A 126924-nucleotide genomic window follows, 5' to 3' on the forward strand; every position below is an offset into this window, starting at 1 on the left:
TGATATACGCATAGTAGAATTAATGTAACCATGGAGATAAGATATGTATACAAGCCCCCCCCCAAAAAAAAAAAAAAAAAAAAAAAAATTGAAAAAATTGAAAAAATTGAGATTTTATAATTCCATACAATATTTGTACAGATATGATTGAGATAAGTGATTTAATAAACGCTCCCCCGGATGTTGAAGTTATAAAGGGCGACTGTGCAGATATAGGTCTGTGCCATGGGTAATAATTTGTCGTTGCTATGATCATTACATGTTAATGAAAGGTACTTTATACACTACTAATATGTAGTGAACGTAATAGAGACAAAATAATGCAAATCGGAAATAAGTGAATGTCTTGAAAGTTAACGTTTGAGTTGAATGAGTAGCTTTTGCAAAATCAGACTTTTTCTACTTTTAGTAAAAAATAAAGTCTCATTATTGTCCCTGGGAGTTTGCTCGATTATATCTTACAGCTATTGCTAGGCAACCGATCAACAGGTGGTTGCCGTGTTATTTGAGTTAGGTGAACCATGACGCGTTAGGTCATCCGTTAAGAATTTAGAATTATTAAATCTATCACTCATTTATAATGTATATTTGGTGCTGCCAAGTCGACCTTCTTTAGGTCGAAGAATTTAAATTTGTGATGGTTTTCGCTTTGGCAGAGATTGGAAGAGGGTTTACTTTGTTAGGGTACACTCAAGTTAGCACATTTCTTGAAGTGAATTTTTGTGAGTGAAAGTTCGAAAAAATGGTAATTAATTTGCCAATCAAATCAAATTACTTTGTGACAGAAAAAAAACACTACAACCGGATACAATAAATATATTACTGAAGTAATTGTTCATAAATGCACAACGAAGTGTATATGGGTTTAGCTGCCATTTGAACAAGAAGGAAGTGGCTGACCTAAACATTCTTGGTACAAATCCCAAACTAACATATAAACGTAAAAAAAATGTAACTTGCTAAAAGTACTTTACTGACAAAACAGTTATCAAAACATGGCGGTAGATAGACAGGAATGGACAAATTCAACATTTTGAAGTTGGAGGCGCCATTTCATTGACATGAGTATGGTGTGAACGTTTTGTCAGAAAGATGTTGGCACATGTATATGAAAAATTCGACAGTTAATGTAATCATCTTTTATATTGCATCATTTCTTTAACAAATAATCTCTGACTCTGTGTAAAAAATAATGATGAAATTACGACATGTACTTATTGCGCATGCGAGAATGCTACCATGGTATAATACTGTGACGTTCTTGTGTGATATAGTGACGTACCCCTGTGTAATACCACAGACAAGTAACACAGTCTGTGGTAATACTGTGACATACTCCCGTGTAATATATAGACGTACCCCCGTGTAATATATACAATTATATACATAATATCGACTGTGGCTCAATACACACTATGATGTACTACTGTTTAATACTGTGACGTAATAGCATAATATATAAACTGATATTTCTACAGTCACGTGTTATAATTATAATGCCTGCTGTGACGTATTCCCGTGTAATATTGTGACGTAATAGTATACGATAACATCGAAAGATTTAAGACATACTGACAGGCAAATATCGAGTACAAATTACTATAGTAGTAGGTTAGAAGAACGAAAATGACGACTTTTTCTTTGGTTTGTGGTTTTCCATGACGAATGTTGTAATCCGCAAAGCATCAGCTCTTGATACGCCCATAACATCCACCATTTGATTGGCACTCAGTTTTCTCAGCTCAAACCCGTCAATGTTTTTCTCGTCGAACACTTTTGTGATGGATCCGAGCTCCAACAGTTGCAGAAGATTACACACTTGATTGACTGAAAGCTTTGTCAAATCTGACGGAACTTCTTGAAGAGTTTTAAATTTCTTATCAGATTTACCTCCTCTTTTTGGACCAAGTCTATTCTGCTCCCCTTTCTCGGGCTTTTTAGGAGTCTTTTTCTTTTGGCTGAAATCATTTTTTGGCATCTCTGCGCGTGGGACTTTCTTCAACAAAGTGACGCCATCGTCTGTGCCTAGAGGTGATTCGTAATCCGTTGATGGTGTGGGCGGTAGGGGTCGCGGTGCTGCTTGCCGAAATTCCATTTTGCTGTCGTTCATAGTTTTCTTCTCTTCTGAATCAACGTTGTATTCATAAAGACGAGATTTCCGTGATCTGATTCTGATTGTCTTGTTGGGTTCAATATGTTCGTAGTCAAAGCGATTCTCAGAAACTTTGCGTGTAAAATCATACATAGAAATATCTGGAAAAAAAATTAAATACATACATTTATAATGCCTGACATACACTCAGTACTTTGCTTGAACTAAATCATTTGGGAAAAAGAGAACAAAAAATTAGAACATACATATACATGTACAGTGTACTATGAACGTTTTTGAGACATGTGTAACCTTTCACCTTTCCCAGAATTCCAATCTACTAAAAATCATTCGATTTTAATTCAATCTTGTTCATAGTTGTCGATATAGATTCTCATCAACCTCTGTCATTCAACCATGGAAGTATCACACGTACGTTTCAACGATTGAAAGTAGCTGTAAACTTTGAACACACTTAACAAATTGTCTAACCAAAATAACGCCCTCAACGATTGCCAGGACACTCACCTCTATTTCCGCTCTTTATGCTGAAGTCAACTTTCTCCTTTACGATGACGTCATAGCCCTGTTTCAAATCAGCCCACTCCTTGACATTACCGTTTTGCAGTCCTTCAGCAACACAGAATTCAAACTTGACGTAGGCAGGAATTAAAAGTATGGCTTCATGAAGGACACCTTTGTATTAACATGTAAATAAACACATATAAGCCTTTTAGTAAATTGCAGAATAAAAAGGTACCAATATGCCACTCCCCTTCGAAAATAATCGTATACCAAGAAATATTTCATTCCAAATTGACGTATGAAAACACCTTAGTATTTAATCTTGTTCAAAATAAGATTACTCCCTGGCCTTTACCAAACAGCAATTATGAGGTAAACCTCAACAGTCCAGAGCGGCGAGGACATCTTTCAAATTAAATTCATCGGTCTGTAATAATCCCCTTATGTGTAAAATACTAACCGAAATACTGTGTATGTAATAAACTGGTCCATAGACAGTGAACTATATACATGACGTGAAACAAGTAAAGCGCGTGGCCAAAATTCAACAGTGTTGAAAGTCACGATCGTGTACTCGAACTCTCAATTTGAGACACTTTTCCAAACAAAATAATTTGAATGAAGATTCCCAATTTTTGTAAATTTTTGTAAATTCTGACGTTTATTTTAGCCCCAAATCAAAGAAATGGCCTGTATTTGTCAATTTATAGAACATTTTTGATAAAAAAGTGATCACATGTTTATATATGAAAACATATATATCGAGTGAGTGTCCATCGTTTGTCGCACATGCCTTTTATATGTAAGTAGGTCACGTAAGATGGATCATTGGAATTTGATTGCCTTTACATCAAGAATACCAGGGAAATTAGTATGTAATACGAACATGTATATAATCAATCAACTGAGAGGTATTCACGTTAGTGTCTATGGGCAATTGCACTCTATTTTGTTGTTGATTTTTGCCCGTCGAAAAATACACCGATGTTTATATTTAGTGATTTTTTTTAGATTGGCTGAACGACCCCTCTAGTAGTCGTTAGTGGTGCTGCGTACACTTACTTGATGTCCGTGAGTAAACATACACACAAAAAGATAAAAATTTTACTAATATTTTCAACACATTGTAACCTCATGGGGGTGCAGATAAGTTTTGATCATTAGGTTCTCATACACTCTTCAACAGCAATGACAAAATACTCGAGTCGAAAATAGATATATAATTCTGACAAAAATAGTTCTGGTTAAATTCCGAACATATTACTAGCAGTGATGAAACATTTTTGCAAATCTCCTTTCATTCTACAATACACTTCACTCAAATACTAATTCAATTGAAAAATGTAAACACACTTCAGTAAACATGACCATATGTGTGTACACATTAAAATGACAATATGATTAAAATATAATGTAACCGAAATATGTCATCAAAACAACTCATATGTTATAACTCTGTTTGATCATCAGATTCTAAAACACATGTTGGACTCTCTTTTGTTTACTATACAAATGATATAAAATTGGCAATTTATATACAACATCAAAATCCAAGCTGTCTCTATATCTGATGGCGAAGCTAAACCAAATGATATTAACACGTGATACACATGAGCAGCGCCCTAATAGTACCTTGGGAATTCGAAAACCTTCTTTGTTCGGCAGGGTCAAACTGAGCATGACCCTTCTTTCATACAGACCAGGTAAAACATTTGTTGATGTTGTGAAAAAAAACAGACATAAAATGTAAACTCTGTAAACTTACCATTATTGATAGCATTTGCATGTAGATAAGTCTCGTCATATACCTTCATCAATGTAAACGAGCCAAAGTCATTGTCAACTCTCACATTATTGTCAATGTACCAGGCTTCAAGTTCCATCTGGTTGGAGAACCGCACTTTCTTAGGTAGGCTGTGTTCACGTAGTATTTCAGACAAATACTTAGATTCAGGTTCTAGATGGATGAAAAAACAGAGAAATACATCGTAAAATATAGATTTCATTAAAATAATGTGTTTTTATTTATAAACTTATGATATATATCAATAAGATATTTTGTATAGATTATGGTTATTATCTTTGTTAGATTTTTCAACCCTGCGTACAAGAGGTTGATCTGTAACATTTATAGCCACTACCAACATCTGATCCAAAGTACTGTTCGAACATTTGAAATATCTTTTCGACTAAAATCGTTAGAAATAGTGCGTATTAACTGTAACAACATTTGGTTAAAGAAAGATCAAATTAGTACAAAAAGTCGTAACATTTGGACTTCTATATCTGTCACGGGGTTAAAGGTCACGTCAGGTAATGGAGGGTTAAAGGTCACTTTTTATAAACGATGACTTACTTGTCACATTGCTGGTAATGATTGGATCTAAGATTTTATTCTTTTTTATGACGCTTCAGTCGATTTGATAACTTTTAAACTTATTTTTCGTTTTAGTGGACCGAGTCAAATGAGTTGACGTACTTGACAAACTCACGAAAGGCCGAACGTACTTCAATTTCTCAAGTACGCCAGTGTCAAAAAATGTGCTATCCCGATTCACCCCTGACGTCAAGGTCGATTGAAAAACTCATGACGAACAACTACTATTTTGAATATACACATGCGCAAAGCTTACTTTGCCATATATGGAATATATATTTCTGGACTGAATTAGAAATGAATTAATCATTGAGATTATAATTTGATTGAGAGGATGTTCATCAGAGAAGAAATACAATGAACGCCTACAGTGATAAAATATGAACAAGGAGACGAACTACTCAAAACGCATATGGCTGTGACGTCAGAGAAACTGCTTTGAACGTGTGTTCATTAGTTCAAAACGTATTTAATTTTGTCTGCAACAATATTTGTATAAAAAAAAACAGCGTGACAAACATTAAAGGTAGTATGAATCAATAATTAATATACAAAATTATGTGGTCATTAATACACGTTAGTCAATTACTAATCAGCCAAAACTAAGTGAGGCCAAATTTTGAAAAAGTCTTTCTTTTTGGCGCCGTAAAATAAATGCATTCACAGTACTTAGGTTCGGTTTTATGTTGCTCCAAACTCACAAAAGATGAAAAAACATGCCCTCGAGCGAGCGATGGTATACAATTTAACGAAAACTTGAATCGGAAAAAAAGACGAAGTGAAAAATTCCAGTTTGTCAATGTCAACAAATGTCACGGCCGCCATTTTATTTAACGAGAACAGCTTACGGTTGAGGAGTCACGAACATGTCTAACAACATGGTCAAAAATCAACAATTCTAACCTAACACAAAACTGACCTCAATTCGATGAAGTGCTGAAAGGGATACATGTTTTACGGTCTGTGGATCGAGACATTTTATGGCTGGTTTTCTCTGACCCTGTGAACTTTACATAAATGTTGAGAAGTCGTTTCTTTGTTTTTGTCCACGCTCTCGAAAGTTACGAGTAATTCCCTGCACGTTTTAAAAGATTAACAGTTCTTGCACGCATTGTGGTGTTTACTTGAGGGAATACTTAACTGTATAAGACACACGATTTATCTCATCTGTCAAATGTTACTGCCACACTTTAACATATAATTGTAAATACGCCAAGACTGTGAGTATTAAAGGTATAAAAGTCGTTAAAATGGACACCCCTTTGTGTTGCTATTCAGTTTCATGTCCTTGATAAAAAAAGGTTTAAGAGCGACTTTCCTTTGCATCAACTTGAAGGTCGCGTCGCAGGATACATATATATGCATGGATTCCGAATACTAATATAAATATATTAACATATGGTACAGTCTTAACTGTGGTTGTTTGGGTCTGTGTTCAAAGTGTACTTTTCAATCTCACTATTACTGACGTTATAACCAGACTGTTCAGTGGTGAGAGTTCCTACCAGTTACTAAGTATGATACGACAGGTGTTGGAATAGAGCTCGTAAAATACGTGCATTCGATATCTAACAAAAGTGATCGACCAAAACAAGTGACAATTTATAATGGTTGCGACGTTCATTAATTTTGTCGGACAAAATTCTTTTTTTTTACTACTTTCTACACTATTCGTCACGGTTCAAGAGATTCAGAGAAAACAGACTTAACATCAACACATTTCACAAAACAACAATTCATATAATATTGTAAGAACCAGAATTAATATCATAAACAACGCTAATCATAACTTACTTGATGAGGTCCCTGTCACCACTTCAAAAGGAATGTCATAATCAACTGGTACACTAAAATGCCGCCCCCTCTCGTCCGCTGCTATCACTCGCTGCTGCTTATATTGTTGGTGAATTCTAACAACCTGGAAATAGACACAAACACCACCTTTTAATAAAGTTAATGAAAATAGAAATTTTAATATAACTATTTTCCCTCCAGGGAGAAATGTACACAATGTTTTCATTTCCACTCGACCGTGACTGAATTGTATTTTTTATTAGCTGGATTTATTAAATAATGAAAGAGATGGTATTCAGGTATGTCAGGGTTTATCATGACACATTTCACGGTATGTTCCTTTGAAATATTTGATGCATTCATGATCAAATACAAATTTTGAAACATATGGTCAATGGCAAATATAAAAACTTGTTTAGAAATCGAGAGATGGTGCTGTAAAATGATTCAGTGCATTGAAAACACTGTATGAACAGCGAAAATTTTGTATAGAATCGGTTTACAGCTAAGATAATGACCTTATATTATTCAATAGTAACATTTCTGGAATCCTTTTGTATTCATGTTAACATTCATTTCTTTATAATAAACATATAGTGAATAGAGAAGATACACACATAGTTTAAACATTCCAATCATTTTCGTCATAAAAAAGCTTCGAAAGGTTAATCTGAAAGTTTGACCTTCATGTGTCTAAAGTTGATATTAATTTAATACAAAAAAATGTCCTAATGAGGCATATTGTTCTATTATGTACGTGGTAAAGAGTAAGTTCTATTGTAAATGCATTTATCATATAGTTGACATGGAGGGCGTCAGCTTGGAAAATGAAACCGCCTAGCTACTAGTATATATATACTAGGTTTATTATAAAAAGGTAAACTAATATAAATATGTATACATATCCACCTTGTATGAAGAATGTTCAATTGATCTACTTGAAATACCTTATACAGCTTGACGTTAGACAAGAGGTATGTTCGGAATTTGACAACTAGTGTACAATTAGTGAAGGCTATACGTCGGTTGCAGGTTTTGACGAGTCTTTATATGTAGTTCCTATTGTACACAGTTCAAAACACCAATACATATAAATATACATTTGCAAGGTGAATATGCCATTCCAATTTCCAGACTGCAAACAGGAAATTGAGAATACAGCGCCCTCATTCAACTTGGGGGTATCACCTCCTCGCTTTGTCCCTTGGTATTCTGTAGAAGTGTAAATCAGCGATTTTTTTTTCATATTGTTCAGATATCGAGAAAAGCAACAGTGTTCTATAACTAACTGAGTAACATATACCATATATACCCCCAAAGTACACACAGACAGGAAGTAGAGCGCCACCATGGCAAATTGTGGAAAGGCCTAATGGACCTATGTTTACAAGTACACTGTTTTAAAATATACACACGTGTATATAAATTTTGAAAAAAATAAATACCTTTTGAATAACCAGGATTTAAAATTCATAATCAGCTTTCTGTGTGTTTATTTATAGCATTCCATATATTAAAAGAGCCAACCAAGCAAATAAATGAACACACAGTTCATGATCACTCGGACGCGTACGAGTTTAAAATTGCATGCACAAAAATTAAAAATACTCATTTCATGTGTGTTGTGAAAAGAACATGTCTGATACTTCAGGTTTATTCTAATAAATCGCACCCATGAAACCATGATAACACCAATTTGATCTGGCAGCAGATCTAGACCGATTGTGTCGAATAGTGTTACATGTGTTTACATAATATCGAATCTCATTTTCAGCCATAGAGGGTGAATTTGAAAAGACCTTTTGTTGCTGTTATATTTATATTGTATGTGCATACAAAACATATACCAAATGAAGATAAAAAACACAGAGGACATGTTTTGACAATGCATGATTATCTGGACGAGGAACTATTCAAGGGGACTATGATGGATCGGTGTCAAAGTACAGTCAACAACTCTCCAACAAGATAAACGTAAAAGCCTTCGATCTGTACGTACCAAATGGGTCATGGTTAAACTCGTTCATTCCATACCGTAAATCACCCATACTACACCCTTTACTCGTATGTTTGCCTTGATTCAAATCATTACTATAAAGCGTATAATAAATGCAACATTATCTAATCATGTATGCACAATCTGCCTCGTTTCAAGGACCTCTATGTATGCCCACGTTTCGATTGAACAATGTAAAAATTGCCTTTTATCTGTATAAGCTTACTAGTCAGTTAAAGGGGCATGCAACTACACTGAGTTGATATTCATGGGGTGGGGGGGAGTTACTTGTTGTAGATTAAAATATACTTTCGTATTCTACTCACTGAAGCATGATTAACCCCACTTGCAATTTAAAGAATCCAGCAACGATGACGTAATTTATCATACGTATTAAATATGTTGAGGAAATCCAACTGAGCTAAATATATGCTAGAGGACAATTGTAATATCGTAGAAGACAAACATCAACACTAGAATAGTTTAATCGAGGTTTTATGAAAGTATTTTCACTTGAGTAAAAAAACAACTTATATACTCAGCTTGTGCCACTTTAATAGATCAACATTTTCTGAAATTTCACGTTACAATTTCTGAACCTGCTTTTAGTGTCTTGTTCCCTGTTTTTGCTTTTCGTTGTCTGTGCTTTAAGTTACGTAATATTGTTCACCAGCTTGGTAGCTGAATGAATTATAAAATGTAGTATAACCCACAGCCAGTTCAGGTTTTTATTTTGTGCGTTTCAGCCTTTGTAACTACATCATATTACTTAGCTTAGTATCCACGACTATGCTATGCATGCATGCATGTACTCCATATTAGGGAGACAACTATGTCATCTCAACCATAGACCATACATGGTGCAGAGTCTACGGTGTAGGGTTCTACGACTCATTGAACCAGTGATTCAGACACAGAGTAGATGACATAGTTTAGTAGTAATCAGCAAAACAAAGGTCCTAAGTTAACACATGTTATATATTTACATAATCATACACTTTTTAAAAATATTTTTCAGTCAATTTTACGTTGATCATTAAAACCTTGAAAATATGATGGTATCAAAAACGTAGCAATGTGTTTCATTTAAAGTAGTTTATTGCTGCCTATAGGTATAAAACACTGAATGTTTGTATTGCATGCAGCTTAGCCTGGATTTAGACGAGCGAGTATTACATGTATGTAGGAACATGTGAACTATATGTACGTGTATTCATAAAACTGACTTTGGTTGTAAAAAAAGGGGAAGAAATACTAGTAGTTGTGTTGTTCTACATTCGACTGTCGTTTGTAAACATTCGTTTGTTTCTTTGTTGTACTTCATAAATATTTACAGTTTCCACAAAGGCTAGGGTTTGACCCCGAGGTCATAAAGCTGTGACTCATTCTGAAGGTACACCACCCCGAAGAAATCGGGCGTGGTGAAATTGCATTACCGTGAATAGGTATCGAACACTATAAATCAGCCAAATAACTTGGTGGATTGGTAAACAAAGGGTTTATGTCTGTTACACTTCAAAATGGAATTAACACAGGTGTTGATTTCAGATACATCTGTGCTTTAAACGACGGTGGAATCCCGTGTTCATGGTTGAAACAGTAAACAGTAAGGGTTGGGAGCAGCAATAAAAATGTTACGCAATAAACTATGCACTCAGTGACGTAACTATAATATCAACAATTTCACTTTCATCGATAAAAATGGATAAATACCATACTTTCGATGAAATAAAACAGTGAACGTCGAACAGCACGTTGTTGTCCATTGTTGTTCTCAAAGGAAATTGCTCACATACCTGAAGATTGGCGAGTGACCCCGTATCTTCCGTTCCATACACACCCCTTGTAACTTTGAATATTTTGGGCAATCGGAAATGCTCAACAACTTGTCGAATGGTGTACGAAGTCTCCGACCAACTGACTTTGTCTAATAAAGCCATGTGTGATTTTTTTTCTATCGGGGAAAGTTTATCTGTAGAAGCAAAGAAAAAGTGCAAAATCAAAACGATAATCTTGTAAGGATTTTATTTCAATTACTCAGAAGTCAGGGCAATGCCGGTGATATAATTACAGATTTACTAACGGATCGAAAACGGGTGTGGTGTGGTATGATCTACCGGTTGAAAATCCTGGCCTAATTTTAGAAGGCGGAAATAAAAGTAAAAAATTGACTTCATGTTCACCTTTATAATATTATGTCGTTTGATTTGACCATTACATTTTCTTGAATCAAACAAGTTGTCACAACCCCAGTATTCCCACTGCGACCAGTACGTTCTATGTCTAGGAATTATTCTAGATGGATATCATTTTGACGGTACTTTCATTCAAACAAACAGAGTACGTACCTCTATAAACTACCGGGAATGAATCCTAAACTAGACGGAAAAGCAACGGGTGTCAGCTGATGACGGTATGCATGAAGCCCGTACCCATCGAACGTCGGCAAGAGTTGGTGTGGTACGTGTAGGCGTTTGGCAGAACTGGTGCGTAAAACCGGTAGCACAGTACAGCAACTGGGTGATACCATATTAATAGGGATGAGCAGCATGTACATGATTTTTGAATGAATGTATCTTAAGCTAAAATTATAGTGTAAAAATAATTGCTTGGCATATAATAAATGATTGATAGGAAGCTATTTTCAAAACTCTGTAAAATGAAAAAGTATTTTGTCAACTCCTATTATATTTCGCCCCTCCTGTAAAGTTAATCAAAATGCCCAATTACCTTTGACCCGGAAATGCTCGCGCAACTGAAGCCATTTTGAAGAGTTTGGTTCGATCGAAAGGCATGGGTTTGTTGATTAATCTATGTGAAGACGACTAAGCTAATTAGATGCCAAACAAAACATCTGTAGCGTCACAAATCTGAATAAGGTCAGTTTTTGAAACTTAAGTAGATGTTCGCACATCGAATTTCGTGGTGTTGTCCAACATCTGGCGGTGTTTAGCATGATGCAACATCACGAAAGATGTACGCGATGATTGATAGACTCTGACAGACAGTAAACCTTGTGTTTCATTCATTGATCGCCAATCGCATAGTCGTATATATTTTCTGAATTTAGTTTATACACACTAACTATAGCACCAACCATTCTTCAGTAAAATCTACATTAAATTTCTTAACCACTACACCCTTGAAGTTGAAACACTTTTTGTTATTTTGTTCGTACATGTCAATTTTACTTGCTTCACACCAGTATGTATATACCGCTTGTTGTGTGTGCATGTACGTGTGTCTGTCTGTCTGTCTGTCTGTCTGTCTGTCTGTCTGTCTGTCTGTCTGTCTGTCTGTCTGTCTGTCTGTCTGTCTGTCTGTCTGACTGACTGACTGACTGACTCTCTCTCTCTCGCTCTTACTCTCACTGTCTCAGTTATGTAAAAATGTTGAAATAAGGGCTCTAAACCTATGTAGCATTCTTTTTCATTTGCAGGATTTTATAAACTTGAAAATGATTCTGTGATACTACTGATAATATAACAAATATTGATAAACCATGGAATCACAGGTAAGAAATCACAAGAAGTTTCGTAATTTTTTGTAACTACTTTATTTGAAGAAAAAAAAGGCATGATGAGAGTGACAAAACTTTTCTTGAACCTGAATTGCATCAAATTGTGCCAATGGTGGTTGTTTTGTACTACTAATTATATATCCAAGGAAACACAGAGATTGTTAAAGCACCATTTTTATAAAATTAAGAATGGTAAACAGATTTTTACCAGATTTCTCCCTCCAGATACCTGACTTACATTGTACACATCTGTGTTACCCAGTTTGTAAAGCAGTAATTATCATAAGATTTCTATTTCCACTCGTAGGAAGCAAGTGGCACAAAATCTGAAGGCAGTGCATCTCAACAAAGGCACGGTACAGAGAAGGAGGGAGCCAACCCACCGACAGACAGACAGGACTCTAGATCTAAGAAATCCAAGAAAGAAAAGAAACAGAAAGGAAATCAACAACAACATCAACAACACACACCGGCCACTAAAGGTGCAGAGAACACTCCGGATGGTGATGAGGCTCCTAAATTAAGTAAAGCAGAGATGAAGAGAATGAGGAGAGAACGACAGGTAAGAGAGAGTATACCTCATGGAAGTGAAGTTGTATGTGTTTGAACAAAAATATGGAATTTATACCTGTTGTTCCACTAATTTTTCCGTTTTTTCCTTAACTGACATTTCAACATAATTTAGTATAATTATATCATACACCAGTTTTTTTTTCTGCTGGGAAATACTGATAATCAGAGATTCTTTATAACATATATTTTCCTTGACTAAACAAAAGAGAGCAAATGTTCACATTACAAACTTGAAGTAAATATGATAATAAGGTGATAAATGTGTGCTATATTTCCTTTTTGAGTATGTGATGGTAAGCTAGAGGTGTGTGGCCTGGTGATAGTGTATTAACATTTTTACTTTTCACACAGGAGGCTGAAAGAGCTGCCAAAGCTGCCAGAAAAGGAGAAGGCACAGCTACTGGTAAACCTAAATCAGCTTCTGATGGTAAGTGAGACGTGTGTCTGTGTGTCTGTGTGTGTGTGTGTGTGTGTGTCTGTCTGTCTGTCTGTCTGTCTGTTTGTCTGTCTGTCTGTCTGTCTGTCCATCTGTCCGTCTGTCTGTCTGTCTGTCGGTCTGTCTGTCTGTTGGTCCATTTGTCTGTCTCTGTCTGTCTGTCTGTCTGTCTGTCTTCTGTCTATCCACTCATCCATCCATCCATCCATCCATCCATCTGTCTGTCCATCCGTTCGTCCATCTCTCTGTTTGTCTCTATCATAGTGTGGTGTGTATGTGTGTGTCTGGATATATTGGTGTGTGTATAAGTGGGGTGAGCATATTTTATTATCATTATTATTATTAAACTTGATAAATTGTTGAGCCAAAGGCTTTGCTCACACAATGTTTCACCAAGTTTAAATATATAATATTTTAGACATTATCATGTATGTATGTGAACATTGTTGAAATGTTGGAAAGATTTAATTTTATTGTCATTCACATTCCTCTTTAATTACATGAATAGTAACAAAGAAGGAACCTCCAAGAGTTTCTGCAAATATCCAAGTAGACGATCCTAAAGTCCAGAAGAAAATAGCCAAGAAATTAGAAAAACAACAGGTATGGACTGTTTGTTGTTATCAGCTTTGAAATGATTGCATGTATTTTTACAGTTGTGGTAATGTTGTTCACCTCTTAATGTCATAATGCAAATCTTCTTACACAGCTGGCTAGATATGTAGAAATGATGGCAAATAAGGTGTCCTTCAATCATTCACATTTCAAGGATTGGACAGATTTTCTGTGAATGTGTCTGTTGTTTAACTCTTTGACAATTACAATGACAACTTGCGCTATTGTAGTAATGAGTTAGGTGATTGTCATTTGCTATATTTTGCCAACTTTGTGAACTTTCTTACATTTTGGACTTGTGTGAAATTGCTCATTTTACATCCTTAGGCTTGAGTTGCTACAGATCTGTTCATTTGAAGATAATATCTGCCATTTTCTGTTTTTAATGAATTTTAGGTTTTATGGTGAAAATGTATTATAGTGAATTATTACTGACCACTTGCTCTGTTTGATAAACCAAAAAATTGCACGTGCTACACTTTAAGATAACGTGATAGGATGAATACCGTTTCGTGCTACATTTTGTTAACATAAAATATACTGACATGCCATCATGCAGACATCAGTTGGGTCATGGAAAACATAGAATTTAAGTAAGGCTACCCTAATTGGGAAACTCTTTGCACTTGTTTCAGGTACCTCAAAGGGCAGCAGCACAGAGAAAAGTAGGCCTCTTCTCACATTTACATCAGTATGAACGCCAGGTTACATTGACACAAGGGATTGCATTCCATAATGGTGGACTCCACCCAGCTATCATTCGACTAGGGCTACAGTATGCAGAAGGCATTATTTGTGGTTCTAATGCAAGATGTCTGGCTTTAATGCAAGCTTTCAAAGCTGTTATCAGAGACTATACTACACCACCACAGAAAGAACTATCCAGAGATTTAGAAGCCAAGATTAAACCTTATATTAGGTATGTGTCTCATATTTGGGTGGAAAAGTAAAAAGTCAATTTGTCTTCGGTTAAATACTAAATGTACGTTATTTCTGATTTTTCGGCCGGACACAGATAGCCTTTAGGGAATCTAGAAAGAATGAAAGTATAAAATACAGAGGGTAAAATCACATAAAAAAGAGGCAAATAACTGTAATAACTGTAACAGTAAGCTATAGATGCAGGGTAAAAAGTAACCGAGTCAATGAAGTGTTGACGTCAACAGTAAAGTTAAAAAGCTGAAATAAAAAAAGATTAAAATGCAGTGAGAAACAGATAAAAACTTACAGGGAACTGGCGCAGTGAAAGATTGCTTGTGTCTGGGATGATGGCTATGGACTATTAATGACATCTGATATTTGTTTTGAAGTATTTACAGGCTTTAAATCTCTTTTATATGTGAAAAGTTTGATATTTGACATGTTTTCTCACTTCAAAGGGTATCAGTGTTTGAATGAATTCTATAGAGGTTCCAATGTGAATGCTTTAATCCTATGTGTTATTAGAGGCTGCGATGAATTTATGCTCCCTGGGGAGTTGAGGGAGTATAAAGACCTGTCGTGTCATTAGAAGTCTGTACCAGGGTAATAACTATAAATCACTTTGAGTGATGTGGGAAAGTGCTATATAAAAATTAGCTTAATGATTATATTACCATGATTTAGAGTTATTGTTTGATTTGTACAAAATATCTTGAAATTTGTAAAATGATTCTTCTAATAACATCTGACATATCCTCTGACACTTTCTAGATAATAGAGATTATCATGCAAATGTGTTTGTAGTGTTACAATAATCGTCAAAATTCTTGTTTTTCTTTTAAAAATTTCTTTACACAGTTTCCTAACCCAATGTAGACCACTGTCTGTCAGTATGGGAAATGCTATCAAGTTCCTGAAAATGCAAATCACCAATACCCCAACAGATATAAAAGATTCAGAAGTAAGTGATATAATAGACCTTGCCAGAAAAATAGCATCATCTAGAGGTGAAGGCTACAATAAGTAAGAAGAGTGTCGTTCAGTTTGACTCTACCGAACAACACAGTTTTTCCCCGGGTACTCCGGTTTCCTCCTGCATTTACACTGATCCCATGAGGGATGGCCCTCACTGGACTTTTTGGGAGACAAGTATCTATAGACTTAAAGAACTATCCAGTATAATAAAGATTATTTTTATTATTATCATAATCGTTTCCTACTTTTAATGAAATAACAATCATTGAAATAGTGTCCTGTAGCTAGTTTACTAGGTGACAAAAATCCTGCACTATGATGTCGGCTAGTCTCTATAATTTAAGTATATGATTTACTTACCTTTTAGCCAAGATATAATATGATATGATATTCTATTGAACCCCCTAGGTATGTGTCAATTGATATGTGTTACAGAATGTGTAGTTGGGAGTTGTCAACCTTTTACCAAGATTCAATTTGATATTCTACGAATTTACACCCCTAGCTCAGTGTTACATGCTGGGTTTTACAGCTTTACTGTTGATTAAGAAGTGGTTAACTTTTTAACCCAAAAATGATCAGGAACATATTTTATGATAAAACCAAAATAAAGAAAAAGTTAAACCTCTGATTACAGCATCACATATTTCAGAGAGCAAAAAGATATGGCAATATTTCGTTCTTGTTACGCAACCCAAGGTTCTCATTGCTTGTGAGTACTGTTTCACCTATTAAACTTGACAGGTGTAAAACACTTTGTTGAACCAAAGGACTATTTGTTACTATGTTATACTGAACTAATGAACATATATAAAGACAAACTATTGATGGAATTTTGAATATTTTTCGACAGGCTAAAGAGCGGTTGTTTGAGAGCATTGATGGTTACTTACAAGAAAAGATAGTATTGGCTGGTGAAGCTATATCAAAGACGTATGCAATACAGAAGATATGTAATGGAGATGTTATCATGATATATGCATGGTAGGTGTTTAACTTTAAGGATGGGCTTGAATTCAATTTCTATGCTTGGTAATCATATTTAGCCAAGTGAACTGTTACAGCTACAGTTATCTATTGATTTCCATTCACCCCACCTTATAAATTTGGTAGTCTAGATACAATGTTAAATGTTATTCTCCAATATTTTGCAATTGCAATCTCCTTTTTACGTTTGAATACAGAAATACAGGGTAAAAGTCTAAGGATCAGTAGAGAGGAAGTAGTCAAAATCTGTCAGAATGAAGGGTCAAGGCAACATCCAATGCAAAAAAAACAACAACCAGATTTTAAAAACACACTGCAAAAGTAACATATACTCCTGTATTATCTTGCAGTTCCTCCTTGATATGTAGAGTTTTAAAAGATGCACACAAAGCTGGTAAAAAATTCAGTGTCATTGTTGTGGATGGAAGGCCAAAAAATGAAGGTCGTGAAGCAGCTAGACGTCTAGTGAAAGCTGGTATTAACTGTTCATACATACTAACCAATGCAGTATCATATATGATGCCAGAGGTAAGTATTACGGATTAGTGTATCAGATTGTACAACACAATGATTAACAGAGGAGGAACAGAGATAAATATCAAATCAAGTATGATAGATGGGTAGGTCACAGTTAGTTGTTATACGATTGAGGTATTTTGTTATACAGTGTTTTTTCAAAAGTTTGGGAACCCAAGTAATGAAGGAGAAAATCAGGTTTAACTTTGCATAAATTTCCATACTTTGTACCTACCACCAATCAAATGCTATCTCTCATATGTATTCAAAGTGTTCTTGGGAGCCCATTTGATATTGGCCAATGGTTATCTATCAGTTGGTCAGTTATTGGTTGCTGTGGTTGACCAATCAAACTTTCTGTTTTGTAAGTATCTCTAGTATCTCTAGTCTTCTTGGGAACCCATGTCCTATTGGTTAATGGTTATGTCAAGGTTAGCTCTAGACAGTTATTGATTACCCAATCAAACTTTCTCTTTTGTAGGTATCCAAAGTCTTTTTAGGAGCCCATGCCCTATTGGCCAATGGTTATGTCATGTCAAGAGTTGGCCAATCATTGGTGGCTATGATGGCTAAAGCTTACAATGTACCGGTTCTGGTATGCTGTGAGACTTATAAATTCTGTGAGAGAGTACAGACAGATTCTTTTGTATCTAATGAACTAGGTGAGTTGTTATCAGACAATTATCTTGTGATATTTTAATGAGAAGATCAGTGGTACTTGACTGACACTTGAAAAAGAGAAATTTTAGAAGTTAATTTTTAGGTTGTGATAATTACAACACAATCAGTAGTTAACACTTAGTTTTTGTAAAAACAGAATATTCCAAGGACTATGTCTTCATAACACCATACTTAGCTTGCAGGTGAATTGGCTCTACAACAAATCTTGATTTTTGTTTTGACCAGACTGCTAAATTTAGAGTAGTGTATTGTCATCCATGAACTCTCTAAATTCCAGTGACAAACAATTTATTCAATGTATATTCAGCTTTGTTCTGAAAGACGTTAGATCACTCAGGAGTAACAGGTCAAGTTTATGCAGAAATTTGAAATCTTAGCTATCGAAATTGTTTTCCAAAATGGCCGACTAAAACAGCGCCCTCTGTGGCAAAGATTTTATTTCTTTCATCTAACACAATATTTTATTTTCTATTTCATAGGTGACCCAAGTGATTTAGTGGACATTGGTAAATCAGCCAACTACCTCCAAGAATGGAAAGACTTTCCCTCGCTGAGTTTACTCAATTTAGTTTATGATGTCACGCCTCCTGATTTCGTTGACATGGTAATTACCGAAATCGGTATGATTCCGTGTACGTCTGTGCCGGTTGTGTTACGTGTCAAAAGTGTAGAAGTCTAGCTATGTAGTGAAGTGTTTGAAGTATGCAAACAAGACAGTGTAGCAGTCATTACGGGCATGATAGATAAAGATTTATATCGACGATGTGTAATGTAAAAAGACATTATTAGATATTGCTTGTATATCGCAAATTCTATCACAGTGTTTTATTTAAGGGCGGTAAGTAGGTAAAATCTACCGGGGGTTCCCCACCTAAACTATGATACATTGCATGGGAAGCACTACCAGTTTTACCTCTTTCCCCCTTTCTGTTACCGGGGTTCCCAAACCTTAGCAAAAACACTATCATGAAAGGATGTCTTCTGTTATGAACTGGAAACCATACTTTCAGAGACCACAGAAGAAGTGAGGAGAGGAAAAGGCATCAATAGCCTTGACAAATCTGCAAAAAAGTTACGATTCTAGCGTAGTGTATATACCTACATGTACGTTGTATTTCACACAGTCTGTTCTGTATTGGTCTTCAAACTGGAGTTGTTTTGAAATAGTCAATTAGACTGACTTTTCAATGCACACTTGGTATTTCATAAAGTCTGGCTATGAAACAGGTGATAATATAAAAATGAGCCAATCGGTGTACACTTTTCAATTTGAGTTATCAACTTTGTGTTTGAAACACAGTTCTTAATTGGCTATTGAACTGGTGTCATTTTGAAATGGCCAATCTGTGTACACCTTTCAGTGCAGGGTTCAGTGTTTATCCACTTTGTTTTTAAAACACAATTCTTAATTGGCTATCACACTGGTGTTATTTTGAAATAGCCAGTCAGTGCACACCTTCCATTCAGGGTTTAGTGTTCTCCATGTTAGGTTTACCTATGGTTATAAATTGCTAAAATCCATTTAGTGTAATGTCGTATCATTTTCTGATACAAAAATGTATCTTTTGTGACACCAGAGGGCAGTATAATGACTAGCTTTGACTCAGCGATGACAACATTAAGTGAAATCTTCTATTACATCAATTTATACATAGGAAAGAATATTATTTTAATCTTAGATAAATTATCTTTGTTGTCAAGAATTTATCTATTTATGTAGGAATATTGTGGTTATTTTTTCAATATATCCTGAATTGATTTGCTGCCTTGCATCCCTTCAGGCCTAGCTAGCTCTACTTCCTTAGCCCGCCACAAAATATATGACTAAAGAAATTATAGCCAGGAAGGTTTAAGGTCAGAGGTCAAAGTGCAAAATGATCTTCTCCAGTAGTCAAATACAGCAAAAGAAAAAAATTTAGTTTCACTTGGACTTTAATATCTTCACTATGGCCAGTTTTTTGTGTGCTAAAATACAGCTAAAAGAGGAAATGTTCACCAGAAGACTTTATGTGAGATATATACATTTATTTTGAAAGTTGTTCATTTGGTGAGTTTAGGTTGTTGTTTTACATGCTAAATAATCAACACAGTTACTGATGGACAAAACAGGATTGTATTGGAGAGAATACTGTAAACCTTGATATTTTCACTACTAGCAAAAATTTTGTGATTTCACAATCTTCAGTTAGTTCTCAACGACTAATTTTCACTAATTACCAGACTGGTACATTGTGTTCATGTACAAGAAGGCATTTCAGTCACTACTCATTTTTTCATTTTTTGTTTTCTGGCGAAATTAGCGAAAATAAGTCTTCAGCGAAAATTTCCAGGTTTACAGAAGTCAAGTCTGAACGATTCAGTCGTTGGTCGACTTATGTTAACCGCTCACTGCCCACTAGGTGATACATTTTGTAATTTGGTGTCTCAGCTCATTACGAAAGACGTCATCCAGGCAGGTTAAAGCATTTAGCATTATTGGAAACAATGGCTGGGTCTTTCCGACTAAGGACAAACTTACTAGCATTAGCAACGAAACAAGCCTCTCTCTTTTAAATAAAACTCAGAAAAAGTGTTCTTATGAAAATATCCTTTGCATCTTGTACAATACATTGACTAGCGTTGTGATATACAACTAATTTTCAGTTTAAACCTAAATGTCATAACTGTATACATTAATGGTGCTCAGCATGGTATAGATTTGCACTGTATACTTATAAGTTCTAGTAACGGTCACTTTGGCTGTAAACCATCATTTTCCTGTGCTATACCTTTGAGTACAAAATGTCTCATTTCAGACATTCTATGATGTCGTGTTTATATGCACACTTTTTAGTGCACAGATAAGGGTATTTTCACTTCTAATAATCAGTACACTATCAGGTTGACTTGTTCAAACTCTTTCCAACATATCGATTCCTCTTTCCTGTTGGTCACATGAAATAAAAGTTGACTACGCTAACAATGTATGATTTTTGAGATTTTGTACTTTAATTGTAATAGTATGTATTGGTATATGTTAATGTTATTTTTCATATAGCACTTTGCCATACTCTGCTCAAAGTGCTTTACAATTAGTACCTCTGGTATGGACCTAAAATGGCACAAAGGCCTGCTATACTTCCCCAACTCCCTGGGGAGGATACAATCCACTGTAGCCCTTGTAAGCCCATAGGATTAAAGCCTTCACATTGCAACCTCTATCCTACCAGGTCCCCAATTATACAGCTGGGTTGACTGGGGTACACATAGGATTAAAGCCTTCACATTGCAACCTCTATCCTACCAGGTCCCCAATTATACAGCTGGGTTGACTGAGGCACAATCATGGTTCAAATCTTGCCCAAGGACTTTAGCCATTCAGAAACAAATGGCTACAATGAAATGCAATCTGCAGATTCCAAGCCAGTCACTTTAACTCTCATGACGTCATAATTATTTTACTAAGTATAAATAATGACAGAAATATGGTTAGTCTGTGACAGTAATAAACTGTATGTGTTTATGTGGAGTCATGATGGGTGAATGGTTAGCGTGACCGGCTTGGAACCTACAGGTTGCAGGTTCGAACCCCGTCGCTTCCTGCTGTTTGTTTCTGAGTGGCTAAAGTCCTTGGGCAAGATTTGAACCACGACTGTGCCTCAGTCAACCCAGCTGTATAACTGGGGACCTGGTAGGATGTAGGTTGCAATGTGAAGGCTTTAATCCTATGCGCTTAAATGGCTGCAATGGATTGTATGCTCCCCGGGGAGTTGAGGAAGACTAAAGGGCCGTTGTGCTGTTCTGATCCGAGCCAGGGGTAATAATTGTAAAGCGCTTTGAGCACGGAGTGGGAAAGCGCTATATAAGAACCCAACATTATTAACATTATTATGGTTACCTGTTAGGAAGTAAGGTCAACAACACTATAGCAATTGTATCTAATTAATTTGTTAGTATAATACTCAAAACACCCTATAACCCGAATGTGATGAATTTGGAAGGGACAGAAGGTTGATAAACCTGAAAACAAACTAATGATACCGGCCTGTAATGCAACAGGTGGTTGTGTGCAGATGTGACAAATTCACCTTAACTAATTTCACCCGTTGATGGCGCTCTTACACTGCTGCTATGAATTCACGATATTCTGTTTCATTCTTGGCAATTCCATTAGGTATTAGTATACCATCGGATCTTGATATAAGAACAAAATATGTGGATGTATATAATGTATGACAAACTAACACTAGAATGCTGAAAAAATAGAATGGGTAAATATAGATATTGTTAAAGAAGACCATCTTGTAAGTTTATTCTAGCCCCTGCAATAGTAGTGTGTGTGTATGTATGTATGTATGTATGTATGTATGTATGTATGTATGTATGTATGTATGTATGTATGTATGTATGTATGTATGTATGTATGTATGTGTGTGTGTGTGTGTGTGTGTGTGTGTGTGTGTGTGTGTGTGTGTGTGTGTGTGTGCGTGCGTGCGCGCGCGTTTGAGAGTGTATGCATGTACATATGTATGATGTGCGTGTATGTGTACATCTAACGTTGTATATGAAGGTAAGTATATTGTATGTACTTTTGATTCATAGGAAAGCTTGCGAAAGTATACTAATAAAAAATTGACATCCGCAAAGATTTATACAAAATATCATTCATGGGAGCCGGAGATGACTTTACAGGTAAAGAGTATTACAAAGTTTCTAATTTCTACTCCAGTTCCACTGTGATACATTGGCAGATGTTTGTCCAGTGTTTATCATTTCGTGTCTTCTCTCCAATATCTTCATGGTGATATTATTTCTTGGTACTTATCCTGATAGTCCGGTTTGGTCTCATATATGAATAGTTATGTTTATTTTGTTCTACATTACGTGGGAAGTACATCGCCATATCTAGTTATGAAAAGTAAAAAAAAAAGAAAAAAAGAAAAAAAAAAGAAGAAGAGATTTTTAGGGTCACAAATCAATTATTGGTTGTTAAAATTGTTAATCTATAAAAGCTGGCCAATCTTTCCAATATGTTTAATCTGTCTTTAAAGTTGCTATTATTATACAACATTCGAAAAAAACACTGGTGCATTTGCTTGTTTGTAGTAAGCACTGAGGAAAGAGACAACTTGAAATTTCATCTCAGATCACCACGTGCACTGTATACATGTTTGGTGATCTGATGTTTCAAGACATACAATGTAATTAGCGTTGGTAATTGATCAAAGCATGGGCACCACAGCAGCCTGGATCCCATACCGAGTTTACTATTACATTATAACTTTCACAGGTATAAACAAACCGATAAAATCGTTGCCTAAACATATAATATCAAAGAGACCCACTATTGTTTTAGTATTTACCCGTCTCTGTATGAAGACTTTCTTTCATTCAAGTGAACACACTCGCTGGCTCTAAAAGCGGGTCACGATACCAGTCATGTACATTGTAATAGCCCAATAGCATAAATTTATATTCAAAATTTTCTGAGATAATTAATATCCCAGAGACTGATCATAAAACTAATTATTTCTAGCTTCGATTGTTTGAAATATTTTACCTTTATTGCCAGCATGTTTGTCAAAATTGACTTTCTGTTGTACCATTGTATCATAACATTGTTGTAATTCATTCCAGTGGTCTGGACTCCTATCTTCAATTCCCTCAGCTATTGAAAACTCTAATTTCATGAAGGCAGGGATAACTAGAACTTCTTCGTCTAAAATACCTGAAAATTTTAAAATCCGTTTTAGCCTAATGTGCTGTGTTGTCATTACTTAATATTATCAATTGTCACCACTGCTAACAATTGCAATCATAAACCACCGCTTCTGCCATCAGTGTCATCATCATCGTCGTCGTCGTCGTCGTCGTCGTCGTTATTATCATCTCCAGCACCAGCACCAGCACCATCATCATCATCATCATCATCATCATCATCATCATCATCATCATCATCATCATCATCATCAACATTATCATTTACATGCACCACAAAAACAAAAGCGGCAGCCCTCTACTTCGTAGATTTGATATAACAGGTTACCACTTAGTGATTTCATCTTTTTTTTTTTAAATTCTCAACACCCAAGTAATAACATAATCCCAAAACCATTTCAATCACTATATATTTCCATTACATCATTCTTACCATTATTAATTGCATTAGCTTGGAGATAATCCTCCATGTACGTCACTGTCAAGGTCAAAGGTCCAAAGTCACTGTCAATTTTAACATTATTTTCAACATGCCGGGCGTCCACTTGATACTGCGAGGAAAACATCACTTTCTTTGGGAGACTGCAAGACTCTAAAATATTGGATAAAAGTGTCGGTTCTCGGTCTGTAATAAACGAAAACGAAACACGTGTGTCAGGTAGTAATCCGGTATGACAATAATGTTCGACTGAGGCCCAAGTATTTTCCAAGTATCACCTCTAGGCTCTATGTATTTACAATACCACTTCATTTTCACTGTTTTGACTGTCTTTTTTAAATTGTGTTTTTGATTATCAATGTACGTTCAACTTGAGGGGTATTCACAATTTCATCTCATACACCTAGGACGGGTTATTTATTTTTGGGGTATTCAAATTCTCGTAGTGTAGAATTCTCCTAGTATTGAAAGTAACATTGTTACTTACTGTGAGGATTTATGGGCACAACTTCAAAGGGGATGTCCCAATCTGTTGGGAGACTGAAATGACGCCCCCTGTCGTCGGTAGCAACCACTCGTCGTTGACTGTGTTGACGATGGATGCGTACAACCTGAGAACGATACGTTCAAAGTTATTGGCACTATGTACTTTTCGATCGAACGTTAGTAGTATTCAACCTACGTACATATCTTACAGGCACCTCTAAGCTGTTATATGTTAAATAATGTAAATATACGTAAATCTATCCAAACTTCTGTTTACTTTATGGTTTATTATTCAGCACTCGTGATCGCGAAGATCAATGCAAGCTGTGTTTGTGCATACGCATGTGGGCATATCAGAGTGGAGTTATTGTACAGTTGACTTCGACACCTGGCACTGACATGTACAGTACTAGTGTTATTTGTAATTGAGTTTGTCTCTGCCAGTCATGGGTCGTGGATAATACTGTACACAATAGCCTGGAGAGTTCATATGAATGAAATCACCTGGTTGGCTTGGTACTATGGTAGTACGTTTGAAGTATTGTACTTGACGTGGGGATGTCACAGTACTCCAAGGTTCTGTTTAGTGCTCTATATGCTACACATAGTTTCTATGTGCATATATATGTAGTTTCATTATCTACAATGTATGTCTGTTTTGGTGTTGGAGAAAAAAGGAGTTACTGTAGCTCGCGAGCGTCTTTGATAGCTGTTTGTGGGTTCGACAGCGTAATCCGTCGAGTTGTATCGGGCAGACAATGTGTGAAGTATGTATATAAATGATAGATATATTTTGACTGGGTGACTAAGTGATCGCAATATTAAAAAACAAATGGGGAATTTAAAGGCACGTGGTAATCATGTACGTCCATGGGGTAGTAAAGACAGCGGCAGAGGGGATACGTTTAACAAAAAACGGTGTGGTCATGGGAGGTCAAATAACAGCAATAACGATTGACTTTATCATACCTGTAGGTTACCAAGTGTTTCTGTGTCTTCCGTTCCGTATAAACCACTTGTCACTTTGCAAATCTTTGGTAATCGAAAGAGGTTGATAATTTCTTGAATAGAGTATGACTTCTCAGACCATCGTACCTGATCTAATGACGCCATTTTAAACTGAAAGAAAGAGAAATGCACCAACAACGTTAAACAGTTATAAACCGTGGCACAGTGGAAGGGAAATCCGATTGTCTATATACAATACCGTTCCATTACATGGGCCTGTTGTTCTGTTGTCACCTTTGACCTCGGCTATTTGTGTTGCCTGTTACACCACAAATACTGTTTCTTTTGATTTGCGAGTGGCAGATCTAGAGCACCACAAGAAGTCCAGCCTGGAACCGTTATAACAAACAAACAAACAAACAAACAAACAAACAAACAAACAAACAAACAAACAAAAACAGACAGACAGACAACCAACCAACCAACCAACAAAATATTTGTGAATACTATGAAACTACCATTTCACACAGTCACTGATGAATAAAATATATAAACACCTTCTATGGATGATCTATACACGTATATATGGGTTGGTATACTAAACTATGTTTCAGAGTTTCTCTGCTATCTTCCTTTACACACTGCAGAGCGAGCCATACAAATAGCAATGGATACAGAACACGTAATATGTTTATCACAAGTAGGTGTCAGCTGCAGACCACTACAAAGATAATGGTCTGAGTGTATATACAGGATGACTTCGCAGAAAGTAACACCCCCGGGCCCTCTCCATTTAGTCATGTTTCGGCTTAATATATACATTCTCTATAATGTAAATGATCCATAAATATTGAGAAATATTGTCACTTTGAAATTTCACCACGTTTTATAGTCACGTGATAGTCTTTGTTTGGGTGATTTTGTGGATACAAGTTATACTATATAGGTATACTAGTATACTTAGTAAGGTGTCAAATGAGTACATAGGTGTATACCGTATACTTCCATGGTACTGAGGAGCATGAAAATATCTCCCCATGGTAGGAGATATTATGGGAGTGGAACTCGTTGGACTGGCCGTAAAAAACTACTGACGAATTCACTCTTCATGTTCAGTCATGAAAATGATTCATTTTAGATTTTAAAAAAGATTTTAAAAAGGGTCGAAATTCAACCTACCTTCACAGCAGGAAAACTATCACTTACGTCTACTACACCCAGGTACAAAGCTGAAAACAACACTTGTTACATAACGTTGCAAAACAGTAACATTGGAATTGTAAATCTGTAATTTGCATTTAAAAAGGGGAATGACATGTAATGAGGGGTACAGACAATGGGGATTTAGTTTATATTGTTCACTCGAACTACAAGGAGAACGTCATTGGGTGTGTTTGAAAAACGAAAGATTTTAATTTTTCGACACAAGGGGTTGCAGCAAGAGTATTTAGCGCTATGGTTGTACAGTATAGTACAGTACCTATATAGCGAACGAGGGGTTTTATGCTAACTAGTATCTGAACACACATACGCACTCTCATATGCATTCTCTTTCTGCCTGTCCATCTGTCTGTGTGTGGTGGCTGTCTGTCTGTCTGTCTGTCTGTCTGTCTGTCTGTCTTTCTCACTGAAACCAAGCCACCATGATCATTGAATGACGTTTATTTCATTACTCCAATTACTTGCATTTCACATTTCACGAGGTACAATTTCACACATTTTATTGAAAAATTACATTTTCAGATGAGAAATCAAAGTTTAACAATCACTACTAGTGAAATGTAACATTTCAGTTGCAGTTCAGAGACCCTGATTGTTGATGCAATATTTGCCTTCATAAGAAAGGAAATTTTTAAAAATAACCAATAACGTACTGAAGTGTACATTCTGGCGCTTAACCCTATAATCACCCTGTTTTCACAATTCATCTGAAAATATTGACGGCGTCAGTGTGAAGCTGCCACCAGTTAATAACTGCTGCCACAAGAGGGCGCCATATACAGCTGCCACCAGAGGGCGCTAATGTACGGCTACTATTAGAGGGTACTTTTCAATGCTCAAACAATTTCTTTACAGGAATATTTGAGTTGTTAAAAATATGAATGCGCTAATTTTCATCCCAGTTTCTCCCCGACTACCACTAGAACCTTGATTTCCTCCCAAAACTTGTAAGGCACACACTTTTTTTATGGATCTTCTGTATCTATAGTCACTCATTTCTCACCTGGAAATCAAAGAGAAAGATAACAATTTATACTAGGTAGAGCTGCATAGTATGACTTTTTTTTTTTTTTTTGTTTTTTGTTGTTTTTGTTTTAATTTTTATTAAAAAAATTTTGCAAGGAAAAAAGAACAGTACAAACAATTACACGTTGGTTGGCAGTTTGCTGGTCAAGGTCTTACTTGTGGGATAAAGCATTGTTTAAATTTTGATTGAAAAATTCACAACTTTTTGGCTTGGAAGAAGGATGGAGTGGTCTGTGAAATATAGTATTTTCATCAATTTCTGGAAAACAAGTTATTTTTTGTCATACTTTCATTGTGTGTAGGAAAAGTATAACTTGCCCCATAATGTAAAGATTACATGAAGATTAGATTGTGGTCCATCTTGGCTGTGATCTTCTATCTTTTTGACATATACACTGGGTTCAAATCTCAGGGCAAGGTATCGGTAGTAAGAAGGGTTCTCTCTCATGACCGGAGGTGACTGTGTTTCTCCCTTCCGTTTGGTGTTATAATTGTTATAATCAAATTCTTCAGCTAGTTTTAAGTTCTTTAGGAGATACAATTCTATAGTTGATTTTTAGTATATAAAATACATGTATATATGTGAAGTGTCTTCCATTAGGTAAAATATTGTGCACTCAGAGAATATGAAGGCTTTACTTTATGACTGGACAACCACTCCCACTCTGTCACACACACACACACACACACACACACACACACGTACACACACATACATACATACATACATACATACACACATACACACATACATATATACATGTACACATGCAATGCATGCACACACACACGCACACACATACATACATACATAGACATTATACATGTACACATGCAATGCACACACACACACACACACACACATACATGTACCACTGGGTATACTGATTGAATAAGGAAAATACTACATTGTTTAAAGTCATGAGTTTGAGATTTTTTGACTCCAGTATAGGATTGCATTGTACTGAATGTAGAAATAGAGCAGAGATTTCACAAAAACTCCACTCAAGTTGCAATCCACTAAAATGTGTACTGACTTGACTACATATATGGGACCACACTACATTGACAAAACACATCTCTGTTCAAGACTACATCATGTTTCATGCAAGCAGGCGCATTGAAAAGTTTGCAGGTTTCATATCTTAATTTGTCTCCTATTACAAAATTTACAGAATCACTCTACACGTAAGTAACAATCTCAATATGACAGACTAATGTTGCAGCTTATAAAGTTATATTTCAGACAATGATGAAATTACAGAATTTTTAAGTCATACTTGCGATTACTGTACATGTGGTTTTATGTTTAAAGGTGCAGGAGTAATATGCAGGATACATTACCAAGTAAAAAATAAAGATGTTACTTAAGTAACAGAATGCATGGAGGTGTTACAAAGCAATAGAATGGAGTTGTTACTAAGCAATAAAATGGAGGTGTTACCAAGCAACAGAAGAGAAAGAAGGTAGCTACAGGGTATGATGTATATTTGGTGTAAGTGTGTTACATATTATATAGAAACACATCACCATGAATAAATGTAAAATAATCTGTTTTATTTCCTTAGGTTTTGGATTTAAAACAGTCATTCCAGTAAGCATTTGTACACAAAACACAAAGAAAAGTCCATTGTCATTATTTTGTTTAAAATATGTATGTTATTCCAAAGGTCAACACTTGAGGGCACCCTTCACATGAACTCTGGCTTTTTACATTACAAGAACTTTGGATGTTATTTGACAAATAAGTCAAATAAACCCAAAATGATAAAACAGGTAAATTTTAGATAACTCTGAAAACTCCATTTTAGTGAATAATGAATATATTTTGCTTTTGGGGAAAATGTTTCATTGTTACAAAGACGTGTGACTTTACAATGAAGTGAATACACGTACATGAGGCCAACATGAAATGATTTTTGGTCACTTTGATAAAAAGCCGTATTTGTAATGAAGGGTGTCATACGATTGACAATACACATGTACAGACACTGAATTCCACCTTACAAATCCCTATTACAGAATGTTAGACAACTTAAGGAGTATTATTCTGGTAACCATGACAATAGTGAGTGGACATAAGAATGTTTGTTAAGATAGGTTACCTAAGTGTGCTCAAATGTATGTCTGCTTCTAAAGTTCATGCATGAAAACATGCCATAAACTCAGTTGATGAAGTATTTTATACTTCTGAATGCTAATCCAAAAGATAAACATACTTGATGCTATTTGCCTGCTTTCCTTGTTTTTTGAGCAATTTAACCAGAAGCAGAAAGACATTCTCTTGAACACACTTGGTTACAAAGTGCTTTACAAAGTCTCTACTGACATGCAAGTGATGTGATAACAAAGGTCAGAAAACATGAACATTAACATTCCATGTTAAAATTTTCAGTTGATACAGATGAAAGCACTGATATGTTTGACCAGAAATGAAGAGACCGTTGAATGTACCCCTGTGAAAATTTACATGATAATGTACAATTTACAAATGTCTTGAACATTTTAGCTGTCTGTAGGAATTTGGGTGACTGAAGAATACAATGTGGTGATTGACTTTCTGTGTGAATGTTGACTTCTTGTGTGAATAAAATTATTATTACAGTGGAGTATATGGAAATATAGCGAACTAAATTTTTCTGCATCTGGTCATTTCTTTAACGATTACAAATACATAAATGGACACGGTACTTTTCAAGTATGAATGTCATAGTTAGAGGCAATGCAAATAAACGCCCCATTTGAATTTACTGTGAATTAAGTCTTGAATGAGCACTAAATTAAATGGAACACATGCACTATATCATGTGAAAACTGGTCGATAATTAGAAATGTTCGTGTATCAGTCATTTGAAATGATCAAATTTCTAAGCAATAGCTATACAGGATAATAGAACATTTTTTGCTGTTACTATATGAAATATGTGTGATTTTCCTTTTACACACATAGTATTTCAGCTGTTGTACAAGACCACATTCAATTTATACCAACATAAAAAATACCTTCACTTTTACTTTCTGTTTGAAACAATCACGATAAAATCTCGTAAACAATGTAACATAAATTAAATTCTATTTACATTCAAAACATTTTAAAGCCACTCTCTGACCAGAGTAAAAGGTAGTCAGTGACTGTGTCTAGACACCTTTTGAGTTAATTATTTTTTTTAGATCATCTTCTTTCCTATTTTTGTTTAAATCAAAAATTTAATAAACTGGAAAGCTTTGCCACAATAGGTCATACTTTCAAACTCTAGGAAGGTAAATTCTTCAATATTAATTTAAATTACTGAATTAATTTTCCTTAAACAAATAAAAGGGATCTACAAATTTTAAACTAGGGAAGAAGATTATGGTAATGTAGCAAAAAAAATTACTTAGAATTAATTTTCTAGAAATCTCTTAATTTACACTAAGCTATACTCCAGGCAAGGTTCACATAACTTGACACTCCATGAATATATTTTATGATATTATTTCAGTTTGTTTGTTACAAACAAAGTGGACAGTGTTCCCTTTCTGGATTTTCACTGTAAAGATTGAGGAAATAAGTATTATGATAGTCTAGCTTCTAGACCTTGGGCTTTCTTCTGAGATGTGCAATCGAGATCGAGGGCCATTTGGGCTATCACCTTCACTAGCGACCTTTGGTTGCCTTCAAAGTGAGCAGAATGACCCAAGGGGTCTAGCAGCAACACTAGTATTGTGATTGCAAACAACCAGTCTAACAGTATATGTGATTACATGTATATATTGCCATCAACTTTGCTAATGGAAGTGATTCAAGTTTACTGTGCAACTATTGCCCATGTATAAAGTCAAAGTGGGAAGTTTGCAATTATGGGAAGAGCCATGATAGGCCATATAGGAAATGACACAGCAAGTGCTTAGATAAACCCAAGGGGAGTCTGCAACTAGTGCATAGACAGTCTAGATATGTCATAGTTGGGAACATTGCAGTTAGTGTCCTGGGATGTCATAGTGGGGAACATTGCAATAAGTGTCACAGGATGTCATAGTGGGGAACATTGCTAAGTGCCTCGGTACATTTTTGTTATAGTGGGAACATTGCAACGAGTGCCAAGGTATGTCAGAGTGGGGAACATTGCCAGTGCCTACATTGTGTAGGTACTGGGGGGGTACATTTTTGTCATAGTGGGGAACATTGCAACTAGTGCCCTGAGAAGCTATACAACTGGTGCTCAGATAAACTCAAGGGTCTGTGACTAGTGCCCAGGAAAGGCATAGTACTGTGTACATAGCAGGAACACTACGACTAGGTGCCTAGGTTAATAAATGGTCAGCTAATCCACAGAGAGAACACTGTTTTAGACATTGAAACATTGTACAATCAGAAGAAAGTGAAACACAGATTACTTTAAGTAATTGCATAACTATTACTATACTATATTCAAACAAACATGACTTTATCTTTACTTTGAGTCTTTGAGAAAGCAGCCTGAATGCTGGCGAAGACTGTTTCAGGAGCCTGAGCTGCATCCACTTTTGAATGTAGTCCCCTCTTCTTGTAATAGTCTACCAATGGTGCAGTCTGTTTGTGGTAGGCAACTAGACGTGATTTCAAAGTTTCAGCGTTGTCATCAGATCGTTTGATGAGAGGTTCTCCAGTGACCTGCAAGTAAATTGTACACAATTGATATAAATTACACCTATGGTTTAATATTGAAAAATGATGGTAGGTTGTATACTTTGATGAACCAGACATAAACTGAATGCTTCATGTACATGTTGTAAGGGACAGAGGTGACTGAAGTAGAGTAGTCGTAACAAATTTGTATTTTGTGTGGATCTTTAAAACAAACTTAAGCACACCACCAGCAGCACATCACCACTGCCACTGAGGGCAGCATTTACAATGTACATTTCTGGCTTACAGTACTGATAGATGATATCACAACTGCCGCTGAGGGCAGTATTTACATTCCTGACTTACAGTACTGATAAATGGTACTATATCATTAATATGAAATTTATCAAAACTTCAACAGTTCTTTTTTTATCTCATGAGTAAGACATGTATACATTTGAGTTGATCCAGTCATTTTTGATAAAACAATGATACAGACATACAGATCTACAGACAGATAGACAGACAGACAAACACAATCACAGACAGACAGTGCCATTTCAAAACTTCCCCATACAGGTAGCAGGAAAATGTACAAGTCTAAATCTATGGTAACATTTCCTTGGCATGTGCACTAATCTGAGAGAAATTGCACGTGAACACAAACACATGCACAGAGTCCAACATACACACACACAAACAGACAGACACAGAGACACAGACAGATGCAGATGTGCAGACAGACAGACACACACACACACACACACACACACACACAGAGACACAAACTCACACAAACACACATACACAAGCAAACACAGACACTGACATACATACACACAGATACATACACAGAAATAAGCAAAACATAAACTTACATCATCAGTCATGGGTACTTTAGGAGGACTGAACTCTTCATGGTAAGATCTACCACTTGCTTTATGTATCAATCTACCAGTAATACGACGTACCAGTAAGCTGTCATCAATACTAAACTCTACCACAGAGTCCAACTTACTTTTCCTCTTGTCTAATAACTCATCAAGCTGCAACAGGAATAAACAAAACAGGAATATTTACCAATCATAGATTAATATTCTTTGGTTCAATGGTTACAATGTAACTGAAAAACATATTTTTGTAATTCCTTTTTCAGCAAAAAAAATCAAATCACCAGAAACACATGAAAACTTTTTATTTCTCTCTACCTGCATAACTGTCTGTATTTTGAATCATTTTAGCACAATTTGAATATGTTGGCTTGTTACAGTCACTGTGATTCAAGTCATGTATGTCAGTGTCAGTGTGTATGCATGTTCATTTATCAACTGGTGTGTGTGTGTGTGTGTGTGTGTGTGTGTGTGTGTGTGTGTGTGTGTGTGTGTGTGTGTGTGTGTGTGTGTGTGGTGTCTGTCTGTCTGTCTGTCTATCTGTGTGCATATGTGTCTGTCTGTCTGTCTGTATCTGTCTATCTGTGTGTATGTCTGTGTGTGTGTGTGTGTGTGTGTGTGTGTGTCTGTCTGTGTGTTTGTGTCTGAGTGTGTATCTGTGTATCTGTCTGTGTAAATATGTTGGTATAAGTATGGATATCCTATCATACCTTTTCAGCCTGTGTAACAGTCCTAGGAAAGCCATCCAACAAGAAACCATTCTTGCACTCGTCTTTGTCCAGATTCTGGTCAATCATTTGGACCACCAACTCATCACTGACCAGTTGACCAGCGTCCATCACTTTCTTCAACTCTTGACCCAGCTCTGACCCTGAAGCTACCATGGCACGCAGCATGTCTCCAGTTGCCAAGTGACACACACAGTACTTCTTAGCAAGCATGGGTGCCTGAAATAAACAGATAATAAAAAGAACTGATAAGAAAACGAAATCACACAAATACAGTTTATGACCAAATATACTCATCAGATTGGTATATCACCTGATTTACAACAGTTCTAACACACAGGCAGTTCAATTTTAGTAAGAAACATAGAGCTTTCGATCAGTCTATGTCAACGATCCTCAACATATAATTTCTTCCCCACTATTATTACATGTACATCACCACTCAATGAGGTTAGTTAGTTACCTTATTTTGAAGAGAATTGTCCTTCAGGATAGATCAAAAGTTAACAATTCTTCACAAAATTGAACTGCTCATGTATTAAATCAAAAGGTTTAGTTTGTTCGCTCTAAACATGCATGTCTTGTTTTCCTTGAAAGATTTAAAGTGATCACAAATTAGACTCTCACCAGTCCTCGGGAGCATAGCAATAGCACAGAGGATCTAGTAACACATCAACAGATGATTAGCCCTATGTAGTCGATGAGGGCCCACAGTACAAGGATATTGGAGTACAATTATTCGGTAGATATTGGTACATACAAAACACCTAATAGTGATGCTCCCAAGGACTGTGAGAGAGTCTAATCAGAAATATGACCATTGTTAAAATAGATGCTTGGATGCAACTTTTGCAAGTACATGTACATGTTAAAGCCATGTTGTACATGTAATTCTGGTTGTATGACCATGTGGTAGAACAAGCAAATAGATAAACTGCCAAAGTCCATCAATCGGGGGAAAAGTAAAACTATATCCGCAGGTAGTATAACTTTTTGTCATGTCAGAATTTTTGTTAGCTGAAACAGAATTTTACCACCTTTTAATAGGTTCATCATTGTAATAACAAACGTGATTTCTTGGTCGACACCATTATTTCTGTTGTACACACTTCACACGCATTACTATACATGTATAATGCAGGCGTGAGAATAAGTAAACTGTCTTGCTTCTTTTAACATGCAATCATGAGGGAAATGATATTACAGGTATCAAAGCAACCATTAGATAATAATGCATATGCAAACCATAGACCCTCCACCAATGGTTGGTGGAGGGTCTATGTGCAAACATATAATTTATTGCATGTTTCGCCCCGGGAATTAATTTGAAATACCATTCATAAAGTCATCATCACACTGCTGTGTCCAGATTGACGGCCAATCTACATGTCAGTACATCAAATAAACTAGAAAATGAAAATTTATTCTTACAATGACACAGTCAAAAATATATGGAAGGGAATCTCAAATTTCTGCTTACATGTATGTCTCATCAACATAGTTATGGGTGTATTACAGTGGGCTAGTATCACATGACCATGCTGACAAGATGTTGATGAAATGTGGGACTCAATTTAACAAAAAAATTGTTTGACTTGAATGGAAATTTTCATTAGGAACTATGTACCCAGAGTTCATGAACATTCATTCTTATACCAAATTAACAGTTGTCACCAGGATCATAAACACAGGTTGTTATATATTACAAAGTGTTATCTTGTAAATTTAGAGTGAAATTTAGAAGACTGACAGACTGACAGTGAAAGTAACTGATCCAAGATTATGACAAGAACTTGCGGAATCTCTGTGACACAACATACATGTACTGTGCACATCAAGTTTTTATTCCGTACATGCCTTGCATATTCCGACAGTATCAGTATACATTTCAATTTACAATCTCTGAGCCATTCTTGGGAGTTTGAGTAACTTGAGAGCATTTGACAAAAGTGGTGACCTGCTTGTTTTATGAGGACAGTCTAAACAAGACAATACATATACTGTACCATGCACAGGCCAATTTGTACATACATTCAAACAGAATATATGGGATTTATGCCATAGTTGTCTTACATCATGATAGTGTATGCCTACAATTAACTTCCATCATGAGAAGGAAAAGTAAAACTTTGGAAGAAATTAATAAAGTTCACAAGCAAAAACCAAATCCTAGCAGACGTCGGGCCTATGAAGCGTTTAATAAGAGAAAAGATGCAGAGAGAAAGAGGAAATCGAAAGAGAGATATCACAGGAGAGATTACAACTCAAGAAAAACCCCTTACTGTTAGAGACTAAGAGAGAAAAGGACAGAAGAAGACGACAGAAATATCGCCAAGAAAAGAAAGCAAAGATTCAAGAGAGTGAACACGATCATCAAACAGTTGCTGTGGATAACGGTACAACTGCAGTCACCATTACAACACCAAGTCCAAGCCTGTCAAGAATCCAAAAATACAGGCAACAAAATGTATCACAGAAAAAGAGAAGAACAATGGAGAAGGACAAAAAACAAAAACAGACATCTCGGAAAAAGAAGAACTATACACAAGAAAAACAAAGAATTAAAGGAGAAAAGAAAGTTATGTACATGTATGTGAAGTTGTGGAGGTTTAAATTTTAATCAACTTGTCACCATCTCAGTAGTAAATACACAACCTGTTATCATGGGAAGCGTAAAAAATTTCGAAATTTGGTTAGAAATGCGAAATTGATGTTCAGCAATTGCATTGATGCCAGACCCCCCCCCTCCCCTCCCAATGACCAAAGTTTATTTTAAATGAGCTAGTGTTATATTGTGCTATCACATCTGTACTTAATTCAACACTCTGTTTCTTACTATAACACCAGAAGGAACTCTGAACCATTTGTTTGATTAAAGCTCCCAAAATATCAGGTAATTTTTGTTCAGATATGCATTTGTCAAGCAAAAATAAAGGGGAGTTCAGTTCATGGAAAACACAATTTTTGGGGGATCAACGTAATCCGGGATTATGCATATTATTTCATTTGTACAATAAAGAACTGAATCTAGGTTGAAGGAATAACAATGACAACAGTCATCATGTGTGGTATCAGCTGTGAGAGAGATGATTTCAACAATAAAGGATTTTATATTTTATGAATTGGCAAAAATTTTATTACAAATATTCTTGACACATCATGTAGGAAAAACTGACGACTGTTAACTGTGAAGCCATAATGTATACTCCCCCCCCCCCCTTTTTTTTTAGACATATACCAAAATTCTCAATTCTCCCATATTTTTGAATTGCTTTATTACAAATACATGTACTCTTGACACATACATGTACGATCATCACATAGTGAAACTGAAGTGGTACAGTATTACTTTTCCTTTTTATAAATATATGCAAAATTATAAATTTTTCTCAATATCCATATTTTCTGAATTGATTACAGCTTTATTAAAACACTTTTGACACATCATCACATCGTGAAAACAGAAGCGGCAACATATGACTTTTTCTCTTACAAATATAGCAAAATTATCAATTCTCTCAATATTGATATTTCTGAATTGATATAGCTTTATTATCAAATATTTTTGACACATCATTATGTAGGAAAAACTGACTGACTGTTATTAGTGTTATAAAGTGAAGTTGCAATGTCTAATAATCCGTTTTAGAAATACAGCAAAAGTTCTCAATTCTCTCTCTCAATATTCCTATTTTATGTATTAATCAGTTTTATTACAAATACTTTTGACACATCTCCATGACATGCAGGAAAAACTGACGTCTGGTGTGAAGCTGCAATGTATGATTTTCCTGTTCAGAAGTGTAGCAAGCAAGTTTTCTCCTGAATTGATTACAATTTTATTACAAATAGTTTTGATGCATCATCATTGCAATATCAGAAGACTACAACTTGTAAGCTAGGATTTCTTTCATTAAAAAATAGCATTCGATATTTAATATTTTACTTTACTGCATCTGCAAGTTATTAATTAACTCTACTGAAATGCAATTACATCTAATTAAAATATACAACATGTATTACAAATAAACTTGACACATCATGTCCAGAAAACAGAGAACTGCAAAAAAGTGAAGCTACATGTAGCTGGGCTGCAAAAAGTGAAGCTAGGTTTTTTCTCCTTCAAAATATGTCAAATAATTTATTCTGCTTTCTACAACTTATTAATTATTTATGTTGAAATGCAATTACCTTTCATAAAAAAGCATGATTATTTACATTCAACATTTAGTCTTTTACATAAACTATTTTAAATAGATTTAAAAGTGGACGTTAACCAGGGCAATGAACCCTTTCATTTGACCTTTCTGTGACCTTGAGACTCAACTCCCTGAATAGCCTACTTTCACTTTAACACTAATAGAGTCTCAGAATCTGTGATATTATACTTTTCAAAATATTTATTATTTTGCTTTTTACGAAAAAGAAAAATGGTAAAAAATATTACCTTAAAACACATTTCATATTCCCCAAAGAGGCACAAACTATTAGTATTATCAGAAAGAATTCTTTCAAAATCCCAAAATAATTTGTTGAAAGGAGGGAATTTCAGAGATCAGAAGGAAGATGTCACACTTAGCGGGAAACAGGACAGGAATAAGGCTAGAGGTGGGTACATGTAGAGAATGTTATGGGGAATAGTTTTTACGATAAACATGTTATTTTTTTTTTATAAATGCAAAGTCAATTGTTCTCAGTGTGTATATGTTGACTTTAGTGTGATATTATGGAACAAAGAGAGCAAGAGACAATAGCCTGGCTGAAAAAATAACAATTAACATAATCACTGCTGTAATGCAGACTAAATCTTTGAAGGCAAGTATATTTACCAAAGTTTTAGAAGAATGACAGAAAAATATGTATTCATTGGTATTTGGTTGAGTAACTTTCATAAAATGCTGTATAGGGGGTTTGTGTAGGTGTTCATGCATCGCAATATGTACCTACTGTTGGTACCTACAAAGCCAACAAAAATACATTGGTTTGGAATGTCCATAATAATAATTGGAGACCACAGGTAGGTTTTACTTTATCAAATTGTTAACAAAAACACTACAGGTGTTTATTCATACTTTAAAAATATTGTATAGATGTTATTATGGATGTAGCATACCATGTGTATATTGACTGTGGAGGTGTATAGGACTACACCCCTCACTGTATCTATTCTGTAAACAAGTGAAACAAGCCTTCACACATCTATATGGCCAGTAGCAGACACACAGTGACACACCTCTTTTCAAGTTAAATGTAATGAGCTAAATCCTGGGAGAGAATCTCCTTGTTGCCTAGCAATTGCTTTCAGTACAGAAAAGAGGGTTTTAATGCTATGAAAATTTCACGTAAAATTGTTTTGTTTTATTTGCATTTGCAGGATGACTTTTCTATTTGTGTCTCTGAAGTCCAGGGGGCCTCCACCCTAGACTAAAATTCTAACCAAAATGTATTTGGTGAAAAACATGTTTACTAGACTATACTAATGAAGCCTGTGATATGTATGGGTGAGATGGAAGGCTGCCAAAGCTGACATCAATTTTGATTTGTATCATCATGTACATATATGTGCTAATTACATGATATTGTACATGCTGTTAGAAGCATTGCTTACTGACCTGCATTCCCTTTCCAGACCCTGGGGGGCCTAGGAGTACAGCTCGAATCCCTTTAACTGGGGCTTCTGCTTCCATGCCTGTCTGGCCTTCTGATGGGCCCTCTTTTCCAGGTACTGATACAGCCATTGTTAAATTTAACTAAATTTCTGCTTTCTGGCAAAATGTTATGAGTGACTGCCTTTGACGGGAATGCTGTGCACAGTGTCTATGACGAATGCAAGGTGACACAGCTAGCCAAGCAATGCTAAACCTCCAGACAATGTCAACTTTCACCCCTAATTTACATATTCATTACTTTCCTTATATGGAGCAAGATACAAGCAAATAAGAGCTAGCTACATGTACATAAATACACGTACATGCACAGAGGTCACCAGCTGATTGATTTGCAACATGAAGAGCAACATGTTATTTCTTGGTTTGGGAATCATACTAAGACGGATGATAGTGGAGGAATCTGATAAAATTTACACAGATTTCCATACATGTACTTTGCATTTACAACATACACATGTATATTAGACGGGGGTGCCACACCTAGTGAAAGGATATAGGGGAATTTGACCATAGGTACGTATACACATTTTACCTACATTGTACTAGCCACACTTTGGTGCATTTTCTGGGCATAACCATGGCTAATTCACTGACTAGCTTCTAAAATCTGATAACTTGCTAGTTAGAGTACATGTATGACTAAACATTGAGACAAAAAATCCGGATCCATGCAATTGTAAAACTTGCACGTCAGAGAGTGAAGATGAACATTTGTCATTTTGCAGCAGTGCTCTGTTGTCAGTTCCAAAAGTTTACCATGTAAGCCAAGTTGAGATGATGAAATGGAAATACTTCCAACTTAGCAACGCTCGATTCAACTTTGACAAATCAAGTTTGACGGAACTTTTGTTGTGTGTAATTAACATAAATCAAGGACAAAATCATGTCTATAGAAAGTGTATGACAGAACCACATGACACATGAGTACCAAGTGTGGTGTAATCTAGGTAATTTGCAAGAGTGCTTGCAGTTTCTCTGTGGCAGTACTTTCATGAGTGTAGTGAGTGAAAGTGCAGCAGAAAACACTGCAAGCAGGAGTACAAATACTCCTGAGTACCCACACTGGCACTGATGCGATATGGGGTTCTGTTAATTATTATAGATGTTCATGTGACAATATACTATATGTGATCACCGCTTTTGTGTAAAACGAACAATCGTGTCCTCATTCGCATATCATTTGCAAGCAGGTACAGTTGTATGCAATAATATTTTTGGTATTGAATTTGGTATTTGGTATTGCATTGCAGTGTAAATACCACTAGTATGCATGAAAATCAATGCAAGTACAAGTACATGTAATCACTGGTGACATACCATATGTAAAAAAGTGCTTTATGTCCCCAAGTGATGACTGTAATACTAATGATACCTTTGCCTTTCACTCAGACATCATCACCTGATTCTTGGACAGTCAATAAATCACAATAATGCCATTGCCTTTCACTCAGACATCATCACCTGATTCTTGGACAGTCAATAAATCACAATAACGCCCTTGCCTTTCACTCAGACATCATCACCTGATTCTTGGACAGTCAATAAATCACAATAATGCCCTTGCCTTTCACTCAGACATCATCACCTGATTCTTGGACAGTCAATAAATTACAATAATGCCCTTGCCTTTCACTCAGACATCATTTGACCATTACTAGTCTACAGCCATGAACACCAATCTTTGGGCAGGCAATAAATTATGATATTGCCCTTGTCTTTGACCCAGTCATCATCTGACCAATACTATCCCATGAACACCAATCTTTGGGCAGGCAATAAATCATGATATTGTGCCTTGTTGTCTATCATGTGTTATTAAAGGTCAGGGTTGTAGTGTTATCAGTGTAGCCATGACAATGAGATAGGGTTACCACAATGTTTTCTATGTAGGTCTGCATGATACCTGTTTTTCTCATGAATCTTACTTGTATAAAGTTGTATGTAACGTGGACATTTACAATGTACTGTAAATTTAAATTTATACATGGAATTATAACACATATGTATATTGGGGTACTGAAATACCACTGTGCTGCACATATGATAAATTATGTACATGTAGTTGGGATCACACCATGGTGGATGCTTTACACTGCTAGGCAATTTCCATGACCTTTAACCTCACGCCTACTACACGTATCTCCTAATACATCCATGCTATAACTCAGCTGGTACGGATATGGCATAGCACAGGGCAAAGAGTACATAAAAAATACTCTCATGAAACTTGAAAGGACTTCACTTAAACCTGTGGAAGCTAATATACGTCTGTGTGTTGAGATTAATAAATATACTATATAGCTAGTAGAGCCTAATAAGTTTTGAAGTAATGATAAGATGTCAGCAGTTGTCATTGATCTAGTACTAGTACCACAGGTACTCGAATCAATCTGTATGATTTTTAAAAAAATATGTGCAGTAAATAGTCTTATTTACTATACATATTTTTTTTAAAAATCATACAGATTGATTCGAGTACCTGTGGTACTAGTACTATACTAAAATTATCATAAATCTCACAGAGCTACAATTATTGCAGCGAGCCTACATGTATCTCCAGTGCCAACCCAGCTCTTATATCACAACAATACGTAACATTTATTAAAATACATGTTGATTCAAGTGCTTGTGATTATTCCTTTGAGTGGGGGTCCCAGTGCAGTGTCAGACGGTTGGCATCCCTCCATGATCCAGTGTCAACTAACGATTTCACTGGAGACTGACGAAATACGTCCGCGAAATTTATCCAGACTTCCGTCTGTAAAATCACTGCAACAAGAAGCTTACACATGACACTTGCAAAGTCAGACTGACTTTGCTAGGTTCGATGTAGTTTGACACAAATGAAAAGGGTTCACTGACCGGATAGTTACACCGGCATAATCACGTTATCAAATACAGCAGAAAAAAACGTAAAGCACGTTCACCTACCTGCGTTCCCTTACCGGCGCCTGGTGGCCCAAGAAGGATTGCTTTTACCCCCTTCACCAAATCACCCTCAGCAGCATCTTTAGTTGGTGGCATATTATTTCAGTTTAAAATTGATTAGAATACCCAAAAATCACACACGGAATTCCACACACCAGACACAGACGTGGCAACACGTGAAGCTAAAATGGCGAAGAGAAATAGAGACAAGATGAATTTGAAACGTTGTCGTAGAGGGCGTGATTTCAGACAATTTACTTCGTCAATACTTCGTCGCGTCTACGAAGTTATAATAATATTTTATGTCGTTTCATTTATTATGAAGCCCTCACTCGGTCAATAAAAGGCCAAAATTAAAATTCATAATTCATATAGTGTTCAAATTTCGTAAACGTTAATGTGATTAAATTTGTAATTGTAACATGGGAAGTTAAGCTTAAATTAAAACATGATAAATACCCCGTACTTGTAATCTTTACGATGAGTTGAGAAAGAATGGATTCTAAAGTACGGGTCAAAGTTGAATCACGGGCCCGGGCGGCGGGCAGGAATATCACTTGCCTACAAAATGAATGTAATATAAAATACCGCAACACGACCTTTGATGTGTAGGCCAATGTATACAAAGGTTATATTCTGACCCTGTATTCAAGCGAAGTAGGAGGGTCTAGCTAGCTATTCTTGCATGATTATCCGACACGGTTGTGAATATTGTGGCTAGGCATATCAGAAGTCTGGTTGACTGTGAGGTAGAGGTGGGTTATGTTTGTCATAAATGTGTACGTCTGTATGCATAATTACTGATTTTTGTAATGTATGCCAAGTAACGTCATTAGCATCACAAATTGTAAAGTGGTATTTAAATCGAACTGCATATTCCGCCAAAGGCTATTGTGTACTGTAAAATATGTTTTATACCACAAAATAAAATTCTATTAAAGTGATGTTATTTGTATCCCGGGATTTGTATGCTTCTTTATTCGAAGGTAGGTCAAGATATCATCCTTGGCAACGCCTTGAGATGATATCACCACCATACCAACGGAGTGGTGAGATTCGAGGCAGGATGACAGAAGAAGTACGACGAAGTCGAGTGTATATTTCTGTTATCCTGCCGAGAGAATGTGTGGTTGTATATATCGCCCCCCCCCACCCCTCCTAAAATATCACCCTTCTGTGGCGTTGCTCTCTTAAATATCAACCTCTGAAAACCATCAAACCACAGCAGTACAAGGTGTGTATCATAATATCAAACGCGACGTTTCTTTAATATAATCTGTACCTGCATTCAAAAGTTACAAGCCTGAAAGCCGGACACCTTGTCTTCCGAGTCGCTATGAATTGATGCATGGTTGCTAAGGGAGCCTTCAGTATTTACAGAGGGGGGGATTAGGGTGTCACCTTTTACAGAGCGGCTTTTGGGAGAGTCGAGAGGGTCATATTTTAGGTCACATTCTAAACTGGCTCATTGTTTTGCCTAACATTGCATTATTTCGAGCTTTTGTCATCCCATCGCTGCCACCGGTTCCAAATCATAAGTTGCTGCCATTTGGGTTATGGTCAGGGTTAGGGTTAGGTACCATGATATCAGTCTTTATCAAATTGTTGCTCACAGCCATGTAATGAATTAATTGTCAGTTGTGGTGTGAGGAGAATACCCTGTGGGTCTCACAGGTGTAAAACAGGAGCAGTTCAGTGGGTATGTTGTGGAGATGTTGACCTCGCTCTCGATGATGTCAGGAGTGTGTGCCAATCTAATCATTGGGAGTTGAAGTTGATTGTGGCTTTCAGCTCAGTCAATGAGATCCAAACACATGTATTTATTAATGCAGTGCCTTCACAAAAATCCACAGATGGCGGTAGTTGGGAAATTATCCAATATGCCCTTAAAACTTTCAACATTGGTGGCAGCGGTGGGATAAGTCCTTAACATTGATTCTGGGACTCATGTCCTTTTACATATCTGACAGCAATTAACTCATGTTTGGAATAGAGAAGGGGAGGGTCATGTTTTACAGAAAGAAATTTGAGGGATCGGTGGGTCACTTTTTTTAGCATGACGGAGTCGGGGAGGGTCACATTTTACGCAACAGTCCGAGCCTAATTTCCCCCGCCCCTTGTAATTACTAAAGGCTCTCTAATACTATGTATGCATATTAATTAATTATGGATGAGCCATTAAATTTTCGAGTTCTCTGTCTATCAAAAGTCCTTTGTTTTCATAGAGTAAAAGTTCTCAATTTCAAAATTTTTCCAGGACTTATAACTCTTATATAAGTTATATAACTTATGAGATAGCTTGATTGAAAAATTTAGTTTTTGACCCCTTGTTTTTAAAAAAACGGTAAGTTTTTAGCGTTTGTGGCACACCAGTACCACATACTCAGCAAAGTCCCCCCCCCCCCAAGAAAGTGTTTCAGGGTCAGGGTGTGACCTAGTTTTCTCAAAATATCGCCCTCTAAGTTTCGTATTTGCAGTGCGCCTCGATTTGATTTGATTCCGGAAGAGGAATTCATTCATTTTCACATGCTGCGCAGCTGTACGTACGTGCAAGTAAACAGTGATCCAGAAACATGAGTTCACCTACCAAAGATACCGATTTTAGCGTTACTCTCGGCAAAAGCGTTCAGCTAACAATATCAGAACATTCTGTTTTACGTCCTGCACTGACAAAGCCATCGCCATCGCCATCCCCGGCGCCGCCGCCTCCTGTGAAACGAGGCCGTGGCAGGCCACGAAAACAAGTGACCCCAGCTGAGTCCGAGGAGCCTAAGCCTCAGGAGGGTTCAACCCCATCTTCAGGTTCTACGACTGATAGTTCCACAAACCATGTTATCACGGCGCTAAGTTCAAAAGGTATCGTTTCATTGTAAATTTCAGATTGGTGATATTTGGGGACACACTACATGTACATGATAAATGACAACAATGGCGTATTAAACAATAACCCAACAGTAACTACATATGTAGTCTAGCTAGAGCTAGCTGTATGGTGCATCGAATCTCTTTTCACGTCTAGCTTACTGAGTGAGGTACTGAAATGAAACCACTCATAGAGTCATTAGCATCACGTCTTTGTTATTAAATACGCTGTTTACACCATCATGATACATGTAGTTGTGGTTTACTCATTTGCATGAACAAGTTTTGGGTTATGATTTCTCATTGCACTAGACAGGGTGAAGAGAGATCTTGAGATTAGAAGCCATAGATAGCCTCTAAAATTGAAAACGAGAAGGTATTTCATTGTCTATGGTAAATATTAGTTTAGACTCTCTCACCAGTCCTTGGGAGCATTGCTATTACGTGTAGTTGTATTGTATATACATGTACAAATATCTACCGAATAATTGCACTAAAACATCCTTGTACTGTGGATCCTCATCGATTACATAGAGCTAATCATTTGTTGACATATTACTGCGACTGTGTTATTGCGATGCCCCGAGCAGTAATACATCAACAAATGATTAGCTCTATGTAGTTGATGAGGACCCACAGTACAATTATGCAGTAGATATTGGTACATGTACATACAAAATAGCTCTTTTAGCGATGCGATGCTCCGAGGACTGTGAGAGAGTGTAATATTTGTTATATCATGAGATAGTACCACCAATGCGTAACATGATGACACAAATACATGAGTCTCGTTTTCTTTGTACCACTATATAAAGTGATTAAAATATCATTCAGATCCATGAACTACTAGTATGATGCGTAGTGGTGTTACTGCTACAGTTTTCACCATAGTTTACATCATATTTATAGTTTGATGTTGCACCTGTGAGCGTTCGTTTAGGGGAGGGGAAGGGGAGGGGTTGGGGAGGGTTTTTTGGCATAAACGAATGATGTTCGTTTGTTGAGCTTGTGCGACATTGTGCGATTGTCCCCAATTACCAGACTGGTACAATGATTGTGTTCATGTAAAAGAAGACATTTCAGTCACTACTTATTTTCGCGTTTTTTGTTTTCCAGTGATATAAGCAAAAAGAAGTCTTTTAGTGAAAATTTACAGTGTTATTTTGTCTTTATATATAGACTGCCTGAATATTTGGCAACAAGCTAGAAAAGCCAACAAGCAGCAACAATTGTTAAACTTATTTAAGAAATGTAACAATCAACTACTTCAGCGTCTGAAGAATGACAGTATGACAGAAAGAGGTAAGTAACATTCTCCCCACAAAAACACTTTTTGGCAAAAATGATTGAACCTGCACTAGCTGTAATTGTAATTTTTTTTTTATTGATCAGACAACCACAGTGTTTTATTTAAGGGTGGTAAGTAGGTAAAATCTACCGGGGTTCCCACATCATTTTACCGGGGTTCCCCACCAAAATTATGATACATTGCATGGGAAGCACTACCAGTTTTACCTCTTTCCCCCTTTCTGTTACCGGGGTTCCCAAACCTTAGCAAAAACACTGAACCATAATATATTCACTGAGAATACCAATAATCTGACACTGCATATGATGATTAGAGATTTATTTTATTTGGAGTGGTATTTTATCATAACTCTTGGTAGTGCTGATTTTTGGATGCGGATCTAAAAATCAATTAAGAACTAAAAATGTGGAATATATACTCTGCTTGTTCTACGCCATGACAACACACGTCTACGTCATGACAACGCATGTCTCTGTCACGATAACGCGTGTATACGTCATTGGTGAAATGTGTTCGAAATATGAGTCAAAACGTTCAAATTTATCATTACTTCCCCGATATTTCTTTTGACGTTACTAGTGCTTGTGTAATTATTTTTCATTTAGTCGGAATATACTCGTGACCTAAGGGTTGTCACTACGAGTCACTAGATGAGTAATGAAAAGGCCCCTTAGGTTGCTCATTATATTTTCCTTGGCTGAATTAAGAAAAATATTAGGGAATAAACATCTTATTGTCTTCAAATGCAGATAAATGAATATAAGTTTCACAACAAATTATCACAATAAGATGTATATACATATCTCAACACTGAAAAACACCCAACACTTTTTTGTGCTAGTAACATGACCATTTGATGATGATGATAATAATAATAATGATGTTAGTTTTTATATAGTGTTTTCCCACTTTGTGCTTAAAAGCAATTTACAATTATTACCCCTGGCACGGATCTATAGCGACACAACAGCTTTTTATACTTCCTCTACTCCCTGGGGAGAATACAACCCATTGCAGCCTTTATAAGCACATTTGATTTAAAGCATTTACATTGCAACCTCTATCCTACCAGGTCCACACTTATACAGCTGGGTTGACTGAGGCACAATAGTTGTTCAAATCTTGCCCAAGAACTTTAGCCACTCAGAAACAAATGGCAGCAATGGGCTCGAACCTACAACCTGCAGATTCCAAGCCAGCCACTCTAACCGTTTGTCCATCATGACTCCACAAATATTCTTTTTTCATTCACTTTATACTTTTTTCATTCCCTTTATTCTTTTTTAATCAATCTTTTATAGATGAAACATATATGGTAAATTTATTATGTCAAACTGGGGTGGTACGAATGAAACGTCAAGATGGAAACTCGGCTGCAGAACAGAAGTCTAAAAAGGTGAAAAGTAGCACAACATTAAAACTTTCCAACACCTCGTCTTTTGAGTTTGTTGCCAAAGAAGAACCAGATACAAAGCAATCAGATGGTGGTGCAACACAAGGAGGCACAAGTTCAAAAGGTACTCCAGATGTTGTTGACGAGTCAGGTGAGGAAGCGAGTGATGTGACAGGTTTGACGGAAGATGAGAATACAGATGCATTCCAAGGAATAGAAATAAAGGGAGAGTACGGCGTTAGTAATGTACACATTGCTCATATTATACAGGAGGACATTGAGATCAAAGATGAAAATAAAGCTGATATTGATTTAAGTGTGCTTAAAGTGAAGGAAGAGAAAGAAGATTAAAGGAAGATATTGTACTATAAAAGAAGATATTGTACTATAAAAGCTTTCCAAATACTAACAATACAACATTTTGCAGTTACCCACCACTTTGCAAGTTAAGCAATGTGTGAGGGTGCAATGCCCCAGATTGAAGAAAAAGGCAGGTTAACGTGTTCGTAATATGCATGGCTGTAACAAACTTCTTTGTACGTAAAACTTAAATGATTGAAAAACAAAGAAGTCAGATTGTTTGAATTAACCAAGACTGTTGTCGACATCCACCATAAATATTATTAGGAAAGGTAGATTGGCATAGTGTTGTATGATTCTATGGTTACACAGCCTTTCCACCAGCAGTGGAAGTTGAATATCTGTTGTATAGTAGCCTTTGAAAAAATTTTAATTGCCTAACTAGTCTGTCACGACAACAGATTTTTTGTATTCTTAACAAGTCTAACCATTCTGCTAACTTTGTTGCACATGCCTTAAGTTTCGGGGACTTGAGTTGTTTAAGCTATATTCTGTTCACTGTTTCATGTAATGCAATGTGATTTCAACCCTCATTTTTCATCATGTCGGATGGTCACTTGTTACACGACCAATCTTTGTCTGGTCATTCTACATCACAACAATGCATATCTATGTCAAGAGAATATGTGTGTATGTCACTGGTTCTACTGTGTGTGAAATAGGAGTTAAAATGTTCAAAAATACCATTTACTTTCCCTATTTTTTTCTTTGATAACAATTGGATGTTATTGTTCAATATTTTTCTTCATTCAGTCAGAAAATACTTGGGACCTAAGGGTTGACACTACTCGTCTATCAACACATAGTGACAAATATCCCTTAGTTCACTCTTTATCTTCCTTGGCTGAACAAAGAAATGTATTAGGGAATGATATCTTAATTGTATTTTCCAAAATAAGACTTGTTACCTTGGAAATGAAATTATAATTCTAAATGGTTCAAAGTATCATACTCTTGAATATTATCAAAGATTTGACAGAACGTATTTGAACATGGTTCTTTGTAGACTGTGAGATACTACATGTTTGCTCTGCCCCCCCCTCCCCCCTCGCCAGCCTGCTCTATCTATCTATACATGAGGGCTGACTGATGTGTTAGAGTGCTGTGTCATGGTGTACCTTACAGACTAGATTGTTTGTGGCGCTATGTGAAGCACACTGATTCTTCCACTCTGTACGAGGCAAAAATATATCAAAATAATTTTTTTTGTTTGAATCACTTGAATGTCAACTTTGTGATCTACTGCCTGCTAGTACTAGTGATAATTCATAATCACAAAATAGATGAAATCGGACAAATTAATGATAAAAAATGTAACTAAATTTTGAATTTCAACACGTTAAGTAATCTTTGTTTGACTAAGGTGAGTCATGTCAAGTGTACACTGTTATATTGTGATGTGTATAACAGATATTAGGGCATGAAATACATTTCTGAAACACCTCGTGAAGTTCTATTTTAAGAAAAACCTGGTGCACTCTTAAGTTTAAAACACTTAGTGAAAGTGTATTTCATAACCACCTGGTAGGTGTCTATTTCCTGAACACCTGGTGTACGCTTAATTTAGAAACACCTGGTAAGGTCAATATTTCAGAAACACTAGCTTGAAATTTAGAAACACACTTGCTGAGGTTCTGTATTTCATAAACACCTTGACAGTTGTGTATTCCTAATTTAGAAACACTTGAACTAATTCAGAAACACCTGGTAGAAGTTCTATTTCTGTAACAGTACAGCATACTCCTAGTTTAGAAACACATTGTGGATTTCTATTTCAGAAACACTTCCTAATTTAGAAAGACTTGGTGTACGTTTTTCAGAATAATCTACTAAACTTCATTGTTTGAAACAGGCTATTTCAGAAACATTGGGAGACTGAGTAGGAAAACTTCAAGAGGTATATATATATACCTTTTATCAATGTAAGTGTCACACATATATAGTAGATTTATACATGTACACAAAGGCTAATTTTTCTGATACAAAAAAAAAGGTGCAGTAGGCGTAGTGTAAGAATGTTTTCTATTGGAATGGATCATGTTTGGTAATTAATTAGCTGTTGTTACTCTTAGAACTTTATATCTATTTATACGCCAAGCCATTTGTTTTTCAGAAATCTTATCTTGACATAAGTTTGTGTAGCAGATAAGTGAGGAATTTTAGAAGATATTTTGTATGAGGTTTTATAGGGGTTGGCATTTTCAGTTATTGACAAGCAAGTCATAATATGACAGAACCCCATGATACATGAGTGTAAGTGTGGGTACTCGTACTTGCAGTGTTTTCTGCTGCACTTTGACACCTTGCTCATGAAAGTACCGCAGAGAACACTACAAGCACTCATGCACATACTCCGAATACACCACACTCAGGGTTCTGCCAAGCTTGAGAGTAGTCCCGGTCGCTAATTAATATTCATGCTAATTTGCATAATCAATATTCATGAATAAATAAATGGTGCACTCAAAGTACATGGAGTATGATCAAAGTTGCCAATGAAAGTACAATTATTAAAGTGAGTGTGGGGGTCCATGGTAAACCAATTGTGACACTTGAAGGTGGTGGTCGGCAACCTTTGAGTGGTGGTTGCCAAGACTGAGTCCCGTACATTAGCGACCGGTGCCGACCGGCGTCAGCAGATCCCTGCACACTGGCACTTACACGTCATGGGGTCCTGTTATTATATTTAGACCAAATGATCATCGCATCTTGATTTGCATATCATTAGTATGCATGTATTTCAATATTGTGTTCAGTATTGCACTGCAGTGCAAGCAATCTCTGGTACATGTGTAATAATGTGAAGGATTGGCATATACATGTATATTCAAAGAGTGAAAATCTTACTTTCATTCCTACTTTTTACACTCATGTAAGCAAACTGTCGTTGACAACTCTATGCGAAGTAAGTATATGCAAATCACACAGCCAGTATGATACACTGATTCAATTATTAAATGAGCATTTCAAATCATGCATTTTTTCAAATTAAGTTGTTACAGGGGAACACCACTTCTGAAAATAATTTTGTGTTCATGGACATTGACTTTGGAGAGCCGTGAAATAATTTCACTTCGCATAAATAAATGTTGCTCATTTGCCAAGAAACACCACATTGAAACCTGTGTCACATTCATTGTTCTATGACTGCCAGAACAATTACACAATGTTGCCTTATAAGGAGTCGCTAGTCATGCATATGTATTAGATGAGCAATACATATTCATCAACTCAAATTATTTTCAGATAGTCATCAATTTTTTATTGTTCATCCAATGTATATGCATGTCTGCTGACTCTTTCAAGGCAAAACTTGACTGCTGATAGGAAAACGAAGGTGAAAGAAGTGATAATTTGGTGTTTCTTGTCAATTGCACACAATTTATGTGATGTGAAATCATAAAATTACCATCCAGAACCCAAAGTTTATGAACATAATTTCATTTCCTGGGGTGGTATTCCCTTTAAGCAGTGTTATTTCCATGTTTTGTATAGATTTCTAAATATCCATGTTAGTTTAAATAAATCAATTTACAAAGATATTTAGTCCCTAGTAACTACTACTTACTTGTCATGTATGTGGAGATGAAGGTGTATTCATGACATGGTGATCCCAGTAATATGCAAATTAGGTATCAAAATCTCAATTTGGTCAAAACGTATATATATCTAAAACTACAATGGTGAATGGGGTTGAAATTTGGTTTGGATGCTTCCATGGGTGTTATTCTACAGAAATTGTTCAAAACATTTGACACAACCATTACCACACCCTTAGCAACAGTCAAATGATGATGTATATTACAAAGATAACAACAAGGATGGGTAGGCAATGCAAGTTGATAACGATCCCAGAAATATATGCAGATATGCCTAGAACAAGACAATGCCCATAGCAACAGCCAAATGATGTATATTGCAAAGATAACAGGGTTTAATAGGTAAATGGATACAGATTCAAAAATGAATGCAAGTATGCATAGCAACAAAACCATGCCCATAGAAACAGCCAATTGATATGTACTGAAAAGATAACAAGACAGGGGTATATACAAAAATGGATAACCATTACAAAAAATGTATGCAAATATGCCTGGCAACAAGACCATGACCATACTAACAGCTAAATGATGATGTATATTGCAAAGATAACATGGATTAATAGACAAGTGGATAGCCATTCAAAGAATGGACATGTACATACCTAGCAACAAGACCACACCCATAACAACAGACAAATGATGGTGTACATTGCAAAGATAAAAATAGGGAAGGTTAAGCAAGTGGATAAACATCCACAATATGAATACACATGCCTAGCAACAAGACCATGCCCATAGCAACAGTGAAATGCTGATGTATATTACAAAAATCACGTCGATAGGCAAATGGACAAACTTTCATAAAATTGACATACATGTAATTAACCCGATCCAGCAATGAAGTTACTGCCCATTCCAAAAGTAAAGTAATGGTTCATATACACATATTTAAAAACATAATAATGAACAAACCATACAGTTCTGCAACAACGCCTTTGATAATAAGTCAACGATCCATGCCCATCTCTCCAACTATCATTTCAATCCACCGTTTGACGATTGGCAGTTGTTGTACCGTGGCTCATGTATGTTCTCTCTTATGTGTCTGATGATACATGTTGTACGCTTCCTTGCGTAATAAGAAGGGAGGTTTTTGTTCAGTTCAGCTGTTTCCACTTTTTTTTACCCAGATTGAGATTGCAAGTATCCTAGCGATGAAACTGATTGGCTGATTATTTACATGTATCAACTATAAAAAAAAGAAAGAAGACCTTTGAGATATTAGGAACTTTGGCCACATATGATCAGAGACATTATCGAACTTATTTGGTGACCATGGCAAACAAGCTACAAATTGCTAGATTATCGATTACGTCATTTGATATACAACATGAATATATGATGTTTATGTAAGGTCTGTGTAGACATAGTAATAGTTTTACCAGATGTAAACTGAATGTCTTCTGTAAGGGCAAAGTTTTGAGATTGTCGTTCCTACAGACAATTGTTGGAATACAACAGAACATATGTAATAAGTTATTTTTTCTCATTGATTGCTATTTGCTCATTGCTGTTAGTGATCTCCTGGCCAACCACAACCTGTACTGTGACATTTGTTGAGAATGTAAAAAAGACACCATTTCCTGACAAGAAACTATTTTTTTCTTTTTAGTTGCCTCCAAAAATATGCCAATAATTTATTAAAAGTAAAAGTTACATCAATAATATTTTCGGTCAAGTGCGCTTTGGTATCGCAAATGCATGTATCAAATTATATTGAATTTGAAGTATGCATCCTTGAGATATAGCCTAAGTACCGAAAACCATTAATTATGTAAATTTCTCGTTAATATTCTTAGGATGTTTACCAAAACCTAATCAGTTGTTGTCACTACCCTACAGAACACATGCAATAAATTTCGTTTGAATTGAGCAAGTTGTGTTTTAGAAAATGGTGATAAAGTCGCACCACTTTAGACGACATTTCCGGACGTCAAACTATTTTTTTCTTTTTAGTGGCCAATCGAAAATATGCCAATAACTTATTAAAACTAAAAGCTACATTCGTAATATTTTCAGGACAGGTGCGCTTTGGTATCACAAATGTGTGTACCAAGTTATAATGAAATTGAATAACAATAACAAAACCTTATCAAGTCTTGCCATTACCCTACGTAATATGTCTTCAAAGTTACGTTTGAATTGAGCAAGCCGTTATGGAGAAAACGATGACACAGACAGACAGACACGCAGACACACAGACACACAGACTTCCATCCATAAATATATTTCTTCCTTACGGAAGAAAAAATGAATAAACTTTTAGCTCTAGTTTTCACAGAGACCACAATTTTGAATAAAAGCTTTTTTATGTATTAATATGAGCGTATGTTCGACAATATACAATGGAAATTCACCTGGATCATCATCAATATTAAAGTTTTTGTTTAACAAAACTTTTTTTTAAATCAATATTATCCTCATTAGTCACAGACAAGCAAAGTATTTCATCTTTTAGGATAACTGTTTACACACACACACACACACACACACACACACACACACATACATACACACACACACACACACACACACACACACACACACACATATATATATATACATTGTATACTATCACACTCGTACACTTTCGGGTGCCTGTCATGTTTCATTGAGTGCACGATGACATCACCATTATTTTTATAGTGCTCCCACTGTTTTGTGTTTTGTGTCTGCACAAAGTATAGGTAGTGTTATTTCCATTGATTGCATAGGTAGTGCTAAAGTTCATGTATTGCACAATATCTATTTTGATCTAAACCATTGTTTGCTATCGTAGTCATCCATTGTCAATGTTGGACACTTGCCATGATTTATTGATCCCAAAATGACATCATCATTATTTTGGTGTGCTAAAGAGCATGATGCAAACTATTGTTTGCTATCATAGTGATAATCATTGCCATGATTTATTGATCCCAAAATGACATCATCATTATTTTGGTGTGCTAAAGAGCATGATGGGAAAAAATCAACTGTGTTCGCTCATTATGCTGTACGCCTCCATTGCGTACACTTCGATCCCGTACGTTAATACGATGGTGGCGTGCGTATTTTTTATTTTTATGGTATTTTTCACTCGTGTATGACGGAAATGTTTCAATTTGTCAATCAGTATCATAGCCGTATGACAAGAGCTAGCTCTCAAAATAAGTTAGATGTCACCAGAGCCAAACTTAATGTTTTAAAAAACTCGTGGTCAATACAAGGTGCTATTTGGTAGAATAAGCTGAAAGCAGAAGTAAAATCTTCAGAGACACTTGCCTCTTTTAAAAGCAGTCATGTAAAACATTATTGGGAAGAATTTTAACGTGTATCTTTGTTGTTTTAATGTTATTTTATGTCCTTTTAACATGTATGTATGTATGTATGTATGTATGTATGTATGTATGTATGTATGTATGTATGTAAGTATGTATGTATGTATGTATGTATGTATATGTGATGTTGTATTTTACATTTTTGTTAAATTTTTGAGATCCCCGTGGGAGATAAACTCCTTTTAGAGTTTACCAGGCTACCCTCGTTAAACAAGGTCAAATTAAAAAATAGAATATTCTCAATATTGGATGGGCAGCAGTGGGATGGCGGGTAAGTTGAAACCCAGTGGGAGGGAGGTAGGGCAGATATCCTTCACCACCAGTGGGAGGGTACACAAGAACAGCTACACAACATAACCGCAATTATTTATTTATTTATCTATTTATTTATTGGGGGGGGGGGGTTCTATCATAATAAAAACACCAAATCAAACAACAAATACTTTTAAAATTCCGTCTCTAGTGGGAGGGAGCCCAGGACCTCCTGACTACCAACCTTGAGCTCTAACAACATTAACTGCGCATGCGTCATGGATAGGCACAGATAGGTAGTGTTTAAAATGTTTTTCATGGAATATTGAACAGGGGGGGGGGGGGTAATATTTTAGAGACAGGAAATTTAGGGATGGTCCCGGACTAGAGGAAGGGTCATTGAAGTTTCATGCCACAGACCGGGCTTGATTCCCCCTGTAATTATTGAGTGCAGATAAAAATCGCCATCTTAAAAATACCAAAAAGTAATGACGTTTTATACACATTTATTCGCGGGTTTTCTGGCATTGTAAATATATATATATATATATATATATATATATATATATATATATATATATATATATATATATATATATATATATATATATATATATATATATATACATTGAGTGCAGATAAAAATCGCCATCTTAAAAATACCAAAAAGTAATGACGTTTTATACACATTTATTCGTAGGTTTTCTGGCATTGTAAATATATATATATATATATATATATATATATATATATATATATATATATATATATATATATATATAAATTTTATACTACTAGAATTTGTATTTATATTGTTTTGAAACATGAGGTACAAAGAGTGATCGTATGCTGTATTGTTCAACGGTCACATGGGTGTCACCCGAGGCCCGTCCGGCCTTAGTCTATCTGCTAGACCTCGGATGTTCTTCCGATACAATACGACACACGACTGAACATCGCTATGGAGGATGGAGCATCACTGCCCTCACTGCGAACTTCGTTCGCTTATAATATCGAAAGAAAGCCCTAACGACTAGCAGCAAGACTAGTCCGGCCTCATCTGGTTATGGGTGGTTGTTTGGGAATTCCCCTTATATGCACACGTCACCTGGAATGACTGTTCGAACCAGAAGAAAAGAGCTGTTGCAGCAGAATGTGATGTTTTGCAACTGAGTACTATATTTAACCATGTGGTAAGTTTAGACGACGGTGATTGGGTAAAACGTGAAGACTATGTCTATATAAGTCGTCTACCGCAAGCTTTTGACATTCAACGGAGCAGCGGCGCCCAAGCTGAACCGTATTAAAAGGTGCGTGGAATCTATAACTATGCCATAGCGTGTAATTGTCGTATATAATCTGACGCATATACTTGTCTTAAACATGTTAAAGGCTTTTAAAATTCACGTGAAGGTTGTGCAATTTACAGATTGTGACTTTTCAAAGAGGGGCAAATGCGTTCATCTACCTGAGATTGGGGTAGTACAATTGATTTTAGGGTTATTTAGAATTGTCCAAGTTCCACGAGTAAATTTTTACACCTCACACTGACATTCCACACTTCTTCACATTGGGATCTTATAGGGCCGGGGAAAACTCTGTAAAAACTCGATTTGCGTTTGATGGAAGTAAATATACACCGAACAGCTCATAAGATATCTCAGCTGATAACATCTAAGTTGTAATTTATCACTTAATGTGACACTCGTGACCTCTGCTTAATGACATAGAACAATTACATGACCCAACTTATCGTGTTGTCTCGTTTATCAATCGACCTCAACGCGCGTGTCTCGATATGTCTTTTCTAGATTCTCGTGTGTTCAAGTAAAAGTCCAATAAACACTCGTAAAACAATTCTCCGCTCTGTATAATTTCTCTGTTGTCTAGGAGAGTAGATGCCGGAAGCCAATTTCAGTGTTTGGGTGTGGGTTTGGTTATTGACAAATGGGTACGGTGTTATCGCCTTAAATACCATTCTAGCATATACACTAGGCATGTACGATAAGTCGTAACGTTCCGGCGAGGGGTTGGCCGATGTGTGAGGGCGCCCCGTCACGGCGTACCTTACAGACGAGCATATACACAGTGATAATGAGTGGAACCTTCTAGAATGTTCGAGAAGGTGTGTACACAATGAATCAGTGGTGGTCAAATGCTCAGTTTAGAGCCAGTTTTCATTCTAGCATATTCCACAAGGTTCCATGGGAATAACAGTGAGTCATTGGAGATGTTTTTGGAAGTGATTCACAGGGAAAATTCCATCAGTGAGGTGTATATATTAAAAGCCAGGCGCACACTAGCACAATCAGCTTAATTTTTACCAGTAATTTCACTCGTTCGTGAATATCTAGCGTGATTGATTGATAATTTTAAGAGCGATAACACCCACTGAATCTACAAACTGAAATTGACTCAATACCGGTATGTATTATTATAATTTCTCTGGTCTGTACAATTTCTCCGGTCTGTATGATTTTCCCCGCTCTATATAATTTCTCCGCTGTTTGTTGTATGTATAGGGAACCGGTGGGGAGGGAAATCGGACTCCGAACATGGAAAACAGGTTGTATGTGGTTGTTATGTTAGAAATCACCAGCTATGCGGTTGTTATATTCAGGTTGGAACCCTTAAAATTTTGGGTTGATTTGCGTAAACTAATTGGCGATACACCCCGGATCGATAGTAGTTTGTCCTTCTTGCTGGACGTTTAATTTCGAAACCCGATAGTTGGGTTTCTTCATCAGTCGCAGTTAATGTTATTAAAACAGTGTTCATAATTATGTTCACTTGTTGCCTGATTTGTTTTCCATTCGTGTTTTGAAAGTCTCGGTGGTTTGCTGTCACTTGTAATTGTGACATTCCATTTCCAGGAATGAATGTAATGTTATAGACCATTGGATATAGTCGCGAGTGATGTCTGATTTAGTCTACGGAATCGTTACGATTAACACCTCCACTTTGAGACCACATTGATAGTTTATATCCCGACATATGTTTCTGAATACAATAAAAATATCGAATATTTTTTTTTAGGGTTGTATGCATACACACACACACACACACACACACATACATACTTACATACATACATACATACATACATACATACATACATACATACATACATACATACATACATACATACATACAGGTTTTCGTGAAATAAGTAGTTTTTCAAACGACTGCAAACAATTTCTTTATAATACGTACCATTTGCTTTTCCAGTCAAATTTTCTATGAGGATATACTAAAGCCTAGTATAACCAAGATCCATTGAAAATGAGAAGGCAAGGAAGACGCTGTGGTATGTACTAATTTGTTGTATAACTATCACATTATACCTTATTACATTATCAGCTATCATATTATATAGCATTACCAATTCCAGTAAATTTTGTGACGTCATCGCTGTACATTATTACTGATAATATACTCCATTATTGGGCATCGTGGCCCCGGAACGAGCATAACAATACAAGCTTATTTGTTCCGTTTCTTCATACGACTAGGTATTTTTTCGAAATGTATGTTGTTACCTATGATTATCATTTCCACTGTTTAAAATACAACGCATTCTTGAAACAAATTTGTGTTCACAGCAGTTCATTGAAGTGTGTGTGTGTGTGTGTGTGTGTGTGTGTGTGTGTGTGTGTGTGTGTGTGTGTGTGTGTGTGTGTGTGTGTGTGTGTGTGGCTGTCGCCTCGCCCATTATGTCGTTCTTGAATGTTTGCTTTCATCCATTATGGGCTGGGAGGGCGTACATTATTGTTTAAATAACTTACATATCGTGAACGCCTCTAATGATCGAATAGCAACGTATAAGTCAGACGACATCCTTCGAACAATACAGCAACTCTTTTACTCTTGAATATTGGTATTTTTTGTCTATATCAATACCAGAATTTACAAAATGTTTGAATGTTCTAAATTTCTCTTTCTAGGAAAGAACAATCCTGGCCGGTCGAACAGTGCCCGTGGTAAGATGTATGAAGGGAAGGTTGGAAAACGTCTTCTGTCTTCCTATGAACCAGGTCGATTCCAATTGTATAGTCAACCAAGACTGCAGTCTGGAAGACGTCCTGATTTTTTGGTTGTTAACCGAAGGACAAATACATCTTCAGTAATTGAGGCAAAAAATTACAAGAAATCGAAAATAACAACAGCTGCTGTAAAACAAGTTCGTCGTTACATGCGGGAAACACGTTCGGTTGTTGGGGCTATAGTGTCCCCAAGGTCAAAAGTAACCAAACCAGCGAGACAACTCGGGAAAATGTTTAACATAAAGTTTCGGTAATGCTAAGTGTACGATTATGTATACTATTGTTACGAGTATCAGAAATAAATTCACTCCATACAGTGGCATTCTATGACGTACGTAACAACATAAGTCTTTGACATCTCAACATCGCGTATTTTGGAATTGTTTGTACCAGGCACGATTGAAGTGTCAGCAAGTTTAATATGACGTAATGTGTTAATTTTAGAACTTCATCGTATGATTTCATTATTATGTAAACGTGTAAATATAATATTGCACAACTATTTTATGGTCTTTGAGATATGAATTTGTATTACTAATCTAGACAAGGTGATTGGATATTGGATCTCAGATGATATCTTTCATAAGACTTAAATACGTCATACTCTAAGAATAGAGATTTATGTAAGATTTGAAATGTATTTAAGTTGACATTGAGTGTATTGTATAGATATTGGCAGTTTTTTTTAAGTATCGATGAAAGTAATTTGAATATGTATCACTCACTCACTACTCACTCACTCACTCACTCACTCACTCACTCACTCACTAACTCACTCACTCACTCACTCACTCACTCACTCACTCACTCACTCACTCACTCACTCAATCAATCAATCAATCAGTCGATCTACCAATCGATCGATCAATCAATCAATCAATCAATCAATCAATCAATCAATCAATCAAACAAGCAAGCAATTAATCAATCAATCAAGTATTGGCATGACGAATTTTGTTACTAATTAACAGTAAGAACTGGGAATGTGATCGATTTATTATAAAATTTGCACTGTAAAACTTTTACATAATACACACATAGTTATAGTTAAACTTTATACATACATTTGTTTAAAAATGTTTGGAATGAGTTACGATCTGATACTAAAATCTCCTTTCCAGAAAATCTTGATGTAATTTCTTTACAATACAAAGTGGCTCATACCTAAATCTAAGTAATGTACGATTATATTATATTTAAATATCTTCAACAAAATGGCAAGATTTGGGCCCAAATATAATGATATCATTCATAATGGTCTGATTACAATGGCACCAATTCAGTAGCATTAGCATGAGCGTTTTTCAGGATTATATTTGCTCAGTTTGTTTATTATATCTTACACTAATATTAAAACAAGAATACTCATCTAATTATCAAAAACTGTCTGGTTTCCATAAATTCATAATTTGCTAAAAAAGATTGACTCGTCCAGACTGCTATTTGTAATGTTTACTCACGGACACCAAGCCAGTATATACACAGTAAAAACTTTTTGAGATGAAATGTACAAAGTCCAATAAAGTGATAGATAGCTGACGTTTCGGGATTAACCCTTATATGAAATAAAGCCTATATATAATAGGAATTAAACAATTTTCAATAAAGGTGTGTGTCTTTCATAACCTATAGGCATACAATGAAAAGATAATTTCTGAAAAATTACGAAAGTGTTGTCTTTGATAAAACGTATAGTTTGAGTCGTCAGCTGGCATGGATCGGAGCTGTCAAATTGTATTTTTCTCAAATATTAGGTCATTGGTTATCTATATTTTGAAAAAAATAGACAATTATTTTTCTTTGTTCTCTAGCATGTGTATCTTCCGAGTCTGTGTAGTTATGTTCAAAAAACCACTAAATTTCTATGTTTGCTTGCAACGCCATCTCTAACTCTTGTTGAAAAGTTCTACGGTTTCTCTCGTCGTTGGGCCATTCTAAGTATTTGTGTACGTTCATCAAGAGAGCCAACAAACCTGACATTTCACGCCGTGGAACATTTTCCTTCACAACGAAAAGGACGTTATTTTGATTTGTATCCAATAATAGTCCAGTGGCGTACTGAATCTCGAAGTTACACCATTTACTTCGCACAAAATTATTAGAAACTACAAATAAAATCTTTCTGCTATTCTTCATCGCATCTTCTATGCATTTAAAGAGATTAACGCCACCGGGGAAGTCTCTATAGCAGACGCAAACTTTTAGGTTATTTGGCGCTCTTTCTAACCGAACCAATTCGTTTTCTACCCACTCCCCGTCTTTATTGTTAAAAGAAACGTACACATCATATTTGAACTCTCTGTTGAAGTCCACCTCGAGAGGGTGATATTGTTGTCGTTTTCTTCTGTAGAGGAAAATCCTGTATCGAATCTCCAGTCTTTTTGTATATAGAGTAAAGCCTAGTAAACAGAACAAACCAGCAATGGAACTACACGTAGCCAACAGTACAATCGTTAGTTTCTTGTTTTCCGTGAAGTCGACCATCAGAATTGGTACACCGATCAGTTCTTGAGGTGTGTGGCAGATGTAGGTTTGCCATGGCAACGAACCATCGCGAGTAAACGAAATATTCATACTGACATTTCTCATCCAAATTTGCAACTTTTCAGCAGCGGGGTCACACGACAGTGGATTTTCTTCAAAATACAAATTCTTTAAATCTGGCAAATTTTGGAAATACGAAAAATCAATTACACTGAAGTCGTTGTCGCTTAAGTCGATTGTGTGTAGTTTAGAATTAGTTTTGAAAAGATTGGGCGGTATGGATTTTATGCGATTGTAAGAGAGGTCAAGGTATTGCAGAGAAGTCAAATTTTCCAAGTACGAAGGACACATGATCGTGATCTCGTTGTCCGACAGATTGAGCATGCGCAGATCAGTCATATGCGCGATATAACGAAAGCTGGAATTACTGCAGTTTGTGTAATCGGGATCCGAACTATATTTATTGGCACTAAGATCAAGTTCTTCTATCGGTGCACTTATCGAAAAATTGTATATGTATGGACCGTTTAGCCTAACTTGAGATTCCGACAATTCAAGTTTCTGCAAATGGGGACCTATGATTATTTCAGGCAATATATTCGTGTGAAACATAATTAATTGTCGCACATAAGGTAAGACAAATGGTCGTGGATGTGGGTGTTGCATATAAACCGCAGAAATATTCAAAATGGACAAAGAGCGACAAGCGGCGAACAAGTTGACACAGTCCTCGTGGCAAACGAGATTATTTCCACCGATATGTAAAACGGTCAAATTAGATTTCATCAGATCATCGTACTCCGCCTGCCATTTTTTCAAATCGTTTTCTCCTAAATTTAGAATTGTAAGACTTCGAAGGCCGCGGAACGCGTTTTCCCCAACATTCACGATAAAGTTGTTCTCGAGATTTAAGTTTTCTAAATTTTCCAATCCGCGGAAGGCATCGCGGGGAACTGATTTAAGTTGGTTTCCGTTCAGGTCAAGTTTGGATAATTTTGGAAGTTTACTGAAGGTTTCAGTTTCGAATTCTTGAAGGGCATTACGACCGAGGTCGAGAATCTCCAAGTTCCAGAGTCCGGTAAATGAATTATTCGTCAAAGTGTGAATCCTGTTATTCGACAGATCCAAAATTTCCAACTTATGGGTGTTTCTATACGACAGATCCTCGAAATTCGATATTGCATTGAAACTCAAGTTTAAAAATCTCAGCTCTGTAAGCTCAGAAAAAGTAACTCGAGTAAAATAAACCATCCTGGTTTTTGCTAGGTGTAACTCAGTAAGATTGCTGAAGCAAGAAAAAGCGTGCTCACTTGCTACGTTGAATTGAACCCTACTGTGCAAATCACAGTTGCGCCCAACGTGTATGATATCGAGAAAAATGCCACTCTGCTGACTTTTACAAATTTGCTCCGTGTAAGAGGTATCTGGTACCGATAGTTCCATAACCTTTGAATTTTGTAGTACGTGTGTTGCAAGCCCTGCTAAATCGCAGTCCTTCAGTGCACAACGCAGTCCGAAATTGCGAATGTCTTTGAAAACATCAAAAGAAGTCAAGTTGATTTTGTTAATATAATCAAACCAAACATTGAATGTATCGAGATAAACGCCATGATCTGGGTAATTCCCGAACGCCTGGATGGTAAAGTTTGCTTTGCACACAGTAGTCGGACTAATGTCTACACCACGAACGCCAAAATCGTTGAAATCGAAAGATATAAAGCGAAGGGGTCCTTCCACTAACAAAGTTGTCAAACTATGTAATAGTTTCAATTGTGAGGCGGAAAGGTTCAACAAGTTCGAAAACATGAGATTGAGATATTTCAAGTTATGTAAACCATCAAAGGCAGTTTCATCTATAGTTCTAATCTTACAATAATACAGGTGAAGTTCTTCAAGTTCTTTTAATGGCGAAAACATACGTGACTTCAAATGAGAAAGTTCGTTCCACGAAAGGTCTAATGACCGCAGATTCGAGAGACCGGCGAACATAGAAGATGAGACGAAATTCTTATCAAGTTGAGTGTATTGCAGTGATAAAGTCTGTAACCTTTCAAGTCCTTTCCAAGTGCAACGCTCTATTCGTAAAGGAACCGTTTCTTGAAATGGCAGAAGCGGTACTAGCGATCTACACCTTCCGTCTGCTACCTCTATCTTGTAACAGTTGCCAACTTCAGGTGGTTGCATGGGAGCGGTTCTGCTTAGATCCAGAACTTCAAGCTCGGAGAGATATCGGAACGCTTCACAATCTATTGTTTGTATAAGATTAGCAGACAAGTCCAGCACCTTTAGCTTTCTGATGCTAACGAAACTGTCTTTACGAATAGCTGTGATATCATTATTCGAAAGCACCAGTTTTCTTATGTTGGGGACCAATTGAAAGTTATCATTTACGATACCACTGATCGAGTTTGTGTCTAGGTCGAGTTCGACGATGGACGAAGGTAGATAGCCCGGTACCGCCGTCAACTGCATTGATGAGCAATCGAATTTGGTACCGTTGTAGCGTGACATCGTAGAGAGGCAATACTTCGGTCGTGGCACACTGTCCACGAAGGGAAACAGGAACAGCGCAAGGATAATGATGGAAATCATAGCCATAGTATCGTAAACCCAGGTGGCCATTGTGTATTGATAAACAGAATATTCAAGCTGAACTCAAAACACTTGGTAAAACCAACGAAAATTAGTTGAAAACTTGGTTATTATCAACAAACATGCTTCAAAATGATGTATACACTTTTGTGGAGAAAAAAAACGGTATATGTTGCTGGCAGAAACACACAACTGCATTCAGTTCAAATGACTGGCAACATTTCCAAACACTTTGCAGTCTGTCAATCGTGACGTCTGAAAGGTATAAATGAAATCAAGTTCTTGTCAGTCATGAGGAAGCTATAGCTTATCAGTCACGTGATCAATGTTTGTTTACATATTAAATGACCTGTTTTGGTTTGAAAGGTGGCTAAAAATGAGATAAAGGACTATCATTAACGGGTTCGAGTCGAAACTGGAACCAACTATGTACATACTCTACTAGTTTATTTAGTTGTCTGACCTTTCAATGTCAGGTTTGTTGAAACTCTAACATACCAGTGTCTCGTAGTTTTATGAACTTTACATACTTCTCCTATGCATACAGGCTGGGATATAGTCCTGTTTACAGGCGGAGTAAGTCTGGACTCGATCCTAACAACTAGAATTGGGGCCCGACTTACACCGTCGACTGCAAGCGGGCCTACATGTGATATATGTATCCTTATATCGTTGCATATACTGGTAATATTAGACGGAATAAGATATGGATTTGGAGCCTTCAGTAATTATAAGGGTGGGGGGGGGGGGTCAATTTTAATCGCGACAAAATCAGAGGAGAATCACATTTTACGAAAAAGCTCGGGTCTGATTTCCCCCAGCCCTCCCTCCCTTGTAATTACTGAAGGCTCCTATAGATGAGAGTTCAAGCACCGCTATAAACCACATGCCTCTTTCTGGTTTGCGAGAGTGGATTAAAGGTCAAATTATAAATCTTATTTCAAACCGAACATTACAATTATTGTATTGTTGTCAGGATATACCTACACAGTTTTGGAATCCAACTGATTTGTATTCATGTTTGTGTACACGGACATGAATAATGTCTCTATTCCCCTTCTCCTAAATAGTTTACTACAGTGTATTGAGATAAACACGGTGATAAGGATGAATATTGAAATGACCGAAATAGCTTTGCCTGATCTGAATTGCTATGTTCTTAAGATCAGGTCCATTCAGATATAAGGACGTATCATTAGTAATGGCGGGGATGGGTGGGGGATGGATGGGTGGGTGGGGGGTTGGAGGAGGAATTGAAAAACCGTCAGAAAGTTTAGTAAACCCTCCTGCCTCGCTAACTTACAATATTTGAGTACCCCCCTCCCCGTTTATTTAGCAAGGTTTTTTGAATGATCCCGGCCCTTAACTCTCACTCTACAGGTTGACGGTGACCTGGTTATCCATCACTATCCATAATAATTTTGCGGTACAAAACCCTGTACTGTGACAGTAATTAAGAACCATTGAAGTTTTAATTGTTAACTAACCTACGACCTAGTTTCAGGTAAAACTCGAGATGTCTCATCAGTGTAAACACATGATGTCACCGTTTATCAGTCGGGGCTGAGTCACGGGTGCTATCGTGTGTAATGTACCTGTAAATGTAATCGTCTGCTTGTAAACACAGCTGTATAATAGGCAATGTCTTACAAAACAAACGAATGGAAAACATAGAAATGTTCTGGAATATAAATATTATGGGAAATCTAGACTTGTATCCATGCATCTAAGCAATATGTGTCGTGTCGTAAAAATCCCAACACGAAGAAAATCGACAATATTTGACACAGTACCAAAGATTATGACTTCCAATTAAATATGCCGCTTTGTTTATCTGATGGCCCCTGGATGAGCTATTCTGAAACGATATGTAGTTTATCTTTACTTTGTATCAATTCATAGACTGATGTCTTTCCAAATATGGACATAAAACGAACTATCCATAATAGAGAAGACTGGACGAATAATGATACTAGAAATCCGAAAATATCCTCAGGCTGATTATACCTGTAAGAATTAACGAGCAATAATATATATTGTTTTAGAAGAAAACGTACGTATATGGCACTACTGATATTATAGGGACACAGTATGTAGCTATATTATTAGTTTAGGCCGTTAGTTATGCTTTATTTTGAAATTTCGAAATTTTATTTTAACATTCCATATTCTCTAAAACATGTCGAATTATGTGTACCTATTAATTATCAAAATGACATTATTATTTTAATTCATTGCCATTGGTTATTAAGAAATTCACAAAAACACCAGCCTTGATTAGTAGGCTTCTCTTTATATACTTGTTCACAATTGTAATTCTATCGACTCCACGGATGTTTACTTCAACGTTTTAGTGTATATTGTGTATTTTGTATGCTGATTTTAGCCTTCAAAGGAAAAGTTCAATGTTTTGATTTTTGATTTGTACCTCTTGATGTATTTACATATCATATATAACTTTAAACTAAATTTAAAATGTCCGATTTTGTCAAGTTCAAGTGTATCGCCATGCCCTCTAGCGTTCATTCTGAGAATTCGTGACGTCATACCTTTAACGTCATATTATCAACGAACGTACGTAAACAGTGGTTAACCCCTTCACCTGGTTCTGCGGTTTGCCGTGGTTTGTAGAATAGTGTATGGACATGTGAAAATATGGCAGCTATTAACGTCGACTTCTACTGTGCCACGCGATATTTAACACCAATATGTTTTTTTTGCGTTTCAGTAACTTTTTGTCAAAAACGATTCATTTTTTGGTCAAACTATTCGGTTAAACCTATTGTTGTCAAAATCATATTTCATAGCACGTGTAAAGGAAAGACATGAAATGTTGTCTCTAATTCATTTACAAAATAAGTCCCGAAGTTATTAACAAACCGTGTCTTGCTTACCTTTAACTTTAGTTTGATACACATTTTTTTCGGATGCAGAGCAACCAGAGTAGAATGATCTTTCCTATATCCCTTCTCCGGAACCAACAACATGTCCAGGTATATTCGACAAAAGGGGTAAACCCGAGACAAAATTATCACTCGAAAGAAAACTATGTCGGGTCGACATTCTTGTCGTCACTGTTCACTGCTTTGGAAACCTTATCATTCAGAAAAAAATTCCATGACGTATTGCATATAGATATCAACGTTGCACCCATCTCCCAGTAACCTAAAAAGGTAACATACATGTATATACTGTTATCAAACGTTATTGAGTAAAATTAATAAACACCATTGATTGATCAAACTGATAACAAATATGATGTAGGCATGAAGTTCTTTAGTGTTTTTATTTATACTTTTTATTTTTTATTTTTACGAAAATGCCATTAGGTCTAACTGTCAGAATTTATCAACACGTATCACAAATAAACACTTGAAACTACAGGTCAACCATCGGCCAATCCTGTGATTGAAGACAAGATAATGCAGATGATCAAGCGAACCGTCACCACAGTCATACAGAAGTGATGTCAGTGATAATAGTCACGCCATATTTCATTTTCAGAAATACCCTCAGAAGTAAGCCATGTCAATCCATAGTATATACTATATTGAGTGTAAGTAGCGGCCATATTCATGCAAACATTTGCCCATGGTGAATGTTGTGTGATATTCTTTTTTTTCACAAAGCTGTTTGACCCTGGTTTAACCTTTACAATTTCAGATATCGTATGGATCACAATCAGTATTTTGGCGCAGCTGTCAGTTTTAGCCCACGTTCGGTATTATGCTCATGATAAAGTGCCTGTCTGTCTGTCTGTCTGTCTGTCTGTCTGTCTGTCTGTCTGTCTGTCTGTCTGTCTGTCTGTCTGTGTCTGTCTGTCTGTCTGTCTATCTGTCTCACTACCACCTAGCCGTCGCCACCACCACCACCACCGCCACCACCACCACCATCATCATCATCACCACCACCACCACCACCACCACCACCACCACCATCATCATCATCATTTATTATTTTTATTTATTAATCTTTCATATACGGACACCCTTTCAGTGCATTAGCACTGTTCTCCCAATGGAACCTGTTGATCATCATCATCATCATCATCATCATCATCATCATCATCATCATCATCATCATCATCATCATCATCATCATCATCATCATCATCATCATCATCATTTTCTTTATTGTACTCTCTACACATTACAATTATATATAATATTATACAGCTAGTAACATTACTTAAAAACCCAATATTCTGTCTCTCTCTCTTATACATCTGTCGTTTACCTTAAGAGACGTGGGAATCTCTCAAAGAAAATTCAATCACGTATATCAGTCAGTAACCTCGCCATCTAAATTGTGTATGTATGTATGTATGTATGTATGTATGTATGTATGTATGTATGTATGTATGTATGTATGTATGTATGTATGTGTGTGTGTGTGTGTGTCTGTGTGTGTGTGTCTGTGTCTGTGTGTGTGTGTCTGTGTGTGTCTGTGCGTGTCTGTGCGTGTGTGTGTTGTTTGTGTCTTTCGTCCCCCTTAAAAAGCGAACAAAAAATGCGATTGTATGTTTCCAAAACTTGTATTCCAAAGCACAACACAATTCCATACAATTCAATGAGCCCATCCTTGAAGGCAAGTCTGTGATACTTGCTAAGAATTGTCGCTTGAGGTCGCTCTTGCGAACGAGCTCATATTATGGTACCTGGGAACCGCAAACATGCACTTAGTTCATACTGATTCAATGAGGCTACCGACCGCCGGTACCGTAGATTATAGCTTATTTTATCATCCATGCTTTGAAATCGAAGCCAATTAGGGTGTCAATAGGCAATGTTCGTGCAAAGGGTGCAGCGATCATGCTAGTGATGAAATGATTTGATTTCCTATGGATTGTTTACTTATTTACTGTTGTGTTTCTTTCCCTGGATTTGAATGTTCGTGAAAATCACGATTTTTCAGGCCACGGTGTTTTTGATTTTCCACATTACACCTAATCTGTATGTGAATGCATGGTGTCATAATCTCCTAGATAAGATGGTAGGTAAACATTGATATGAAAGTCATACCTTGGGTAAGTATAAGGAACGTTTGTTTTCTTTTTCATTTAGATGAAGAGAATGGAATAGAAGATGAGAAAGGACATTTATAGGAGCGAACTAAAGACTCGGAAGTGAATATTTAGTGTTATTCAACCAAAAAATCGAATAAAATCGAATAGAATAGAATAGAATAGAATCAAATCAAATCAAATCAAATCAAATCAAATCAAATCCAAGCCAAGCCAAGCCAAGCCAATCAAATCAAATCAAATCAAATCAAATCAAATCAAATCAAATCAAAGCCAAGCCAGGCCAATCAAATCAAATCAAATCAAATCAATTCATCACTAACATACTCGCTGTGCAAAGTTGTTCATACAAGTTATTGAAAGAGAAAACAAAATTAAAAACAATACTAAACTATAAGAGACCTGACATCAATACCTCTCTAATTAACTACACTAGCGATTTAGCAAAGAGGTAGAATAAAATATCCACACATTATTACATCGCTTGAAGTAATGTGTGTAGCGTGCAGTTGAACATCGTTGTGTTGACCACGAAATCAGCTTTTCGAAATCAAATGATCATTACTTTATGAAGTGCCCAGATGGTCAAATTTTATTTCAGGTACCTAGAATCTAAAGATCCACTTAATATCAATTATCACATCATTTTAGTTCAACATCAAAGGAGTCAATTGATGCCAATTAGATCATTGTTATAGTGAATTACACTATATAGTAAGGTGGTCACAATAAATTATCGCGGTGTTTATGTGGTGTTATCAAATTAGACACTGTAATGAAACTACCAGATTTTAAACACCGCCGGGGATATTATCAGTCTTTCAGCACCTTATGAAGCATCTTACAAACTTATACACCCTCTGATATACTTAAGCGCCATAATAAGTATTGGAGAAATTATGATCACGTGAACGTGATGCATTGATTCAATTGGCCAAGACAATATGAAAATTGGTACAATTACGAAACACCTCTCTCATAACTCCAACATATAATCTCAAGTTCTCCCAGAGCTTGACGTACACTTAACTGCACGTAGCAACGTTCATCAACATCAACATGAAAAACACAGGGAAAATATCGATTCGGACATACTTATTTCCTCGCTTCTTTTTGTTGATATTTTCCACTGTATCGTCAAGTGCTATAAATGACTTAACGATACTAGGTATAGCAACAATGCCGATGGACGAGACGTCCGTACATTGGATTGACGACTTGGAAGTGGCAGCTGAACAAGTCATTCAAAATATCAACAGCGATACTAATATTTTGCCTGGTTATAATCTCCGTATATCCTGGATATTTACTGAAGTAAGTTTGACAATTCTAACTATTTTTATTCAGTATGAAGGCAATTGCCAATGAATTGATTTTCATGCATGTTGTGACGATAACCCCAATTTTTATAAGAAATAGAATTCTAAATTTTGTGATGTTACTGTAGTTTCAACTGAAGATTCATTCCACGAACCATCCCATCCTTGGTATAAATTCTATAGATGTGTGCCGGCACTATAAACGCATATGATTTAGTTCTTTACATACAATGTAACGCAGAAAAGGAAGAAACTTCTTAGTCTGAGTGTAACAAGATTTGTAGAAGGGTAAGGAATTGGGGGGGGGGGGGTCAAATTATTGTACATGTGTACCAAACCTTATTAAGGGAGTAGGTCCCTAATTCACCGACAAAAAAGCATAACAAATCTCTAACGAATTTAAATCATGTCACCATCTCTTATATTTTAGTGTGATACCAACATTGTAGTGCAAACGACACTAGATGCAGTTATGTTGTCGACGAAAGTGGCGATACTCGGTGTAGCGTGTCCATCGTGTACAGAGGCGTATCTCACGGTGACCCAGTATTTTAACCTTGTACAGGTACGATTAACACAAGCTAGTATTTGGTTTACACATTTTACCAAAAATTATCTTTTAATGAGAATTTATTTTTGTTCGTATTTGTATTCAAATAGCAAATAGAATATAATCAAATCCTGGTCTTTGTCAGTCATAATTTTTAAAAACTGAGGTGAACCAAGGACTCCATCATCAACAGATCATTTATACCAGCTGTACTGCATTGGAATGATTTGATAACCAGTGTGTTGTTACTAGAAACGAACCAACCAACCAACCAACCAACCAACCATACGTGTAATTTAGTCACATTTTCTTTGATTTCCTTGAACTGACCACTTGTAGATAGAAACCAGGTCAACGTCACCAGTCGTGGTGAATCATGACAAGTATCCGTTGTTCGTACGAATGGTAGGATCCGATGTTTTGCACAACGTTGCAAGGAGCAAAATTTGTCGTCATTTTGGTTGGGATCAAATTGCAGCTGTGTATGAAGATGATTGGCATATTGATAACGTAAGTAATAACATTAAATAATTACATATAATATAGCAATATTATAAATCTTCTATGTTATTTGTGAAACGTAATGAGCGAGCGAGCGAGAGAGAGATAGAGAGAGATAGAGAGAGTGAGAGAGAGAGCGACAGAGATAGAGAGAGGATAGAGACAGAGAGAGAGAGAGATAGACAGACAGACAGAGTCAATAAGACAGTCAGAGACACAGAGAAATAATAGTTACATTTATTACAATTAGTTACATTGTATACATGTGTATCTTTAAAAACGTCTTCTTCGTGTCAAAGGTCATTGAAGATGTTGTGAATGAATACAAAGCAGAGAACATTACGGTTAGGTTAACGTTAACAGAAAGACGTGAAGATGACAACCCTCAAGGCATCATTAATCAATTAATGGCAAGTATTTAAAAATTAACTCTTAGATATAACCTGAACCTCTTTAACTTCCCCAACTCCATTAACAATTCAATCAATGTGAATTTTAGTACATACCATCATTAGTAAACGTCTTAACAACAAACATATATAATTGCATGTTTAGGCAAAAAGTAGCTGATTTTAATCGAATTACCTATTGGGTTGGACAATACAATGTAAAAATCATAACATTGCTTTAAAAAAAAATATATTGTAACTGTATCGGCTATTTATGACGGGTAATTCGTTGCATATGTACAGGAAATGGATGCAAGAGTAATTGCTTACGATGGCTCTCCTGAATACGCAACGAAATTATTTTGCCAGGTGAGTGATATCAATAACATATACACGTGACTGTTATATATAACTATATATATATATATATACATAACTAGTATTAGAGATATATTATATATATAGTATAGTTGTATATAACTAGTATTATAGATATATAAATGCTAAAACTAATTATAAATATATCACACACTACAGACACATTGTGTACTTCTAAAACTTAATAACCCACATTGTAATTCCAGAGTGTATGTATTGTATGTATATAATCATATATCTAATTATACCATTAAAATCACACTTGGTTTATACCCTTGTCTTTAAATCCCCTTTGACGGTAATAACTCCTTTGAGTACTACAATTATAGTAATTGAAGGCAATACAGAAAAAGGTGGTATTATGAATTGTCAATGTTGAAGTACTCCGTGTGTCTTTATTCACAGAATGTGTCATTCAATTGATTGAATTATTATACTGGTGCAATATTAGTAAATCTATTTTGCATAAAAGCTAATAATGTCAGCAGTGCAGGAATAATATTAAATTGTGTTTGCATTGTTACTCTTTTTTTACTTCTGTTCGTCTGTCTGTCTGTCTGTCTGTCTGTCTGTCTGTCTGTCTGTCTGTCTGTCTGTCTGTCTGTCTGTCTGTCTGTCTGTCTGTCTGTCTGTCTGTCTGTCTGTCTGTCTGTCTGTCTGTTCCTCTGTCCGCCTGTTTGTCTTCGCAAGCTTCCTGTCTATCTGTAAAGGATCATATTACACGATGCAATCATGAGAACGTTTTATATATTTATATAACTGTAGGCATATATGGATAACCTATATGGAAGTAACTACGTATGGTTACTAAGAGAAGACTTAGTGCAGGATATCATTGCTACTGAAAACACCAATGATAGCTGTATTAAGACAGATATACTACAAGTTATAGAAAACGCCATTCTTACTACAACCAATGATCATACGCCAAGACAGACTGGTGGATTGCAAGATAGTGATGTTGTTCTTGATGGTATATGGTCCATTGCATTGGCACTTAACAAGGTGTCGACAAATTTAGAGGTAAATATGATTAGAAATTATGGTGATGTCATTTATATACCCCTGACTTCCATTCAAATGATGCATAAAACTTACTAAGGTAGCGACAGAAATCTTGTTTTGAGTATTCTTCTTTTAAAGAGAAACACAGAAGCCCCACATGCATGTCAGAAGGGAAATAAACAGTACACAATGCATGATGGGGGACACGATAAATCCATTTTCTTTATATTTATTATTAAGCATCAACAGAGACCACATGGTTCTTATGCTTGTGATATGAAATCTTGCTCCGAGTCTTGTTCACGTGCATAATCTATCATCATGCATGTTGCTCAAACCAGTTATGCTTACCATGGGTTGATCATATATTTACATATATGTACTCAGGGCAGACATGGCAACATGTTTTATGGTAAGAATTTATCTATTAGGTAGGTATTTTTTTAATAACATTATACCCCTTTCTATCTGAAACATTACAGCAACGAACAAAAGAAGATCACGGTTTCCGAAATAACAACTTCACGTATGGCGACCCAGAAATGGCAAACATGTTACACCAAGAACTAGCGAAATTACAATTTACTGGAAAGACAGTAAGTAATTTAAAACTTTGACTTAGTGAGAATTCTGCTCTGTATTTTTCAGGTCGACGAATAGTTATTTTGAGAATGAACCTCTGAATGACAAAAAATGGTTTAACGTATTGTAGATGATGTGTGGACTAATTTAATATTTATTTGTCATATCAGTGGAGCACTTGGAATATAACCGTATAACATTTGACAGTGCACAACCCCTAAAACTCAGTCACTTGTTTAATGACTACAAGTTTTCGTAATACTCAGATAATCAGAGAAATCGTCTATATCAAATAAATGCTGAACATGTTTGAAAATGTTATGCAAATTTGATAATGGCATGCAATACTATTTGTATACAATATATTGAATTTTTCAATAACACGAGATAGAATCTTTGTACGCATATTATATTTATATTTAGCCAATTTATGTAATATTTTGTATAATTTCTCATGATTTTTGTAGGGTGATGTTAGTTTTGATGATGATGGTGAGAGAAAACTTCCAGTTACCATCTTCCAAATCCAAAGTAAGTACTAGTATTGGGAACTTATTCGACAGTCATAATCATTATAGGTTTATATATCTGTTCCTTTTAAAAACATTTTAAGTCAGCGTAAATATACAATTTGCTATAATTGCTATTGCTAGGGCGTAATATGTCCCAAGCATATAAATAGTTTTATAAATGCTGTTATTTTCATTTCCAACAGACAGTGAAATTGTAAAGACTGCCGTTTATGATCCAATGGATGGAATAACGATAATAGAAGGAGAGGACTTCCGTTGGAAAGGTGAGGGTATTAATGTACATCCTTGTAGGTTAAAAAAATGATACATGGTGTATTTTGATTGCTAGATGGTAATTTTAGAAAAAAATATGCTTCTCGACTAACTGTACTTGAAGGATTATATAATATACTCTTCAACTGTGATGACAAAGAATACTCCGAGAAATTTTCAATTTTCTTCACATTTTTACAACACATAGGAAAAACTATTATTAGGTTCAATAGAATTGGAGTAACTGTTGTAAATGTGTTACAACAAGTAGTCCCTGACAAGTTGATAGAGGTTCAATAGAATTAGAGTTATAAATCTGTTAATGAGTGTTAAATACTCCTTGGTGACAAATTATATTTTAATAACAATTCTTGTAGGTGAAAAGAAAATCCTCCTTAAATGTCTTTGTATACGAAATTTAGTTCCCAATAAGCTGAATATATACTTAGGTCAGATGTGAAAGTAGGACGATATCTCAAAGGACTAAGTCTTTGTGAATGTCGCCAATTTTCTTCATATTTTGTGTTACAGTAACAATAGCTTCATACACAATTAGAGCCACGAGTACAATAGTAATAATTGAACTGTAAATTAAACGTGTTAATGAACGATGAATGCTTCTTGGTGATAAATGGAAAGAATACATGCATTGTTGTCGGTCATAACATTTCTTACAAAGAGGAAGAACCGCTTTAAATCACAAATTCACTTAAAACTGACTTCAATTTTCATTAACTAAACACAAGAGTGTCTTCAGGCCGATATAAAAGACCTTTCTTTAATTAAAATCCTAATTTGATGTTGAAAAATGCTGTACCTCATTTCTTGTTATCTTTAATATTTCATTTTTAAAGCAACATTTACAACAAACAAAACGTTACACTAATGGAACATAGAAGTCGATGACTTTATATACGTACTGGGATTATCAACAAGCTGAATAATTATGAACTAAATAACTTAAAGGCTTTGTCTATGACATCTCTTAGTTCTTGTCTCCTACAAAAGTGTTTTTCACTGACATGTCTCGTGTAATTCATCTACATATCTAGGTAACCAGGTTCCCAAGGACAGCAGAGATGTGTTCACGAAGATACGCTATCTCTATTTTCCTCTCGTCTTGGCATTTGATTGCCTGTCATTGGTTGGAATACTATTCACAATTGTTCTTGCATTGGTGTATTGCTCATTTAGAAAGAGGTAGTAAGTATATGATTGTAAGCACAATAAACAATCTAGATAAAACCTCAGACCACTATAGTTATAGTGGCCTGAGGTAAAACAAAAGGACGCATGACGTTTATATTCAACACAACCAAACTAGCCCACTTGTAGACTTGAACCACTATCGCTACTATGCTATTCCACTATCCTAACTGACATGTTAAGTTTTAGAATTTTCTCTCCGTTCCCAAGTCTACCATTACGACTATCCAGAACTAGTATTTAAGCCTCACCCGCTATACACATAACGTGTGCAAAACATTAGCATAAATTTGAATAGAATCGACGTAGGCGTCTACGACATCTAATTATGCATTTATCATGTGACCTGATTATGTTTAATTATGTATTCGACCAATCACGCTGTATATAGGAATGCAATTGGTGACTAGCTCTGAATGGTCGTTAGAATAGACTTGGAACGATAGGGAAAATTCAAAGTCAAGTGTCAGTTAGGATAGCGGAAATAATAACGGTAGTCGTTCAAGTCTACAGTTAGGCTACAACCAAACTAAAAGAGACGGGTAACATGTGGAATAAACGTGTTAGACTACAAGCTATGATGCTACAAAGGAATGTTGTAAGTAAGCTTTACTGCACAAAACTGCATCACTGGGAAAGATGTGATCATTATATTTGTCTGGTTACCACACTTAGATTGACCCCCACCCGGCCCGTACACACTTAAAAACTAGTTTGGAAGGGATATGCAAGTTTGGTCATTAGCTACATAATGCATTTTAGACCAATTTAGTCTGCAAATTAAATGTAATCTCATGTTTGACCAATATTGCAAGCTGTACACTCAGATCTCACATCTGATACATTTTCGATTAGACTATCTGAACCAGTTATGACGAACATCCAAAAATGCATGCCCCAAAGGGTGATACGCCATCAGAAAGTCATTTGCATTCTGTTTTCCACCTGGGATTTGCCCTTACACCATCTCCTCTTTTAAGTTACAATCAGAATCGTATCAGTAAGCGATACCAAGTATACAAAACTAGCAAATTCACAGACATTTGTCACGATTGATATCACCATATTTATAACAGTCGTACATGATTTGTTTATGTGTATTTTTATGAACAGTCCTGTCCAGAAAACGGACGACTTCAGTTATAATTACATTGTTATACTTGGATGCTTCTTGACATTTGTGGCTGTAATACTCCATGGAATAGATGGAACTATTGCTGATAAGTATATGTTGACAATACTTTGCAAGGTATTGTATTTAATGTTCCTTTTTAATATATTCCCAAGTTATATTGTTATATTATATATACATTGATATCTACGATATATCATATTTCTTATGCTGTTATTAAGGTGTAATGATTCTGTGGGATGAATTTCACTGTAAACCAAAGTTCTTCACCAAACTTTCCAATACGAAATATTGTTTCTGGTCTTGTTGGAAATAATTCAAGATTTTTTTCGGGGGGGGGGGGGATGTTAGGCCATCTTGTTTTGAGCAAACGATAACATTTTACTTAACCACAACGTTAGCAAAATATTAGGCTGACACATTGAATTCAAAAATGGTTTAATTTTTTACAACATTTTGACTTCTATTTCAAACAAAATTGTACAGTGACACGTGATTTTTCAATTAATGCCTTTACGAATAAGTTGCTAGTAAACACTGCTGAAGTTGATGTAGATGGAATGCTGCTGGAATTCGACTTCTAGTCATTATCAGAGACGAAACTCTGCACTTGTTAATGAAACCTATCGTTGCTTTAATTACACGATATGACTCGCCGTCGAATGGAAGCTGTATTCTATGATCTAGCATGTGAAAGAATGTTTTGAAAAATTAATCCACGATTTTTCGATCGTGTAACCAAATATCATCCTAGTTAAAGCAACAAATTATATAATCTTAAGCGAAACATCCATTTTTTATTTTTATATATTATATTATTGTATGTTAACGCTTTTGCTGGTTCTTCCTTTTTATATACGTTTTTAGATCCGAGTATGGTTCCTGCCCATTGCATTCTCTTTAAGTTACGGGACTCTGGCTGTGAGAATATTACTCATGTATAGAGCTGTTTTTGTAAAGCGACGTTTCGTTAATAATTATGTAAGTTTAACCATCACCATCGTTATACAATAGATTATTCCAGAATACAAACAGGGAATTGAGAATACAGCGCCTTCGCTCAAATTAGGGGTGTCATCATCTCATAGTACTGTATCTTAAGAGCTTTGTTCCTTGTATTCTATAGAAGTGTAAATCAGGGATGTTTCTCGCATTGTGCAGACATCGAGGCAAGCAGCAGTGCTCTATGATTAACCGAGTAACCTATACCATGTATACCCCCAAGGTACACACAGACAGGAAAGGTGGAAAGGCCCATTCTAATTACAATATGATTTCAGCAATGATTTTTCGTCATATTTCATCTATACATTTTCAAATCCATAATCGAAGTTAATTTGACATCATTGATATACATTCACCTCGAGAATCCGTTATTATGATATATATAGTAGCACCACTTTAACCGGGAGAAAAATGTGTAGATTGCAAACTTTATTTCGAAAATATAAACATAACTTAAGTGAGTTGTATATATTGAATTTCTTTAACTGACACAGTCGTCAATTCAATTACTTCCCTTTATGTGTGTGGAATGTATCACCTTACTTTGAACAAGACAGTTTTGTTTGTTTAATTTTACAGCATACGTTACTGCAATTTGTTTCTGTTTCTATTCAGCAAATCCTCCTACTTCTCATCAATTATTGATTGTGTAGGGTAACTCAGTATACCTCATAATGTATTAATTCTCTCTGTAGTCCGATATCACTAAGACATACTATATCCTAACATTTATGGTAATCATCGATATGGGTATCCTGTTGTCATGGGAACTACTAGATCCACACATGTTGAAAAGGAAGCACTTTGATAAAGAGGTATTTATTTGTAAATGTCGATTCTTCCTTTTCATGACCATTGTTTGACCCAGACAGCTTACACCCAGGCGTCTCTGGAGGAATGCGAAAAAAGCCTATACACTCCACACGAGAATTTCAAATCGCTAGAATATCTCTCAGAGAGAGAGAGAGAGAGAGAGAGAGAGAGAGAGAGAGAGAGAGAGAGAGAGAGAGAGAGAGAGAGAGAGAGAGAGAGAGAGAGAGAGAGAGAGAGAGAGAGAGAGAGAGAGAGAGAGAGAGAGAGAGAGAGAGAGAGAGAGAGAGAGAGAGAGAGAGAGAGAGAGAGAGAGAGGGGGGAGGGAGGGAGGGAGGGAGGGAGGGAGGGAGGGAGGGAGGGAGGGAGAGAGAGAGAGAGAGAGAGAGAGAGAGAGAGAGAGAGAGAGAGAGAGAGAGAGAGAGAGAGAGTGAGTGTGTGTGTGTGTGTTCATAATTCGATGCAAATTTATTAATTGTATTCAAACACAGTACCTGGTAAATATCTCGAGTGTAACACAGGGTCTGTGTAGTTCGTCATCTTTCTATCTGTGCATACTTCTCTTCAAGATATCGTTTGAAGATTCCATGCTGTCGGTATCTTACTCTTTAATTGTCTTTGTTAACAGGACTTTATGGATGAAACCATCAAGACTGTGACAATAATCTGTCACAGTGAATTCCGATTATACTGGACTGCTGCCCTCTATGCTTACAAAGGCATACAGATCATTCTGGGTTCTGTGTATGCCTACGAAAGCAGTCTTTGTGTAATATCTCGGCGAATGCAGGAAACTCGGTAAGTTGTACATTGAATTAGCCAATAGAATATATCCTATTGAAAAGAAAACTTTTACATACTTTTCAGTAAAAGATATTGACGAATTCTAGATTTTCTCTAAATTCTAGGTATTCCTTTTCTTATTTACGCTATTTGGTAAAAAATCTCTATACTCCTTATGTCTGTAATCCTGGAATTCCATTACTTAAATTAACAAAAACTTCGTTTATTCGTGAAACTTTTTTATTGTGATGGAGACAAAGCAACACACTAACAAGTGTTTCACGTAGCAAATGTTCTGAAACGTGTAAAATAAACTATGTACAGGAAAATCTAAAATGCGTGTTTTACTTTCAAACACAAAACTTTGTTTTCATGTTATCTTTTGCTTATAGAGGTCTTGTTGATGACAAAGTTAATCTAGCTTGCAGAGAAAAAAAGTAGTTTCATCTCAAATACTGATTTCAAGCACCAATTTGAAATAAAGTTTCACTCAATATTACACTTCTTAGTAGTTTTTGTCTTCTCAATGATCATGTCAACTGTAGACTGGTATGGTATATCTACGCTGTGAGGACAAATGATTCAATCAATGTCTCACTCAAGAAAAAATAAGATATGCATGTAATTCATTTTGATTGATATTATAGGAATATTCGCGCATTGTTGTACATCATTGGTTTGATATCGTCAATTGGAGCATTAATTGTGTTGTTATTGGAACAGTATCCATATATCGCCTACTACGTGACTGCTGGATTTGCGTCTTCGTCAGCTATTATTGCATTGATTGCAATGTGCAGTAAGGAGGTAAACAGTTTAATTTTACTTAACTTTGCATGTACACGCCTTAGAAATGACGATATCAACTTGTTGTCACTTTCTTCAAGTAAGGGCCACCCGATTCCTAGTTTTTAAAAAAGTTGTGCTTGTTTTTGAAGTAGCTATATGGAAGAAGATTGGGTATTTATTTTGGATTTTTAATTCATGAAACAATTTTATAATGGCTTCCTATTTGAACAATCAATGTGAAACAACATATGCAAAGTCCTTGTTTGTATCTCAATAAATTGCAAAACATTAATACAGATGCGAGAATGAATGTTCTTTGACTCTGGGTCCATACTTATTAATGAGATTTCTACTCACTAGAGTCTAATAAATGTGTAAAATATTTGTTATTTTACGCACATTAACAAACATTTTACCCATATTTATTGGTTTTTGCAATGTATTGAGTTTCAAACGCAGACTTGGCTATGTTGTTTCACATTGATTGTCCAAAATAGGACGCCATTGTTTTATATATTAAAAAAATCCAATATAAAGACTAAATCCTCATCCATATTGCTACTTTAAATAATAATGGGTTGGTTTGTAAAATAACTATTCGTCGCCATGTAGATTTTTGAAAAAAGGTAAAAACTGATTATCCAATCTCAGAAGAAAAATTGTCGCACCGAATACTATGTTAATAATAATAATGATAATAATCTTTATTTTATACTGGTAGTTCTTTAAGTATATAAACACTTGTCTCCCAAGAAGTCCAGTGAGGGCCATCCCTCATGGGCTCAGTGTTAACTCTAGAGAAATATAAGGATAATGAATCCAACATTTTCAGTATGTTGAGAATCTAACTTCAACTAAGACCACAGTAGTATCGTTGTCTTCAGGAGTTTGAAATCGTGTTGCTGTCTATAAAAAAACCAACTATGTCTATCATTGCAGATTGTTACATTGCTGCCTCGGACGTTGACTGGTGCACGCAAAAGTATGAAATTTGTCAAACGCGAAGGTGCCATGAAACGTACACGAACCAAATCTGAGAGATCGTCTGTGTCAATTAGCAGTGATTATAAAGCAAGTCGTCATTGGTCAGACGTATCTCTAGCTACGGTATCACAGAATGCTGTGTATCTTGGGTCTATTGCGGAGGGAACAAATAAATCGGAGCTATTCAGAAAGGTAATTAAGTCAGAAGGAACAGACACGTCGTATGACTCCCCCAAACTTAGACATACCTACCTTTTTACCTCTACCGTCCGATATTTCACACGTATCAAACTTGAAAAAACATGACATGCATTTGCCTTGGGGGTGTGGAGTGGGTAGGGGAGTGGGGGTGGGGGTTACACCATATGTGCAGTGGTTCGACCCCCACTTTTTCAACATATGTAGACTTTTTAATGTTAAGATTAATGTGTTGAAGTTTTATCCATCTCTTTGAAGGCACAGCGACTTCAGGTTATATTTATGACTGCAAATCCAATCCGCTAATTTTCAAAATGTTGGGGTCGTAACAGGCTTTTAAATGAGTGAGTGCCCCAGAATTGGGAACGGATTAGTGCTGCTGGGCGCGCTGTTAAACTGCTCAGCAGAACAATCTTCCATGACTCTGGGGTCAAATTTGTCACCTTGAAACTTGGACAAGTAGACCATTAGATCCTATTTTGTGGCTGAAGTACTAGTGTACGTTTTGACCAGTATTGAAATCTATATATGCTTTGAGCTTGTATTTTGAATTCTCATGTACACAATCATGCTCCTTCTGCCCAGGAGTTTTACATTTCTAAGACATTTTCAAATCTGCTGAGTTTATCGTGCACATTAAAGCTCCTATCACCAAAATCCTATCCCCATTTAACATTTCCAATGTCCTATTCTTGGTAAACACTTACTTGCTGTCTTTTATGCATGCCGAAAATATTGGCCTGTGTTTGTGTGTTCTAGCTAAACCTTAGACAATTTCATTTTTATGTTTTCATTTGCAGAGAGACGGGAGCATATTCATGCACACAAGAGAAAACACTAACGATGATAAAGTTTTCAAGCTTCAGCAAGAATTAAAACGGCTAAGACAACAGTTGGAGATAACAGATGCTGAAGGTGACGACACAGATGCAAAAACTGAAGCCGAAACCGACGAAGTACCTAAGCTTGCGGTGCCAGAATTGGGTAGAGAAATACCAAAGTCGCCAACAACGTGTAGGAAATTACTTTTGTCCGTAGAAGCCCAGCTTTCCTGTGAAATGAGTAATGTTCGTGAAGTTGAAGTAGATGAAGATGTAGATTTCATTAAGCAAAGCGGTTATACTAATGACAAACCTCCAGTTGTAGTCAAGGTCACCGAATCTTCCGATGACCAATGATTTTTCTAAGTAAAATGGCGTCGGCCGGTCAGAGGTCAACCGTGACACAATAAGACGAAAGGCGCCATTCGAACAAATCTTTGCGAGTATCTTATGATATTTAATTAAGTGTTGATATAAGTATCCCAGCAATTTGGTGTTACAGACAATAATAATTACATAGCAAGTAGAAAATAGCACTTCTGTTACCCATCTATCACATCTATCTACACATCTATCAAACTATCCTTCTTGTCCCACAAGCACTAATTTTAGATTATAACATATCCTTTTCATACAACCTTCAATGATTGGCTTAGACCATGTCACGTGTTATGGACTATTGACTCATAGTGACCTAAGTTTGCATACAGAGGGCAATATTCATTTTCTATTTTCCATCGGGTACTATTACAGAAGCATGAGACTAGTCCTGCTGGTGATTTTCTTTCACTCTGGAAATAATACGTACCTGAGAGTGTGGTGTGTTACAAAACACTTATTGACTTATGAAGTTGCCTGGCCCTTTTCGGACACTAGTAGACATCATCGATGATCTACGCCAAGCCATTATTTTGAATTTTATGAAATTCTTAACATTACTAACTACAACTATATCAGCAGCTAGATTTTAAAGATCACACATCAATACAACATACAATTATTATAAAAACTCAAATCTAAGTAATAATATTTATTTTTTTGCAATATTTGTGATATCAAGGAAAATTTGTTTTGTTTTCAATTTGATGTAAAGAATTCTGAAATGTGAGATATTTAAGCTTACCCACTTTTACTTTATACACAGGAAGTAATCACTACTTGTATTCCGATTGGTTGTCATGAGGATTGAGTGTCATAAGCTTCATTCTGATTGGCTGCTCCAACATTCATCTTGATTTGTTATTTATATGAGGTTTATCATAATTATTGTAAGGTTCATCCTGTTCGGTTCCACGAGGTTCCTTCTGATTGGTTTTAACATTCACCGTGATTGGTTGATGTAAGGTTTATCTTGATAGTTTGGCTGTTGTTAAAAGGTCCATTCCTATTGGTTATCACAATGTTTCGTCCTGATATGTTTTTCTGAGGTTCATTGCGATTGGTTACTACAATACCAATCCTGATTGGTCATTTAATAATATCACTATTTAATGAGATCATTTTATGTTTTTGTTTTTGGAAACTCGAAATAAAATTTATTGTTATCGTATTATATCGTTTTATGTTATTATTGGTGTTGCTGCTGCTGAACACATCTTCCTTCATGCAAATGATGCTCCAAATTAATTCTGCACTGAAGGTAATTTCAAATTTATTGTTTTACAAGTACAAGACTGTATATTGCAAGGATTATACATACATACATACATACATACATACATACATACATACACATACATACACATACATACACACACATACATACATACATACATACATACATACATACAAACATACATACACACACACACATACATACATACATACATACATACATACATACATATACACACACACATACATACATACATACATACATACATACATACATACATACATACAGACATACAGACATACACATACATACACACACATACATACATACATACATACATACATACATACATACATACATACACACACACATACATACATACATACATACATACATACATACATACATACACACATACATACATACATACATACATACATACATACATACATACATACATACACACACATACATACATACATACATACATACATACATACATACATACATACATACATACATACATACATACATACATACAGTTCGTTCGCAACGGAAAACAAAGCTAGTTTATGACAAGTTCCTCTACGTAAAACAGAAGATGAGACATAACTGATGACTGAGGGGTGGTACATTGTAGCTACGGACCGGGGAATAAAGGACCCATCGTTGCCCTACAAGTCGATATTGCGCTGCAGGTGTAATGAATCCGAGACATGTACACTTAGACTCATCAAACAATTAAATGCCTGTCGAAGCTTGCCAATGCACATTGTATATTGTACATACTCATTAATATTCTAATTCATTGTGTATCATTTCATTGTATGATTTCAACCTCAACCAGACCCATGGCAAACAAATGAATATATGTATTATCTACAACAATAGGCATTGTCTTAGATAAGGATAATCTCAATACACATTTGGAAAAAAAAAAGTCAATTAATTGAATCCCAAAATAAAAATAAAATGTTTTATATCGATCAGGGAACATTCATAATAACCGAATACATTCTTGCGAAACGATATGTAATAAATAATGTTTTAGGGGAGAGCGAATGCGCCATGAGAAAATTGTTGCAAATGTAGATTGTATATATCATAATCATCATTTTTGTAGGATATGAAAGTAGTTTAAGTTCATGACGTGACACAGTATTTAACCAGAGTCGTTGGCGAGATAGACTAGAACTAAATAGTACCGTTGCAACCATGGGAGCTGCAAGAGAAGTGTTTCATGGATGAATGAAACTGTCATACCTAAATAAAAAATATTCAATCGATCTGCCATATAGTGGTTCTGAAACCACCGTCATCTTTGATTTGCTGGGGTCAGAGTTACCTACATGTAGATCGAGCACACCCTTCTCAAATTGTGAAATGGTTGTATTAGTCTAGAGTTCTAAACTCGTACAGTATTACATATTAAAAACTTCATTACTAATACCAGTCTAGTCAAAACGGTTGTTCGAACACATATATCTGTGCTCCCCCTAACCGTGTTCATATAAACACGATGACGTGGTCGAGTCCCCACCTGATTTTAGTTTTCATTTGTATATCAGTGCAGTCCTAAAAAACGTTAGAAAGGTCTGTATCGAATGAACATTAATGAGCGATGACGACAGCCTGTCAGTTTGTGATGGATTACTACTGACATGCGCCCTTTGCATTTCGTTCACTACAGGGAAGCACCACAATTTAACACCTTTCATAACCGTCTTGACTAAACTGGTATTAGTAATGAAGTTTTTAATACGTATAATAATACTGTACCAGTTTAGAACTTTAGACTATGGTGGTACTGGTGGAATATGGCAAACATAGCACATGGCAACAGCGATTTGATCTATATGTTCTGAACGTAATTTGTAAAACTTTGCAATAAAGTCGCAAAATCGTAATTCAGTGGTCGACGTACAGTGTAATCAACTATTAATCTGTATAAGTACCATTTTTTTCGTACACGCAAAGTTGTAACAGCGGCAGGGGGGGGGGGAAACACTCCCTGGACCCACCCCACTCGGTCCCTCCGCTCCCTCGTTGTGGTAGTTCCCGCCGAAATGTATTGTTTTACGTGCTTGTATAATTGCCTAAATATATATCCCGGGAAAATGTATTCAACAGACAGTCATTTGAAAACAGTGTGTCAAAATGTAAGGAGACAATGACTGCTTATTTCACCATCAGTATGTTGACAAGAGTACAATAAGTGGTATTTTCATTAGAATGCCCTTTTTTGGTAATTCGTAAATTGTGTATTTTCATCGTAAATGTAAAAAAATGAAATTTTGTGTTCGTAATTTGTAATTGGACATTTATGTTTTCTGTAAATCGTACTGGGCGACCCCCTTACCCACCCCTATGTTACGGTACAATGGTGGCAGTGGTAGGATCTGGCCGCTGCAGGATATATGACAACAATTCATTCGAATCATTGTATTATCTAACGTTACATTTAATTATGTCGTGGTTAAACCACGACATAACGTAACGTTAGATAATACAATGAGTAAAAGTAAAATGGGACGCCCTCTATTGCATGCATGCATGCGTCCGTGTGTATCCATCCACCCATCCATCCATCCATCCATACATACATCCATACATCCATTCATACATACATACATACATACATACATGTACATACATACATACATACATACATACATACATACTTACGTGTGTATGAGTATGTGGCACATATAATTCTTAATTAACAAATTTATTGCTGGGTACAACAATATCACTATTACAATATTGTATCCACAACTTTGACTTTTACTCCCGGACAAGTTATGAAATAAGCAAAATCCAAGCAATTTGACTTGATAGATGCCGAAAAACAATAATGGACAGTCAAAAAACTATGAATATTTAAAATGAAAGGTTTCGAAAACTGTGTCGGCGGGGCATTTGTCGAGAGAGTTCAGACACACTACCGGAAGTGTTCACGGCACTGGTCCTGATTTGAATGAGTTCAAGGGCATGAGTTCAAGGTCAAATTTAAAGTGCGTCGTTACATTGTGCCTCTTCTCTGGTGCTGTGTACGTATATTCAACCGTTGATTTTTTGCTTTACTGTTACAGAACTGTCTGGGGCAAACTTGAAGATGCTTCAGTATGATGATATATTGAAGAATGTAGTTGGTGAATTCGGACTTTATCAAAAACGATGTGTATTTTTCTTGTGTTTAACGATGGTACCAGTTGCAATGAGAATCACATCTCAAGTGTTTATGCTAGCGAGTACCGATCACTGGTGCAGTGTACCGGAATCTGTGGATTTAATCAAACAATGTGAACTATTGAACATCACCGACGATTGTGCTGGTACTGTATGGAGTCTATTGGTACCTACAGACAAAGATGAAACAACATGTCAGTCGGGTTTTAAACGAAGTAGATGTAAACGATACAATTATAATGGAACAGACTTTGACGCTCTCTGGGCGGAACGTGATTTGAATACGAGTTATGACCTAATTAGTTGTCATCGAGGATGGACTTATGACACTTCTCAGTATATGTCAACCGCAATACACGAGGTAGGTGATAGTAAACAACAACAAAAACAAAACAAACAAACAAACAAACAAACAACAACAACAACAACAACAACAACAACAACAACAACAATAATAATAACAGTACTTATTATTGTTTCAATATGGTACAGAGGTAACCCACGTTACCCACCCCGGACAAACCAACAAACCAACCAACCAACCAACAAACAAACAAACGAACAAGCAAATAGACAACAAAACAAAAAATCAAAACAATAAACAACTAGCCAGATGTAAACTGAATGCTTTGCGTACGAGCAAACCTTTCAGATTGTTGTTCCTTCACACCTTGCCGAACAGAAAGTTTCTGCGCAAAAGCAAAAGCTGATTGATTTCAAGTTACTTAAAGTTTAAATTTTGTTTATTTTCTAAAGCGCCTTTTCTATTTATTAATATTCAAAAGTGCTGTACATACAATATATTTAAAAGCACGGTAAAACAATATAATAAAGCTAAAAACAACAAATTGGTTACAATAATTACAAAAAGGCTAAAATGACTACTTAGTAAAAGACACGCGATAATAAATTAATACAGCTTATAATATTGTTTAAACAGATGTGTTTTAAGTTCACCTTTAAAAAGTTCAATGTCAGTGATCAGCATTTTGCAATATCACTTTAAAAGGTCCGGGCCTTGGTCCGCTTATATAACCACTAGCATCCAGTCGTTGGTCCGGTTGTGTTACCACTCGCTACCCAGCACAGCGAATTATTTCGTCTACTTGGTAGTCTGAGCTAAGGAAGCGGACACAACAGTCTGGATCTTTTATCTGTACAATCACATGACAAAAAAACAAACTACGTTTTGTAAATATGCCTTACTTTGTTTTATTCATTTGCAGTTTGACCTGGTTTGTGATGATGGATATCAGGTTGCTCTAGTAACTTCAATATTTATGCTTGGTAATGCTCTTGGAAACATTATCTTTGGACCTCTTTCTGATAGGTAATAATGCGCAATGTCTGTGTGTCACATCTCAGACCACTAAACGAAAAGTAGTGGTCTGAGGTCACATACATACGAATTTCGGGTCAACGTCCTATACTGCAAAGTTCACAGGACAAAGGCTTTTGATTAGTCCTGTCTAGATTACTGACATGACACTCAACACCGTCCTGCGAAAAACGATGTACTCAGCCTATTGCGAGTGCAAAATTGCTTCCGCACCAATTACCGAAGAATTACATACCCACCGATCAAATATTAGCAATCGATCGAATATGTACTCATTTGACATCTCTTTGATGATAGTATAGTAGTCGCTCGTAATCTAGATCCAAACAAGTGTCGAAATTGGAACTTTACGGAGAAGGACGGGACGATCGACTTACTCCGTATGCAAGCAGGACTAGCTTTTGATGTGATTGTGATCAACCATGATTGTGTTCTTTGTGCGATCGCTAAGTGGAATGAGAACAATTCCATTGCTTTGAAAAACGAATGACATGCATTTACATGTAAACAGTCATTCCACTTTAGAAAAGGGTGTCATTCCACAGCTGGTTACATACTGTAATTGCTGTCATTCGTTTTCTGGCATTCGTTTTACCATTCCTTTTAGCGACATCCGTTCCTTGGCGGTGGAGTTACACCTTAATTACGTTACGTGTAGTGACTAGATTATTATGTTGTATTGGTATAACGTGAAACCTTTCTAACTTCCATGAACGTTTACTATGTAATAATGACATTTAAGTTAGTACCATTTTTTCGTGTCCTTACACACGACCGTGTTTTCTTTTAAAAGGATTGGTCGGTTGAAAACGCTTATGGTGACTGTCATAGTGGGATTCGTGTCAGCTATTGGTGAAACGTTTACACACAACTACGTATTGTTTTTAATACTACAATTTGTTGTTGGTGCATGTAACATGGGAATGTATGTACAAGGCTTTGTTTTGAGTACGTCTGCCATATCTCTCTACCACGTTATGTATCAAACATTCACCTATATAGTTTAAAAGTTGACCGATACAGATACTCGTGATTGTCATTTTGTTGACAAACATGGTGCAAACAAACACTACGCCATCTCTTACTAACATTTACTCATCTAGTGCTGATCACCTTGTTGAACTTTGCTTATTAGGTGATACAATAGAGGCTACTCACGGCAATCTTCCATAAAGTAATGTAAGCGTTTGATCAAAAACAAATTTGAGTGTCGTTAGTATTGACTCATTTTCATAGCTTGGGACCCCAAGGTGCACGCTCGTGAATTGCACGACTGCTACAATTAAACGTAGACGATCCCGATTTATTTCATCATAGACAGTGTCTATGAGATTATGCACTGCAAAGGAAGGATATTTCCGTACCGTATTTTGGTTTCTAAAGAGAGGGGAGGAGTGGATTTAGCGACTTTTAAAGACCCAATGGAAGAACCCCCATCATCCGAATTGTGGGGAGGAGGAGAAACTGACCAGTCCCATGTTTTGTTAATGACAAGTTTTCATCTCTTCATTCTTATTTTCATTCTTCGCATGTTGATGCCATGCATGAGTCTCTTCAAATAATCATATTATATCTCCTCTCTTTCTTGAAGTGACTGAATTGGTCGGACCTTCCAAACGAGCGATGGTTGGCGTACTATGCAATCTATTTTTTGGTTTTGGTTACACTGGAATCGCCATCCTTGCATACTTTATCAGAGATTGGCGACACTTGAAGTTTGCGTTCAATGTTCCTTGTATTATCTTCCTCGTGTATTGGTGGTAATTATCATTTTTTCTTTTTACTTTACTTTAAAGTGACACTAATGTCTTGACTTTGTGATCCAACGAAGAGTGGAAGCTTGGAGAAAGTTAGTTGCAATTCAAGTCTTCAATTGTGTCATCTGGGATATGTGAAGTGGAGACATAATCCAAATCTTGTATTTACTGTCAATTTTCTCGTAGTTTCATTCCAGAATCACCCCGGTGGCTGCTGTCGAAAGGAAAAATTGACAAAGCCAAGAAGATTATCAGGAAAACAGCTCGAGTGAACAATGTACCTTACAAGAAAAACTTATTCAACACACAAAACGAAGAGCTCCCAACCGACAAGGCATCGGTAAATGTAATAATGAACCTAATGCGAGACAACGAGACACAATTTTTCATCGATTTTCAGTAATAATATATTCATGAGATGTGTTACTAATTGCCACCAAGCAACAAGGATTCTAGCCATTGTTATGATCCATAGACATAGAGACTGTGTCCGCTAAGAGATTACCTCACACATTGTCCAGCGGGTATCCATGGCTTTGAAGAAAGAGGTCCTTAGATGAAATTTCAAATTCAAACGAAACCACCCACAGAGTAATTAACACCATGTCTTTGTTAACCAATCATGCAATTTTGCCCATAAGTTAGTGTTTTATTGTGGACATTTAATTATGTCCATATATAATACGCCACTTTAAGCATAGACATTAGAGGGGCCCTTCACTGTCTCTGACTTGATACCCTCTCTACGTCATTATAACAGTTAGAGGTTAGTCATTTACAAAAACAAACTTTTGTCCATAACTTCTGATTCCTCTAGACGTGAAGGATTCAAAAGCACAGATAGCTTGCTGACTAGGGAGAAAATTATTACCTTAATCCACCAAGTTGTAATAATTAAATTAAAACAAATTGCGAGAGTTTTAACACAGTGACTGAGATACAGACTATAGTGGCTTTGAAAGTAAGAATTACCTATTTTCATGCATCTGGAATATATAACATGTTGAAGGAGAGAATGCAGGCAGAGAGACGGAGAGACAGACGGGAAGACAGACAGACATGAAGGCAAGCTGGCAGGTTCACACACTGACGGAGGCAGAGACAGGGAGACAGAGAGACAAACAGACACTGAGAACGTACGCTTCTAGTTCCCTTTCTTTCTTTCTGACATGTGCGGGATACCTTATCGACCAGCTTGACAGAAAGTAATTAGTAGCTGGAACTTAAAAGATGCTCATCAAATGTTCCCTAACATGTTTCCATCTTACAGTATATTCCTGGGAAAAATGAAGAGGTTAACCAAGTTCATGTCTCACCATTGGAGATATTTCGATACCCAAATATGAGGAAGAAATGTTGTATACTTTTATACGTCAGGTTAGTGCAATTTTAGTTCTTAGCTGCGATCAAAATGTTCATGAGACCCCAGTGTAAAACAAAAAAAATATCATCGGGAAACTGTGTCGATAAAATGTTATTTAAAAATGATCTTAGACTATACCTTCTCAAGGTAAATATATTTAAATTATTTGAAACTTTGTTTTTAAGCACAACTGAACTGATAAGGGTCATGAGTGTTATAGAAATAACAAAGTGTCTGTCTGTCTGTCTGTCTGTCTGTCTGTCTGTCTGTCTGTCTGTCTGTCTGTCTGTCTGTCTGTCTGTCTGTGTCGGATGTGTATGTGTATAAACAGCTTAATGTCAAAAACTGCTGGACTGATTGCCATGATATTTGGTGGGTATATTACCTTTGGTGTCTAGTTGGGAAATTGTACAAATCAAAATGGTCAAAAAACTTAAAACTCCAAAATTACTGGCAGATCATTTTGACATTTGGTTGGAACGTTCTTAAAGGTGTTTTGATTAAGAATTGTTCAAGACATGATGATCCCATCAGTGATATGCAAATTAGCTATAAAATGTGTCATTTTGGTGAAAAATCTATAATTCCAAAATTACCCGGCAGATTGGGCTGAGTTATAATGGGGATGTTTCTGGAGGTGTTATTCTGCAGTTATTGTCGAAAACATTTTGACACATTTGTTCCTAGCAACCATAACCAAACTCTTACCAACTGTGAAATGATGATGCATATTACAAAGATAATAGGGATGGGGAGGTAAATGCATAGAAATTCAAACATGTATGCAAATATGCCTAGCAACAAGACCATGCCATAGCAACAGCTAACTGATGGTTTCAATCACAAAGCTGAAAAGCGAGGGCAGGCAAATTACTAAAGATTCCACAAATGTATGCAAATATGCCTAGCAACAAGACCATACCATAGCGTCAGCTAAATGATGGTATGGTTTATATCACAAAACTGAAAAGTGAGAAGGGCAGGCAAATTACTAAAGATTCCAAAAATGTATGCAAATATGCCTAGCAACAAAGCCATGCCCAGGCAACAGCTAAATACAGTTGTGCTACAACGCCATTGGCACTATTTTGTATGCACCTCATCATGCTTATACTTCATCAAACTTCATATTCCTTCTACGTACTTGAACAATTTCAGTTTCAGCACTGGTATCGTTTACTATGGTTTTATTTTCAACACATCAAATATTGGTGGAAGTGATTACATAAATGCTGGCATCGCGGGCGCTGTTGAAATTCCAGCCTACATCACCATTGGAATACTTATCGAAACAAGATTAGGGCGAAGATTGACATATTTCATATTAACTATTTTATGTGGCGTGTTGTCATTGGCAACCATATTTACACCTACCCGTAAGTAGCCATTTTTCAGATATTTCAACATTACAATGTTATGGCTGCACTAGCTGCAACTGAAACATTTTTAATAGTGTTCCTTTAGATATAACAACTTACTCGTAATGTCGTACACCCTGAAAATTATTGAGGATACCAGTGTTTTATAACAACCCAAGCATCCCTAGAGTCTCCATTCACTTACCAAATGGTGTGGCTTAAGCATCCTAGTCGGATAAGTACACATTAGGTGACCATTACAGGAGACAAATCTAACAGCTAAACAACTAGTTGACCATTACTTTGAGAGCACAGACTGCATACACCAACATGTCACCACACACACTGGACGACAACAGTCAAGTGACACCACCGCTTAACAACCATGGGGAATTGAAGTAGACAGGGCGAAAATCCACAACAGTATTTTTCATCTGCAGTTATTTAGTTATTCATTTTATGTTTCATATATGGAATTTCAGGTGGTCACCTTCTTTGGATTAGGATACTACTCAGTTCCATGGGAAAATTTGTAGCAGGTGGTGTCCATGCCTTAAATTATATATACTCAGGTGAACTATATCCAACTGTTGTAAGGTTAGTAAATCCATTTAGGAAAGCTTTTTGAAATGAACAATGGAACGATGATTTTATCTGTGAAATACACAAGTGGGACACAGATTTCCCACCCATATTATCAAGTGTACACTTTGCTTAAAGACTTTGACCTTAGGGTCGGTCAAGGTGAACATCAAGTCAATATACAAACACTTTGTGAGGTCTTAATTAATGTGGTCAATTTCTTGTAAATCTTGTTCACGCTTAATAGAGAACAAGGTAAACAAGATAAACAAACTTTCTTAAAAGATGTCGACCTTTCATCTTGACACCAATTACGCTCACCACCACAAGGCTTTGAGAGTTCATTCAAGTTTCTACTCTTAAAATACTAAACCTATGCGACTTTTTTCTGATGTCATCTCTTTTTAGCTTAACCTTGCCCTCCAGGAATAATGACTGAATTTCAGACATCTTTTGTAAATTTAGCTTTTACTGCATCACTCAAATGCATAGATAGCATCTACCCCGATAAGCTTTCCTTTTAGATCATCTTGACATTGACCATCACGACCAACTATCATAGTTCAGGCTTTTCTTGCACGTTGTTCTATTTGTACACAATCCACCATTTGTATAGAAACAAAAAAAGCGCTTAATTCAATTATCTTTCCAAGGCGTAATATCAAATATGACCCTTCTGCAAACTAGTACCAGTAGCTTTATATTTGGCCTTGACCTTTACCTTCTGGGTCTAAAAGTATACCAGAAAAATCAATTCCATTAGACACACAAAAGTAAAGAATTTGAACCTCATAACCTCATTTGGTCTTGAATCATGAACTTACAACAATCCTTCAGAATAAATAAATATCAAATTTTGGTCACATTTGTAGGAAGAATATTTTAATGGATATCCAACAACTATATTCCAGTTGACCAGAAATACATGTATCGCCTTTGTTTGTTATTACAACATGCTTATGTTTTGATTTATTTCCGTTCTGCTGATTTAGGTCCTTCGGTGCAAGTTTTACAAGTATGTTCGGACTGATAGGAGCTTTCCTTGCACCACAGATTTTGATATCTCGTATTTTATGGCAGCATCTACCTCAACTTGTATTTTGTATACTGCCAACAATTTCTGCATTTCTCGCACTACATTTGCCCGAGACAAGAGGGAGAAAACTACCAGACACGATGGAAGAAGGGGAGTCGTTTGTTGAAACAAAACTGGGTCGATGGAAGGATAAGACTGTACAAGTTGCTTATGTTAGTCTGTATTATACATATTTTCGGTTATCCAGACTCTCGGACCCTAGCGGAGAGTCTGAGGCATTAAAATGTCAGTGGTCCTTACAAGATGGCTGCATGGAGAGTCTGACCTACAACATGACCTCTGGGGCTCTGTAGTAAAACCACAAGCCTAGGGTTTTTAACTATTGCTAAGAGTATTGTGCTTTAATCTCCTAACAAAAGCGATTTTCATGGCGTTTATATGATGATTTCTGTTAAATATATACAGAGTTGATGAAAATGAAAATTCGGAATCTTTTTCGACCAATCAGCGGCCATCTTACTCCTTGCAAAAGGTCGTCTCGCTGGCCCAGACTCTTGCCATTGTTGAGGCTCCACTCCAGTAGAGTCTGGAAAAATACAACGTCAGTGATTGTTATAAGATGGCTGCACGGATAGGCTGACCCACAACATGACCTCTTTAGTAAAATCACATGTTGGCAACTCTTGCTAAGAGTATTATTTTGATTTATCTCCTGACAAAGATGGTTCTCAAAAGGTTCATACCATGATTTCTGATAGAGTTGATGAAAATGAAAATTCAGAATCAACTTTGTCCAATCAGTGACTATCCCAGATCCCGGCAGCGGCCATGTTGCACCTTACAAAGTTCGACATTGTATTTCCCCTCAACGGCAAGAGTCTGAGTAACCGACACTATGCAATAGACAGCAATGCAATACTCCAAACTCTCGTTAGATGGATCTCGGGGGGTACCATTGGCCAGGTCTGGTAGGGGTGTGTGGCCAATGCTGTCAACCCCAGACCCCATTTTAGACCGATGTTGAACTCATAGGTGCAATTTTGCGCATGCGCAGTTAACGTAACAATGCATTATGGGGAGATTTCTAGGACCAAGCGTTTCAGGGGGTGTGCATGCTATCTCAACCAGTGAATTAGCAGGGGAAAATCCTGAACTCGTCGAGAATTTATTAAGGAGCTCCTTCCAGGACCCCATTTTAGACCAAACAAAATAAAAAATTGTGAAATGTGGACCCCATTTTAGACTCAGTAGCTTTAAAATAACAGTACCCATTTCAGACCAAAGGGCAAAAAACTCTACCCCAAAGGGCGGCACGTATACGTATACCCAATTAATGGGAGTACCCCCCGGGAGGTGGATGTAGTCCCCAACGAGAGTCTCGGGGTATTAAATGGAGATAGCCTGGATGCCCTGAAGTAGTTGCCTACAAAAGAGAAGGCTGTTGAGGACGGAACGACATAGTGACGTATCGTTAATAAAAAATAAGATTCATGTGTAGTACATACATACTACATACGTTACAGGTATTGACAGGGCCAGACATATAGAATTAAAGAAAATGTTTGTTCAGGATGAAATTAAATTCATTTTGAACATTATCATGGTAGTTTTATTATGGCCGGTACATAATTACTGCAGTTGTGACATCCATATTTCAAGTGCAATTATCCTCAATTTCTGAGGTGTGTACGGTTTCATCACCAGGTTTGAAATCTTTGTTGTGTTTGTACTTGTGTTTTGAACCTGAAGGGCACACATGTACTCATTATCCTGCACTGGTGTTTGAGATATCCAAGACATCTTGAAATCAACTAAGTTTATTTTCCAGATGAAAGCTCGACTCATCAAAATATTGTTCCTTTTTTTTTTACATTTCCAGTATCTTATTAATCATAATAAACAGACAGTGTATATTTATTTTCTTTCATGAAAAATCTAATTAAAAAAACTTTCATTTGCAGAGAGAAGTGGGCGACACAGACACAAGAACTGACGAATTTCAACGTGCGGTGCCAGAATCGGACAGAGGAAACGTAATCTCATCAACGCCATACAGGAAATTACGTGTTTCTATAGAACCCCAGCTTTTCTGTGAAATGAGAACTTTTCGTCAAGGTGATGAAGACGAAGATGTTCAGTTCTCCAAACAAAGTGGACAAAGCCAAGACAAACCTCCAGTTGTTGTCACTATCACTGAATCACCTGAAGACAAATAATTGTTTGGTAAAATATTTGTCTGTGGGGAAAATGGCGTCGTCGGTCAGAGATAAAAAAACACATATATAACACGAATGGCGCCATTGAAAAAAAAAATCAAATTTGACCTTGTATTTTGTAAATGAGTATATAGCTAACGATGGCTAAAGATGGAGGGGGTGGGGGGGGGGGGTAAAGGGACACAGCTAAGCAGAATAGATCAATTTAACATGCATTAGCTGTAAAAATCTTCAAATTCAATAAAATTTGGTACATACTTCAAAAATAACTAATTGAATATCTTCTGGTGTGTAGGTATGAATATCTAAAGACTTTGCCCCTTCATTATTCAGGCATTAAGTTTAAATCTGGTACATATCGGTTCTCAGGGAATTGCATCCCATTTTACTTGGACTCATTGTATTATCCAACGTTACATTATGTCGTGGTTATGACATCCCATCATAACCATTGGTGTCACATATCCTACAGCTGCCAGATTCTACCACTGCCACCATTGGACCGTAATATCAGAACATATAAACCAAATCGCTGTTGTCTGCAAAATTCCACCAGTAAAACCATTTCATAGTAGCAGAACATATTGATCAGTGAATTTGCTACTGATAACCATGCAATGAATCAATAATTGTTACGTTGGTTAGGTCCATTTGCCGTTGGAATAGCGGCGATACGCTGGAAAAAAACACTTGAATTAGAAGACCGATTTGTCGCCGTCGGCCACGGTAGAATTTGCCACAGTTGGACAACATGGTACAAATAAAAGAGCTATTTCAGAAGGGGGGGGGGGGGTGCATGTAAGTAACGTTAACCCCGGAAAACCCAAGATGGCACCCACAACAGTGACTGTGATCCAAAATACTCATTTCCCGGCTTGAGTTTTGGTTAAGTGATTAACAGCAGATATCAAGAAATCAAATGAAATTACATGTCTCTGTCTTTGTTATCAGTCGACATATAACTGATGAACAATATTTTTATTTCATACAGTATACTACAAAGCATGTGAACATATTGATTGAATACTACTAACATGGGAATACTCTATACGCGTGCACAGTACGTAAAGGGTATTAAAAGTTGGAAATATGGCCCTTAGATCGAATTGAAGTTTCCCGCTATTCACTTTTCAGACTGCTTTCCTTGGGTTATTTGTTATACCTCCGGTACTATTTAATCATTTGCTCAAATGATATATGAACTGGTACGTGTTAGGAGAAAACGTGTACACTGGTCAGTTAAATGACTATCATTTTGAATGTAGTAAGACTACATTTAATATAGTATTGTAAGTAGAACAACAGACTGATAATAAAGTAATTATACAGAAAATAGGCGCGTGTGATTGCTGTTATGATAGTGATGTTTACTTTATATCATGTCAATGGTACTCAACATTACATTTTAGCTGTTAGTGCACGATCTTTCGTCATTATAGAACATTTCTGAGAATTTTAGAATCTAAGTATACACGAACAAGCAAGTCTCCTACTTTCGAAGACGTACTAAATTTCATGGTGGCCCTGAAATTACCTGGTAGTTACTAAATTACCTAAGTTCGTGACAGCATCCAGAGCAATGTATAGTCATGATGTGCAGTGATTTGTAATGACGATATTTAGTGGAGAAAATGAACGTTGACTATTAACTAGCTGAACTGAACATTGCCATTCAAGATATGTAAGGCTAGATTAGTATATCTATAGAGCTGTTCTCTCACAATGTGGATGAATAAATTGTCAATACTTGTTGTCTTTACATACACAAGGCTTACATATATATGCACACATACACATACAATCATGAATAGTCATGCATTACATACATAAATACATACATAATATTACATACATACATACATACATACATACATACATACATACATACATACATACATACACACATACACACACACACATACATACATACATACATACATACATACATACATACATACATACATACATACATGCGCACATACATACATACATACATACATACATACATACATACATACATACATACATACATACATACATACATACGCACACGCCTTGTGAGACTACTATAGCAAGTACCTGGGATTGTTTTTTAAATGGGGACATTTTCCTTTACAAAAGTGTTCAAAATGAATAACAAACCCAAAGATCTCCCAAGGGACTGTGCCAGTGTAGGTGTTTCCGTGTAAACAGTGAAAATGCCCGTCAGTCGGTTTACTATATCTTTTAAACACATAAAAATGCATTAAAACGAATATGATATTGTTGATTTGTTAACGTTTTATTCGAACACGTCAAAACTAAAACTGAAATACAAGCACAAAAAATCTCTCTAGGGACTGGTGCAAGTCTAAAGGTTTCCATGTAAACAGGAAAAAACGACATATTTTATTGACCTATGTCGGTTTATTATATCGTGTAAACACATTAAAACGAATATGATATTGATGTTTAACGTCATACATACATACATACATACATACATACATACATGCATACATGCATGCATACATGCATACATGCATACTTTACGTAGTATTTAACACTGTCACACATATATAATTTTAAAACTACGTCTGTGAGACTAGGACTATATTGAAATGAGCCTTGATTGATCAGACAAACAATATAAGTAAACATAATATCATCAATGATAAAAACAACAATAAGTATTCGAAATTCATGAGTGACTCTATTAACATATCATATTCATATACCAATGAGAGATGACGTGATGAAATGGCTGTCATGCTAAATGCAGGCTTAGAATTCTGCAAATGCAATATGGTTTTAACAGTTTAAGGTTTTTGTATGAAGTTAATTAAGCACAATCGTATTCGTATGAAATGTACTAGAATAAAAATCTTAACTCTGTGATAAATAACGATTTCAGTGAATTTCACAATACCATGCAGCTTTTTTGTTACTGTAAAACCACGCAGAAACGAATTTAGAAACTGGACATGCTACACTTTAAGATAGGAAGATTGAATGAGTACAGTAATCTGTTGCAATACATTTAAATGGTTTGTTTCATTAACACTAAATATAGCACAAAATGCGATCCTGCTATTGAAGTGTGGAATATCCGTTTTCTTGTTGGTTTCTGGATGGTTCTATCATGGTTGTATGTTGTTCGAGGTTATTAAGATGAATTCATATGTCCTTAGAGTTTTACAATTCCATATTACTGATTGTGATTGGATGAATTAGATTACATAATATTTGTTAAATTTACATGACGAGTCAATGATTTTAGTGAATCACCTTTAAACTGAAACACAGGTATGGCTCAACTTTTTGTGTGAAGCGCCTGACATTGTATTTATCCCATAATGCCTTACCACAAGTGTATTGCATGCCTTTGTCAAGTTCGAAGCCCGAGTTATTTTTATAACTCTATTTCAGAGAATTCATATTAAATGAAGAGTCCCAAGGCCTTAAGAACGGATATAATCAGCTATGGCTTTGTTCTCCCTTAACAGCAATTATACCAGCTGTACAAACCAGCCCCGCCTTAGGTCCCCCTTAACAGCAACACCAGCTCTACACGAATCGAATCATCATTGGTATTAATATCGCCATAGTCAGTTTACGTACCTGTGTACTGTCGCTAGAAATAGACATAGTCAATGAATTTAAAGTTGAACAGACTGAGTTTAGAATCTTTCTTGCGCGAATGAAATTCTTACATCAAACCCATATCAAACTTATACATTGTAACATCAACAGTGTATATCGATGATGACATTAAAAGTATATTCTGGCAATGTTTGAACAGTTGATGGATATCCTCCATGATATTAGATATACATATTATTTATAGATTATACTTAATATATTTGCATTCTAATAATAGGGGTTACATAAGGGGGTTAAAATGTAGTTATTCCTTACGAAAGCGAAATGCGTTGGTACTTAGCTTTTGTAATATGTACATCGATATTGGGATTTGTTTCATGCCTTCCACCTGCAAATGATGAAAGCAAAAAACGTGATCGAAGGAAAAAATGCTGATGTGATGACAAACTACGTGATTCACACTCCACCGGCCGGTAACTCCAACAACTAGGGTCGACATTATACACGTCAGTGGTAACTCCTACTTAAATTTACTCCGGTTTGATTGAAATTTAACGTACGAATACAACGCTGTTGAAATTATTTATCTCTGTATCTTTCGTTTGTGGTTTGTTTTCGGATTTTGTTGTTCCGGCAGGGATTTGTGGTATCGTTGTGAATTTGACACTCCTCCATGGACAAAAAATCGATCGAAAACAAACGACAAAATACGAAGGAAATTGAGGAATCGAAACTAGCCATATTCCTAGATCAGATTTTAATTATTACCCTTATTCGCTAGCGTAAATGTCGTTCAGAAAGAAATCTCAACTTGAAAACGTATCGTAATATTAATGTTTCAATTGTTCATGTGTTATTTTCAGAAGTGTGGAATATCGTAAAATTTTATGGTTTTTCGAAGCTACCCAAACTGAATAAAGGATTCAGCCAAATTTGAACATTTGATTTGGAATTAAACAATATTTGATATTTTAAAAACCTCCTAATTCATGAAATCGCGGACTTTTTATCTGGGCAGTTAGTTTTAATACAGTCATATTTCTGTTAAGTGTAGTGCAACAGTTGCTTAAAATATTATTACAAAGGCCAAATTAAAAAACAGTGTGTTTCCGATAACCGGACGAACCCTTGTTTAAAACCCAAACCCTGAATATTTTTTGCATGCAAAAAAGGTAAAATGGTAAAAATTTACTTCTATTTCCACGTACACCTTTATACCTTAACCTTATCTGTGGTCAGTTAAAAAAAATCAAAAAGGAAACGTATTCCAGAGAGAACCCACGTCTTTTAGACTATAACAGTACAGTCTCCATAACGTTTTCATCTACTTATGTAATTGCCTCCATTTACTTCTTGTAAACTCTCATGGAAATATTGTGACCGACAAGTATCTTATCTTGGGGTTGACGTAATGTTTAAAAATTTAAACTAAAAAATAAAATTCCAACCTACCTACCCGATTTTCTGAATCTTGTCGTCGTTATCTTTTGTCTAAAATCTTTCAAAAGAAGGATTTCAATGAGCCCTTTGTGATATTTAACTGAAAAGAATACCAACGGTCCAGGTTGTTATACCTAAAACGTTCAATTTTAGAATAAGTGGGGTGGGTAGATTTTTTTTCCATGTGTGAGGTAGTTATGGTTCAGGTAGTTCTGTTTCTGTTCTTTTCCATATGGTCTCTATACATGTTAATGGTTTCTTCTCATCAGATGTACACCCATTACAGATTTGAAGAACAGTTTTTATTGTCTTTTAAGGTGATATCTTCAAAATGTTCGCGATTTTATTGTACTCGAATACGTAAAAACAGTTAAGGATCGGCAGTGAAAAACTGGGTGGGTCGGATAACCGGAACCAAACATTTTTTTAGGCTTTAGACACATTTTTTATTAAATTTTGCATATCATTATCACAACATCATTAATTTTTGTATTTTCTTTAAAAAATACAATACAACACCTTCGATTGTTATTTCGCAATTTGCTGAAAAATGTCAAAGATTAACGACATAGTCTAATAAAAAATAATTTAACCCTATCACCAATATCGTATATTTACATATCACATGTACTTACTTTTAACTTGATAAATGGTCTTTGCGTTTCATACGTCAACATTTTGGCGTACTTGACATTGTTATGTAATAAAGTATGTGAGATATACCAGTCAATAAAAAATATCACTTTAACACGAACTCAAAAAACCGTTTGCCTTGTCTGTGAGCTGTAAAACTGGACACCTGGTAAGATAGAGGTTGCTATAAATGTGAAAGATGTAATCATAGGCGCTTAAGGTAGATCGCGTCTCGTGAAGATATTTATCTGAACATCAATTCATTTCAATCTATGCCATGTGAAAGATTGTTCCTGGTCCGTTTGATGTAATAAATGAACTTTAAGGGCTCCCCGTCTTATTGTAAACAAAAGCGTAACCTTTATTTTCCCTTAAAGTTACCACAGTGTTTGGCGACCATATTGGATTCTAAAATGATTAAAACTAATATCATGCTGATATTCATTTAAACAATTTATACCGTGAGCCAAATATTTTTCTTGATTCGAACTGAGAATAGGTTGGTATTTTCTTGAAGAAAGTAACACCAACAGTTTTAAAACATTTTATTTCCGAGGCACATTCCAGGTTAATAGCGGCTGCAATGGATGGCACACTCTTCAAGAAGTATACAGGGAGTTGTGCCGTTATAGTTACGTGTTGGGAGCAACTTGAAAAGACGTTGGGCACAGTGTGGTATTGCATCATGTAAAACAAAACCTACATCGCCTTTATTATCAATTTACCATGACAACACACGTGACTTTAATGCTTATTACTTGGCAATTCATAAAAATCGTCAGAATTTGCTTATTAAACTACCAAGCTAATATATTTTGATAGATGTTTGATAGAATGGTTATAACTGAAGTTGTGACAAATTAATTGCCTCGATTGCAATTCATCATTTCTTAAACTTCCAATTAACGCTGAACAGCTGACAATCGACTATAACGACGTGGAAAGGAGTCACTATCGGAGAAATGAGTTTAAAGAGAGAACTTGACTTAACGTGTGTATTATACTGTTCTGTGGCCATACCTAATGATACTGCTAGAAGAGATAGCTGTTGTATATTGATTGAAAATAGATAGGTACCACAATCTGTACAGGGAATGACACAAAAATCAATAATCCAACCAAAAAATGTCAGAACACTCACCCACAATCACTGAAACGTACCATAATATCACTAATTGACGTTTTCCATATTAATCAGTGGTCAATATTACCCAAAAGCAGTACACAAATATTTTGAACTCGTGCACACCCACAAATAAATTTGATTTGGTTTATCATGTATACAGCTACGAAAAGACGTATACTCACAGGTGATGCAATACTTTTTATAGTGTACGATGTTACGAGAAAGTTACAGTACTTAAACAAAACATTTTGAAAAAAAGTCCTAGCTGCAGCTTTAAATCTGGTATGTAACAGTTGTTGATACGTAGCTGTCGACCCGCCCTCCAGTGTACGCCTGATTGACACCAATTGTAAGAACGTAGCATTTAGTGCAATATGTAAGCATTATAACTGTTTCTTTTTATTAACGATATGGATATTACCTATTATTTCTATGGCTTCAAAATATGTATTATCACAAAAATGTAGTCCAAATACTCTGTATTTACCAATTTCAAGTTAATTTGTTCTTCATTTAATGTATTACTCGATTACCATACATAAAGAAAACATTTCAACAACGTCGAATTGTTGTCATTTTTTGTATGAATGGATAGCTGACGTGACCCAACTTTGCTTTTTAAATACCCCGATAGAGAAATAGCATGGCAAATTAATAAATTAATCAAAGTAATTGTGCCACAATCTATGTGACTGTCGGCCAGAGTAGTTTGTCATGAACAAATATTTATATAGGGCATTACTAACGTTTTACGAGATAAGGTCATCAACATGACAGGTCTTCTGTGGAACTATCAATTATCTTCCTTTTACAACCCTTCAGACGTTATAACGGATGTTTTGAATGCTTGTAATGTGATATCACGTGATGTGATTAACATCATCTTGATAGATTGTGCAACTGCTTCCCAATGGACAACACGCGACGCAAAAGAAAAGTAAAGTTATGATGAACTTGTAGAAGTTTATAATTTTTTTATGATTTCGAAAAATGCAGCAGCATTTAGATTTAACCAAATGACCTTTCACTTAAAAGTGAGAGTCAATGCTACGAATAGAATATTATGTCTGGAATCATCAAATGGTTTGTTTAGAATTTTGACTTTACAATAAAGCATTATGTTCGAGTCTGATATTACGAGTTCAATATGTTGTTAGATCACTGCTCTATACGTATATGTTGTAAATTGATGGCGTTGTGAAGAAAGTGAAAGCAAATTCGATACATCCAAGGTTTTCGAGTGAAGGAGATGTTAAAGTGCAACTTTGGAATTTATGACATTGTTAGCAGTTCCGAGTAATTGTGGGATTACTTCACTTCCGTCGCCATTAAAATAAGTTTGCGGTGTGAAAAAAATATGTTGTCATGTCCAGAGAGAGTTTGTATACCTTCACAGAATAAATAGGCCAGTTGAAACTAAATTGCATCCTCAGAGACAGAGAGTTGCACATATTGAAATTAAACTTAACTCATGCCATCAAATTTAGTTTTGACTTGGAATTTGAAAAGTCTGTTCTTGGGATGTATCATTTTTATACAAAGTATTTAAGTTTACGCTTGAAAAATAAAAGATTCCTTTAAAGAATTAAAAATTTTATTCTTGGGGAAAAAATTATGCCACCTGTGGGCCACCGTATTTATTGTCATCCACGACATACACTGTTTGATATGGGTTTGAAGAATTTCATTCGCGCAAGAAAAATTCTAAACTCAGTCTGTTCAACTTTAAATTCATTGACTTTGTCCATGTCTAGTGACAGTGTATAGGTACGTAAACTGACGATGACAATATTAATACCAGTGTAAAAATCTTGTTATGCGAATAAATTTTCTGCTCTCAGTGGAAAAAAAATTGGGCCTCACTAAGTAAAAATCTTGTTATGCGAATAAATTTTCTGCTCTGGAAAAAAAATTGGGGCCTCACTAAGTAAAAATCTTGTTATGCGAATAAATTTTCTGCTCTGGAAAAAAATTGGGGTCACACTAAGTAAAAATCTTGTTATGCAAAAAAAATTTCAGCTTTGTAAAAGGAAGTTTTGTCTTTTTCCTTTGATATTGCTATTTTGATCCAAAAAAGTAATGTTTAGTGCAATAAAAGAAATTTTTTATCTTTGTACTAAATAATTAGCTCAAAAAATTAATTATTTCTTCCACAAATGTACTGTTCCTATGTCACCTGTGGGCCACCGGAATTAAAAGTACATTCTGGCAATGTATGAACAGTTGATGCATATCCTCCATGATATTAGATACCTATTGTTTATAGATTATATTGAATACCATTTCTTTCTATCAGTAAAAAGTTATGGTTAAGTATGCTTCAATATAATATAAATCAAGTCATTACGTGCGAAGAACGGGAGTCATCTAGGAAAACAAACGTGTGACTCGAGGACATTCTCATAAACTACTTCTGCCACATGCAAGAACAGATCTATAGCTCAACTCATTCTTTCTTCAACAATACATGTATGTATCAGGAACAATCTATCCACTGAAATATATAATTCATTTTACATCAGTAAATGCATTTCAATCAGCGGTTGAGGACTGGGCTTCGTCTTCATAATTTGTCTGACCCTGTACATGTATGGACACAATTGTGGGATAATATTCAGACTAATGACCATCCACACTTCTACGGAGAATAATAATGCACCTTTGTATAACAGAGAGCAAAATGTGCCCCTAAAACGCATTAAACACAGCATGTACCATTTAGTGAGAGCTATAGTTTAATTACGAACGTTAACATTGCTTTAAATATTGAATTAGTTTACTGAATATGTCAGCAGGAAATAAAAGCTGTCGGAACTACCGGAAATTAGTTTATTTACAAGATAAAGTGTACAAAAAATCATAGTGACATTTTAATATACATTATATGACAATGTGTCGAGTATAGAGCAAGCGTAAATAAGCAACCCGAGCCTTTTCTGAGTTGATAAGAGATTATTTTTCTGTGTCAAAGCAAAACAATTTCTGCAAGAAATAAAACGTTTAATATGTGCGACATTCTCTAACATAATATGTAATAATTTCTAGGTATTTTGCATTATGCAATTTCGTTGTTAATGATGAATCATGAATAATATTTTAGATATATGTCAGTAATTACATCCAAAATGCTCTTTTTAGAATGCAATGAAAATGTTGTAATTCTATAATTTACATGCGTATACATTTTATGACATGTAACAGCATATGCAATCAGAGCTCGCTTTAAAAAAAAATTAGTTAAAATCGTCAAAGGAAAAGTTTAGTATGGACCACTCATGGTGATACTTTAATGTATCTGAAGGGTTCTTATTGCGCAAAGGTTATTAATTTTTGTAGCATAGTTGGAGATTTGGAGACATCATGACCAAGTATATAATTGAATCATAAAATGACAATGAAAGTCCTGCCTTGTGATATATTGTTTAATTAAATGGGTTCATAAATCTTTAAAAATGTATTTAATTCATGTCGTGTTCACGGCCGGTGTTCTAGACTTGTATTTCGAAACCAATTTTACGTATTGAAAGTTTCAGAGACGTTCCAATCCAGAATAAATTACGGATATAGAAATAAAATTCTACCAGCAAAGTTTAATGACTATCAAAATTATAATTCTACTTAAAGAGGTGCAATATGCGTTTATACCTTTTTTGGGTGCTTTTTAGATCAAATGTACAGTGCTCGAAGTGTTTAAAATTCAAACATCATTAAGTCTTGCAGTTTACTGTTTAGAACTCAGTTAACCCTGGTATTAAGACATAACTTGTTAACAATCCGATAACGTCATTGTTTTTGAATACAAACATATTGAAGACCTCGTTACCATACACAATCACCTGTACTAACAATGCCTGAAGACAAGAAGTTACGATGTTATAGAAGGCATGCACCGGCAATACATTATATACAATAGTTTAATTGGGGTTTGACATACTAACCATGAGCTGTATAAAACACTTAAAAACTCAGCTTGTGCCGCTTCAGGTTCTTATTGTGGAATATGTCAATTATGACCATGATAAATCTACCACTAACTTAAATGAAGCATTTTTAAACCATCAGTTAAAGCCCAGTCATGCAAACATTACTATCCTCCACTTGAACAGCGTGTGATAAAGGCTATTTATGATGTGAATGGGGTCGGCTATAGCAAAACCAACGACGTCATATTACCTGACTAGCCTGCGATACGTGTACGATCGTCTGTTAATTAACATGAGCAGTGGGGCCCGTGACACGCTTGACTGGATTCGTTCCAAAATTCCATAAAATAAATTGTCTCACGCACGGGCATCAGGCGCCATAGTACGTGTACTAGGTTCTGTTCTATTACCTTCACATGGAGATATCAGGTACCACATGAATGAGTCCGCTGTTTTGTTTTCAGGGATAGAAAACTGAATGACTAAAATGTAAAAGATCACGTGGTGATATACTATTTACACAGTTAAGAATGTAACGACTCTATCGACCGAATGGGGCTTCATAAGGGGTTAAAAATCGAGCAAATGAAAAGTATAAAAGACCCTCGTTCGTTAACTCCACGAATATATTGGTGAGCACACTTTTGAAGAACACAACTTAAGGTGTATGGGAAGTTATTCCTTACGAAAGCGAAATGCGCTGGTACTTAGCTTTTGTAATATTGACATTGATATTGGGATTTGTTTCATGCCTTCAACCTGCGAATGATGATGGCGAACGGTCTATGAGTGCCGAAGAAGATGAAAGCAAAGAACGTTATCGAAGAAAAAAAGTCAAGAAAAGCGCTGATGACGATGATGCTGATGTGATGGCAGACTACGTGATTCAAACTCCGCCGGCCGGTAAGTCCAACGACTAGAGTCAATCTTATACACGTCAGAGGTAACTCCTACTTATATCTACTCCGATTTGATTGAAATTTAACGTAGGAATACAACTCTGTTGATTTATTTATCTCTATATCTTTCGTTTGTCGTTTGTTTTCGGATTTTGTTGTTTCGGCAGGGATTTGTGGTATAGTTGTGACTTTGACACTCGGAGAAGGCGATCATTCCTCCCTAGACAAAAACTCGAAAACAAACGACAAAATACGAATGAAATAGAGGAAACGATACGAGACACATTCCTAGATCAGATTTTAATCATATGCATATTGCCCTTATTCGCTAGCGTAAATGTCGTTCAGAAAGACTTCGGAAAAAACGTATCTTTACTAATATTACTGTTTCAATTGTTCATGTTTTATTTTCAGAAGTTCGGAATATCGTAAAACGTCATGATTTTTCAAAGCTACTCAAACTGAATAAAAGTTTCAGCCAAATTTGAACATTTGATTTGGAATTAAACAATATTTGATATTTTTAAAAACTTCCTAATTCTTGAAATCACGGACTTTTTATTTGGGCAGTCAGTTTTAATATAGACATATATTTGTTAAATGTAGTGCAACAGTTGCTTAAAATATTATTACAAAGGCAAAATTAAAAAACAGTGTGTTTCGGATAACCGGACGAACCCTTGTTTAAAACCCAAACCCTGAATATATTTTGCATGCAAAAAAGGTAAAATGGTAAAAATTCACTTCTATTTCCAAGTACACCTTCATACCTTTACCTCATCTGTGGTCAGTTAAAAAACCCCAAAAAGATACGTATTCCAGAGAGACTCCAGGTCCTTTTAGACTATAACAGTACAGTCTGCATAACATTTTCATCTACTTATCAAGTATAATTGTATCCATTTACTTCTTTTAAACTTCATCAAACTCTCACGGAAATATTGTGAACGACGAGTATATTATCTTGGGGTCGACGTAATGTTTAAAAAATTAAACTAAAAAAAAAAATTTCAACCTACCTACCCTATTTTCTGAATCTTGGCATCGGTATATTTTGTCTAAATTCTTTCAAAAGAAAAATTGAAAACATTATATTGTAACATGTCAAAGAAAAACATCTTTCAGTGAGCCCTTTGTGATATTTAACTGAAAAGAATACCAACAATCCGGGTTGTTAGGCCTAAAAACATTATGTAGTTCAGACTACTTTCAATTTTACAATAAGTGAGGTAGGTTGATTTTTTTTCCATGTGTGAGGTAGTTATGAATGGTTCACGTAGTTATGTTTCCGTTCTCTTCCATATGGTCTCTGTGTTAGTGGTTTCTTCCCATCAGATGTACATCCATTACAGATTGGAAGAACAGTTTTCATTGTCTTTTTTAAGGGGATGTCAGTTTCAACATCCACTATTTCCCCAGACTCTTATTTTTGCTATTTTATTGTACTCGAATACGTAAAAACAGTTTGGGATCGGCAGTGAAAAACTAGGTGGGTCGGGTAACCGGAACCAAGTGGTTTTTAGGCTTTACACACATTTTTTATTACATTTTGTATATCGTTATTACAATATCATTGATTTTTGTATTTACTTTAAAAAATACAACACCTTCCATCGTTATCTCTCAATTTGCTGAAAAATGTCAAAGATTCACGACATAGTCTATACCAAATTAATTTAACACTGTCAGCAATATCGTATATTTACATATCACATGTATTTACTTTTAACTTGATAAATGGTCTTTGCGTTTCCTATGTCTACATATTGGCGTACTTTCCATTGTTATTTAATAAAGTATAAGAGATATACCAGTCAATATAAAAACGTCTCTTTACCACGAACTCAAAACACCGTTTGTCTCGAAATCTGCACGTTCTCGAATTGAACCTTGCCGATGCGAATTATTTCTGATAGGTTAGATGTGTTGGGAAAGATTTGAAATATGTCTCTGCCTCAGTCAACCCAGCTGTAAAACTGGACACCCGGTACGATAGAGGTTTAATACTATAAATGTGAAAGATGTAATCATACGCGCTTATGGTAGAATGTGTCTCGTGAAGATATTTATCTGAACATCAAATTTCTTCAATTCTCTGCAATCTATGCCATGTGAAAGCTTGTTCCTGGTCCGTCTGATATAATAAATGGCTCCCCGTCTTATTGTAAACAAAAGCGTAACCTTTATTTTTCCTTAAAGTTACCACAGTATTTGGCGGTCATATTGGATTCTAAACTGATTAAAACTATTATCATGCTGACATTCATTTAAACACTTTGTACCGTGACCCAAATATGTTTTTTATTCGAACTGAGAATAGGTTGGTATTTTCTTGAAGAAAGTAACACCGGCCAAAAGTTTTAAAACATTTTATTTCCGAGGCACATTCCAAGTTCATAGAAGCTGCAGTGGATGGCACACTCTTCGGGAAGTACACAGGAAGTTGTGCCGTTATAGTTCCGTGTTGGGAGCAACTGGAAAAGACTTTGAGCACCGTGTGGTATAGCGTCAAGTTAAAAACCCAAAAAACCCTACATCGCCTCATTATCAATTTACCATGACAACACACTTCAATGCTTATTACTTGGCAATTCGTAATAACCGTCAGAATTTGCTTATTAAACTACCAAGCTAATATATTTTGATTGATGTTTGAGGGAATAATTATAACTAAATTTATGACAAATTAATTGCCTCGATTGCAATTCATCATTTTCTACACTTCCAATTAACGCTGAACAGCTGAAAATCGTCTATAACGACGTGGAAAGGAGTCACTATCGAGTTTTAAGAGACAACTTGACTTAACGTGTGTATTATACTGTTCTGTGGCCATACTTAATGATAGTGTAAGAAGCGATAGCTGTGGATATATTGATTGAAAATAGATAGGTACCGCAATCTGTACAGAAAATGACACAAAAATTAACAATCCAACAAAAAAACCGTCAGAACACTCCAACATTGTTTCCTCCCTGGTTAGAAATATATAATCCCACCCCCGTAAACAAACTCGTCAACAATATTCCATATGTTTTATTTTACTCTCCGTGGTGTCTATTCGTCATTTTAGTGCTTGTTACATAGCAGAAATTTGAGGAATACCCAATAACAACATATTTTTAAAAGATTAAAATTTATTATACTATGCACAAGTGAAGTTGAACAAAATATATGGAATATACACTCTGGTCGTTCTACGTCACGAAAGCACGCGTCTACGTCATTGGTTCTGCTGTGTTCGAAATATCGCGCCCCCTTTCCCAATATGAGTGAAAACGTTCAAAATCGCTATTACTTTCACCGATATTTCTTTGATATTACAGAGACCGGTATAATTATGTTACTATCCAATATTTTTCTTCATTCAGTCGGACAATACTCATGACCTAGGGGTTGTCACTACGAGTCGCTAGACGAGTACTGACAGATGCCCCTTAGGTCTCTCGTATTTTCCTTGGCTGAACAAAGACAACTATTGGTGAATATCATCTAAATGTACATGTGCTAATCTATTTGATTACATGTATCTATTTTCTTAGACTACGTTCATGACTACGCCAGAGTTTTGAACTACTCTATTCTGTTCTATGAGGCTCAGAGATCTGGTAAGCTGCCTGATGACAATCACATCAAATGGAGAACTGACTCGTGTTTAGATGATGTCGATCGAAAGGGAAAAGATTTAACTGGTGGCTGGTATGATGGTAGGTATTATACTTCGATCCTTTTCCCGAATTGTCAAGATCATTTATGGCAAACCATGTGGTTTGAATTATTCAAGGACATTCGAAGTAAATGATTCGTGCATACAGTTCCTTATGAAAGTAAATCTTAACACAGGTGTTAACATTTCGATCAATGTGACTCAAACATATACATTTGTATATTGTACGGTCGGTGAAACTAGCGATAACCATTCCCTGCCAATAACGAATAGATAATCCGGTCATGGGGACCGAGGGGAAAGACATCTCGCTAAATCTACAGAAAATCGTAGGATTTCTCCTTTAATTTGAACACAGCATCTGCAGCTACACTTGTTTTCGTCACTACCATATCCATACATATGTAAACATTACCATCATTTTTTTCGACCAAATACATGTGTACACTTTCTTTTCCAATAGCTGGTGACAACGTCAAGTTCAATTTCCCCATGGCTTGGTCAACGTCAGTGCTGGCATTTGGTTTTATTGAATTCATGGATGCATACGAAGAAGCGGGTCTTACTGAAGACTTGCTGGACAGCATCAAGTGGCCATGTGATTATTTCATAAAATGTCACACCAAGAAAAAGGAGTACTGCTACCAGGTATTAAAGAAAATTCAAAGGGGAGGGTGGGACATCCTATTTAAATGATGTTATGGGGACATGTTACCCTTTGTGGTATATGATTCGTCAAATGGGACCGATGTATCTACCAGCGAGTTGATCAAAATTCGAATTATATCTGTTGACTAAATTGGCCTAAAATTGGATGTCGTAAACTAAACAATTGAGTGAGTGTCCCCACTCCCAAGCTAATCTCCCGGGTTACAAAAAGTAATTCTCTTATAAACTGTGCTGATATTCTGTGTTATGTTTTGTTGCTAGAAATTCCTCTCTCATTTAACCTTCTTCTGATCACTGTTAGGTTGGTGACGCCAATGTCGATCACACGTATTGGCAACGTCCCGAAGACTTAACGTACGAACGAGAGGCATTTTGTATAAAGGGGAAAAAGAAAGGGTCTGATGTTGTTTCAATTACTGCGGCAGCCTTAGCCTCTTGCGCCGTAGCTTTCACAGAAGCGGGGCGTGAGTAATTACATACGATACTCTTTTAGTAACCATGCCTAAATTTTAGCGAACAATATTTTCAATTTCAATTTACAGTTAGGCCTAATAAGAAAAATTTTGGTTCCCTTAGTTTCACACCAATCCTACACGTTGTTTTAAGTGTTCAAGAAAAAATATAACAAAATCGCGAAAATTATGAAGTCTGGCAAGAAATAGTGGATGCTGAAAATGACATTAAAAAGACAACACAATTTTTTTTATTAGGCCTTATCGAGTACAAAGTATAACAAAGTGAGGACTCAGTATGGCCATATACCCGTCTGTGTATTGTCACATGAGCACTCACACTCATTACCTGCGAGACACATAGCATAGAGTTGATCAACCTGACATTATGCCTGGGCTACGTCATCATGTCGGACATTTTGGTCTTTCTATGTTCACAAAATGCAATGTTGTAAAGACCATATTCTCAATCTCGATGCATAAATTTTGTTGTTGTGATTTTCTCTAATCATTTGATGGATACGCACGTGATGGATATTTTCACTTCGAGGGACACGTTGTCATGGATACACGTATGATTAGTTTTAGTTTAGTTGTTTTATCTATGTACTCGTTAACAGTTTTGAAAAAGATTCCTACCGACACCGGGATTATTGTATATTGTCCTCATGGGCTTTTAAGATGTAACAATTGCAATTACTTGTCGAGCTGGACAATGAAATGTAGCAATGTTAGTAAGCTTACAGTCGCGCCAGACGATGTATCGTACAAGCTTAACTATCGTCTATTGTGAAGATTAAATCTTAGGTCGCACAATGCAATATTAGTATAATAAATATCAAATTGAATTTTCATCTCAAGAGGGCGACCTTGCAGAACCATATCGTGATGAAGCAGAGGAGCTGTACAAATATGCGACGAAAATCAAAGGAACTTACCCTGCTGACAAATATTACAAGTAAGTTGAACTATGGTTCACATAATACAGGAATATTGGCAGCGCTGATTAAATCAGGAATACCTTTAATATTATAACTCTCACTCGTGTAGCTAAATTGACACATACATCGAATTCCCACTGCAGCATTCAAGATGGTGAATTAGCAAAACTATTATCTCATTACGGTCGTCGTCGTCGTCGTCGTCGTCGTCGTCGTCGTCGTCGTTGTTGTTGTTTGGAAAGTTGACATTCTTGATATCCTCCTATATATTGTTGTCTAAAAAGAATGCGATTTTCAAGCATTATGACGTAATACATAAGTTTATCCTATTATCATATGTTTTGTACAGGAACATAAAATGGGAAGATGAGATGGTATACGCTGCCACGTGGCTTTATCTTGCTACCGATGACGCTGACTACTTAGAAGAAGCTGAAAAGATGTTCGATGACTATGGTCAGTGGGGACGTTCATGGGCGTTTTCTTGGGGAGATGCAAGAGAGGGGACCAAGGTAAAGCAATTATTAAAATACCCAAACTCACCGTTTCTATATGCATTTTTGAACAAGCAAGGGAGAACGTGATGGATAAAAAATTCATGGCACATTACTTCTGTTCTCATACCCTGACCATTGGTGGCGCTCCACTACACAACGTCGTATCGCGACTATTTGTTTTCTATGGTTCCTTCCACACATTTTTAAATCCCAATCCCAATGAAATGTGTTTTGTTATGTTTCATGAGGAACGTAAGTCTGACGTCAACCCTCGAACCTCCACAACATGTATTACGCTGCCAAGTTCATCCGCAATACTACTAGTCTGTAAGGTACGCCACAATTGGGCGCCCTCACACATTGGTCAACCCCTCTCAATAGAGATATAGGAGGCGGGTGAGGGTGGAATGACAACACGTACGATGTATCGTAAAATCTACAAAACTACTGCCTTCCAAATCAGCTTTGAAGCCCATGAAGAACGTTATCCTCCGCAAAAAAGGAGCATATCCAGCTCAGGTTATTGTTGCGCTAAGCTATGAAATGTGGTTTTTATAAGATTTTCATTGTGTCAGAGGACGATTTTCTTCATGCTAACTGGCCTCTGTTCTATAAATTTCATATTATTGCAGTTGCTGCTGTACAAGATAACGGGTGATGCGAAGTACAAAATGAGAGCGATGCAATACCTTGATTCTATCTCACTGTCCACAAGATCCGACCTATATACACCCAGGGGACTGTTCTTCAGAGACGACTGGGGATCTTTACGATATGCAGGTGAATGTTTATGAAACAGATTTTATTAGTAATCACTCTGTCTACATGTCCGACAGAAAAACTGTCCAATTTTAACTTGTTCCCGAATGATCGGAAATCATTTGAATCCTGCAAGTTAAGTACATCTCGGTAAACTATGTTGGTAGCTGGTAGTGCGCAGTATGCATCTTATGGTCCAGGAAAAAATAACTAAAAGCCTCTTTCCATCACAATGATACATAGTTAACTTATCGGACTTTGATAGACAATGCAGACCATTGTGTCATGGTCGAAACGTGTTGTTGATAATATCAGAGGCATGGCTAGTAGTGAACAGACGAACAAACACACAACCGGATGGATCAAATCTATATGGCATAGCCAGGCTGTGATCGTTTCAGGCCTAAATGCAATGTTCTCTCTTGTAGTTCCAGTTTAAAGCAGAAGTATATGGATCGAATCATTGCTATTTGACATCATGTTGAATACAAATACCAAACTTTATCTTTCTTATAGCTGGGGCCGCTTTCATTGCATTGGTAGCTGGAAAATATGATATGACGCCTAAGGTGTACCGAGAGTTTGCATGCAACCAGACCAATTATATTCTAGGTGATAATGAACATCATAGTTTTGTTATTGGATACGGAAAAGATCCACCATGTAGACCACATCACAGAGCAAGGTATAGGCAACAATCTAATAGTCTTAGAATTGCTATATATATTTCAATAGTGTTGTTTTTGTGTATTATGATTTTATCCATCCATCCATCCATCCATCCATCCATCCATCCATCCATCCATCCATCCATCCATCCATCAAAACATGTCACCTACTCACCCATCCATTCACCAATCCATCCATCCATCCATCCATCCATCCATCCATCCATCCATCCATCCATCCTATCCACTATTCTCCCATCCACGTATCTATCTATCTATCTATCTATCTATCTATCTATCTATCTATCTATCTATCTATCTATCTATCTATCTATCTATCTATCTATCTATCTATCTATCTATCTGTCTGTCTGTCTGTCTGTCTGTCTGTCTGTCTGTCTGTCTGTCTGTCTGTCTGTCTGTCTGTCTGTCAACCTACTTACCTACCTACCTACCTACTCGCCTACCTACATACCTGTCTGTCTGATTTGATAATGAAAATGATCACAGACACAAATACAAGTACAAACACACAAACACACACATTCAGTAGCTTTTCCATTGTACTTTCACCAGTTCCTGTCCTGACCTATATGAACAGTGTACCTATCGTAATGCCATGTTGAACCAAGGATGTAATCCTCATCAGTTGACTGGTGCAGTAGTTGGTGGTCCTAAGAAAGACGATTCATGGTCTGATAATCGTGGTGATTACTATCACAATGAAGTAGCATGTGATTACAATGCTGCCTTCCAAGGTGCAATGGCAGGTAAAGAAAGTGTAACCTATAATTTTATCTGTAATATTTTTGATCGATGTTTAATACCGTTCTATACTAACACAAGGGTTGTAAAAGCAACACAGTGACACATAATTCACTAACACAGACAGGGTGACACAGAATTCAAAAGTAGATGGAACAACCACAAGCCTTCATTTTAAACTTGATAACATACTCAAATTGTACCAAACGATGTCAACAATGTCTCTGGAAAAAATATTATAACCACCGTTAAATCAACCACCTTAAATAGCAGATCTGAGTTAAACAGCAAATGTCGACACGCTGACTAGTTCTTTCTTATCAATAAGTAACCTTTGTTTACATACAAGTTTGTGTACACACAACCACCAATAAACAAACCTAAGTACTGTAAAGACTATGTCAGTAGTCTTAGTCTGAGAAATAAATCAGCAGTAAATTTATCAGTTAGTCGGCGAAAGAAGAATGAAATTATATATATATATATATATATATATATATATATATATATATATATATATATATATATATATATATATATATATATATATATATATATATATATACTAATTCAGTTTAAGAGGAAAGTCATAAACTGAAGGAAAAGTGCTCAATACTGAGGAGTAGCGCTTATTTACACAAAATACACAAGTTATGGTACGGAGTCGTAACTCAGAGTTAACTTGTGTATTTTGTATATATATATATATATATATATATATATATATATATATATATATATATATATATATAACTCGGTGAGTATCAATCTGCTAAGACAGTGCTCTATACCGCAGTGGCAGAGCGTAATAGTTTTGGTAGTACTGGAACTCTTTCTTGGGTGTAACTCGGAGTTTCACGCATATTGCGATCATCAGACACTCGTGAAGGTTTAATATATATATATCGAATTATCAAATGATATAATTTTGGTAATTTCTTGCGCATGTCAGTAGTATATAACATTTATCCTTTTATCCTAGGACTACTGCAGCTGAAAATGGATGACCAACTTCCACCGGCATGTTATATTCTTACTGAAGAAGTGTAATGTCCAGCAACAACGTGCCAATACTGTGATGATTACTGACAATTCGTGTTTTAATCTTAACATCTCCATACTGTAACAATTTATGATATCTTCGTCTGTGAAGAAAGGATATTCTAGAGAAATGTAGATTTAACAAAAATATATCTCTGGTTGTTTCTTGGGTATAGATATGAGTGATTGGATTAGTTACTTCGAGGGATGATGATATTTGTGAATTTTAGATACAGTACAATCTTATACGTTCCCCCAAATAGCTTGTTGTCACCACGCCTGTAAATGTACGTTTACCAGTGTTAATCTGAAATGAAATTTATGTATAATCATTTTCAAAATGTTTATGAAGTACTTGTATTGCACCGTGAAGCTTCAACACACGACATTAAACCTTCACTAGCTGCAACAGGGACCATTTTTGCTTCAAGCAATTAAAGATATGTAATTGCATCGTACCTGTTAACCTCATATGTCGTAGGTGGTGTAGTGACAAGTTTAAATCTTGAGCGAAAGCTTCATTTGGAATCTTTCGCCATTTTAAAACTGCAATAATTTATAACTGAAGTATCATTTTTCGACAACATATTTCCTCAACCACAATCACTGCAACGTACCATAATACCAATAATCGACACTTTCCATATTAATTAGTGGTCTATATTACCTAAAAGCAGTACACAAATAGGTTGAATTCGTGATTGCTCTTGAGGGCGCTAATTTTGGGGTGCGCACCAACAAATAAATTTGATTTGGTTTATCGTGTATACAACTACAAAAAGACGTATACTCACATGTGATGCAATACTTTTCATAGTGTGCGATGTTACGGTTACAAAACTTAACAAAATATTTGTAAAAAATGTCCTAGTTGCGGCTTTAAAACTGGTATATAACAGTTGTTGGTATGTACCTGTCGACCTGCCCCCCCCTCCCCAGTGTACGCCTAATTTACACCAATTGCAAGAACGTGGCATTTAGTGCAATATGTAAGCATTTTAACTGTTTCTGTTTATTAACGATGTGGATATTATTTCTATGGCTTCAAAAATATGTATTTCACAAAAATGTAGTCCAAATACTCTGTATACCAATTTCAGGTTAATTTGTTCTTCATTTAATGTATTACTCGATTACCATACATAAAGAAAATATTTCAACAACGTCGAATTGTTGTCATTTTTTGTATGAATGAATAGCTGACGTGACCCAACTTTGCTTTTCAAATACGCCGATAGAGAAATAGCATGATAAATTATTAAAGAAAAAAATACTTATGTCACAATCTATGAAACTATCGGCCAGAGTATTAGTTTGTCAGGAACAAATATTTATATATGGCATTACTAACGTTTAACGAGATAAGGTCATCAATGTGACAGGTCTTCTGTGGAACTATCAATTATCTTGCTTTTACAACCCTTCAGAATTTATAACAGATGGTTTGAATGCTTGTAATGAGATATCACGTGATATAGTTCACATCATTCTGATAGATTGTGTAACTGTTTGCCAATGGGCAACACATGATGCAAATGTGAGAGAGTTATGATGAACTTGTGGAAGTTTATAAATTTTTTTCTATGATTTCGAAATTCGCAGCAGCATTTAGATTTTACCAAATGACCTTTCACTTAAAAGTGAGAGTCCACGCTACGAATAGAATATTATGTCTGGAATCATCAAATGGTTCGTTCATAATTTTGACTTTACAATAAAGCGTTATGTTTGGGTCTGATATCACGAGTTCAAAATTAGATCATGATCACTGCTCTATACGTATGTGGTAAAATTGATGGTGCTGTTAAGTAAGTGAAAACAAATTCGATACATCCAGGGTTTTCAAGTGAAGGAGATGTTAAAGAGCAACTTTGGAATTTATGACATTGTTAGCAGTTCCGAGTTGGTCAGCATACATATTGACTTACGTTCTTCTGTTTTGAAGGATTTTCATAGCGGTTTTAATCCGAATTCGGTGTGTAGAAACCAGTGTACGTCTGTTTGCTTAAATCACCATTTAATCCTCAAAATTTCTGGGGAGAGAACTTCATCGAAAGTATACCGAGAAGCAATCGAAATATCTAAGGGTTGTCACACAGGGTAAGTACGGACTGGACTGTCTTAAGTCAATCTCGTTTTTCTCTCTTGGGGACTCAATAAGGTATCTTGTAATGCGATTTATTTCCCGTGTAAGACATGTTATTTAAGGGTATATTATGATGTTTCTGGGAATATGTAAACATCCAATACATTTTCTAAGATATATATCTTTCTTGTGAAATTCTTGTGATATAGAACTGTTGTAGAGGAGCACATTAAATGATTATTCTTGATCATTCTTGTGTGTTTATGAAATAGCAGTTAGGAAATTCAATTCTGTCATTAGCCAGCTCAACTAGCTTCAACTCTACTCATATGCATTCAGAATGAAGTTATATTATGTTAATGACAGAGCTATTGACTGTGTAATTCAAACGTAACAAGAATTCAAAAGAAAAAAAAAACATGTTAATTTACAATATCAAGCATTCAGAAGATGATACACATAGTTGTACCCCTCTTTGTCTCATGGCGTTATTGTTCCAACCACGCTCTCAACTCCAGTTAAAGCAGGACTGTGTTTACACAATGAAACGGTCCTCAAACTCGTTAACATCAATGAATTGTCAGCAATATTGTTATTCATTTTAATGACACTGTCGACAATTTGGTTCACTGTTAAAATGGTAATGTTATTCAACTTGTATGCACCTGTTCACCAGTGAGGTGCGTTTAAAACGTCATCCGTACCTTGCCCTGGCCACTAGCAAAGTACTCCTATTTCTGTAAACCTAGTGTGCTATGACCTCATTCGTTGCTTTCATTACTTTATTGAATTTGTCCATTAACATGATATTGATAAACAATAAATGCATATGGGTCATGAAACGGAGGTGAATAAAAGAATCGTTTCACACGGGAGAAAACAAGTAACTGTTCAGATTTGGACTATAACTTTTTTACAGTATGAGTCCTTGCCAATTTAGTTGATTTAACACTGAAATTTGTGGGCAAGATAGGCAGAATAGGGTTCTAATTGTTATTGTTATTCATTAACATGATAATGAGTAAGTGTATTGTGTTTGGTAGTTGAGCTATAGATAAAAATGGTGATGTTCTGACGAGAAATTCAAAACCTCAATTAAATCGAAGAATAAAATTATTATAAAACGGGTACCCACTCAATTAATGGACTTAACAGGACACAATCGGGGTAATAAAAATCACTTAATTTGCCTTTGCAGAAAATAACAGATTTTTTTATCCAAAAAGATTCCTGTCAAGTCCATTGAATAGACACAGGATGACATTTATGACTATAGGTTACGCCCTTTAGAAGACCAACTCGATGTCGACCTTAACATGGAGCCATACAAAATTGTAATTAATATGGGAATGTGTAATTTCTGTTTTCATTAAATGTTAAAGCAGGTCTGTGCAACTATTTACTTTCACTTATGCTCTGAGGAAAGAGAAATACATGCCACATGTGCACAACGTATAAATTTACGACAGTGTGTCTTAAAGTTCATCATTAGTATGTCTATTTTTCTGTGCGTCTATAAATACGGTTATTTTTACGACACTATCTTCTCACTTAATGTAGCTGTAGAAACACCCGTCTTATTTATCAAGTGACGTCTCTCGCAGACCTTACAAATAGTAGCAACCTTACTTTTACAATCTAAGAAAGCAAATATTTTTTTTTTCAAATTGCTCACAAAACTGTGATTGAAACTGATAATTATCAATACCATTTACTTACTATGTGAGGGTCACTTCGATTGGTTGACTGCATACATCTACTTTGGCTACTTGACCTTGGAGATGAAGGTCACAAAGTAAAAGGTCAAAGTTTAAAATCTATAATGACTGATTTAACGTTTCAAATCACTCTTTTTACCACTGACTAGTCGCAGACTTTATTTTGTTGGCAAGGGTGGACAATTGAAGAAATATTTCTGTGTCCTGTGACGGTATTTTATTCTCTCTATGATACCATAGGTAATTTGTACAAACGTCTATGTATAATGTCAGAAATGCAAATAACAAATATGGTTCTATTTGCGTTCCCCACGACTTATATAGAGATAATTCAGTGAGGCCTCATATGACATTACTGGGCCGCAGAAAATAAATATGTCTGAAGGCCTACCTAATCATAAATTACTATGTTATTTTACAATCTGCAAGGGATGTTGTCACACTATGTGATAAACGATGTAACATAAGGTTTGTTCACGAACATCTCGTAAATAATAGGCATGTTAAGGATTATCAAGCACTACCTACTGCAAGCGTATGCGTGATATTTTAGTTACAACCTTAATTTATGTCTCTGTCTGTCTGTCTGTCTGTCTGTCTGTCTGTCCGTCCCTCCCTCCCTCCCTCCCTCCCTCCGGCCATCCCACCCTCGCCTCCTCCTCCCTCCCTCCCTCCCTCCCTCCCTCCCTCCCTCCCTCCCTCCATCCATCCATCCATCCATCCATCCATCCATCCATCTATCTATCTATCTATCTATCTATCTAGTTAGTATCTATCTATCTATCTATCTATCTATCTATCTATCTATCTATCTATCTATCTATCTATCTATCTATCTATCTATCTATCTATCTATCTATCTATCTATCTATCTATCTATCTATCTATCTATCTATCTATCTATCTATCTATCTATCTATCTATCTATCTATCTATCTATCTAACCTACATGTATACAGCACCAAATGTCCAAAGTCAAACAATAATCAATGACGCTTAGAGTCACGAAAATGCTCTCTGAAAGATGTGGCTGTTTTAAAAATGCAACTTGTTAACAGAAAGGGTATACTTTTTGCATAAACTTGGTATCACAACACATTGGATTTCAATGTTTGTGAGGAGACTCTCCTTAATGTTACCCATGGGTTATAGTATATGTGGGACTAATGTTTAAAACGAGAATAAGTTTTCCATGGAACTATAAATAATGATGATTTAACAACCATTCAGATGTTAGAATGGTTTGAATATTTGTATGAAATATGATCACATGATATGTAGTTAACATCGTTCTGACAGAGATTATGCAACTGTTTGCCAATGGACAACACGCGACGCAAATGTAAAAAAAAAGTAGCGTTATGATGAACTTGTAAAAGTTTATTATTTTTTATGATTCCTAAAATCGCATCAGCAATCCAGTCGACCGAATAACCTTTGCTGAATTAACAGTTTAATATACTCCTTTCGGGTCTTCCCCTTTGTTTCAACTGTGTTCTCATCAGTTTCATTTAGATGGCACTTTTCCAGTTAACAGGGACATTTTTATACAAAGAAAGCCATCTACAGTCCTGTTACATCATATACCCTTCACGTGTAATCTATGGTTACATAACCTCTTACCCCGGATTATCGATCATGTTAATTTATACAAAATTCACTACAGAAAACCATTCCCGCATAACTCAGCCAAATAATCCGACGTCCGAATTACTTGATTATGACCATTACAATGTATTTATGCCGTGTACGTGTACTTATGCGTTGAGTGACCTTACATTGAACTGTATGCAAATCATACGATAGAGTAATACCCAATTCAGTGACGTCACATCATGAATAAGTAATAGAAAGGGAGATGGAACGAGCCAGAACAGTCGCTTGGGCCGACGGCCTTCGGTATAAGTACACAGTTATAGTAGTATTGCTCCATATCGGAGCGAGGCAATGACTTTAGTTTTAGATAAAACATAGCAAAAAAGGCACGAACAACTGTCGACAGTCTATAATCCGACTAATGGCAGTACATACACGGAAGCACTCAGAACAGAGTGCATATTTCCAGAGCTGTGGGCGATACTTCCATGATCAGATTAGGTCAAATTTCATAGTACATCCTGTGTAGTATGTATACAGGATGGCTGGAACAGTAGCATGGTTGGTATTAAATGTCACAGCCAAATACCAAGACAATCAGTTGAGCGGTTAATACATACATACATACATACATACATACATACATACATACATGCATACATGCATGCATACATACATGCATACATACATACATACATACATACATACATACATACATACATGCATACATACATGCATGCATACATACATACATACATACATACATACATACATAGTACATACATACATACATACATACATACATACATACACACACAGATACCTAGACACTGCCCTATACCTTTAGTGCCTGAACTAATTAGTTCAGTTGTGCTCCCATTAGTCGGATCAGTAGAGGTTTACACTCACTGTGCAATATGTTAATTGGGCACTTAGCTAATGAATGCAAAGTTGATAACACAGTGATAACAATAGAAAATAGGGGGGAGTGAGAGGAAACAATATTTAAAACAGTATTTGAAATGTAAATTTTAGAGGAAACAATATTAGAAAGCCGGGAAATCACGAGAATAAAATTTGGAATTTGTCCTTTACACTATGGTTTTCCCAAAAAGTTTAGTGTGAAATCCATTAACCTGACAAAGACTCGTACTCTTATGTAATAAAGGTACAGTCCCAATTCGAACTGTATTTCCGTTTTACCCACCCAGAGCTCTATTACTAACCCTGGTGCGAGACACAGCCTCAGCCAAAATAACCGACAGGTTAACCAAAACTGTCATAAAATAAACTGTAAATGTCCTCTGACGCGTACTGTAAGTATCAGTTAATCAGTCATACTGAGTATGTACTCTTATATTTGCAGTTCTGAGACTGGCGACAGTAATTATTGAACCTTTCGCATATCAAAAATGACGGCAACTGACCCCAAAAATTCAGTGGAGGGTAAGTATTGTTTTTCTTTATTACACTGATAAGCATGACGTGACATGACATGTTTTTGCGGATAAATTTGGGTCTTACTAAAATAAGTCATATAAACGACACTTTTATAATGTGATTGTACTAGAACAGCTGTCTGACACATGATACGTGATGACGTAGTCAATACAGTGGATTTGTTTTAGTAAATTTGTATTATGTGAAAGGGAGTTATATGATAACTTCACTATCTGTGTACTTTGAAGGATTTCAGGATTATCTCATAAGATATAATGTATGTTTTGGTTCTATTGAACTGACTTACTGATTGACTGACTGACTGACTGACTGTCTGTTTGTCTGACTGTCTGTCTGTCTGTCTGTTTGTTTGTCTGTCTGTCTGTCTGTCTGTCTGTCTGTCTGTCTGTCTGCTCTATCTCACTGTCTGTAGTATGGGCAAGAAGCAAGAGGACACAGTTTGTCACTACTGCTTTTTGTGTAAATCAAAACTTGGAGAAAAACACCTTTTATTCAAATTTCAATTATACGACAGACCTTTTTAGATCGAGGCAAATAATTAAGATAACGCTTGAAATTGACACTTGAACCTTGAATTGGGTAAAATACATGTATAAGCTTGACATGCGTGCGCCCGCGTGTGTGCTCACGTGTATGGATATCTAGTTGTTGTTGTTGTTGTTGTTGTTGTTTTGACAGTAAATAATTAAGATGCAACTACCACTGTTTACTATTTTGACCGTTCGTTTTCAGGTCAACAGCCAACAGTCAGCAAGGGTCTACACGTTATGTTATCGCATTGTTGGCGTGACAATATAAAACTAGTGGAAAAAATAAACACAAATTTGAAGCGACGAGGTTTCAAGACCTGGATAGACAAGGAAGAAATGCACTTAGAGGGTGAGTTTGCATTACATTCTATTTCTCATTACCCGACCGACCCAAATTTTCATCTCCGACATCAAAATCATTTTTTTCCGCAGTCCTTAATATTTTGCTGAACAGCGCCCTTTCCTGCAAGAATATACAAGCATCTGGACTGCTGATGTCATCAACAGTCGTGGCGGCGACGACGCCGCTTGTTCATGAACAGAGCATTTCTTTCATGACGGAAGTTATTCAAGTAGATGGGCTGAGAACATGCCAATTGTGTAGAGAAGCTGGGAAAGGGCTTGTTTCAAGAAATCCAATAAAAAGAAGATAGAGAGGATGAAAAGGAGAGGCAGAGATACATGAAAATGATTTTTTTTTATTACTTAACTTTTTGTAAACCGACCGATTAACTCATAGCTGTCATGAAAAAGTAACGAGAAAAATAAAAAGCGTTTGTTTCATAATATGTCTGAATATGTCAGTTGAGTGGTCTAAGGTTGTATGAGTGTAATATGTATTGCGTTTACGCACACGGAAATACATTTGGTTACGTACCTCAGATGTGTTTTTTTGCTATACACCAATATAT

General features: G+C 36.0%; 10 protein-coding genes across 12 annotated transcripts; 6 read left to right on the top strand and 4 right to left on the bottom strand.

The window, feature by feature from the left end:
- Positions 1 to 675: 675 nt before the first annotated feature.
- LOC144444677 (uncharacterized) lies at positions 676 to 11268 on the bottom strand. The gene is made up of 6 exons (XM_078134184.1): positions 11133 to 11268; positions 10581 to 10756; positions 6789 to 6912; positions 4383 to 4574; positions 2621 to 2788; positions 676 to 2253 (listed from the first exon to the last, which is right to left on the bottom strand). Exons 2-6 carry the CDS (start codon positions 10722 to 10724, stop codon positions 1613 to 1615), a joined length of 1269 nt encoding a protein of 422 aa, XP_077990310.1. The 5' UTR covers positions 10725 to 10756; positions 11133 to 11268; the 3' UTR covers positions 676 to 1612.
- A 276-nt stretch (positions 11269 to 11544) lies between these two features.
- Positions 11545 to 20968, top strand: LOC144444497 (translation initiation factor eIF2B subunit delta-like). Its single transcript, XM_078133932.1, has 11 exons — positions 11545 to 11663; positions 12224 to 12298; positions 12612 to 12866; positions 13229 to 13304; positions 13822 to 13916; positions 14564 to 14847; positions 15708 to 15810; positions 16678 to 16808; positions 17162 to 17339; positions 17809 to 17989; positions 18488 to 20968. Exons 2-11 carry the CDS (start codon positions 12287 to 12289, stop codon positions 18685 to 18687), a joined length of 1515 nt encoding a protein of 504 aa, XP_077990058.1. The 5' UTR covers positions 11545 to 11663; positions 12224 to 12286; the 3' UTR covers positions 18688 to 20968.
- Positions 20969 to 22794: 1826 nt separating this feature from the next.
- Positions 22795 to 25788, bottom strand: LOC144444247 (uncharacterized). Its single transcript, XM_078133660.1, has 5 exons — positions 25600 to 25788; positions 24632 to 24755; positions 24139 to 24330; positions 23548 to 23715; positions 22795 to 22892 (listed from the first exon to the last, which is right to left on the bottom strand). Exons 1-5 carry the CDS (start codon positions 25741 to 25743, stop codon positions 22795 to 22797), a joined length of 726 nt encoding a protein of 241 aa, XP_077989786.1. The 5' UTR covers positions 25744 to 25788.
- A 1466-nt stretch (positions 25789 to 27254) lies between these two features.
- Positions 27255 to 42804, bottom strand: LOC144444155 (adenylate kinase 2, mitochondrial-like). Of its 3 annotated transcripts, XM_078133566.1 has the most exons (5): positions 39644 to 39882; positions 34014 to 34250; positions 33292 to 33459; positions 32263 to 32458; positions 27255 to 27802 (listed from the first exon to the last, which is right to left on the bottom strand). In XM_078133566.1, exons 1-5 carry the CDS (start codon positions 39767 to 39769, stop codon positions 27792 to 27794), a joined length of 738 nt encoding a protein of 245 aa, XP_077989692.1. In that variant the 5' UTR covers positions 39770 to 39882; the 3' UTR covers positions 27255 to 27791. The 3 variants fall into 3 exon arrangements, with proteins under 3 accessions (XP_077989692.1, XP_077989693.1, XP_077989691.1); XM_078133567.1 differs by lacking the exons at positions 27255 to 27802; positions 39644 to 39882 and adding an exon at positions 42632 to 42804 and having other exon boundaries at positions 29417 to 32458; XM_078133565.1 differs by lacking the exon at positions 27255 to 27802 and having other exon boundaries at positions 29417 to 32458.
- Positions 42805 to 45200: 2396 nt separating this feature from the next.
- Positions 45201 to 52029, top strand: LOC144444709 (uncharacterized). The gene is made up of 3 exons (XM_078134229.1): positions 45201 to 45484; positions 46670 to 46792; positions 48101 to 52029. The coding sequence occupies exons 1-3, from the start codon at positions 45202 to 45204 to the stop codon at positions 48541 to 48543; spliced, it is 849 nt and encodes a 282-aa protein (XP_077990355.1). The 5' UTR covers position 45201; the 3' UTR covers positions 48544 to 52029.
- A 5978-nt stretch (positions 52030 to 58007) lies between these two features.
- Positions 58008 to 61391, top strand: LOC144444722 (uncharacterized). The gene is made up of 3 exons (XM_078134249.1): positions 58008 to 58150; positions 58955 to 59033; positions 59671 to 61391. Exons 2-3 carry the CDS (start codon positions 59009 to 59011, stop codon positions 60021 to 60023), a joined length of 378 nt encoding a protein of 125 aa, XP_077990375.1. The 5' UTR covers positions 58008 to 58150; positions 58955 to 59008; the 3' UTR covers positions 60024 to 61391.
- Positions 61392 to 61623: 232 nt separating this feature from the next.
- LOC144444248 (toll-like receptor 2) lies at positions 61624 to 64764 on the bottom strand. The gene is made up of 2 exons (XM_078133661.1): positions 64125 to 64764; positions 61624 to 62429 (listed from the first exon to the last, which is right to left on the bottom strand). The coding sequence occupies exons 1-2, from the start codon at positions 64762 to 64764 to the stop codon at positions 61624 to 61626; spliced, it is 1446 nt and encodes a 481-aa protein (XP_077989787.1).
- Positions 64765 to 71047: 6283 nt separating this feature from the next.
- On the top strand, positions 71048 to 83462 carry LOC144444250 (gamma-aminobutyric acid type B receptor subunit 2-like). Its single transcript, XM_078133662.1, has 16 exons — positions 71048 to 71182; positions 71618 to 71752; positions 72077 to 72247; positions 72538 to 72648; positions 72931 to 72996; positions 73771 to 74028; positions 74493 to 74606; positions 75060 to 75123; positions 75308 to 75388; positions 76430 to 76580; positions 77697 to 77832; positions 79416 to 79535; positions 80159 to 80328; positions 80961 to 81120; positions 82042 to 82278; positions 83085 to 83462. The coding sequence occupies exons 1-16, from the start codon at positions 71048 to 71050 to the stop codon at positions 83460 to 83462; spliced, it is 2487 nt and encodes an 828-aa protein (XP_077989788.1).
- A 4373-nt stretch (positions 83463 to 87835) lies between these two features.
- On the top strand, positions 87836 to 97560 carry LOC144444251 (organic cation transporter protein-like). Its single transcript, XM_078133663.1, has 10 exons — positions 87836 to 88270; positions 89136 to 89239; positions 90042 to 90100; positions 90840 to 91008; positions 91192 to 91345; positions 92276 to 92382; positions 93527 to 93744; positions 94209 to 94323; positions 95301 to 95556; positions 97306 to 97560. The coding sequence occupies exons 1-10, from the start codon at positions 87836 to 87838 to the stop codon at positions 97558 to 97560; spliced, it is 1872 nt and encodes a 623-aa protein (XP_077989789.1).
- An 11322-nt stretch (positions 97561 to 108882) lies between these two features.
- LOC144444635 (endoglucanase 4-like) lies at positions 108883 to 119785 on the top strand. Its single transcript, XM_078134130.1, has 10 exons — positions 108883 to 109167; positions 112706 to 112870; positions 113294 to 113478; positions 113801 to 113963; positions 114813 to 114909; positions 115242 to 115404; positions 116022 to 116169; positions 116665 to 116833; positions 117393 to 117586; positions 118564 to 119785. The coding sequence occupies exons 1-10, from the start codon at positions 108960 to 108962 to the stop codon at positions 118629 to 118631; spliced, it is 1560 nt and encodes a 519-aa protein (XP_077990256.1). The 5' UTR covers positions 108883 to 108959; the 3' UTR covers positions 118632 to 119785.
- Positions 119786 to 126924: the final 7139 nt, after the last annotated feature.

The sequence above is a fragment of the Glandiceps talaboti genome, chromosome 13 (genome assembly GCF_964340395.1).
Source record: "Glandiceps talaboti chromosome 13, keGlaTala1.1, whole genome shotgun sequence".
Classification (NCBI taxonomy): domain Eukaryota; kingdom Metazoa; phylum Hemichordata; class Enteropneusta; family Spengelidae; genus Glandiceps; species Glandiceps talaboti.

Coding starts and splice junctions, on each gene's coding strand:
- LOC144444677 (XM_078134184.1), bottom strand. CDS start 10,724: ATGGCTTTATTAGACAAAGTCAGTTGGTCGGAGACTTCGTACACCATT. Junction 4,575..6,788: donor GGTGACAGGGACCTCATCAA/GTAAGTTATGAT, acceptor TCATCCATCTAG/AACCTGAATCTAAGTATTTG. Junction 2,254..2,620: donor CATAAAGAGCGGAAATAGAG/GTGAGTGTCCTG, acceptor TTTTTTTTCCAG/ATATTTCTATGTATGATTTT.
- LOC144444497 (XM_078133932.1), top strand. Junction 13,305..13,821: donor ACCTAAATCAGCTTCTGATG/GTAAGTGAGACG, acceptor TTACATGAATAG/TAACAAAGAAGGAACCTCCA. Junction 14,848..15,707: donor AAGATTAAACCTTATATTAG/GTATGTGTCTCA, acceptor TTCTTTACACAG/TTTCCTAACCCAATGTAGAC.
- LOC144444247 (XM_078133660.1), bottom strand. CDS start 25,743: ATGGCGTCATTAGATCAGGTACGATGGTCTGAGAAGTCATACTCTATT. Junction 24,756..25,599: donor AAACACTTGGTAACCTACAG/GTATGATAAAGT, acceptor TATCGTTCTCAG/GTTGTACGCATCCATCGTCA. Junction 22,893..23,547: donor CAAACATGCTGGCAATAAAG/GTAAAATATTTC, acceptor TTTCATAACTAG/ATATGGCGATGTACTTCCCA.
- LOC144444155 (XM_078133565.1), bottom strand. CDS start 39,769: ATGGCTGTATCAGTACCTGGAAAAGAGGGCCCATCAGAAGGCCAGACA. Junction 34,251..39,643: donor GGTCTGGAAAGGGAATGCAG/GTCAGTAAGCAA, acceptor TGTTTATTTCAG/GCACCCATGCTTGCTAAGAA. Junction 33,460..34,013: donor CTGTTACACAGGCTGAAAAG/GTATGATAGGAT, acceptor TTCCTGTTGCAG/CTTGATGAGTTATTAGACAA.
- LOC144444709 (XM_078134229.1), top strand. CDS start 45,202: ATGAGTTCACCTACCAAAGATACCGATTTTAGCGTTACTCTCGGCAAA. Junction 45,485..46,669: donor CACGGCGCTAAGTTCAAAAG/GTATCGTTTCAT, acceptor CTTTATATATAG/ACTGCCTGAATATTTGGCAA. Junction 46,793..48,100: donor TGACAGTATGACAGAAAGAG/GTAAGTAACATT, acceptor AATCTTTTATAG/ATGAAACATATATGGTAAAT.
- LOC144444722 (XM_078134249.1), top strand. CDS start 59,009: ATGAGAAGGCAAGGAAGACGCTGTG. Junction 59,034..59,670: donor AAGGCAAGGAAGACGCTGTG/GTATGTACTAAT, acceptor TTCTCTTTCTAG/GAAAGAACAATCCTGGCCGG.
- LOC144444248 (XM_078133661.1), bottom strand. CDS start 64,764: ATGTCACGCTACAACGGTACCAAATTCGATTGCTCATCAATGCAGTTG. Junction 62,430..64,124: donor AGAACTTCACCTGTATTATT/GTAAGATTAGAA, acceptor AAAATTTGCCAG/ATTTAAAGAATTTGTATTTT.
- LOC144444250 (XM_078133662.1), top strand. CDS start 71,048: ATGCCGATGGACGAGACGTCCGTACATTGGATTGACGACTTGGAAGTG. Junction 72,248..72,537: donor ATGATTGGCATATTGATAAC/GTAAGTAATAAC, acceptor TTCGTGTCAAAG/GTCATTGAAGATGTTGTGAA. Junction 76,581..77,696: donor TGCTCATTTAGAAAGAGGTA/GTAAGTATATGA, acceptor TTTTATGAACAG/TCCTGTCCAGAAAACGGACG.
- LOC144444251 (XM_078133663.1), top strand. CDS start 87,836: ATGCTTCAGTATGATGATATATTGAAGAATGTAGTTGGTGAATTCGGA. Junction 91,009..91,191: donor ATCTTCCTCGTGTATTGGTG/GTAATTATCATT, acceptor ATTTTCTCGTAG/TTTCATTCCAGAATCACCCC. Junction 92,383..93,526: donor TGTATACTTTTATACGTCAG/GTTAGTGCAATT, acceptor GAACAATTTCAG/TTTCAGCACTGGTATCGTTT.
- LOC144444635 (XM_078134130.1), top strand. CDS start 108,960: ATGCGCTGGTACTTAGCTTTTGTAATATTGACATTGATATTGGGATTT. Junction 109,168..112,705: donor GATTCAAACTCCGCCGGCCG/GTAAGTCCAACG, acceptor CTATTTTCTTAG/ACTACGTTCATGACTACGCC. Junction 115,405..116,021: donor ATGCAAGAGAGGGGACCAAG/GTAAAGCAATTA, acceptor ATATTATTGCAG/TTGCTGCTGTACAAGATAAC.